The 122,683-nt window shown below is 42.0% G+C and overlaps 1 protein-coding gene across 5 annotated transcripts; it reads left to right on the top strand.

The window, feature by feature from the left end:
• The first annotated feature begins 65,139 nt into the window (after positions 1-65,139).
• SNRK (SNF related kinase) lies at positions 65,140-120,841 on the top strand. Of its 5 annotated transcripts, none has more exons than XM_047771296.1 (9): positions 65,140-65,271; positions 68,318-68,367; positions 78,843-78,904; positions 81,797-81,916; positions 82,012-82,485; positions 105,793-105,934; positions 109,950-110,162; positions 112,840-112,974; positions 116,980-120,841. In XM_047771296.1, exons 1-9 carry the CDS (start codon positions 65,182-65,184, stop codon positions 118,202-118,204), a joined length of 2,511 nt encoding a protein of 836 aa, XP_047627252.1. In that variant the 5' UTR covers positions 65,140-65,181; the 3' UTR covers positions 118,205-120,841. The 5 variants fall into 5 exon arrangements, with proteins under 5 accessions (XP_047627252.1, XP_047627280.1, XP_047627260.1 ...); XM_047771335.1 differs by lacking the exon at positions 65,140-65,271 and adding an exon at positions 65,383-65,401; XM_047771324.1 differs by lacking the exon at positions 68,318-68,367 and having other exon boundaries at positions 65,148-65,271.
• The last annotated feature ends 1,842 nt before the right edge of the window (positions 120,842-122,683 follow it).

Below are 122,683 nucleotides of genomic sequence, written 5' to 3' on the forward strand. Positions count from 1 at the left end.
TCTGTCAAATTAGCAATGCTTTATCTTAAAGAAAATACTTCGTGTTAGTGAGGAGGCTGTGAGATGGGCAGTAACAACACTATCATTGGCAGTAGCAGTAGGACAGCCTTTCTGGGAAGCAGTTTGACAATATGTATCAAAAACTATTCAAATGTTAAAATTTGGAGTTCCCTTTGGGGCTCAGTGGCTTAAGGACCAGACGTTGTCTCTGAGGATGTGGGTTCCATCCCTGGCCTCGCTCAGTGGGTTAAGGATCTGGCGTTGCCGTGAGCTGTGTAGGTTGCAGACGTGGCTCAGATCTGGTGTTGCTGTGGCTGTGCTGTAGGGCAGCAGCTATAGCTCTGATTCAACTCTTGGCCTGGAAACTTCCACATGCTGCAGGTGCGGCTGTAAAAAAATAAAAATAAAAAACCAAACAACCCCTCCCCCCAAAAAAACTGTCATTAACCCAGAAGTTCATCTGGAAGTTGATTCTCAGAAATTATTAGGGATTTAGACAAAGATTTATACTAGCTATCATTCATTAAGTGCATACCATGTGCCACGCACTAAACGCATAAATTATCTCCTGTACCCACAAAGAGTTCACCAAGATATTGTTTTGAATGGCAAAAAAATTAGAAATAGGCTACTCTTAGAATAAGAGAATGTTTCAAAAAATTAGAATAAGTCATAGAACTAACACTATGCATTAAAAACTACTCTGTTAAAGAATTTTCAATGCCATGGGAAATGTTCTTATTTATACAGTATACTTGTAACCTAAAAATACGTCATAAGTATACATGCATTCAAAATAATAGTGAGATAAGTCAAAATACCACTAGGTAGAATGGATTTTTTTTTTAATGCTTTCTGCATTTTCCTGTTTCTCCACAGTTGGCGTGTATCCCCTTAATGGTGAAAAGGTTACAAAAAGGTGCAGGTGTGTGCACGCCCGTGCCTTCCCCCTGGGTGGGAGGAGCTCCTTATGTCACTCTTCCTTCAGACAGCCTGCCTTCTGGTCCAGTTCCGGTGAGTCACCCAACGCGTCTTGTGTTCTTAATTTTCTCTTTGCAAAATGAATGTGATCATCCTGGCCTCTCCACCTCATAAGATGGTTGTATGCTGCAGCTAACTCCTGCCTGTAAAACCCCAGGTGAATGCTAATTACTGTCATTGCGAGCACACCAGGGCTTTCTGGGAGAGGTGAGTCACCGTGGCTGTGACATCACCAGCAAGACTCATGTAAGAAAGGAATGGCCTCCTGGGACAAGATTTCATATGAAGGCTTCTCTTCCCAAGAACCTTCCTCCTGCACAGTTTCCAGGAGTGTCGGAGGGTGGAATCGTGTATCCTTCTGCTGTTGTTGGTAGCCAGTGACTTGGTAATGTACCATAGGGGCATTTGTTTCTCACACATACATTTCAGCTGGGGTTTGGCTGATCTTGGCTGGGATCAGCTGGGTTGGGTTCCAGGCCTCTGTCTGGGGCCGGGTCTCTTTCATGTGCCTCTCATCCTTCCGGGACCGGCAAGCTCGCTGGGGCATGTTCTCCCGGTGCTGGGAGAGGCCTTAAGGGGACACACCCAGTCGCACACGCACATTTTAAACCACTGTCTGCGTCACATCTGCTCATATCCTCCAGCTGAGCCCCAAATCATGGGGCAGGGGAGTGTTTCCCTCCCCAGATTGTGGGAGGATCTGCAAAGGTACCAGCAAAAGGTGTGGATGCCACAGAAGGTGAGCAGGATCGAGGCTAATAATTCAGCCTGGCATGAGGAGGGTGGGGAAGCTGTTAGCGCTCTGACTGTCCAGACTAAAGGCGGGGAGGGAAGAGGTTGGAAGCCCGGGCTCTGACCTTTTGGAGGCCGCTGGGAAACGCCTACCCTGGGTCCCTTCATTCACACAGCCAGCATTTATTGGGGGCTGGCTTTGGAACTTGGTGAGGCTCTGAACTGGGACACAGTGAGAATGAAGGCAGGACTCTATTCCCTCTGGTTGTTTTCCTAATACATTTTCTTTCCAAACCTGCAGCCTGTTGCCACATTTTAAATGCACTCTCACTTGCTGTGTTGCTGCCTCTTGTGTTGCCATGGTTTTAAAAGGTTGCGTGTATTTTTATCATCTCATGACCATATCTCAAGCACATCCCTCATGTAAATATCTCTATGATCAGAGTCCTCCCTGGGAGGATCAAGTGGATGTGTCCCCAGCCTGGACTGTCAGGGTCCGTCTGATGGTGTGGTCTGTTGCCGAGGAAGGAGGGGCCATCTGCCAGGACAGCACCTGAGGGGCGTGGGGAGTGGGGGGGCTTTTTCATCTGTGCAGGGCTCGATGAGGAGATGCCTCCTCAGAGATGGCGGGTTTGGAGAGCTGCAGAGACCGAGCCAAGGCTTGGCAGCTGGGAGGCAGTTGGCCACGCATGGGGCATGAGCTGTGGCTCTGGGGTGAGCGAGGAGTGACAAGGCATGAGGAAGTGCTGGCTGACAGGAAGCAAGTGGAACAGGAAGCGATCCCCCCAGGACCAAGCCCCTGACCGACCAACTGTCCCTTGACATTCTCTATGCCACAGTCTAAGTCTTAACAGGGATGGACAGGCCCTGGCTGGAGGGCTGAAGAGACTGAGCGCGCCCTGCAACCCTGGATGATGGGAACTAGTGTAGACCGAAAGCTTTACCCCAGCAAGAGAGTCTGGGGTCTGAAGACTCTTCTTACTTGGAATCAGATGATGTGGCACAGCTACAAAACAGGAGTCTGCTTTTCCTTCTGAAGAGAAACAAATATGTACGAAAAAAACAAGGAAAGAGAAAACCTGGTGTGGCATTCTGCCAAATCATGGCAGATGTCCCTGTCAGGTTGGCATCTGCCTTGCAAGAGCTTACTATAACCATCAAAAGTCAAGGCTAATTATTCAAAAATCATCAGACACTTTCCCAAACACCTGACCAGCACTGCTCCAAACCATCAAGGTCATCAAACACCAAGTCAGAGAAACTGACTGCCATCGCCAAGAGGAGCCTGGGGAGACAAAAGGATGGGATCCTGGAAGAGAAGAAGACATTGAGTATAAATGAAGGAAATCCACATAAACTGAGGGACTTAGGTTCATAATCGTGATTGATCCTAGTTCATTAATTGGAACAAATATCCCATCTTAATGGAAGATGTTTATTACAGGGGAAATGGGTTGTGGGATGCATTGGAACCCTCTGTGCTATCTTTTAAATTTTTCTGTAAACCTAAAACTGTTCTAAAAAAATAAAGGCTATTAAAAAAATCAATTCAAGGGTTGAAAGCACGGATTTGGAAGCCGGCCCACCTGGAGTCCAGTCCCAGGTGCCTCTTCGCCTGGGGCAGATCACTCACCCCTTTCTGTCGTGCCTCAGTTTCCTTGCTCTGGAAAATGGGAGTAATTATACTACCTCTGATTGTCCTGGGGACTAAATGAATTAAAATTTGTCATACTCTGGAAGAGTGCCTGGCCATGGACAAGGGCTCCAATTGCTTATTTAGCCCAAAAATAAAAGTAAAGATAAGGGTTCACTCACACGTTCTTTAAAACATGAGGATACATACATTAGCTGAGTTTTAATTTGTCTAAAAAAAAAGAAAGAGAGAGAGCATGTTCAGGGCTTAGTTACTGTCCCAGAAATCCCGAGATACTGCCCACTCCTGCCAGCTTGGCCTGAATGTGGTTCTTCCTCTTCTTTCTCCCAATGGTTTCCCATTCTTTGCCAGGTTCTGGAGGGATGACTCAGCCTGGAAAGCTCCCGTCAGAAGTCACATCAGCACAGGCAGATACACCATCCCCTTGCCTGCCCTACCTTCCCTTCCTCCCCAGGGTAGGTTCCAGCAATACTCTGAGACACCTGCAACCCCGCCTCCCTCACCCAGACACGTGGCCCCGACACCTCCAGCTGTCTCTCCTGCCTGCACTGATGTGTGTCCAGCTCAGAGAGCCTTGATGAAGAGGGGACAGCACCGCCCAACAGGAAGCTTGGGAAATGCGTGTGTTCCTCATCGCTCAGGAAGAACAATCCTGAACTTTGTCCAAACGGTTGAAAGCTTGATGCGAGTCATCTTCCTGTGAGCATCTGGAAAAAAGCCTGTGTCCAAGCAGACCTGGAAGCACACATCTGCTGTTTCCTTCAGTCAAGACCTTGAATTCCTGGAGCTGTTTCCTGCTCCTGCCCCCCACGGCCCCGACTCATGGCCATGCTCCCTCGCTGGGGCTGCCAGGTAAAACAGAAGCCAAGCACTGCAGTGTGGCAGCGATAGAAGATCTAAAGCTACAGGATGAAGCCGAATCTCCCCAAGCTCTTCCCCAGTGGGTTCCTTCACTTTTTTCTTTTTCTTTTTTTTTTTTTTTGGTCTTTTTGCCTTTTCTAGGGCCACACCCACGGCATATGGAGGTTCCCAGACCAGGGGTCTAATTGGAGCTGTAGCCATCGGCCTACGCCAGAGCCACAGCAACGCAGGATCCAAGCCAAGTCTGCGACCTACACCACAGCTCACGGCAACGCCGGATCCTTAACCCACTGAGCAAGGCCAGGGATCGAACCTGCAACCTCATGGTTCCTAGTTGGATTCGTTAACCACTGAGCTATGACGGGAACTCCTCCACTTTTTTCTAAAGAGACCTATTTCTTGTCCAAAATCCTGAGACATTGGTAAAGGGGGTCCTTAATACGACCCTCGTTTTACAGGTGAGGAAACCAAGTCCTTCTGGAGACAAAGAAGATTATAGGCATGTTTCCTATTTGGAAAAGGGTTGCAATTTTTCTTCCATGTTCTGGCTGGGGTTAGCTCATTTTCTTTGCTTTTCTTTGCCAGTGCTTGGCAATGACCTACATAGACCACATGCCTAATAATAACTTAAGCTTTATTTTCACCCAACATTCAAGGGCCTCAGGGGATTTGGCAAAAAGCAGTATTTACTAAATCATCTGCTTGTTGCAAACAAGCCTTACACCTCTGGGCCAGCCTTTGAAGAGATGAGGCTGACGGCTGGGAGTATCTGGCACAGCTGTAGCTTGTCTGACTTTTTTCTTCTTCATTTTTTTAATGTGGAAATCTCTTAAGACCGTGGCTCACTTGCAAAGGGTTGATGTTTGAGGTATGTAACAACTAATGTGGCACAGGTATTGACCAGTCATAACAGATGGTGATCAGGGAACCCAACCAGGGCCCACCCCCATTCCCATCCCTGGTTGGCCAGGCATTGCCCTGAAGCTGCAGGTTTAGGGGAAGATCCAGGGAGATCCAGAGAAGGGGCCTAGATGGTCAGGGTAGTGGGACAATGGCAGTACCAAGTGATAGGGAAATAGTTTAATATTTAACCAGCTGACAATGAGGTCCCACTGTATAGCATAGGGAACATGTCTTGGGATGGACCATGATGGAAGATAATACAAGAAAAAGAATGTGTGTATATATATGTATGACTGGGTCACTTTGCTGTATACCTAAAATTGACACAACATTGTAAATCAACTATACTTTAAAAAATAAATTTAACCAGCTATCAACCATAAATGCGTATACATTTCAATTCCTGAGAAGTTCATATCCCTACAATTTGCCTTAACATAGACTTGTATACATGATGGTTAACCATGGTGGGCCAAGGATCAGTGATGTTTGGATTCAAGACCGTCAAGGATTTCTTTTTACTGCATCCTACATCCCCTTTGGTCCGCTGGAGCTGGAAGATGAGCCAGGTGCATGGTTACCTGAAATCAGGTGTAAGAAGAACAAGACAGTGGGTGCAAGTCATAAATTGATAGTATGAGATGATCACAGCTAGGAAAGCCCAAAAGGGCCGTAAGTCCAAATGACTGTGTAGAGATGGAACAAAACAGGGCGAATGTTGGAAAGATCCTAGGACAAGGGGGTCTAAAACCATTGCCTTGAAAGCTCCATCACTCGTTGCCAGGGGAAGCTTAGCTGTGGTTAAAAAGGTGGGGAAGGGTGGGGCTACTCAATACTCAATAGCTCTTAGAAACTGACTTGTGAAAAGATTTCCCCAAGTGTTTGCAACTCACCCAGAAAGTTGTCCCAGGTACCAAAGCTGATAAGAAAGACCTGATATTTAAAACAAATTGTAATTGTAGTATAGTTGATTTACAATGTTGTGTTAATTTCTGCTATATAGAAACATGACTCATTATATACATATATACATGATTTTTTATATTTTATTCCATTATACTTTATTCCAAGATAGTCAATATAGTTCCCCGTGCTAAGCAGTAGGACCCTGTTGTTCATCCATTGTAAATATAATAGCTTACATCTACAAATCCCAAACTTCCCCAACCTCTCCTCCCCTCTGGCAACTGTTCTCTATGTCTGTAAGTCTGTTTCTCTTTCAGAGATAGGTTCATTTGTGCCATATTTTAGATTTCACATATAACTGATATCAAATGATTTTTGTCTTTCTCTTTCTGGCTTATTTCACTTAGTGTGAGAAGCTCTAGTTCCATCCATGTTGCTGTCAATGGCATTGTTTCATTCTTTTTGGGGGCTAAGTGGTATTCCATTGTGTGTATGTATCACATCTTCTTTATCCATTCATCTGTCACTGGATATTTCAGTTGTTTCCATGTCTTGGCTATTGTGAATAGCGTTACAGTAAACATAGGGGTGCGTGTATCTTTTTGAATTGTAGTTTTGTCTAGATATATGCCCAGGAGTGGGACTGCTAGATCATATGGCAGTTCTATTTTTAGTTTTCTGAGGTACCTCCATACTGTTTTCCATAGTGGCTCAATACTCAACAATGTATATTCCCACTAACAGTGTAGGAGGGTTCCCTTTTCTCCACACTCTCTCCAGCATTGGCTATTTGCATTTTTTTGTTTTGTTTTGTTTGTTTGTTTGTTTTTACTTTTTAGGGCCGCACCTGCAGCATGTGGAAGTTAGGTTAGGGATCGAATCGGAGCTACAGCCGCTGGCCTGTACCACAGCCATAGCAACGTAGGATCCAAGACATGTCTGAGACCTACAACAAAGATCATGGCAATGCTGGATCCTTAACACACTGAGCAAGGCCAGGGACCAGACTTGAATCCTCATGGATCTTTGTTAACTGCTGAGTCGTGAAGGGAACACCTATTTGTGGATTTTTAAATGATGGTTGTTCTAACTGTCTGAGGTGGTGCCTTGCCGTAGTTTCAATTTGCCTCCTGGCCATCTGAATGTCTTCTTTGGAGAAATGTCTATTTATGCCTTCTGCCCATTTTTTGATTGGGTTGTGGTTTTTTTGTTGTTGTTGAAATGCACAAGTTGTTTGTATATTTTGGAAATTAAGCCCTGTCGGTCACATCATTTGCAAATGTTTTCTCCCATTCTGTTGGTTGTCTTTTTGTTTATTTACTTTTTAATGGCTTCCTTTGCTGTGCAAAAGCTTGGAAGTTTAATTAGGTCCCATTTGTTTATTCTTGTTTTTATTTCTATTACCTTAGGAGACTGACTTAAGAAGATAGTGGTACAATTTATGTCAGAGAATGTTTTGACTACACATCTCTTCTAGGAGTTTTATGGAGTCTTATTTTTAAGAAGAAAGACCTTATCTTCTAAAGGGCTGCTTCCCCCTGGAAGAAGCATGATTTGCATGGGAGGTCTTTTCTTTGGGGGTGGGGGGGGGTGCCCTACTGCTGGCATATGGCGTTCCTGGGCCAGGGGTGGGATCTGAGCCACAACCACAGACTAAGCAACAGCTGTGGCAATGCCAGATCCTTAACCCACTGTGCCCAGCTGGGGGTCAAACCCTAGTCCCAGTGCTCTCAAGACTCTACCAATCCTGTTGCACCACAGTGGAAACTCCTGGGTGGGATATCTTGCCCATCACAGCCAAATTCTCTAGGACTTTGGCCATCTCAGAGCAGGGGAGCTTATAAATTTTTACCGATGTAGTAATTCTAACACAGCCATTTTCAAAGTGGGCTTGAAAGGCACAGGAGATACAAGAATTCTCCTGATGGCTTTCCAAACAGGAGTCCTTTCTTCTCTTCTGAGTGAAAGCCACATGCTCCTCCAGCTGTCATTTAAGGAGAACGAATCACTTTTTACTAGTAACTTATTAAGTGAATCATTAAGGATGACTGAATTTCGAACTTGTGAACCAAAATTAGCATGTGGCCAGAATATTTTTATTCAGTGTTTTACCCCAAATTTTGTCATCCATGCAACATGTGGCAAATTGCAAAGCTCCCGCTGTGCATACAAAACTTTTGGTTGTGGATAACCAAATGCGCACACTTAGGAGGAAGCGAGCTTTGTTACCTCTTTTATCAGTTGCTGTTACTGTGATATCCATGTGGTTGGTTTTAGATTATCTGATCTTCTCTATGATGGTTAGGGTTCTATATTTACCACATCATTATTTGGATCCTGTAATTTTCTAGTAGCTAGATTGGAAGATTCATTGTGGTTCAAATGGGAAGTATTGATACCCCAGCTGTAAAAGCAAATATTTCCTTAATGCTACCCTGCCCCACCCCTGAAAAGCAAGCTGCTTGTGCACTGACACTATGTTATTAGAAACAATTTACAAATCATATTTTCCATCAGAAACTGTAAAAGGATAGACTAGGTGGCCAGTGAGGACTTTTGCCCCATCTAAGTGAGTTGAAGTTAAAAAAAAAAAGGGGGTTATTGCTCTTCACAGGGAAGGTTTTTCAAATGTAATTTTATTTTTTAAGTGTATTATAAAATCCCTATGATTCAGAAGTCAAAATAATATCATAAAGTATAATTGAGACGTTTCACTCTCTCTGCTACCCAGACTATTTGTATCCTACATCACTAATGCACAAATCTCCCCTTGCCCCACATTAGGAGGTAATGTTAAATATAGCAGATAAATTCAGAGGTGAACCCAGAGGACTGAAATTGCATCTGAAGTCTATCTTCGTAGGACTGTCAGCAGCACTGGCTGTATATATATATATATACATAATATATATATATACCTGGCTCTTGGGAAAATGATAGAATAGAGTTTCCTCCTTACTCCGTGGCTCTGCTTTCATACTCTGCCACCCCCATGTCAACAACCCCACAAAAGTCTCTGGCAGAGGACCACTTTTTGTTCTATTCCCCACCCCCACCTCCCCACAAACATACCCGTTGAGGGTCCCATCACCTCAGCGCCTATGAGGATGGCTTCTAAGGTATACAGTACATAAGGAAGAAATGGCTGGTTCCTTCAGGTCAAGGTTTCTTCCAACTGGATACAGTCCTTCAAAATGAGTCTAATGGGAAAACTTGATACTGAGGAACATCTCAGATATGCAACATTCAACTCATTTATGGAGTGTCTACTATGTGGCAGGTGTTAAGGCAGGTGCCCGGTAGAAGCGTGAGCAGGACACTGCCCTCATGGGCCTCGTGAGGAGAGTTACAAGGGCTTGTAGTAGGAGCCCTGCAGGTGGAGAGCTCAGGGAAGTCTCTGTGGGGAGGTCCCATAAAAGCTGAGATAAGAGGGACCGGTAGACTCAGCCAGGCAGGGAGTGGGGGTCCGAGATAGTGTTACCAGCGAAGGCCTTGGGGCAAACAAACCACACTCATTCCTCTTCTCCTACAACTTCCTTTCCAAGTGGGACCTTGTGGAGATAATTCTAGTGATGAAAGGAGTGGCTTTAACAGAGGGGGAGGGGCCGTAGTCATTGCAGGTGCTTAGGAGTGGGTGGTGATGTGGAATCATGCATATCATGACCCACTATCGTGGGCCTGGTGGGGCTCTGTGCAGGGTCAGGTGGGGGGTGGTACCCGGAAAGAGTCAGGAAATTAAAAGCCTTCTTTCCCCACGTCTCCCAGGCTTATTCCAAGCTCTATTTTGTGTATTGCTTGGGAAACCTCAGAAAATATATGGCCATGGGAGCTTCAAGGGAAAGGTCTTGAAATACCAATGAGTTAGAAGGTACATCATTCCGGTTCCCAACAGAAAATAAATGGCACATGCAAAACAGGATAACCTGGAGAGGGATTATTTACAAAGGTGTGGGCAGGAGTTCCCGTTGTGGCACATCAGAAATGAATCCAACTAGGAACCATGAGGTTTCGAGTTCGATCCCTGGCCTTGCTCAGTGGGCTAAGGATCCGGCATTGCTGTGAGCTGTGGTGTAGGTCACAGACATGGCTTGGATCTGGCGTTGCTGTGGCTCTGGCATAGGCTGGTGGCTACAGCTCCGATTAGACCCCTAGCCTGGGAACCTCCATATGCCTCGGGTGCGGCCCTGAGAAGGAGAAAAAAGACAAAACAAAACAAAACAAAAAACAAAGGTGTGGGCAGATGAGGACACAACCAGCAGTGCGGTAGCTGGGGCCTTGCTACCCTGGGCCCAAAGGAAGGAGATTAGAGATAGTTATCAGAGCCTGGAGGGAGAGAGTGTCTTCTTAGGTTCCTGGGTCTTGAAAGAGGCTGGGACCTTCAGCAGAGGTGATCTTGCAGGGAGGGAACTAGGGGAATAAGTTCCCCAAACACACTGTCTTTCCTTCTGCCAGGCCTCCCACATAGCTGAACGCTGCCCTATGAGAGGTCTCGGAGCTTGTTGATGAAGCTCCAGGGACAGAGGTGTGGGGAGGACGCCCTGAGGGGGGCACACAGGAGGCACAAAGGAACCCCACCAAGCCCTCACTTTGGTTTGAGGTGGCAGGAGACCGGACGAGATTTCTTTTCTTTATGCTTTTTTCCATTTCACTAATAGTCTCAAAAGGCACACATATGACTCCTGATTGGAGAAAATATGCTCTTTAATTTAAAAAGGCAAAAACCACAAACCACATCAACAGCAATAACAACAAGGAATGTGTATCCAGGAGACCCCGCCGGGGCAGTACCAGTGCTTTCATAAGAATAGGAAAAGGGGGTCTCCCCTCAAATTCTGTCTCACCCTGAACAGCCCACTGACCCTTTCCTACAGGAGGCTGACCACAAGCAGAGCAACAGGGACTGACTGGCACTCTCAGCCCAGTTCTTGGAAAGATGAGTCACTGGATTGTGAAGAAAGTGACACCCAAGCCCTTGTTGTTTGTCTGAAGCAAAGCTTGTGTGTGTGTGTGTGTGTGTGTGTGTGGTTGGGGGCGGAGGGAGAGTCATGGGGAAGATGCTCAGCTTTCCAGGGACATGGGTTCAAGTCCTGGCCCAGCCACTGGGTCATGGGGGATCCTCGAGTCATTTACAGGCTCTGAGTCTTCTATCCAAGGGACCGTGAATGTGATGGTGATCCTTTCCCCTTAGACTCATGGTGAGGGGTCATGGTCTTTTAAACTCTTAGACTCTCTACAAATATTCCTTGTAAGTAAAGGAGAGAAGAGAGTTCCATTGTGGCTCAGCAGTAATGAACCCAGCTAGTATCCAGGAAGATGTGTGTTTGATCCCTGGCCTCACTCAGTGGGTTAAGGATCCTGCATTGCCTTGAGCTGTGGTGTAAGTCACAGACATGGCTCGGATTCCTTGTGGCTGTGGTGTCAGCCAGCAGCTGCAGCTCCGCTTGGACCCCTAGCCTGGGGACTTCATATGCCATGAGTGTGGACCTAAAAATCAAAAAAAAAAAAAAAGGAGGAGTCTGCCCAGGGTAATGACACCCACAAAAGATGAGACTACATCCACAGCCTCTAAGAGGTCTTCAGCATGGCTTGTGTTTGGACAGAAAGGACACGACCTCGGCAAATTGAGAAGCACACACAGCGCTAAAGCCAGCTGGGAGGGATTTCTCTATGTCCCATCAGATGGCCTCTCTCTCCCTCTAGTCTTCTCCTGTTTCTCTGCCTCCTCCACCCCTCCCTCCCTGGGGTCTCTGTGCCCAGCACCTGGCTGAGAGACTCTGGTGGGGGTTCTCTCCCAGCTTACAAGGGGGAGGTAGACCAGCTAGCTGACCCTTTCCAGTGACCCTTTCAGGCCACTCCCACCCACCATGAGAAGCCCAGGTTTAGGACTTTCAGGGACTTCAGAGGACAGCACCCAGGATGCCCTCTCTCTCTTGCCCCTTGACTGCCTTCAGGGGTGTAATTTCAGTGTGTGATTGTTCTAAAAGGCCCCTGGCCCTGTGAGGGAGGTACAAGATCCATGAAGCCCGTGGAAATCCCATCTCACCATGGGAGAAAAATGATGGCAGAAGGGAGCATGAAAAGAAGGCAAAATAAGGAAGTGAGAAATTCATGATAAGGACTGAAAATGGGATCATACTCTTTCATTGTCATTTTCAATCCTTTTAACATTTGGTACCATGGAATTTACAATGGCACTAGAAGCCAGAGCTTGAAGGTTTTAGGGCTAGAGAGCAATGCAGTGGCCAAGCAAAACTCTTGTCAGATGCCATCCTCTCTCCATCCCCTCCCCACCACTTACACCTCTGACCAAGACCCAGAGGACAGAAGAAGCAAGTGAGTCATGCTTGGACCTCCTGGTGCCCGAAAGCACTGAGCTGATCTTACTCCCCATTTTTTTTTTTTTTTTTTGCTTTTTAGGACTGCACTCCCATGGCACATGGAGGTTCCCAGACTAGGGGTCGAAAAGGGGCTGTAGCCACTGGCCTACACCAGAGCCACAGCAACACAGGATCCGAGCTGCATCTGTGACCTACACCACAGCTCATGGTAACGCCAGATCCTTAACCCACTGAGTGAGGCCAGGGATTGAACCCGAAACCTCATGATTCTTAGTCAGATTCGTTTCCGCTGCACCACAATGGGAACTCCTCTTCCTCCCCAATTTTAACTACAGGATCTGACCTACCACTAGTGGTGCTTGTCCTCCGTGCTGGGGAAGGATGAATGGTGTGTAAGGGAGTCCAGAAACAGAGAAAAAGATATGAGCATGGTGCACTTGTTTTTCCTGCAGGATTGGGGAATGGCTAAAAGTACAGATTCTGGAATAAGACAGAGAAGTTGCAAATCCCATCTCCTCTGCCTCTCGTCATGGTGACCCCCTCACTTAGCCATCTGAGCCCTCTGATCTATCAGTATAAGTGGGAGGACCAAACAGATGTGCCTCCTAGGGGGATGCAATGTAAAATACACAGCATCAGCTCAGACACATTCTTGCCTTTAAAAAATTTGATCCTGAAATTCGTCAAGGCCAGTTTACAGGGAATACAGGAGACAGAAGAACAAATTAAGCAGCAGCACAAAGATGCAAGCAGCCCCATCCAGAACGTGGGACCTTCTACAAGGTAAATAATCTGGTGTCGTCTCCAACAAACTAACAGCATGGAAATGAGTTTGAAAAATAATGGGGACTGTAACAGAAGGGACCATCAAAAGACAGAGGTGAGCCTTGTTTGGATCCTGATTTGGAAAAAAAAAAAAAAAAAAGCCCTAAAGAGACATCTTGCAGAGAACTAAGCTGATATTAAAAAAAAATAACTGTTAATTTTGTTAGAGTGAATAATAGCATTGTGGTTATATTTCTAAAAATCCTCAGCAGGGCGTTCCCATCATGGCTCAGTAGTAACGAACCCAACTAGGATCAATGAGGACGAAGGTTTGATCCTAGGCCTCACTCAGTGGGTTAAGGATCTGGCAATGCCGTGAGCTGTGGTATAGGTCGCAGACTTGGCTTGGATCCCACATTGCTGTGGCTGTGGCTTCGGCCAGCAGCTGCAGCTCCGATTCGACCCCTAGCCTGGGAACTTCCGTATGCCATGGGTGTGGCCCTAAAAAGCAAAGATAAATTAAACAAATAAAAAAATGAAAATAAAAATCCTCAGCAACTACAGATGCACCCTGAAGTATTTGTGGGTGAAATGACAGGACATCTGGGATTCACAGGGTTGGGGATAGTAGGGGTGGGGTTAAAATTGTTGGAGCTGAGTGATGAGTGCCTGGGTTTTCCTTTTACCCTCCTGTCTATATTGTGTATTTTTGAAAGTTTTCATAACAGGGTATTTTAATATAAGCACAGGTACATGACTACACAGGTGTCAGGTTGGACTGGATCTTTGGTGTGACCTCAGCATCCAGCAGGCTTACCCATGTTTGCATGCACGGCTGGGGTGAGCAGTTCTGTCCAGCTCTGACTTGCTTCACTTCTGAAGTGAGCCGTGTGTCTCTCTGACCCAGGGCAGGGGGTGCCAGCTAAAGCCTGCTCAGGCCACTTGCATCCACCATGAGAAGCCCACAAGCGCAGGGGAGTCAGTGCCCCTGTGGGCAATAAGGCCAAGTGCCTTGTTTTAAAGGTGCATGACCTGTGAAAATTGAAGGGACCCCTTCATGACAGCCGGTCAGGGACAGAGCTAAAGGAGAGATTTTGTCTCAAGGCTTTCCCAGCACCCTGTGGAGGGCTCTGCCCACAGGAGGCTCTCCATAATGGTGATTAAATAAATGCCTGTGTCAGAAGAATGGAGGCTGTAACAACGTGGCACGACAGACAATAGAAGTCCTAAAAATAGGTCTATTTTGCTTTGTATGATAAATTTTCATCTTTTTAAATTGAAGTATAATTGATTTGCAATAGTGTATTTGTTTCAAGGGTACAGCAAAGTGATTCAGTTTTATATAAATATTCAGATTCTTTTCCATTAAAGGTTATTACAAGTCAGTATAATTCCCTGGGCTATAGAGTAGGTCCTTGTTGTTTATCTGTTTTATCTGTAGTAATTTCACCTATTTATCTACAGTAGTGTTATAATTCCATACTCCTAATTTAACCCTCCCTTTCTTTCCCCTTTGGTAACCATAAGTTTGTTTTCTCTGTATGACTGATTTTATTTTATTTTATTTTATTTTTTGTCTTTTATCTTTTTAGGGCCGCACCTGCAGCATATGGAGATTCCCAGGCTAGGGGTCAAATCGGAGCTGTAGCCCCTGGCCTACACCACAGCCACAGCAACCTGGGATCCGAGCCTCATCTGTGACCTACACCACAGCTCACGGCAACGCCAGATCCTTAACCCACTGAGCAAGGCCAAGGATTGAACCTGCGTCCTCTTGGTTGCTAGTCAGATTCATTTCCACTGCACCATGACAGGAACTCCAGTATTGACTGATTTTAAAATCCCAAAATATCATTTGAGAAAATGAGTAACTATAAAGGAAGACAGTCCATCCCACAGCAATATACTTCCCCAGAGGTGGCAAAACATCCAGCTTACTATCCCTTAGCTCTGCCTTCAACACAACAAACCCAAGCGTCCACGCACATAGATGAACATGGGAACAGGTGTGTGTTCCTCATTGCAGATAAAAATAGTTCATGAGCTTGGGAGAACAATCTGCTTCTTGGAATTTGAAAAAAACACTTGTAGCCAAGAATAGTTTTGAAGATAATTGGCATTTCCCCCCCCCAACTACAAATATTTTAGGTCTTAACATAAGTGAGATAACATTCAGAGACAACGCCTCAGGCCCCAGTCGTATGACCATGGGAATCCAGTCTTTCTCCCCTTCTCTGCTTTTTCACTGTCTCCTGGGACTTCCAGGGAGCTGATTGAATCTGTAGAGTTGCCAAGTTCTAAAAAATAAGCTACTTGGCCATTAGGTTAAATATGCAAAAGATACCCTTTATCATCTTCTGTGTGTGTGTGTGTGTTTAAAGAGCTAGGTAGGAAATGTGTGTGTGTTTAATATGTATAGTTATATATTTAAAAAATATATAGCTATATATATTTAAAAATCCTGGCAAGAAAAAAGCTAGTTGAGTGAGGAAGGATCCAACTGCGTGGGTAACCTGTTTAGCCAGGACCAGATGGTCGGGAGGGCGGGTAATGAGATCCAGAGTCTTCTCTATCTAGGTCAGCACTGAATCCAGCCTAGGTCACAAATAACAGAGAGTTGTTTGGCCAGATGTGTGTTCAGAGGCTGATGGAGAGGAAAGGTTCTTCTGAGACACAGATATATCTGAGTTGGGCTCCTTTGGGGGCAGCCTTTATTCCCTAGTTCTCAGATGGAGCTATTGTGGAAGGAAAGCTTTTGAGTATTGGGTGGGTCTGCAACTGTGTTTCTTTCCTAAAAGATTACCCAGTGTCATTGACTTTCCAGTACTTGAAAGAAAATCATAGTGTCTAGGATAAACCAGAGCATAAGGAATCCTCTCTTGCATAGGAGAGGAGTATAACATATTACAACTTTTCTACAGATAAATTTGACTATATATATCCAAACAAACCTAACCTAACAGTTTGCAAAGCATTTTCCCAGCATTTCACCTCTAGTTTTTAAAAAATTTTTATTGGGGTACAGTTGATTTCCAATGTCGTATTAGCTTCAGGTTTACAGCAAAGTGAATCAGTTATACATATACATATATCCATTCTTTTTTCCCCTATAGGTTGAGTATACTTCCCTGTGCTACACAGCAGGTCCTTGTTAGTTATCTATTTTGTATACAGTAGTACGTATGTGTTAATCCCTTCCTCCCAATTTATCCCTCCCCTGCCGTGGGTTCCCCTTTGGTAACCTGAAGGATGATTTTGAAATCTGTGTTTGTTTCTGTTCTATGAAGAAATTCTTTTGTATCATTTTTATTAGATTCCATATATAAGTGATATCATATGATATTTGTCTTTCTTTGTGGAAAAAAAAAAAAAAAAAGGTCTGCCAAGGAAACAGGGTCTGTAGACTGTCCTCTTCACGGGAGACGTGCTAGGGAATTCAGCCCCAAACTCGCGTGGAATGACTGTGCACGGAGTTAAGAGAACTCTGTGGTCCTCACACAGCAATGCAGGAACACCTATGCTCTTTACACCTGTCAGGCTGTACACACCTGCCAGAGGATGGAGCAGGCATTTCCTCAGGAGGAACAAAACCCAGACCACCGATTTCATGTCTTTTCTTTTCTTTTGGTCTTTTTAGGGCCCCACTCATAGCATATGGAGGTTCCCAGGCTAGAGGTCAAATTGGAGCTACGGCCGGCAGCCTACACCACAGCCACAGCAACATGGGATCTGAGCCACATCTACGACCTACACCACAGCTCCAAGCAATGCCAGATCCCCGACCCACTGAATGAGGCCAGGGATGGAGCCCGCATCCTCATGGATACTAGTTGGATTTGTTTCCTCTGAGCCACAGTGGGAATGCCCCGATCTCTTTCTTAAAAGTTACTCTTCTTGGCTTATTTCTCATCCTCAGTGATGTAACCATTAAATTTCCTAATCCTTTAAGAGAGTTCTTTGAAAATAGGAAAAGAACCCATAGAATAAGAGAGCACAGAGCCAGCCAAAGGCAGTTTCTTTTTGTTTTCAGGTGTTCCTTCCTAACAACCGATGTCTCGGCGCTGGGGGGCCCAGCTCTGGGTTGATGCTCCTTTTCCTCTCTGGCCCTCTGAGGTCTGCAATAAGTGCCTTCCACCATTTTAGCAGCACATGCATGTCCTCAACAAAAGTGGGTACAGAGTGCAACCAGGGTTGAGTAAGTCTGCCCCCAATGCCAACATCAGCTCAGAAAAACAAGCAAGCCAGCAGCCGTCCCGGGGTTAGGGCAGGGCTGGGGTGATGAGCACAGTTTGCCATGTGATGGGCTCCTGGAATGCTGCATGGCAGGGGTCAGAATTAGGAAGACATAGATGTTTAGAGGTGACCGTGCCTAGAGCTGAGAGACCCCAAGAGACCAAAAAAAAAGCCATCCCCAGGCCCATCCACCTCCTATTCTTGTTGCTGCAGACAAAGGGGCTTTGCAACCACACAGGGCTGATTCAGATGAATTTGGAAGCCAACAGCATAGTTTATGGAGCTGCTTTGTGTAAGTGACACAAACTGTTGGGATCCTTCTACTTTGGTTTATAAAGTAGAAATAACACAAAACCAGGGAAGTTGTATTGATTAAGAGAGATGATTGGATGGGGGCTGAAAAAAGTCTCATATAGAAGGATTTGTGGTACTTGTGCTAACAAAACAAAAACCAAAAACCTCCCCAAGTCCTACCTTCTGAGATAACTTCCCCATGGCAGTGATTGCTAATCATTGACCTGCATATCCGCCCTCCCTTTCCTCGCTGTGCAACAGCTTCGAGCAATAAGTATCCCATTTTCCAGCCTCTCTCGTAGCAAGGTGTGGTCACGAGAACGTGTTCTGACCGGTGGGACATGCATAGGAGGGTCACAAGCAACTTAGGTTTATTAGAAGGAAGGCTCTCTTCACCACTTCCTCCATCTCCTGGGCAAGAATCTAGACTTGATTAAGGCTGAAACTTACTCAAATAAGCACAATGGGCTGTGAGCTGAGGATGGCAGTGATAAGACAGAAGGTGCCTGGGTACCTGCCAACTGCGCCGAGCCATCATTCCTGGCCCCAGACTCCCTCCCTCTCGATGCTTTTAGGAGGGAAAGAAACTTCGCCACTATTTAAGCCACTGTTGTTTTGGATTTTCACTCGTATGCAGACAGGTCGAATCCTAAACATCACTCATGCTTGCATTTGAAGTAGGTGGTTTTTTTGGTTTTTTTGGTTTTGTTTTGTTTTTTGGTCTCACTTGTGAAAACACTGATGAGCAGCTTCCCACCCAGATAGTAGAACCATTCACATTTGTGAGGTTTCCTAGTGGATGCTTCCTCCCACTCACAACATCTTCTGTCCCATGGTCTCCCACCACCTGGCTCCCTTTTGTCTATGGCAAGTCACCACCCACCCTGAAGGGTTTCCCAGCTTCTGTGAAGAACAGGGCTCTTCTGTGAGCGCCCACCCCAAGGAGACCCCAGAGTCACTAAGTCTATTTGAACATCAAAGAAAGATTATGTTTATAAGAGAGGGAGGGGAATTCCCATCATGGTGCAGCAGAAACAAATCTGACTAGGAACCATGAGGTTGCAGGTTCGATCCCTGGCCTTGCTCAGTGGATTAAGGATCCCATGCTGCTGTGAGCTATGGTGTAGGTCACAGACACGCCTCAGATCTGAATCTGGCGTTGCTGTGGCTGTGGTGTAGGCCAATGGCTGCAGCTCTGATTGGACCCCTAGCCTAGGAACCTCCACGTGCTGCAGGTGCGGCCCTAGAAAGACAAAAGACAAAAAAAAAAAAAAAAAAAACAGAGAGGAAGGAAATGCATATCCAGGGAGTGGGGGAGAAGGCTATCATATTCGAAGAGCTTTAAACAGCAATGTTTCAGAGACATTTGTAGAGATCCAAGAGAGACCTGCTTGTAAACTTTTAGAAATGATTTTTTTTTCTTGAAATGGAAGATTCATTTTAATCTCCCATTTCCTGTTTCTCCCTCTTTGTTTATTTTATGATAAAGGACACTGATATGATGAAAGAAGTTTGTTCTGAAATAATTTTCTGAGATTTTTGCCTCTGACAGTGTTGGGTACCAAAAAAAAAAAAAAAAAAGGTTTTTTGGCCATGACTTCTTCAAGGTGATGAGGTGGTTTATTTCCTTGTTAGAAAGAATTTCGGAGTTCCCATTGTGGCGAATCCGACTGGGAACCATGAGGTTGCAGGTTCGATCCCTGCCCTTGCTCAGTGGGTTAAGGATTCGGCGTTGCCATGAGCTGTGGTGTAGGTTGCAGATGCGGCTCGGATCCCGAGTTGCTGTGGCTCTGGCATGGGCTAGCCAGTTACAGCTCCGATTAGACCCCTAGCCTGGAGCCTGGGAAACTCCATATGCTGAGGGAGCGGCCCAAGAAATGGCAAAAAGACAAAAAAAAAAAAAAGAAGAAGAAAAAAGAAAGAATTTCAGAGGTTTTTAATTTTTTTTTTTTGGTTATTGATAGTTCATTGGGGTTTTGTGTGAGGTGAAATATACATAAGATTTACCATTTTAAGAATTCTCCCCGACATAGTGGGTTAAGGATCTGGCGCTGTCACTGCAGTGGCCTGGATCCCTGCTGTGGCACAGGTTTGATCCCTGATCTGGAAACTTCCACATGCCTGGGTCAGGCCAAAAAATTTTTTACCATTTTAACCATTTTTTTTGGATAAGTTTATTTTATTTTTTTAGTTACTCTATGAATTTTATAACATTTATAGTTGTACAACGATCATCACAACAAAATTTTATAGCATTTCCATCCCAAACCCCCAGCACATCCCCCCACCCCCAACCTGTCTCATTTGTAAACCATAAGTTTTTCAAAGTCTGTGAGTCAGTATCTGTTCCACAAAGGAGTTCATTGTATCCTTTTTTTTCAGATTCCACATGTAAGTGATAGCTTATGATGTTGGTGTCTTGCTGTCTGACTGACTTCACTTAGCATGATTATTTCTAGGTCCATCCATGTTGCTGCAAATGCCATTATTTCTTTCCTTTTAATGGATGAGTAATATTCCATTGTGCATATGTACCACATCTTCTTTATCCACTCCTCTGTAGATGGACATTTAGGTTGTTTCCATGTCTTGGCTATTGTATATAGTGCTGCAGTGAACCTTGGAGTACATGTATATTTTTGAGTCATGGTTTTCTGTGGATAGATGCCCAGGAGATTTTTTTTGTGTGTGTCTTTTTAGGAGGCATATGAGGGTTCCCAGGCCAGGGGTCTAATTGGAGCTGCAGTTGCCGCCACAGCAGTGTGGGATCTGAGCCGTGTCTGTGACCGACACCACAGCTCACCGCAACGCTGGATCCTTAACCCACAGAGTGAGGCCAGGGATTGAACCTGCATCCTCATAGATCTTAGTCGGATTGGTTTCCGCTGAGCCACGATAAGAACGCCCCCATTTTAACCATTTTTAAGTGTATAGTTTATTGGCCTTAACTATATTCACAGTGTTGTGCAAAAATCCGCACTATCCATCTTTAGAATTTTTTTTTTCCAAAACTGAAACTCTGTACCCATTAAATAACAGTTTCCCACTCCTCCTTCCCCTCAGCCTCTGGCAACTTCTGTTCGACTTTCTATCTCTGCAAATTTGACTATCTAGGAATCTCATATAAGTGGAATCATACACTATTTGTCCTTTTGTGTCTGGCTTATTTCACTTAGCATAATGTCTTCAAGATTTATCCATGATGCAGCAGGTGTCAGAATATCATTCCTTTTTAAGGTCGAATACTACTTACTTGATGTGTACACCACTTACTGTTTATCCACTGGGGATGACCCCTTTGGGGGTTGCTTCCATCTTTTGGCTGCTGTATATAGTGCTACTATGAACATGAGTGTACAGCTATCTGGTTGAGACAATGTTTTCAGTTCTTTTGGTTCTATATCCAGGAGTGGAATTGCTGGATCTTATGGTAATTCTGTGTTTATATTTTGAGGAACTATCCTTCCATTAGGTATTGCTTCAGAGTTGGAGCAGGATGGTGTAGGTTTTTTTCAGTAGTCAGTAAAGCAATGGTTCCAAAACTGGACTGTGCATGAAAATTACATGGGAACTCTTAAATACAAATTCCTGAGTGCCCTACTCTCCAAAACTCTGAAAGAGATTATCCAGGGGAGGAGGCTAGGCCTCCTGAGGAAAGGAACCAACATAATAGCTCTCATTGCTTAGGATACCTAGCTACTTAATGGCCTGGGTTGTCCTTGATAATGTCTCAGGAGGTCAGAGGAGCTCCCTTGGAGAGTATTTTTCATGCACATTTCCTGAGATGGGATTTGACCAGCTCTGTTTTTCACTATCCGGTGTCAAAGTGCACTATTTGACGGTGCCTGGAGTCAAGGCTCCTCATAGGTGGTTGGGCTTCCTTCCACCCAGCCTATCAGAGCCTTTAATAGGGATTCTGGTTCAATGAGTTGTGGTCAGAGTGGCAGGATCACTTGGCACAAAGCCTGGCAATTCTACCCGGGAAGGAACTTCTGTTTGGCCTTTCTTCCAACAGTGTGAGCTTATAGGAATGCTCAGAAAGATCTGTGGATCCTCTAGGACACACGTCAGATTTTTTTTTTTTTAATTAGGATATTTTAAAAAATTTTGTAGTTTGGTATAAAGTCATTCATATTGAGCTTAAAAAGTCTGGAAACTATAGGAGAATGGAAGGACCGAAGGGAAAAAAAAAATCACTTCCCAGAGTACCATTTTTAGTGAATTTCCTTCTTGACTTTTTTTCTTTGCAGAGCTTATTTTTGCTCACTCATCATTATATCTTGTATTTCCCCATGTTATTATAAATATTATAAACTCAAACATATTTTAGTGGATGCATGGATCTACTGTGGTTTACTTAATTTCTTCCTTTCTGTTTAATGTTTTCTGTTTGCTGTTTTTTTCTGTTGAAAGTAGTACTACCACAAACATCTTTAGACAGAAAGCTTCTTGCATATTGTTTCCTTAGGGAGAGTCCAAGAAATGGGATTATTAAGTTAAAATCATGAATGTATTAAGGCCTTTGATATGTATCTGTGAAGATGTATTTGATATGTATTTATGAATGACTCATGCAAATTGCACAATCATTAGCAAAGTACAAAAATGGGCACCATTAGCTAGATTCTATCCCAGTGGCTCAGAGCTGTGGATAATTTGGAACCCAGGGGATATTGTCAATGTCTGGAGGTATTTTCAGTTTTCACAATGGGAGGATACCCCTGGCCTCTATTGAGTAGAGTCTAGGGGTGCTGCTAAGCATCCTGTGATGCATTACAACTGTGTACAATAAGAATCATCTCGCTCACAATGCCAAGGGGACCAAGGTTGAGAAACTCTACTCTACTGTAACCATCACTTGGATCACAGCCCTCTTCTGAGAGGGAAAAAAAAAAAAAAAAACCATCTTATCAGTCCAATTTCAGAGCCCAGTTGCTTCTGTAAGTGCCATGTGATGTTGACCTTGAAAACTGGTCTAACACCAGCTCAACATGTCCTTGTTCAGGACTAGCAATGTGCTCCAGAATCAGATTTCCCCTTGACCAAGCCAGGTACCATTCCAAGCATCCTTTCCCCTGGGGCCCTGAGAGTTCTTACCAGTTTCCTGCCAGTGGTTCAGACCAGACAGCTGCCACCTATCAGAAGTGTTCTAATACAATTACACTTCTAAAGGGGGTCGATATATATTCCGATTTTGAGAAGTATTCTGGGATCCTATGCAAATTTACCCACATACCACCCCATTCCAAACCCACAATATCTGCTGTGCAATACACCAAAACCCTAGGACTTTGAGGACACAATTTCACCAGTCTACTCTGTGGTAGAGACATCAAGCTCTTCTCAATATCTGTTCTTCCTTTCCTCCATTGGTAATAGAATCCCCAGCTTTTAGTTGGTCAACGGCTTCCCAGAATAAACACCTCATTTATTAAACTCTCTTGCAGCTCTCCAATGGCTTACAAGTAGAAATGCTGAGTGTGACTTCTGGTGATCCCACCTTACAGAAGCAGTATGCTCTTTTTCACTGACAGCAGCAATGTGGATGTGTAGATTTGATATAAAGCAGCCATCCTAGGCCAGGAGGTGAAAGTCAGCTTTGGAGGATGGCAGAGCAATGAGATAGAGGGAGGCTAGGTCCTAGATGATCGTGGCATTCCTGTTCTAGCCCTGTACCCTTACCACACTAGGAGAGATTAGTCCCATGTTTAATTTAAGCCATCATTAGCATGGTCTCTGTTCAAGCTAAGCCCAACCCTAGTTGACACATAATCTAACCTTCTCATTTGAAAGATACAAATGGAGGCCTGAATGGATTATATATATCAGGCTCAGTTCATGGTGACTTTTCTGTCAGCTGTCTGAGAGTTCACTGAATATGATCTTTTAAATGTGTGAGTTGGACTTCCCCAGTTGCCTAGTGGTTAAGGACTTGGCATTGTCACTGCTGTGGCTTGGGTTATTGCTGTGGTTCGGGTTCAGTCCCTGGTCCAGGAACCTCCACAAGCTGTGGGGGCAGCCCAAAAAAGTGTGAACCATTTCAAGGAATTGGTATGTTTGGGGATACTTTATGAGGTTGATAACACAAAAGAGGACAAAAGCCTTGAATTTGGAGGAAAGCAAATATTTCAGAATATATGAGTTGAGAAGTCAGAGCACAGTCAGGAAAGGGAAACTAAAACATCAGCCCTTGTTTTTCAGGGTTAGATCTTCTGAATCTGGGAGTAGCTAAAACTCTAAACGACACCCTTGGTGATGTAATGGTCCAGTTTTAGCAATTGGCATGTATGAATGCAGAGACTGTTTATAGAGCAGTGTAATTAGTAGATACTTCATGGAAGTGATTGTGGCTGGTTCAATTATTCTTTAATAGATTGGATTGATCGAGGGACTGCTCTGGAAGGAGAATCAACCTCTCTTTTCACCCCGTCAGGGAAAACGAGCATGCATAATTTATTACCCTTCACCCCTTGGTTTCATTTCACTCACGAAAGGAAATATATGCCCCTTTTTAAAATACACAGATTTATTTCCCCTAGGGTCTAGCAGGTAGAGAAAAAAATAATCAGCATCCCATTGAGTTAGAAGAAAGCTGTGTCTGCACATTTCCTAAGCAACCAGTTATTCTGGACAAAACTCCCGTTGATTCTGTGAAAAATCCATCAGCCTGGATATGCGACATCCCACAGCCTTCTGTTTGCCCTTCTTGGGTTGAGTAACTGACTTTCTCATTTTCCACTGTCTGTATTGGCTTTCTAAAGACCCTGCTGCAGGTAGAGCTTTGATTGCATAGAGGAAGTCCTCTATCTTTAAACTCCTGTCTTTAAAAGTCACTGGGACTTTGCTCAGGATTATCGGAAAATACTCTGTAGAAGGGAAGTTCAACTGCCCAGTGGAGCTTGGAGGGTTAGATGACATCCAGTCTCTTGAACAAGCATAAACACTTTGAAAGATGATCATTAATGGGCATTGTCCATTTTCTTCTTCCCTGCACCCAGAAGATGTTTTTTCTTGGCTTTGGGACTAAATGGAATGAACACCTGGTCCAGATCTGCTTGGGTCTTTCTTCTCTAAGCAACTAATTCCTGATGGAAAATATGTTGGCACCATGTAGGCTCATGCCAACGTGAAAGGAAAGCTTCCATTTATTCTGTCTCTTTGATTTTATTTCTGCCTCCTGAAGGTGAAGCCAGCCCAGGCAAGCCTCACCCAGGGCTTCATAGAAAACAGGTAGGCCTGGCTGACGGCATGATTATCAGAGTGCAACACAACCTTGGCAGCAGCCTTTTAAGCAGGCTGCTGTGTTTCTGAAGACTTTGTGTTGCCAAAGAGAACTCAGAGCTATGCCAAGATTCAACCTACAAATCATGTGGGTAACCGGCCCCGTGTACACCCACTTTTCTATGCCAAGGTACCCTTCTCATCGGCAACTGGCCTACTTTCATTTTGCCTCCTGTCTCATATCCCATAGTCTAGCCCCTTCCAACTTTGCATGAGCTACCACACCCTGATTCTACCTGTTGTTTCCATCCCTTGCTTCAGCCAGTAGAGTGCTGGAGTCTTACTGGCTCAAGAAAGCGACTGTGCATAGCTCTTGCCAGTGTCATGTACAATAATATGACACTGGTAGCTTGAAATCATGCACAGAAAGGGTAATTAAATCACAGAAATCAGCAAATCCTTCAAACAGGGCTTCCCTCCACCCCCATAGACACAGGTGTTAAACATTTACTACCCTACAACTGCATTTACCCCTTTTCAAAAGTTAAACAAGGATCAATTTTATTTTGATAAATGTTTAGTTCTATCTTCAGCCCTAGAATAACAAAAAAAAGAATATCAATCCTGGACAAAATGGTGATATGTCCCCTATGTACCCCTGCATGGTTCTCCTCAGAATAGCATCCTCCAAATTGGTCCCCCCACCCTCCTTCATGACCCTGGTCTAACTCCAAGCCAGCCTCAGCAAGGCGACCACCTGGAAGTCCTGACCCTTCTCTGCTATCAAAACTTACCTGACCAATATTCCATTTACCTAGGCTAATTTATAAACACATTCTAACTGGATATTGTTTCATATTTTATTTTTCTAAGATGAATATATTTTAAACACGGGGATTCCAATGTTTTATCTCCAAGAATTTAGGGGATTTCCACCATGTGGGCAAGGCTAGCAAATATTAAGAGAGTGGTGAAACCAATCATGCTCCTAAATAGACCTCACACACATATGTCAATAAAGAATTACAAAATGATACGGTCAGTTTAGAAAATAATTTGGCATTTCAAATGTCAAACATAAGACCTATGACTGAGAAGGTATTCTACTCCCAGGTATATAGCTAAGAAAATTGAAAACATACGTCTCTTTCAAAATTTGCGTATGAATATTCAAAAATACTAAACAGTGGAAATAATCCAAATGTCCATCATCTAATCAATGGATAGGAGTTCCCATCATGGCTCAGCAGTAATGAACCTGACTAGTATCTGTGAGAACTCAGGTTCGATCCCTGGCCTTGCTTAGTGGGTTAAAGGATCTGGTATTGCTGTGAGCTATAGTGTAGGTCACAGACGTTGCTCGGATCCCATGTTGCTGTGGCTGTGGTGTAGGCCCACAGCTACAGCTTCAATTCAAGCCCTAGCCTGGGAACTTCCATATGCCATGGGTGCAGCCCTAAGGAAAAAAAGTCAAAAGACCTAATCAATGGACAAACAAAATATGGTTTACCATACAATGGAATATCATTCAGTTATGGAAAGGAATGAAGTATTGATACAAGCTACCACATAGATGAACCTTGAAAACACGCAAAGTGAAAGAAACTAGGCACAAAATGCCACACAGTGTAAGATCTCACTTATATGAGATGTTTAGAGTAGGCAAATCTATAAAGACAGAAAGTAGGTTAGTGGTTGCCAGTGGCTAGGGTGGAGAGAAAAGGGGGTGTGACTGCTACTAAACCCTAGGTATAGGGTTTCTTTCTGGGGTGATGGAAATGTTCTTATATTAGCAGTAGTGGTTGCACAATTCTGTGAATATAGTAAAAACAGTCCAGGGTGGTTAAGGTGGGGGAAGGGGCATTACAATGAGACATGGCCAGAGGCTTTTGGGTTTAATCTCCTTGAAGGGGACTTGAAGTCTATAACAGTCTTTTCAACAAGTGGTGCTGGAACAACTAGACATCCACATGCGAAAAATAAATCTAGACATAGATCTTACATTCTTTACAAAAAATCAACTCAAAATGGCTCATGGCCCCAAATGTAAAAGGCAAAACTACAAAAATTCCTAGAAGATAATTTAGGAGAAAATCTAAATGACCATGGGTATGGCAATGACTTTTTAGATTCAACACTAAAGCTAAGATCAATGAAATAAATAATTGATAAGCTAGATTTCATTAAACTCAAAAAATTCTGCTCTGCCAAAGATACTGCCAGGAGAATAAGAACAAATCACAGGCTGGGAGAAAATATTTGCAAAAGACATATCTGACTAAGAACTGCTATCCAAAATAAAGACTTCTGGGAGTTCCTGTTGTGGCTCAGTGGTTAACGAACCCAAGTAGTATCCATGAGGATGCGGGTTCCATCCCTCGCCTCGCTCAGTCAGTTAAAGATCCTGCGTGGCTGGGAGCTGTGGTGTAGGTTGCAGACATGGCTCAGATCCCATGTTGCTGTGGCTGTGCTGTAGGCAGGCAGCTGTAGCTCTAATTTGACCCCTAGCCAGGGAACCTCCATATGCTGTGGGTGTGGCTATAAAAAGACATACGCACACAAAAAAAGACAGAGCGAAATAAAGAATTCTGAAACAAGAAATTCTCAACAATAAGAAAATAAACATTTTATAAATGATTTTTAAAACGAGCAAATAACCTGAATGGACACGTCACCAAACAAGATTTACATATGGCAAACGAGCATATGAAAAGATGCTCAATAGCATTTTTCATTAGATCATCATAAATTAAAACAAAAATGAGGTACCACTACACACTGTTAGAATGGCCAGAACCCAAAATGCTGACAATGCCAAAAGTTTATCAAGGATGTGGAGCAACAGAAACTCTTATTTATTGTTGGTGGGGATACAAAATGTTACAACCACCTTGGACAATAATTCAGCAATTTCTTCCAAAACTAAACGTATTCTTACCATTACAACTAAACACATTCTTATCATACAATCCAACTGTCATGCTCAGCAGTCACTTACTCAAGTCAGATGAAAACTTATGTCCACACTGAAACCTGCACGTGGATGTTTATAGTAGCTCTATTCATAATTGCCTAGATTTGGAAGCAAGCAAGAGGTTTTTTTTTCGGTAGGTGATTGGATAAATAAACCTGTGGTACCTATAGACAATGGAATATTATGAGCTATCAAGTCATGAAAAGACATAAAGGAAGCTTAAATGCGTATCACCAAGTGAAAGAAGTTCATCTAAAAAGTTGTGTACCATATGATTGCAACTATATGCCGTTCTAGAAAAGGCAAAACTATGGAGACAATAAAAAGATCCATGGCTGCCAAGAGTCAGAGGGTTAGATAAATAGGTGGAGAACAGATTTTCAGGACAGTGAAACTATTCTGCATGATATTATGATGATGGTTATATGTTATAATGCATTTGTCAAGACGCATAGAATGTGTAACACCAAGAGGAAAGTCTAACATGAACTATGGACTTTAGAGATGTGTCAGTGTAGGTCCATCATCTGTAACAAGTGTACCATCCTCGTGCAGATGTTGATAATGGGATTACCCATGCGAGGGGGTAGGTGGTGGATGGGAAGTCTCCATATTTTCCACTCAATTTTGCTGTGCATCAAAAACTGCTCTACATCATAAAGCCTATTTTTTTAAAAATGGGGTTATGGTTACATAGGAAATTATTTCTCCGCTTTGAAGACGTATGTAGGGATTAAATGCCATAATGTCTATAATTTCCTTTAAAAATACTTCTGAAGAAAAATGAAGCAAATGTGGGAAAACGTTAACTGTTAAATCTGAAGGATGGATATGTGGACATTCATGTTATTATTCTCTCTGTTCCTCTCTATATATTTGAAATTTTTCATAATAATAATTTTAAAAGGACTTCCAGCCCTGGGAGCTATATTTTTGGTCAATCTCAAGTCCCCTAAAATTTGGGTCTGTATTATTTTAAAAGTTGTCCACCTCCTGGGTTGTTAGGACCACAGTAACAGCCTGAGATGGCACACAGTCCATACGGCAGGCAGTTGGCCATGGGTTCTCACAGGGCTCAGCTAAGGCACTTGTGTCTGCAGCAGGCAGGGCGAGCAAGTGACCGACCAGCCGGTGTTCGGGCCTTTCCCGCTTCAGCTGGAGGCAGCTGAGTGCAGCATACATTTCATTATCTTACTTTTGTGCTTTTTGTAAACATACAGATGGACTGAAAACTGTTTTTCACCAATCCTCATGAGAATGACCTCCTCATTCTGTTCAATTAAATGTTTTAGGTTAACAATAAGGTCCTCTTGTATAGCAGAGGGAACTATATACAAATCTCCTGGGATATACCATGATGGAAAATAATATTTTTAAAAAGGATGTATATACATGTATGATGGAGTCACTTTGCTGTACAGCAGAAATTGGCATGACATTGTAAATCAACATTGTAAATAAAAGAATTATACAAAAATGTCTTAGGTTCCACTAACTGCATTGGGTGTGGTTTTACTATTCTCTGAGCAGCAAGTCCCATGTAATTGAAATAATATTTTAAAGTATACTAATATATATTTTCTTGAGGTGATGTCTCCCCCTTTTTCTTCAAGGGGAATCCTATTGCTTTGACAAGTTTGAGGGATCTTCTAAATGCGAAGAAAGGGAAAGAGGTAACATTGAGCATCTAGCATTCAAGCTTAGATTTTGAAGCAGTGGTCCCAGAATCCAAGCTCTGTCTTGAAGGAAAGGGTTGTGTAAGTCCCTCTGTCACCACCCTTCAGGAAGAAGGGCAGCCCCGGGGGGACCTGAGGATGACCCCAGCCTTTGAGGTCACAGAGTCCCATTCAGTCTGGATGGGGAAGGAGAAGCTGGCTGTTGGGCTTGTGTTTGACCTCTGGCTTGGGGCTAAGGTGGTTTGTCCGGTGAATGGAGAGGGACTTGCCACAGCAATTCTGCCCAAGTCTGTGGATCCTCGGAAAGAGGCTGCCCTGTAAGCTTCTCCTGCAGACTTCTGTGTGCCACCACATCAGAGAAAACTCAGGTGCAAAGCATGCATGATCCAGCGGAGGGAGTTTGGTTTCCATGTGATGTGAAAGGCCCCCCACAGTCCCCATGTACCCTCTCAGGGGACAACCAAGCTGAATGGAGAGGCACCAGGCTTGTCAGGGGTCCCAGGAGAGATGAGGTGGCCCCTGAGCAGGGGAGAAGCGGGACAGAAACTCAGAAGGGTCTGCGGTGCCAGCAGAAGCAATGGTGGGCCAAGTCAGACCAGGCTGTAAGTTACAGCAGTGGCAGGGGACAGCAGACACCAGGAGGACACCCAACCCAAGGGTCGCCATCCATGCAGCAATCTCAGCTCAACCGCAGAGACTGTCAAGGAACCAATGAACCTCACCTCTATCCAGGCGCCTCACTCTCCCTCTGATATCACAGGGTCATGAAAAATGTAGCCCTCTCCCCTAGGCTTGGGTATCACCTTGGAGGAGCAGAAGTGGGAGTAGAGCACTTTCTCCAGAACACCTAGAAAACTGTTAAAATGACTGCATTTAACCAAGTGCATTAGACCCAAGTAAATACAGTTGCTCCTGCCCTTGATCCAACAGGGTAGGGTTCCCATGAGGAAGATCAGACCAGTTTCAGAAAAGTGAAAGAACTACATCTTTGCTCATCTTGATACAATAGGAGAAGATCCTAATCATGCTACAGCCCATGTTTGTTCTATAGTACACCCTGCTCCCAAGAGTTCCATGGCCAGACCTGGGGGTCCCTGTTCCCTGAATGTCCCTTCTGGAACTGCACAGGGCATCCTGGCTGATTTAGGTTATGAATGGTCTGCAGTGAAAACCTATTGAATCATTGTTCATCTCACGCTATGTCTGGCCGCCAAGCCTTTCTCTAGATGAATTACTGTCCCAAAGTGCTCATGTTCTCATGAACTTCTTGGGCCTGGTTCAGCAGAAAAAAGGGATTGCTGGGCTCACCTATGGAAGCTGCATCTCGGCTCCAGTAGGTAAAGGAGGCTACTTCTGCTTACCTCCTTGCAAAAGAGGTGAAGCATCGCCCAAGCAGATGTTCTCAGCTTCTAGGTGTCTCAGGCACACAATGCAACTCTTTCCATCAATTTTGGCCCCTTGTTCACAGGTACATTTGTGTGATTTGGATCAGGTACACCCTGCACACAGGACTTGACTCTAATACATGGTTTTCATCTTGCTGCCAGAATAAGTGGTTAAAATGCACACAGAGTTCCTATTGTGGCTCAGTGGGTTAGGAACCTGACACAGTGTCCATGAGGATGTGGGTTAAATACCTGGCCTTGCTCAGTGAGTTAAGGATCTGGTTTTGCTGCAAGCTGTGGCATAGGTCACAGATGTGGCTCAGATCTGGCATAGGCATAGGCTGGCAGCTGCAGCTCCAAATTGACCCCTAGTCTGAGAACCTCCAAATGCTGTGGGTGTGGCTGTAAAAGGAAAGAAAAAAAATGCACACACTGAATTGGAAAGATCACTGGATTAAGGAATCTAGAAACAGCTGGGTTAGAAGCTTTCCCCATCCACCAGTGGACTACCAGCCCCAGTTCAAGGGTCAACAACATCATCAAAGACAAATGGAATCAGAGCCTTGGTCCCTTCACCTCCAGCAACAGGATGTGGGCTTCTCACATTCCCCAGGAATCCTGGCAGTTCACACCCATGGCCTCCTTGCTGTCTCGGCCCTCCCTGCCCAACCTTGTCTTGTACTTGCTCTTCAGAACATAAGACCCCAACAGCCTTGAACTGCACTACAGCCATTGGTGTGGGACCTCATAGGAGCCCAAGTTTCAGCCCCCATCCTCTTCCCCTTGGCCAGTATTGAGTCAGAACTTCTTCCTTCTCTCCTGCTATGCCCTGATGACTTGAGGAGAACCACGAAGCTGAGACAGGACAGTCTGTGGTCTTGAACACCCCTGGAACCTCGGTTTCATTTCATAAGGAGATTAATCAAAGCTACCTTTTATCTGCCTGGTAGGGATGTCATGAGGATCAAAGGAAGGAAAATCTACCCAAGTTGGAGTTTTGCTATAAAGCCTAATACAAATGTTCCTTGTTATTATCTATTTTTATATAATTTAATTTTTAATGTAACAAAGTCTCTTTAGTGACTCTCCAAATAGCCAATGTTATTTGTTTTCTCATCTGGGAAAAAAACAGTTTAGTGCAATATTTCCTATCCAGAAATACTTTTAGTAAGAAAGGAGGGGGTGGGGGTCTGTATCCTCAGAGACGTCCATGGGATGCTCCTGTAAAAGGGATGCTCCTGTAAAAGGGATGCTCCTATAAAGAGGGTGCTTGGGCCTACCTGGGTATGTGCCTCCCAGAGCACGTTCCTGTTAGTTATGGATCCAGTTCCCGTTCATTTGGGAACTGCTGACATTGAACTTTCACTGGCTTTGATTTTCTTTTGCCCTTGATTTCTTCCTTCCTTCCTCCCTCCCTGGCTTCCCAAGCTTTTGTGATGTTCAAACCTTTGGCACAAAGGGCTGCTGACATACCTTTTGTACAGCAAGCTGTTGTGTTCTTTTAGAAGTAAACACATCCAGTGTTATTTTTAAAAGCTTCTAGAAACCTCTCGGGAACAGATTCTGTCCAGTTCTGTCCTGATTTTGAACAGAAATGCTCCAGCTCTTCCTACTTCTTCAACTATTAGTGGAATATTTGTTTCAGGTTTGAGTGTCCACTAAACTATCAAAGACAAATGGAAGGCAAGCCTTGGATCCTTCACCACTTTTTTCAGATATCCTGAACCCCTCACATTTCTGGCAACATCATCAAAACTCTTAACCTAAAATCATCTTGGGAGAGCTGAAATAAAGAAAAACCCTGGAGAACTACTATTAAGCACAGAAGGTCAAGGGGATACATTTCAGTACCCCCAGCATATCTTCCCCTGAACCAGGTGACTCAGCTGTATTGAATTTCCAGCAGGATGGGTTTCCCCATGTGAGCATTGCTGTCCTCTGAGATATCCACCAACAGGAACTACTCCAGGAACGAGAGCCAAGGTAGCTCTTGATCCTTTTGGCAAGTGAGGAGCTCCTCAAGGTAAGAGCAGAGCCTGAACTAGATCTGGAAAAATCTGTAGTCCCTAATATTTGATCATCTTCTTGTCCCTGACATAAGATTAGCTTCGATTTGGCAAAGTCTGTCATTCAGTCTACCTTGGGATTTCCATTTGTAAAACATTGGCCATCACCAAGCTTCGACTCCCTTCTGAATGGTGAGATTTTGAAATCTTTGTTAACTCTTATGTGCGGTAAGTGCTCAGGTATAACATTTTCTATGTTGACATCCATCCTCTCATAAAACCTCGTTCTACTCCCCGATGAGCCAAGTATTACCAGTCCCACTTCAGGGTTGAACAAACTGATGTCTAGAGAGTTTGAAGAGGTTCACCCAAGGCCCTACAGTTGGTAAATGACCCAACTACATCTCAGCCCACATGTGTCCAAGTCTGATGTGCTTTATGTTCAGTCAGCAGCAGCTTTTATTTTATTTAAGGGCTGCACCCACGGCATATGGAGGTTCCTAGGCCAGGGGTGGAGTCAGAGCTGCAGCTGCCGTCCTACGCTGCAGCCACAGCAATGCCAGATCTGAGCCACATCTGCAACCTACACCCCAGCTCACAGCAGCACAGGATCCTTAACCTGCTAAGCAAGGCCAACGATTGAAACCATGTCTTCATGAATACTAGTCAGGTTAATTACCATTGAGCCATGATAGGAACACTGTAGCAACTTCTTAACCTAATGTCTTTTGTCTAGCTCCAGGAGATTGCCTATAAAAATGTATATATATCTGAGGGTCCATAGCTGCCATGGGATTTTCAACATGATGCAAGACTCAAACCTTAAGAACATGTTGCCTGTTTTATCTGGCATAGAGCAGGTGTTTATCATTTGCGTATTGAGTTGAACTGAGAATAAATGGGGGTGGGGAGGTAGGTCTCAGAGGGATGACACTGTTTATCTAGAAAAGCATCCTGAAGGGAATGACCTCTATGCTGCAACAGTTGAGGTCCTGGCCATGGTGACTCAGAGAACTCACGCAGAGGTTGGGGAGTGGGCCAGGAGAAGTTCATGATGGGTAGATAGCCTGGAACCCAGGATCAACCCAGCTCACCTAGAGAAGACAGATCTCTGAAGAAGTCTATGGAGAGAAAACCATCCAAAGAGAGAGAAATGTCTTTCCCCTCTCCTGAACTTGGATGCTCCTTGGTCTTCTCTGGATGAATGGACCTGCCAGGACTTTCCTAGAAGTGGAGAAATGAAACCTTCTTGAGGAGATTTATCGGCTGGCCCAATTCTCACTACAGAGTGAGATAAAGGGGAGGGTTGAGCTTCCCAACCTTATGGAGGAAGACAAATGAACAGGAGACTTTGGCAAAGGAACAGAAGCAAATGTGGAGACCAAAGAGCATCACTGTCAAGCTGATTGTCATCTTGGCAACTGGACCAGGTTTCCAGGCACTCATTTGGGCATCTTAAAGAACTAGGTATGCATCAGGGGTTGGCATCCATTCAGAGGCATGAAGCAAAATCAGGACATTTTTCTCCTAACAATATCATAGCCCCTCTTGGCTAACAGGTCACATGCTGTTAGAATGTGTGAAATCTAATTCACTTGGGCAGTAAGAAACAAGCATAACACTCTCCAAGTCAGGCCTCCAGTTTGGTCTTTGTGTTTCACAGGATGTGTTTAGAGGAGAGATTTCCGTGGCCACTGAAACACAGAGAAACTTGGTGCCCAAAAAAAGAATGAGGGGAAATAAGGGCCTGCGTGTGTGTCCCCTGGTAAACAATGAGGCCGGAAGCATCCATCTGGAAGGCAGACAAGAAACACAACTGCCTGCTGACATGCTGGAGCACTGACACTCAGGAAATGGAGCAATGCCTGAGCAAAACTTTGCTGTATAACAGTATAAAAGAATGGGGGTGTGGGAATGAGTTGAATGGGGAAAAGTTGGGAACAAGAATCCTTGCAGCCAAAGAGTGTGTTTTTGCATCAAACAGAGACAGAGAGGGGAGAGAAGAGAGGCCCAGATTCTGTTGTTGGAAATGCTCTAAGTTTAAAATTCCACCCACAACCCAAGTCAGTCCCTTTTAGTGGAGTCCTGGCACTAGACTTGGGTTGTGACAGTTCCTTGAGGGACCCTGAGTATAATAGCATGGGAAGAAATATATGATGTATTTCAAGATCCTTGAAGGCTTCTTAATCAAGTTACAGTGAGGAGGAGAGAGTCAAGCAGCAAGCTGGCATTATTTTAATACACCTAGTGGAAAATTATTGATGCATATTTCATGTAATTAGGGTCAAGAATGGATTTGGCATCATTTAAGGCAAATGCCCCAAACACAAAGCCGATTCAGTTGGCATGATTTCTAGTCTTGAGAACAGCAAGTCTGGCAATGATTAACCAGGCAAGAGGAAACAGTAGAGAGACCACTGTTTGGCCACTCTCTGCTTAAACCAGGGCAAGGAAATGTGGGACGCCAGCAATTAGCAGTATGAGGGGCCCACTGGAACACAGCAAACTCTTGTGGATAATGACCTGTGGCTGGAAATCTCAGGAAGTTTTATGAATGTTAATTTAACTGTGCAATAGGCCAGGAAAGTAAGAAGGTCCTGTTCTGTAAACACTAGCCATGCTGGAAGCTGGGCCTCCTTGAGGCTCACCCAGCGTCCTGGGGTGAGTTGAATCTAGTTCACGATGCTGTGAGATTAAAAAAGAGAGAAAAAAAGAAAAGAATGATTGTCAACAAGTTGATGTGCAGAAACTAGACTTGGAACAGAACTACCATGCTTAGCACAGATGCTTCCATTCAGCACCAAAAAAAAAAAAAAAAAAAAGTTCTGAGCCTTGATGCTGCTGAGCTATGGCAAGAAAGAGGGGCCATGAAAGCCTCATGCCCCAAACCTCATGGCGTTCTTAGACCATAAGCCTCCAGTGAGCCTGGCTCCCAGTGAGTGGAAGTCTGAGATACAAATGTGGTAACATCTTGGCTTGCTGGTGGATGCTCCGAAGCCAGAGCCAAAAGTACATATGGCATTCTTTGCTTCCCCCTTCACCTACTCCTAGTAGATACCTTGGGGTTAAGATCAGCAGGCTTGTCTCCAGGGGAGTATTGGGAGGCAAAGTACCAAATTCTATTGCAGACAGCAGAACACATAGCGGATGAATGGAAAAGAGAAGCCTTATAGACAGAAGTGACATAATGTAGGAGAGACTCAAATAACAGTGGCTTAACAACCTGGACATAAGCTGTTAGGGTCAGTATGATGGTTTATGATTGAGGAACCCAGTCTCTTTCATTCTCATTCTCTACTATCCCTAGTGTGTTGCCCTCATCTAAATGGTCCAAGATAACTCATCACCACCATCTGCACATTCCAGCAGCAAAGGAAGAGAGGAGGGCATTCCTTTACCCAATGAATGAGCAGTCTGGATGCTCCACATATCCCTTCCACTCACATCCCATTGGTCAGGAGCTAGTCGTGTGACCACATCTAACTGCAAGGGAGATTGGGAAATTTTTTTTCTTCCCTGGGTAGTCATGCAGCCATCTAAGAATTGTATTTCTAGGGAAGCAGGAGAGAGACAGTCTGAAGGAGTTGGGCGTGACGGCTGCCAAGTCTTTGGCTCCCTCTTAGAAGTCCCATCCCACACACCTTCATCCATCGCTCTCCTCATCCTCTCTCTCTCACCCCCACATTTCCTCTCCTGTGCCCCACACGGCACTTCCAGACTTTGTCAGTCTTTTCACCAGATTCCACAGCCTTGTTCAAAACTCTTCTTGTTCTCCTCTTTTCATGTTCTCTTCTTCCCTCAAATTGAGAAAGTTAACATAAGAAAAATTTCATCTTGCCTGAACATCTGGCAAGCAGTTTTTTCCTGGATGTAACTCCTTGTTTTATGTTAACCACTTTCCACCATTACCTCCCTTCATACAGTGGGGGCCTCCCGTAAATAGGAAGTGGCTATAACATGTTTGGTGCTATTGGTGCTCAAAAACATGAAATATATCATCTCAAACACGCAAATCAAGAGTCACTTTGTTCTGGAGGCTGGTGGCATGGATATGTACACATATGAGAGACTAAATAAATATGCAAAAGGACAATGGCCAGACTGTATATGACAAAAGGACTCTGACTCACTTAAGGAACCCTGGGAGCCAAAATGCAACCTCCACAGCAAGTGGCCCAGAAGAGTCAGGATTTGGTCAACATCTACCAGCTTCCCTGGTTTTGCCACTCGCCCCTCCCACTGCCCCCACACTGCTTCCAATTCAGTACTTTGCTTTCTGAGCAAAGAAAACCAAATATCAAATATGCTCCCCTAACCAACCACATAGGATGATCCATGTCTAGTTAATGCCTCCAGCTCCCCCTGTGCCAATAATCTCCATTCAGGGTAACCCCTAAGCCTTCCATTTTTCCACTATAAAGTTTTCCCACTCCTCTGCCTGCCTTTGAGTCTCTGCCAAAGGCAAGCGATGGTGCCAACTCTCTTCCTATAGCAAGCTCTGAATAAATAGCCTTTGCTCCTCTCATTTGGACAGCCTTTGTTTATTTTCACACTTGCAAAAACTCACTGAGCTGGATATTTAAGATCAATGCTCTTTCCACTGTTTACTGTATCTTACTCATCAAAAAATTTAAAACTTAAAAAAAATGTTATTGGAGTATAGTTGACTTAACAACGCTGTGTTAGTTTCAGGTATGCAGCAAAATGAATCATACACATATATCCATTCTTTTTTCCTACATAGGTTTTTGCAAACTATTGAATAGATTTACCGGTGCTGTACAGTTGGTTCTTGTTAATTATCTATTTTATACTGTAATGTGCATATGTTATTCCCTCCGTCTTAATTCATCCCCCACCACCATGGTTTTCTCTACGGTAGCCATAAGTTTGGTTTTGATGTCTGTGAGTTTATTTCTGTTTTATAAATAAGTTCTTTTGTATCTTTAATTTTTTCTATTATAGTTGATTTACAATGTTCTGTCAATTTCTACTATACAACAAAGTGACCCAGTTTTATACACACACACACACACACATACAAACACACACATTCTTTTTCTCACATTATCCTCCATCATGTTCCATCACAAGTGATTAGATATAGTTCCCAGTGCTACACAGCAGGATCTCATTGCTAATCCATTCCAAAGACAATAGTTTGTACCTGTTAACCCCAAGCTCCACAACCACCCCACTCCCTCCCCCTCCCCCTTGACAACCACAAGTCTGTTCTCCAAGTCCATGACTTTGTTTCTTTTCTGTAGATAGGTTCATTTGTGCTGTATATCAGATTCCAGATGTGTGATTTCAGATGGTATTTGTCTTTCTCTTTCTGACTTACCTCACTTAGTATGAGAGTTTCTAGTTTCATCCATGTTGCTACAAATGACGTTATTTTGTTCCTTTTGTGGCTGAGTAGTATTCCACTGTGTACATACCACACACAGCTTCTGAATCAATTCATCTGTTGATGGATATTTAGATTGTTTCCATGTCTTGGCTATTGTGAATAGTGCTGCAGTGAACATATGGGTGCATGTATCTTTTTCAGTGAAAGTTTTTTCTGGATAAGTTCCCAGGAGTGTAATTGCTGGGTCATATGGTAGTTCTATGTTTAGTTTTCTGAGGTTCCTCCATACTGTTTTCCATTGTAATTATACAAATTTACATTCTCACCAAAAGTGAAGGAGGGTACCTTTTTGTCCACACCCTCTCCAGCATTTGTTATTTGTTAACTTGTTAATGGTGTCCATTCTGACCAGTGTGAGATGGTTTGGGTATATTTTTTATTAGATTCCACATGTAAGTGATATCATATGATATTTGTCTTTCTCTCTTTGACTTACTTCACTTGGTATGATAATCTCTAGGTCCATCCATGATGCTACAAATGGCATTATTTTATTCTTTTTATGGCTGAGTAGTATTCCATTATGTGTATATGTACCACATCTCTTTATTCATTCTTCTGTTGATGGACATTTAGGTTGTTTCCAGTTTTGGCGGGAAATGAATGCAATGAACATTGAGATGCATGTACCTTTTCTTATTAGAGTTTTCATCTTTTCCAGATATATGCCCAAAGTGGGATTGCTGGATCATATAGTAATTCTATATTCATTTTTTTATGGCTGCACCCAAGGCATATGAAAGTTCCCAGGCCAGGGATCAAACCCACGCCTCTGCAGCTACCAGAGATGCTGCAGTCTGATTCTTAACCCACTGCCCCACAGCAGGCATGCCTATATTCAGTTTCTTAAGGAACCTCTATACTATCTTCCATAGCGGTTGCACCAATTTATATTTCCACCAACAAAAATATTTAAAACTTTTACTTCTTTCAACCTTGTGAATAAAGAAAAAATGAATACTATTAGGACAGGTGAAGGAAAAGCAAAGAACATGGTAAAATAAACTAAGTACTACTTTTAATGGTGTACATCTGGAGCTTCTGGGACCCTGTCCCATTTCCTAGCATCTGCGTGGGGGCTGGGGAAACAGACCAAGGCACTACTGACCCTAAGTATTAAAACTTTACTAAAAAATCCATAACATGCCACATTTTTTTCCCTTCATGCTTCTACCCTAGTGACACATCCCTAGGATCTAAGTGATCCTTTTCGTCTTAATACACACCTGCTCTGGCCTCCCTGAGACCCACTGACAGTGGTAGAATCATCTTTATCCTGGTCCCCAGGAGCTCTCAGAAGAGCCCAAGGAGTATCCTTCAGTTGTCTCTTAAGGGGCACAAATTAAACCCAGACCATTGGAAAATAAAGAATTCCGCCACCAATAAACTGATTATGGGGGGAAGAATTTTATTCAGTGTAGTTCCATTTTGTAGTAGAACATCCCCCCCAGTGTTTTGGCTGAGTTCTTGACAAAAGTTTTAAGATATTAAATATTCAAAGACATCAAAGGCAGAAAGTTACAGTGAGCTTTATACTTAGGATCAGGGTCAAGGGGTCACTCGAAGCTGCAGAATCCACAATGCTGTTTGTGACACACAGGGCTGTTCTTCCTGATTCCAAAGTTGAATTGCAAATGCAGAGGCTAAGCTATTCAGTTTATACACCAGTGAGAGTGACGTCTGGCAGAATAAAACCCATATCAATGACTTGATACTGAGCTCCCTGGGACTCCAAGCACCTAAACTTGGCCATAAAGAGATGATGGATGAAGGGAAAGATAACCACTACAGACGGTGAGTATGAGAATCAACGCGGCAATGTTACATCAATTGCAAAGTAGAAGACAGGACATTAAATATGAATGCCAGGGGATGAACTAATTATATACAAGTTCTGTGTGCAGGAAGGGCTTCTCACCTTCCAGACAGAACATTACCTGCTAGGTGTCACCAAGCCCTTCCATGCTTCCTTAATTAATCCCTGGCAGCTCTGGTTAAGGAGTTCTGATACTTCCGCTATTTAAAACTGTCTGCAGATGGCTTTACCCTGGCATCAAATGTCACCCAACCACCACCACTTGACCGACAATATCTTGGCTGGCTCCTCCACCACCCCTGCCCATGATGCTCTTAGATTCTCATCATGGAGGCCCTTACCCCTTCATCTCCATCAGCCACAAATGCCACTCACATCTCTCCCTTTCTTTCCCATTTCCCTTGCTTTGCATGGTTCAGCTGGTCTCTGGCCCTGGCCCCTCTGTGCCCCAGCCTCTCTCCTCTCCCCTTGACAAGTGCTCCCCACCACCTTCCAAACTCAACCACATCCTCCTGCCTGGCATCGCAAAACCCTCTTCCTTCCAGCCCAGCCCCCCATCTGGCTGCCTTGACAATCCTGCAGGCACTCCTTTGTCCAGCCTTACACTTTCTGGCCAGTACTACTTTTTTTCCAAACTATTTTCTATTATGAGATAGAACATAAAAATCCCACTTGGGATGTGGAAAGCAACAAGAATGCCCTCCTACCCTAGCAATATGAAAAGAGATAATCTACAAAATCATACTTTTTCTGGAGCCCATCAGAGAACTATGGTCCCAAGGAGACCAGGCAAACCAAATCCCAGTGCTGGCAAATCCCTTCAAGGAGGAGAATACATGAACCGTTTTACTTTTGGCAGAGTGTGGACAGAAGAGGTTTCTCTGGGGCTCTATGAAATGTAGCAGTGGAGTTCTAGCTGTGGCTCAGTGGGTTAAGAACCTGACTCGTATCCATGAGGATGAGGGTTCGATCCCTGGCCTCGATCAAGGGTTAAGGATCTGGCATTGCCGCAAGCTGGGGCATAGGTCATAGATGTGGCTTGGATCTGTCATGGTTGTAGCTGTGGCATAGGCTGGAAGCTACGGCTCTGATTCAACTGCTGTTCTGGGAACCTCCATATGCCACAGGTACGGCCCTAAAAAAGAAATATAGCACAAAACCGTAACGTGCATGGAACAGACCTGTAGAGCTTAATGAATTATTGGAGAATCAACACCTGTATAACCACCAACTAGTTCAACTGACAGATCACAATGCTCCCTCCCCTCCTAAGAAGAAAAACTATTGGTCTTTGCAGTAAAATCTCCCTTGCTTTCCTTTATCCTTTTAACACTAAATGTGAGTCGCTCATCACCATGGTTCAGTTTGCCTTTTTAAAAACTTTATCAAATGAAATCCTACAGTAGATTGTCTTCAGCAGCCAACTTTCCTTACTCATCTTTGTATGTGTGAGATTCTACCATGTTGCCTGTTGCCGCAATTTAAGCCTATAAGTTTTCTTAATTTTTAAGTTATTTAATCAACCAATTATAACATAGGGACTTTTTTCTTTTATTTAAATTACAGTTGATTTACAATGTTGTGCCTATTTCTGCTGTCAAGCAGAATGACCCCAGTAATACATGTATATACATTCTTTTTCTTATATCATCTTCCATCATGGTCTATCCCATGATACTGGATATAGTTCCCTGTGCTGTACAATAGGACCCTATTGCTTATCCATTCTAAATGTAATAGTTTGCATCTACTAACCCCCAACTCTCAGTCCATCCCACTCCTTCCCCCCTCCTCCTTGGCAACCACAAGTCTGTTCTCTATATCTGTGAGTCTATTTCTGTTCTGTAGATAGGTTCATTTGTGCCATATTTTAGATTCCACATATAAGTTATATCATATGCTCTTTCTCTTTCTAACTTACTTCACTTAGTATGAGAATCTCTAGTTGTATCCATGTTGCTGCAAATGTAAGCCAACTTTGCCCACCTAGAATATCCATCCCCCACTATCCCACTCAGTCCCCACAAGCACCTTCCAAATTATCACCCATCCTTAGAATTCAATACAAATGCCCCTTCCTCCTCCAAGAAGCGCCCCCGCATAACCCCATAAGGAAGCTTTCCACCTGCACGTAACCTCTCCACCCAGTCTGTGACCTTCTCTTCTAGCCCTTCCACTTACATTGCCCTGCACCCTGATTATTTGAGCTGCATTTTCAACATGCTGGAGTGTGTCCCCCAAACCAAACAGCTGGACCATTTTACTTATACGGGATCCTGAAGAGTGCTTAGTACTCAGTCAGAGACATGGTAGATGTCCAGCGAGTTAAATAACTGGGTAGATCTACTAACCAAACACTGCCTGCATAAAGCAGAAGTGGACTTATTGGGCCAGAGCTGGGCAGTGACTAGCAGCTGTTCTTATTGTGTGACTGTCTCCCAGTGTCCTGTGGATAAACGAGGTTCAGGAACGAGATGCGAGACTGCAGTTTGTTCTGGGAGTTGCTTTGGGGACTAACCCCCCCTCCCCTTCAAACTGTTTCCATTGTATCTGTCTCTAGGGAAGTGATGTAAGAACATCATCTGGCTCTTTGAGCTTCCTTGTTATTTGGATTCAGAGTAAACAGCAGTTTCCTTTCTGGCTCTCCAAGATTAAACACGGTATATTATTTCAGTTTGAAGGAAAACAGAGCATCTCTGACACGGCATTTTTGAGAACTGGAAACAGGGGAGACAATCTTGGTGCATCTTTTGATGACCCATGAGGGAAAGAAGTGGGTAGGAAGCTTTAGAGAACTTGCCTTTTTGCTCTGAACATGGATGTGAAGTGGGGTGGGGATGGGGGTGGGGGATGTGAGAAGCTTAGTAGCTGAACAGGAGCCCAAACCCCTGCCTGGACCCATGACAATGGCCATGAGGATCGGGTCTCTCTCCTGAGGCTGGAGCAGAGTCCTCCAGGGGCCCCGTTGCCTAGTAGGTATGCTCTGCTTGGGACCTGCGTCCTCTATCTCTGTTATTATTTGCACTCTATGGAGTCTGGAAGCTGAAAAAACACCTATATGCTAGGAGGAGGAGGAGGAGGAACAACTTATCTCCTTCAAAGAGCCGAGCAAAACAAAAGAACAGTTATTACAACTGAATTAATAATGGTTATCGGTGGCAAATGGGCTTATGGTGGGGAATGGAAATGGGTGACATTATGTATTGCATCTTTCTGAATCGCTTGAATGTTTTTATAGCAATGAAAATATTTGATAAAGGAAACCCAGGCGCAATGCACAGGTATAATATTGGTTTCTCAGTGAGCTTGAAGAATCTCTAGACTCTCCCTGACCCTCCTTTTTAATCTTATTATTTTTTAAAATTAAGGTATAGTTGATCTAGAGTGTGCCAATTTCTGTTGTACAGTGCAGTGACCCAGTCATACATACATATATATACATTCCCTTTAAGATTTTTTTCTCTTTTTTTGGCTGCCCCACAGCATATAGAGTTGGAATAGATCCAAGCCATAGTTATTCCTGCTGACACCAGAGACAGCCCAATCCCATTGCACCACAGCAGGAACTCCACCGCCACCCTCTTGTCATGTATTCATCATCGCCAAGTGCCTGATGCCTTCATCTCACCAGCAGCTTCCCCCCTTTGCTGCCTGTTCCCCATTCCCCTCCCTTCTCTGCAATCCTCTGCAAGAAACTCTTGGCTTGCCAGGCCTGAGAAACAGCTTTCTTATCCTCCCCAAACTCACAGTATTCCACTCCATCAGCTGAGTGGCCTGGCTGACAGTCACATTTGATAGATGACTTCACTAGAAAGTAGTAATGCCTAGACTAATATCCACTTTTCCTGAACCGTGAAACAGGTTTTAAGAGTTATATGCCTGTTCCACCATTTCTTCTAGTGGGCCCACTTCTTGGAATATATTTCAAAGAGGTCACTCAGAGGATGGAGTGGATACAGCTGAATCCCCACCCTGACTCCTCCACAATGTCTGAGCCTTTTTCCTACCCCTGTCAGCAGTTTCTGACAGCTGACCCCTTCCCCAGAGCCAACTTGCTGGGGAGGTTATGCATCCAAACCCCTGCAGCCTGCAGCCCATGAATGATTGGAGTTCCTTTGTGTGAATGGGACATCAACTCTGCAATGTAGTCCATGCTCTAGAGCTCCCTGTAGGATCAGGTGCAAGCCAATTCCAGCATGTGTTCCAGAAGAAAGCATGGCAGTGGCCAAGCACTGGCCACACATCTGTTCCCAGCTATGTGGAGGTGATCACAGGAGGGATCAACCTCTCCCATCTGTGGGAGGCAGGGCTCCACTGGAGTTACTGTTCTAACAAGACCACATACTAGGGTGGATTCCCCACGAGGAGACTGAGATGCTCCTAAGAGGGGGAGGTGAGATTTAAGCTGGAACATGAAGAATCAGTCTGGTTGGCCCAGCCCAAGGGAGGAAAATGAGGGTAGTGAATGCATAGGCAAGAAAGGCTTTGCCATAAAATAAAAGGGGTCCCCAAGTACAGTCTCTGCCCACATACAATATGGCAAGGTCTTTGGGTCTCCTGGTGACATTTTGGCCACAGTTGAGACACCCAGGGTTGGTGAGGTCCTTTGTATGGGGTGGATTTTAAAGATGGAAGGGTTTAGGATGATGGGTTAAAACCTGCCACCCTGCTGCTTTCTTGCTATGTGGCCCCATAGACCTCACTTCACTGCTCCAGCTCTCATTGTGGACAATTTCTTCATCTTCCTGTGGGGGATATCTGTGGTTTGATTACTCAGAATCTGTTCCTTTTATCTAGTAAGACCTCTGATTTTTGTTTGAAGATTTGTCCTGTCTTCATTCTCCAGGTGAAGAGCTCTTCCATACCCGCCACCAGACAACAATGATTTGTTCAAGGATAGGCGCACACCTTACGTCATTCCAATCAGAGTGAGTCTTAGAAATTTTTGTGGAAACTGCTGGAAGAGTAACTTGTTCCCACTGAGTAAAACTCTGAAGTTAGTCATTCTGCAGCCATCTAGCCTTCAATATGGAGAAAGCCACAAAACAGAGCTCAAGAATGGAGTCCACAGGTAGATGGCAGAGCTGAGAGACCAAGAGAAAACAAATCCTAATGACACTCAGCCCCTGGGTCAAGCTTGACCTGAAGCTAGAGATACTCCTGAAATTTTTATTACATGTAAATTTCTGTTTCTTGCTGGTTTCACCCAACAGGAAAACCGAAACAGATAAGATCTGCAGATGCTAAGCTCTCAAATCACTATCTAGACCTGAGGGCTATAGTTTGGTTGGTGATGTCTTTCAGATGGACTTGGTCCTCTGCAGCAATTGCCCCCTGAGTGTGTTCAGTAATCAAAGCCATTTTCAGACACACTCATGCCAGCCCACCTGGCTGGAGGTGAAGAACTAGGGGCAGGTCTAGCTGGTGTGCCTGCAGGTGTGCATTCCCATCTCTGTGCCAGCATGCCTGGCACTACAACTGCTTCTCAAAAAGATATTTCTCCATAGGATGTGCTGTGGAGGCTTGTGATGCTGCCTGGAAGGAAATAGGAGGCACCAGGATCAGTGTCTCATTGTGTTGGCATCCAGGTAGGGGCATAGCAAGACCTCCTTGTTTGGGGTAGTACTAAGGGATGTGATCTTGGAGTGGGCTTGGGGGTGCTTGTGTCATCCCCTCTGCAAAGGAGCTCATGCCCACCCTCCATCACCATCATCATGGCAATCGTAGCCCTAACAACAAGTACCTGGCACTCAGCTGGCAGGGCTTTGGTCCATATTCTTCACGTGCATCTATGTAGTCCCCAAGAGGCCACCCGGAAGGCTCCATGAAATGTGAGGGTGTTATTTGCTTGCTTAAAATCCTCCTGTGATTCCCGTAGCCTAGAGCAGCACTGCTCACTAGAATTTTCTGATCTGAGGAAGAAGTTTTATATCTACTCTGTCCAGTAGTAACCCCTGACCACATGCAGCTGTTGACCACTTGCAATGTGGGGAGTGTGCCTGAAGAACTGAATTTTTAATTGTATTTTATTTCAACTAGTTGAAGCTGAAATTGCCATGTATGGCTAGGGACTACCTGTTAGTTAGGACAGCATGGATCTAGAGAATGAAATCCAAAGTCTCAGGCATGTTCTAGCCTATCTGAGCAACCATCATTTTTTTTTGCCAGAATTCATTCAAACAGGGAATTCCAGCTGTAACAAATGACTTACAATTCCCTAAACCTTGTGCCCACTTCACACCTCCATGCATTGGCATCTGCTATTCTCCCTGACTGGTACATTCTCATCTCCTGCCCAAACATGTTTTCAAGCTGCCTGCTTGCCAAACAACCCTCCTTCAAGACACAGCTCCTGTGTTACCTCTACTATCAGGCTTTATCAACCACCACGCTGCCCTCCTCTCCCCACACAGAACTAACCACCCTGTCCTTCATGCATCCAGCGAAGACAAGATCTGAGGCCCTTCCAGGGCTGATGTATTTCCCATCTGCCAGCAAAGGCAGCCTCCAGGAGAGAAGGTTCTGTGTGGTATTCATCCCTGGGCCTCCAATGCCTAGCACAATATTTATTTGGCTCATATCAAGTGGTCATTAGATGGAGGCTGAAGAAATAAACTGGTTGTAGTAGACAAAGGTCATGGTTCAGGCTGTCTTGCATCCAACTTCCTGTCCTGCTTTTCCCTAGTCTCGTTCTGGGACTTCTCTTTGTGTGTGGCCTTGGGAGTTTGAGGAACGTCAAAGAGGAAGATTTTTAAAATGAAGTGTAGTTGATTTACAGTATTGTGTTGGTATTATCACAACATTGTATATCAGCTATACTTCAATAAACTTAAAAAGGTGTATTGCAAAGTGATTTAGTTGTATATGCATACATATATACACACACACATATATTTATATCAGATTATTTTCCATCAGAGGTTATTATAAAATACTGAATATTTTTCCTTGTGTTTTACAGTAAATTCTTGTTGCTTATCTATTTTAAATATATTAGTGTATATCTGCTAATCTCATACTCCTAATTTACCCTTCCCCACCCCCTTTCCCTTTTGGTAACTCTAAGTTTGTTTTCTATGTCTGTTTCTGTTTTGTAAATAAATTCATTTGTAGTATATCAAATGATATTCATATTATATTTGTCTCAGTATGAATTCACTTAGTGTGATCATCTCTATGTCCATCCATGTTGTTGCAGATGGCATTATTTCATTCTTTTTTATGGCTCAGTAATATTCCATTTGTGTGTGTGTGTATGTGTGTGTGTTACATATATATACACCACATCTTCTCTATCTATTCCTCTGCCTATGGACATTTAGGTTGCTTTCATGTCTTGGCTATTGTAAAAAGTGGTGCTATGAATGTTGGGGTGCATGTATCTTTTCCTTGTAGAGTTTTTGTCTTTTCCAGATGTATGCCCAGGAGTAGGATTGCTAGATCATATGAACTCTATGTTCAGTTTTTTTTTTAAAGGAACTTCCCTACTGTTTTCCACTGTGGCTGAACCAACTTATGTTTCAAGCGGAAAGACCTTTTTGCCAGGCCATTCATTCTAGAAACTAATGAGACCATGAGGGGTGCAGTGAGGTGGGCGGACAGAGGTCATACTCATCACAGCAGCAGCACCCAGGCCATACAATTTCTGTTGTCCAGCCCACCAGAGCTCCAAGATTGGTTCTTCAGCCTCCTGCCAAACACATGAGTTCTTGATGACCTTCCAGAAATTTGCTGGGAGAGTTGTCTGGCTTGGTAGTTGGTCACCAAGTGCTCCTTAGCAGCAGTCACACAGATAAGCCTCTGGGTCTACAGAGCTCTGTAGGAGGAGAGGGTGTGTCCTTCTGTGATGAGGCTTTATGAGTGACAGGGCTGAGCTGTCACAATGCACAAAGCTGAGGTTGAAGCCAGAGTAGAAGACTCCCAGCCTCAGGCAACTGAAGAGGATCTCCCTGGCATTGGAGAGAGGTATAATGGAGAGCAGAGCACCATCCACTGCAACCAGAGTGACTGGAATGTCTGCATGACTACAAGTGGGGCCACCCCATGGTCTAAGGGAAAGGAGATTCCAAGGGATGCTAAAGGGTTGTTTTGATAGCATTTGGGGGTCCAAGGTGGGTCTTTGGGGGTGTTATTAGCAGGTGTTACTGGCTAGATTTCTATTCTCTTAAATCATTATCCTTCCAAATACACTGTGAACTGAGAACTTCATCTGTTCAACTCAGTTTATGAAGGGCCTCTTCCTCTGCACAGGGGACCATGCTAGCTCTCTTTCCCACCTCAGGGCCTTTGCCCATGCCGTGTCTCCAGCCTGAATTTCTCTTTGTCTTATCTAAACTGCTCCTATCCATCATTCACACTTAGTTTAAATGTCACTTCCCTATGGAGACCTTCTCTGACACTCAGATTATGTCTCTTGGGCCCTGGAACCTCAGCTTACAGCATTTATGAGAGCTCTCATTGTGCAGATATTGGTGGGGCCATTTGAAGACAGATTCTCTTCTTGCTAAGTGGCAGGCTCCATAAGAGCAGGGACAGTGTCCTGTTCACAGATGCATCCTCGGCATTGCACAGTGTCTGACACTCAAGGAATATTTCTTGAATGAACAAGCAAAGGAGGAAGGATGAAGAGGGAGGAAGGGAGGAGGGGCAGAAGGAAAGGAAGGAAGGCAAGGTTGCAGTATTCCCCTTGGGTCTCTGTGTGCCCTCAGTATGATATATGTCCCCAGTTATGCTCTTCGCCCTTAAAGTAGTTTCTTCAGGCCATGCACTTGGGGCTAAGCAGAATGAAGACTGTCCTCTGTAACCTTTCACCTGATCCTGTACGGAGTGAACTTCCTAGGTTTCTGGACAAACATAACTCAAACTCCCTGCTGCTATGTCTAAATGTTTACATTCGCTCAATATTCATGTGTTGAACTCCTAATGCCTGATGTGATGGTATTAGTAGGTGGAACTTTGTAAGGTGATTAGGTCATGAGGGTGGAGTCCTCATGAGTGGGATTCATGCCACTCCCTAGCCCTTCCTCCATGTGATGATACAAGGATTGTTCTGTGACCCAGAAGAGGACCCTCATCTGACCATGCTGGCACCCTGATCTTGGTTATGGAGAGATGAGCATTTTAAATGTTAACAGCTACTGCCAAAATAGCTGCAGCCCTGTGATTCATTGCACCATCAAGTTTAATCTCTTTATGTTGGGGTTGATTTCACATGAAGTCTGGAACTGAACACTTTATTTTGGCATCAGAACTGATGCTCCAAAGGTGTTAGAACTCACTTCCTAGTGCAAGTATGGCTGACATTGGCTGTACCTTCTAAGCATTCTTCATAAATTCACTCATTTAATTCTCACATCAACCACACTTTGAAGCAAGTATTATTCCAGAATAGTGATGCCAGCCCGAGGCCTTGACCGTGTTTGCACAGCAACAAAGTAGCCCACCCAAGATTCAAAGCCGGTATATGCCGTTGCCCTTGTTTGGTGTTCAGAGTTCTGAGTGAGCAAGGGACTGACAGGATGAAAGTCACATACTCAGACTGATGCTTCTTTAAAGGCTTCTTCAATCCCACACATTCATAATTGACTTATCCTAAGGATTCATCAGGAAATTACCCACATAGAAAAGCCTATGGGACATGTAATGCAGGTGATCATACACTATGGCAAAAATACAGATCAGGGAGTTCCCGTCGTGGCTCAGTGGTTGACGAACCCGACTAATATCCACAAGAATGCAGGTTCAATCCCTGGCCTCACTCAGTGGATTAAGGATCCAGTGTTACAGTGAACTGTGATGTAGGTCGCAGACATGGCATGGATCTGGCATTGCTGTGGCTGTGGTGTAAGCTGGCTTCGATACGACCCCTAGCCTGGGAACCTCCATATTCCATGGGTGAGGCCTTAAAAAGACACACACGCACACACACAAACAGAACAAAACAAAACAAACCCAAAAAAACAGATCAGGAGCTTCACCTAGAGGCTTGTCAAAGGCTTAAAAAGTGTTGCTGCTGCAGAGGCAATAACCGGAGCAGACAGTGGAGGGAGGTGCAGGGAAGTCATCATCATAAGTATTATTAAAAACAGAAATGAGTTTGGGATTTATAGATACTGCTGTATATGAAATAGATTAATGGAGTTCCTATCATGGCTCAGTGGAAACGAATCTGACTAGCATCCGTGAGGACGCAGGTTCGATCCCCGGCCTCGCTCAGTAGGTTAAGATCCAGCGTTGCTATGAGCTTGGTGTAGGTCACAGACGTGGCAGATGTGGCTAGAATCTGACATTGCTGTGGCTGTGGCATAGGCACAGCTCCCATACTACCCCTAGCCTGGGAACCTCCACAAGCCAAGGGTGTGGCCCTAAAAAAAAAATAGATTAACAATAAAGACCTACTGTATAGCATAGGAAACTATGTTCAATACTATATTACATAACCTATAATGGAAAGGAATCTGAAGAAGAAAAAAATATATATATGTATATGTATACATATAGATCACTTTGCTCTACACCTGAAGCTACTACAACATTGTAAATTAACTATTTTTTTAATTTTATTTTTTTTATTACTCAAATGAATTTATCACATCTGTAGTTGTATAATGCAAATTAACTATTTTTGTTTAAAAAAAGGAAAACAAAGAATCATGGACAAACCTTTTTTTTTTTTTTTTGGTTTTGGTTTTGTCTCGTGGCTGAGAATGTACCCCGGCCTCAGCATTTCAAGTGCAGTCTGTGAAATCTCCCTGAAATGGAACAAAAAGACATTGACCTCACATATCTTCTCTGAGTGGAGCTTTTCCATGGTTCTCTAGGGTTATCACAATATATACTGACTTTAAAAACAGTCCCAGTTTTCAGCCCATTAGGAGAGAAACTGCAGCCTTTTTTTCCCCCCCTTTTACACTTTTTACAGAGAGAAAATGTGTGACTTTTCTTGATGAGCAAACAGCCAAAGGTGTTTAGGAAAGGTCTATCATTTTTGTTTTTTTTCTAGTGGCAAGACACCCTAAACTAAATTCATTAGCAACTCTTCTGTTTGGGATTTTAAAATATTCTCTGACCCATATAAATACCTTGTTTTGTCCTCTACTAATATAAGAAAATTAACTGATGTACGTAAGCTATGGCTTTCAGAGCAAAAAAGCAGCAAAGTATAACAAAAAGGGGCTTGGAGACTGTCATTTCACTGTTGAAGACATCAAAACTCAAGCTCTACCCATGCTTCTACTCCTCCTAAGAAAGTTTCATGTCTATAATTTTGTGAATAGTAGATGCTGCTTTTTGATTTTTATTTTTTATTGTTGATTTACAAGGTGGTGCCAATCTCTGCTGGACAGCAGTCACCCAGTCATACATGTATGTGTGTGTGTGTGTGTGTGTGTGTGTATACATTCGATGCTGTTTTTCAGACGTGAGTCAGGTTTTTAGTTCTACATGTATATGTCACTTAATTGTCTCTATGTTTTCCAACCTTCTAGAAAATATGAGAGGAACATCCGGATAGGAGTTTGGCCATGTCTTATGAGCAAGTAACTGTTATAGGTCATATGAGCAAATGCTGAGCTGGTGACAACCAGCTCAAGAAAATCAGTTCACTTCTCTGTTTCTCAGTTTTCTTTCCCCAAATACACATGATGCAGGATACCCGTTGGCTCATTCACTGGGCCGGTGTTTATTGAGCTCTTACTCTGTGCTGTATGCCAATAGCAAGATGGCAGAGCTATAGTGTTGAACAAAATGCATGAGGCTCTCGCCTTCATGGAATTGAAATACTGGGGGATATGAAAGGATTGCAGAGGCAAAAACTCTGTATCAGTCAAAAGCTATATATATATCTGCTTATGGAGACCTTCTTTTTTTCCTCCGTCTCTAAAAGCAGTGCTCTTGTGGACTATACTGTGTTTTTTCATTTACTGTATGACACTTTGGCAGCAAAAGAACAATAACCTCCTTGAGGTCAGGATGTGGTTTAAAGTTTTCATGTCTGCAATTCTTAGGACGATGGGGTAGCTGGCTCTGAGTCCCGAACATGGTCTTAGACCCCAGAGTCCTTAGCTTTTCTCTTTTTCTAAATGGCCTTTCAGCTGGGGCAGGTTGTTGTGGGTGTTGAATATTGGGTGACAGTGATAATGAAACTGATTTTTTTTCTATCAGAACTGACAGTGAGTGAATCTGTTGAAAGAGTCTTTTTTAAATATAAATTATTTGAACTATTCAGTCCTGAGCTTATAGACATTTGGGGACAGTATATGCCATGTTCATTGAACCTCAATTGGTTTAGTCTCAGGAATTTTTTCTATACAGTTTCTGTCCATGATTGGCTCCTGAAACATGAATTGGGCCCTTTTGGTTGATTTCATATAAAGTTAGATATACCTTACGGATGGTAAGAGAAACAATGCTGTTTTCACTTTTGGTTTGAATTTGGGTACTCTGGCCCTTCTCTCAGCTGAGTTCACATAAATAATTCTTTACCTTCAATAACTGAGCATTTACTATTTAGGATGAATGGAGCGTGTCCTGAATAACCCACACTCATCTCCTCATTGCAGACTGAGATCTCATAATTAACCAGGTCCAGGCACAGGGTCTCTGCTGGGAGGTGTCCTGAGGACTGACTGGGGCCCAGAGTTTAGTCATCTTCCAGGTGAGTCAATTCACTGTATAGAGTAACGAGTGTGTAAGTGTCAAAAGTAGGGGCTCAGCTCTTGCCAGCTGTCCTGTCCCTTTCAACACTATCCACATCCAAAGTTTTCTCTATTCAAAGGGGCAGAACAAAGGACTAGGAGAGGAAGCCAAGTAAAGCTGCAGCTGGTCATGCCAGAGGTGGTGGCTCGAGGGAAGGAGAGAGGAGAAAAAGGGAGGGAGGCGTGGTGGGTGCCTGTATAATGCATCTCATTTCTTCTATCCAATCCTTCAGTCACTTTCTGAAGACCAGGTGGTTTCTCCCTTTTCAGCAGTATTCTTTTAAGTTAAATCTTGAGGGTAAAGGTATTTCTTGAATGCCTTCAAAGTAAGATGGTTCAGAGTCTCAGTTATTGGATGTTTGAATTTTTTGTTTGTTTGTTTTAGCACTGCCCCCGATGCATATGGAAGATCCTAGGCTAGAGGTTGAATTGGAGCTGCAGCTGCTGGCCTATACACAGCCATAGCAATGTGGGATCTGAGCGATGTCTGTGACCTACACCACAGCTCATGGCAACATTGGATCCTTAACCCACTGAGCGAGGCCAGGGATCCAATCCACCTTCTCATGGATACTAGTCAGGTTTGTTACTGGCTGGGCCATAACAGGAACTCCTGGATGTTTGAATCTTGAAAGCAATTCATTTGATTACTTTTATATTCATGGAGCAGTTATTTATGGAGTAGTTACCATGCTCAAGTGCTGGGCATACAACCGTGCAAGACTCAGTCCCTGACTTGGAGGGGCTTCTTAGCTACCGTGAAGGTAAGAGACAACTGTAAGAGTGGATTGGGGAGTTCCCATTGTGGCGCAGTGGTTAACGAATCCGACTAGGAACCATGAGATTGCGGGTTTGATCCCTCCTTTGCTCAGTGGGTTAACAATCCGGCATTGCCGTGAGCTGTGGTGCAGGTTGCAGACTCGGCTTGGATCCCGCGTTGCTGTGGCTCTAGCGTAGGCTGGCAGCTACAGCTCCGATTCAACCCCTAGCCTGGGAACCTCCATATGCCACAGGAGTGGACCAAGAAATGGCAAAAATAAATAAATTAAAAAAAAAAGAGTGGATTGGAAGAACCATGTCAGATGACCTTGACTTGTCATGGGAACACAAAGCAGGCCACCCAACCCAGTATGAGGGGGAGCATCAGAGGTTGGGACATTAAAGCTAAGACCTGAGCGACACTGATGTTATTAATGAGGCTGGAAATGAACATCTGTGTGGCTTTCCATCACTGTGGTTTGTAACTCTGAGGAGTGTCAGAAAAAAGAAAGGTCTTTCCTGAAGGTGGGCTGGGTGGACTAACTGAGCATCAACCTCTGGCCAAAGGCTGGCTCAGAGTGGTCAGTAAGTCTCAGAGAAAACCAAAGTCATTTTTAGTTAGGAGTGGATTGCCAGGGATGCCACAGTGAATGCCCAAGACTTTAGAGCCCAGACTCAAGAAACACTGAGATACTTCCTGGTTTCCCATCCTTGATTCAGCAAGATTAAAAGCTGGAAGAGAAATAAAGGAAGACAATAGTTCTGAACACATGAATGCTAAGGAGTTCATGTACTGTTGCTGTTATTGTTATTAGAAACAATGGCTTGTTATCTGTGTTAAATAATTACTTATAAGCTCTCCTGGGCAATGTCCTCTGGAAAGATACAACAGTGTTATGGCATAGAACATTGGATTTATGGTGAAACCTGGGGTTGGGGGAGCATGTGAAGTGGCACATTTGACAGTGTTAGAGGAAGGATCCTCCTATATAGAGGAGGACTTCTGGAATCAGAAGTAGCACTGGATTAGGAACCAGATGCTATAAATCCTCATGAATAGTTCTGATTCTGAAAAATTGTAGTCCTAGCCAAGAAACTTCAACCTTTGGGATGTCATACTCCACAGGTGTAAAACATAGATTGGTTTCTGTTCATATATTCCCCCAATATTAACTGAGTACCTATTGTGTGTTACTACTAGCCTATTACAGAGAGAATAATAGGCATTGATTCTTGGTCCTTGACTGAGAGTGTTAGGGCAGGAGGACAGCTCAGAGTCTGGTGGAAAAGAATGGACAAGGTATTAGAAGTCAGTGACAAAACAAAATGCTGTGGGAACATGCAAGAACAGAAGGGAGCCGTTCTGGGGAGGCCTTCAGGTAGATAAGAACATGGAAGGTGAGCTGGGCAGGTCTAGGATCTCTAAAGTACCCGTGAAACACTATGCTTTAAAAGTACAGATCAATGACATTGCTTTGTATTCTAGTTTTGTGACTGTAGCCTCTGTTGTAGCTTTTATGACAATAACACCATGAAGGAAGGAAACAAAATTCAGGGACTTTGACAGGATTTTCTTTTTTAAAATGTCTCATTTTTGTTGCTATCGGCATCTAGAATGTGGGAAAATTCAGTTAAAGTAATAATTTAAGAAATATATTAGGAGTTCCTGTCGTGGTGCAGTGGTTAACGAATCTGACTAGGAACCATGAGGTTGCAGGTTCAATCCCTGGCCTTGCTCAGTGCGTTAAGGATCCAGAGTTGCCATGAGCTGTGGTGTAGGTTGCAGACGTGGCTCAGATCCCGCGTTGCTGTGGCTCTGGTGTAGGCCGGTGACTACAGCTCTGATTCGATCCCTAGCCTGGGAACCTCTGTATGCTGCGGGAGGGGCCCTAGAAAAGGCAAAAAGACAAAAAGAAAAAAAAAAGAAAAAAAGAAAAGAAATATGTTAACCTACTGTCTAGCATAGGGAACTATACTCAGTATTTTACAATAACCTATAAAGGAAGAGAATCAAAAAAATGTATAACTGAATCACTGCTATACACCTGAAACTAACACAATATTGTAAATCAACTATATGTCAATAAATAATTTAAAGATTTTTTAAAAATTTAGGATTTCCCACCGTGGATCAATAGAAACAAATCTGACTAGTATCCATGCAGACGCAGGTTGGATCCCTGGCCTCGCTCAGTGGGTTAAGGATCCAGTGTTGCCAGAAACTGTGGTGTAGGTCACAGATGCAGATCAGATCTGGCATTGCTGAGGCATAGGCTGGCAGCTGTAGCTCTGATTTGACCCTAGCCTGGGAACCTCCATATGCTGCAGGTGCAGCCCTAAAAAGACCAAAAAAAAAAAAAAATTTATACAAAATGACCAACCATAGATACAAAATGGAGGAAAATATAAAGTGAACCCCTTTGTGGACCACCTGATTCTGCTTCCTCTATACCATCTTCCACATCTATCACGTACAGTATTCGTTTGGCTTTTGCTGGAATATTTTAAAGCAAACTCTAGGCTTCATTTCATTTCATCCATAAATATTTCAGTAGGTATTCTATGAGGGAAGAACTTTTTTCAAAAAGCATAACACAATGCCACTAGCATGTGATGTAATACCCAGAACATGCCATATTTTCATTAATTAACTCAACATTTTTACAGTTGTTTCATTCAAATCAAGATCCAAACAAAAACTACACACAATTTTTGACTGAAAGGACTCTTAAGTATCTTTTATTCTGTAATAGTTTCCCCCTTCCCCATTTTTTAAAAATGCCCTTCCCTTGAGGAGGGGGAGAAAAGAATCATGTATCCAGTAGAGTACCCTAAAATCCATTTGGTTGGTGGTTTCCTCCTGGTGTCATTTAACTTGTTCTTCTGTTTCCTGTAAACTAGATTCTTGTTAAATCTTTTCCTTTTTTTCCTACCTTCTTTTCCTTCCTTAGGTTCCTTCCTTCCTTCCTAGCTTCTTCCCTCCCTCCCTCTCCCCTTCTTCCTTCCTTTCTTTTCTTTTCTCTTTCTTTCTTCCTTCCTCCCTCCCTTTCTTTCTGCCAGAATACATCATAGGAGATGCTGTGTACTTTCTGATGCTTTATAGCATGAGACACACCAGGTCTGATTGTTGCATTTTTAGAGATGTAAAAATCGATCAACGTAAGTTCAGGTGTCATCAGCATGGTCCAGAGTTCCCTGTCTTTTACCTAATAGTTATTGATGATTGTTGCCTAGAATCCTTATTTCATCAAGTGCTCCAAAGTAGTGATTTTCTGTCACTCTTTCAGTCTTTATTAGCCAGACTTCTTCTATTAAGAACTTGTCATCTGATTACTCTGAAATACAGTTCAAACAAGGCAAGCAGGATAAATGCTTAGTTATTTGCCTTTATTTATTTTAAACTCATTTTAATCCATTGTGGTCATTATTTTTTGACTCGCATTGTCCCTTCCTTGGCCAGTGAAAGTCCCTTCAGGATGGCCTCTGTGTTTTGACCTGACCCTAGTGGATTTGATAGCTCCTTGCTTTTGATAACGTGTCCACAGCTAATTTTTGATGTAGTGATTAAGCTTCAGAAATCCTTACCAGCCCTCTGGGTTTTTGTTTGTTTGTTTGTTTGTTTTTTGGCCTATCCATGACAAGTGATGGTTTATACTAGTTGTATCAGTTAGGAATGCTTTCTGCTATAAGTAAGCATAAAGAACAGAGTTTCAATTTTTTCAGAGAACAAAAAGTCTGGAGCAGACAGCTGTGAGCATTTGTTCAGCAGCTCATGAGGTCCAGAGCCAGCATCACTGTGATTCTCTTGGCCTCTCCTTCATGGTTGCAAGATGGCAGTTTCTGTTCTAGGCATCATGCCCACGTCAGGGCAGGAAGAAAGGGGAAGGCTGGAGCCAGCTGCAGCTGTCCCTTTGTACCAGAAAAGCAAAAGCTTTCCCCAAACTACCCTCACCCCCAGCTGAATTCCACCCAGATCCTACTGGCCAGACTGGATCATATGGCCATCCCTACTTGAGAGGGAGGCTGGGAAGTGAGCAATTAATTTTGGTGGTCTCTGTGGTCAAGGTGGGCAAGGGAGTGGGGGTTGGAAATTAATCTAGGGCTACTATTTCTGGGAGAGTGGCCTTAAGTCCTGAACCAACTTTCCCTATTCTGCTTTTATTTTTATTTTTTATTTTCATTTGAAATCTAACACTCCTTGACTTGGAAGCAGGGTGGGACAGCTTAAAAGAACTGTGAGCTGGAAATGAGGAGGGCTTTATTTGCAAGACTGCCCTGAGGAAATAAGCGTCAGCGGTTTTGACATCCATGATGATTCAGCTTAGCTCCGTTCAGTTATCAGATGCCACTTCCAGGGCCAGGTTCTGCCCTGCCAAGTGTCCTGTCTCCTCCTGTGTGTAAGAGGACACACCAGTCTGTCTGTCTCCATGAAAAGAGATAATGTGTTTGAGCTGCAGTGATTTCCCTATGATGCCAGAATACCTTGTAGCCAGTTTCACCAGAGGCCACCCAACCTTAACACTGTTTTAGCAACAAGCAGTGCTAACCTGGACTTCCCTGGTGGCACGGGGGTTAAGGATCTGGTGTTGTCACTGCTGTGGCTTGGGCTGCAGCACTTCCACATGCCATGGGAATGGCCAAGAAAAGGAAAAAAAAAAAGCAGGGCCAACCTTCAGCTGCTATTCTGTGTTGATGTTAAAACAGTGAGCTTTGGGAGTTCCTGCTGTGGCTCAGCAAGTTATGAACCCAACTAGTATTCATGAGGATGTGGGTTTGATCCCTGGCCTTGATTGGTGGGTTGAGGATCTAGCATTGCCATTAGCTGTGGTGTAGATCACAGATGTGGCTTCGATCTGGCATTGCTGTGGCTGTGGCTGGCAGCTGTAACTTCAACTCAACTCCTAGCCTGGGAACTTTTGTATGCCACATGTGTGGCCCTAAAAAGAAAAACAAACAAACAAACAAAATGGTGAGCTTATTCTGCACTTACTTGATACATAGCGAGCTGCTACCTGGAGCCTCAGAGTCCAGCTGCATTAGTCATCCTGGTTCCTCTCCCAGGAACTCACTTGCTCCTGCCCAAGACCTCCTTGTATTCCAGCAACTGAGGCTAAGGTCTGGCTGAATGAGGCCAATACTAAGGCCATCCGTTCTGTGTCCAAATACTTAGTCGTCACATGGCTCTGACTTTTAAATATTTTGAGTTTCTCTCATGGGAAAGAACACTTGTTATTCCCACTGGTCATTTCTCCTGACCATCCATGGTTGAAGGGCAAATGGGTAGTTAATGATAACCAACTCAAGGAAGAAGTGGATAATCCCATCATTGATAGTCTTGGTTTCCTCAAGGCTAAATAATAAGTCACTTGTTAGAAAATTTGAGCTACTCTGATACTGGTGTTTTAAAATACTCATCCTGCAGGAGTTCCCGTTGTGGCACAGTGGTTAACGAATCCGACTAGGAACCATGAGGTTGCAGGTTCGGTCCCTGCCCTTGCTCAGTGGGTTAACGATCCGGCGTTGCCGTGAGCTGTGGTGTAGGTTGCAGACGCGGCTCGGATCCCGCGTTGCTGTGGCCCTGGCTTAGGCCGGTGGCTGCAGCTCCGATTCAACCCCTAGCCTGGGAACCTCCATATGCCGCGGGAGTGGCCCAAGAAATAGCAAATAAATAAATAAATAAATAAAAAATAAAATAAAATAAAATACTCATCCTGCAAGGGAAAGAAGCCAGACACAAAAGACCATGCATTGTATGACTCCATTTAATTGACCTTCTAGAAAAGTCAAATCTGTAAAGATGGAAAACAAATCATTGGTTGCCAAGAGATGGAAATTGGAGTGTGATTGACTACACATGCACAGGAGAAAACTTTTTGGGAGTGATGGAAATATTGGGGTGGATCTGGGTGATGGCTACATAGCTTTTTAAGAGAATTTTTTTTATTATATTTGATTTACAATGTGATGTCAATTGCTGCTGTACAGCAAAGTGCATAGCTTTATAAATTCACTAAAAATTATTGGGAGTTCCTGTTGTGGCTCAGGGGTAACCCAACTAGGATCCATGAGGATGCAGGTTTAATCCCTGGACCCGCTCATTAGGTTAAGGATCCAGCATTGCCATGAATTACGTTGTAGGTCATGGATGTGCCTCAGATCTGGCTGTAGCATAGGCTGGCAGTTGCAACTCGATTCGACTCCTAGCCTGGGGGCTTCCATATACTGTGGGTGTGGCCCTAAAAAGCTATTTTGCTTAAATACATAAATAAATAAAAAATTTAAAAAAGAAAATAAAAATCATTGAATCACCATGTATTAGCAGTGAACTTTATGGTAGGCAAATCATACCTCAATACAACTTTTAAATAAAACAATTAACTCTTCCAGTTTGAAAATATTTTCAACTAATTCGACTTCTTTTTTTTTTTTTTTGTCTTTTTGCTATTTCTTTGGGCCGCTCCCGAGGCATATGGAGGTTCCCAGGCTAGGGGTTGAATCGGAGCTGTAGCCACCGGCCTACGCCAGGGCCACAGCAACGCGGGATCCGAGCCGCGTCTGCAACCTACACCACAGCTCATGGCAACACCAGATCGTTAACCCACTGAGCAAGGGCAGGGACCGAACCTGCAACCTCATGGTTCCTAGTCGGATTCGTTAACCACTGCGCCACGACGGGAACTCCCTAATTCGAATTCTTAAAGGACTGATGTGGAAAAAAATACTCCAAGTTTGTGGCTCAAGCCCTTAGGCTGCCTACTTGCATCCTCAATGCTAAACTGTGTGAACATAAATGTAAATAAAATAAAATCCTTGTCCTCTAGGAGTTAAAGATCCAAAGGGAGAAAATGGAACAGTAGAGAGTTATAAGACCCTATGATAAACAGTCTAACTGGGATGTGCAGGGAGGTATGGATATAGAGAACACCAGGTTCTGATTGGGCAGGGGTAGGGGCACCGCAAACGAGGTTGGACACTCAACTTAGGTTTCAAAGGGTAAGTAGGGGGAGTTGCTGTCGTGGCTCAGCAGTTAGCGAACCCGAATAGCATCCATGAGGACACAGGTTTGATCCCTTGCCTCGCTCAGTGGATCAAGGATCCCGTGTTGCCGTGAGCTGTGGTGTAGGTCACAGATGCGGCTCGGATCCCGAGTTGCTGTGGCTGCGGTGTAGGCCCACGGCTACAGCTCCGATTTGACCCCTAGCCTGGGAACCTCCATATGCCACAGGTGGGGCCATAAAAGACAAAAAGACCAAAACAAACAAACAAAAAAACAAAAAAAACCCAAAAACAGAAAACAAAACTAAACAAAAAACCAACAAAACAAAAATAAAGAGTAAGTAGGAATTCAGGAGATTACAAGTGTAGGAAGTGGAGAAAAGGGGTGGGTGATATTTCCAAGCAGAGGAAACAGAATTGGCAAAGACTTGAAGGTATGAAAAAGCAATTCCCTTTCTAAGACCTTCGAAGGTGGGAGACGTGGTGCACATGGAGATAAAGAGCAGGAAAGGAAGGCAGGGGCCAGATCACAAAGGGCTTCGAAGGCAGTGTGGAAGTCTTTGGACAAAGGATCAAGCAGGATTTGTTAGAGGAACACAGGCATCCTCCTTTTGGCCGGAATTAAACTTTGTATATCTTGGCAACATCATATTGCACCCATTTAAAATGTTTTCATTAATATACTGCTTGTCATATGCTAGGCACTGTTTTAATAATGTGATAATCCTATCAAAAGTGGTTCTCAAATTTGAATCTGCATCAGATTCACCTGGAAGTCTTCTTAAAACAGAGAAACCACTGAGTTTCTAATATAGTAGGTCTGGAGTGGAGCCTGAGAATTTGCATTTCAGTCCAGTTCTCAGGATAAGCTGCTGCTACTGGTCTGGGGTGCTCATTCTGAGAACAATGGCTTTATACCCACCTTATAGGAACAGTATCATTATCATCACCATCATTCCCATTTTACAGAGGAAGAAAGAGAAGGTTAAGCTATCTGCCTCCAAGGCCTTATAACTCTTAGTGATGGGCCTAGCCTTCAATGCCAGAAAATGTCTGCCACGTCTACCAGTTCACAAGTTGCAAACAGGCAGAGTTAAGGGCTGGCATTTTTTTATTTTATTTTATTTTATTTTATTATTATTTTTATTACTCAAATGAATTTATCACATCTGTAGTTGTATAATGATCATAACAGGGCTGGCATTTTCAATCCTTGCTTGCAACTATCAAAAATATACTGGAGTTCCCGTTGTGGTTCAGTGGTTAACAAACCTGACTAGGAACCATGAGGTCGCGGGTTTGATCCCTGGCCTTCCTCAGTGGGTTGAGGATCTGGCATTGCCGTGAGCTGTGGTGTAGGTCGCAGACACGGCTTGGATCCCGAGATGCTGTGGCTCTGGTGTAGGCCGGCGGCTACAGCTCCGATTGGACCCCTAGCCTGGGAACCTCCATTTGCCGAGGGTGTGGCCCTAGAAAAGACCAAAAAAAAAAAAAAATACACACACACACACATAAATATATTACACACACACACACACACACACACACAGGTCTTAACTGACATCTGAGATAAAAGAATTAGAGATGCTAACTGATGCCAAGGGGGTAGTATGGGAAAGTCTTTGGGGAACTCTTTAGGCCAAGTATTATTTTGGTTTTACTCAGATGAAGCCAGGATTCAAATATGCACAAGTATCAATGTACAAAAGGACTAATTAAATACATAAAAGATATCATTATATTAAATGTCACAACTCAAAACTGAACTATATGAGTTCTCAATCTGTTGTTTTCAATATATATATTCAAAATTTTTATTTATTTATTTATTTATTTAGTCCTTTTGTCTTTTCTAGGGCTGCACCCATGCCATATGGAGGTTCCCAGGCTAGGGGTAGAATCAGAGCTGCAGCCGCCAGCCTACACCACAATCACAGCAACGCGGGATCCGAGCCTCATCTGTGACCTACACCACAGCTCACGGCAATGCCAGATCCTCAACCCACTGAGCAAGACCAGGGATCAAACCCGCGACCTCATGGTTCCTAGTCGGATTCATTAACCACTGAGCCACGACGGGAACTCCTAAAATTTTTTAAATAAATTATGAAAGTTAACAGTATCTAGAGAAGGTAACCTTGTTATACACACTACTTTGGGGGTAGTCCCAAGATGAAAAATGGCAATTTCTTCCATGAATTGGATTGCTTTTCACATCTTGATCTAATTTTTATCATCTCCCTGGTTGCTTCTTTCTTTCTTTCTTTTTAGGGTCGCACTTGAAACACATGGAAGTTCCCAGGCTACGCCATAGCCACAGCAATGCCAATCCGAGAAACATCTGTGATCTACACCACAACAATGCCAGATCCTTAACTCACTGAGTGAGGCCAGGGATCGAACCCGAGTCCTCATGGATGCTAGTCAGATTTGTTTCTGCTGAACCACAATGGGAACTCCCCTGGTTGCTTTCCAATAAACAACTTCTTCCTTAAATCAGTGGCATTATGTTATTTCTGAGATCTGACTCACAGAGACTGTAATCCAAGCATGCATGCTCCATCTTGTCGTTTTTTGTAGAATGCTGTATATCTAATTAAAGCTTCTTACAGGTCCATAAAAAGACCTAACATTAAAATATCAGCCTGGGTTGGAGAAAGCCCCAGGGTGGACTGAAGAAGGGGGTTCTTCATTAACAATAAAGGCATTTTGCTTAAATTCAAAGTTAAGTGATCATATATTAATTTGTACTTGAATATTTAAAAATATTGCCTAAGCATAATCAGATCATGTTACCACATTGATAGTGTGGAACTGAAAATGGGTCATGTTCTTGCCAGCAGCACTTCAGCTTCCCAAGAAACACTGGGGATGCATAAATGATTTACCACGTGGCTGGTACGGCATCCCTCTCTGTGGAAGAGAATTTGAGCAGACTTTATTTAAACCAACGTATTATTCTGTTTCTTTCATTTATTTTGCTATTCTTATGCTCTGTTTTCCTTATAGAATTTATTCAAAACCTGAGTGACCCAGCAGCAACATTAATACTTTCTTTTCCTAGGGCTTATCTACTGAAGCCATTGTTCTGTAGTTGCTGTTCTATCTCAGGGGCTAGAGACCTAGCGATAGAGGCCTTTTAACCACTGAAAATCCTCTGGGAGACCATTAGAGTGGTAATTTCGCCCCTTTACTTGGTGACAGGGTTCCCTGAGTAGTGATATCTCCCTAAGGAGAAAAGTGCAAGGCCTTCTCATTTTCCAGCAACAAAGGAAGGAATTCCATAAACCAAGTTAGAAGCTGTGAGTTATTCTTTCTAAGCCAGTGTTATCCCAGAGTTGGAGCCTTGACTCAGCCCTGAGGGTCAGAGACCCCCTTTAATAGAAAACCTTACTTACTACCCTGAGGGTTTGCACCTCCCAACAATCCACTCCTGCTTCCCAGTCATCTTCAGACACCTGGGAGAGAGTCTGAAAGAAGAGCCTTCTGACATTTGCAGGTCCAAAGAGACTTTTGCTAAAGCTATCTAAATTTCTCTTCTCATCCAGACGATTTAATCAAACTTGGAGCACCTAAGCAGTAGTTTTTGTATGTTTTACCCCTGCTTGTGTCTTTCACTGCGAGGGTTCCTTTCTTCCGGGAGGGGTGGAGATCAAGGGAGAATCAGGGAAAAGTAGGTTGGAGAAATCTGGCATCTGGCTTGTCACTCCCTTCCAGGAACCCTGGAGAGCCTAACTCCATTGCGCGCCAAGCTTCCAAGAGTGGGAGACGGGAGCCCTTGCCCCTCTTTGCCACTCTCCCAAACCCAACCTCTGGCCTGCGCTAAGCTCCCTGCGGGAGCCACCCGGCTGGTGACCATGCTGCGGAACCATCTAGTGTACGGTTAATGCCCGGCGTGTTCTGAATCCCTGACTTCATGTTTTAATACTTCCCACGACTTTCCACCTTTCCACGCTTTTCCTGAGGAGGCCGCCTGGCTAGGCAAATGCCTCCCGGTGACCTTTAAAGCCAGCGCTGCATTCAAATGCTGGGTTTTTCTCCTTTTGTTTAAATAGCAACAAAATCAACAAAATTCCTTCAAATTGGATTCCCAGAGAGAAGAAACTGTAGAGAGAGGAAAAAAAAATATATATACGAATACATATTGAACACTTTCCCTATTCTTGCTTAAACTTGTGTCGGGAGATGGGGTGAGCCTTTAAAAGGGTACAATGCCCTCACCCCCGGGGCCCAGGACGCAGAGTCCTGTGAGGATGCGGTCCCTTCTCTCCGATTTCCCCCACTTTTCTGGGGGGAATTGTCCTTTGTCTCTACTGCTTACTCCTTCATCATCCTCTCTCCTGCTTCGGCGCCTCGCCCGCTTCCTACCGCCAGCCGCAGCGCAAACACTGGGGTCGAGAAGCTGCCAGGATGCCCTCCAGCACCACGCTCGCGGGAGCCCGCAGGTGCTCCCCGCCCCGCCCTCCCCGAGGCCCGGCCCCGGCGCACGCGTCATAGTGACGTATGTCTCGCGCAGGCGCATATCGGCCCTCAGCCCCACCCCCCTCCCGCGGCCCGCCGCCCGCTTGGTATTATGATTAGCGCTGGGTGCGGGGATTCGGCGGCCGGGAGGGAGTCTTTGGCGCCGCGGCCGCTGTGGACTGACGCCCGCCTGCCAGCTGAGGTAGGAGCGAGCGCAGAGCTCGGTCAGGCGCCGCGGCCGTGGGCGGGGGTGGGGCCGGCCTCCGCCGCCTAGTCGCCTCGGCGGTTGCCGGGCTGGGCTCTCGGGCCGGGGCGCCCGCCGCAGGCGGAAAGTAAGTTGCGCGCTCCGCGCTCCCCGCGCCGGCCGCGTCTCGGGCCCGGACTGCGGCGGCCCAGACTCGGCACGGCGGCGGCGGCGGCGGCGGCGGGGCCTGGCGGCCTGGCGGCGGGCGGCGGCGGCGGCGGGGCCCGGACGGGAGCGGGCACTGCGGCGGCCGGCCGCGGGCGCACCGAGGCCCTGCCCTTGGGGCCGCAGCGGGATTGCGGCACCTCGGGAGGCGCCCGCATCCCCACGCCCCGCCCCGGAGCGGGCCGAGTGCGGCGTGTATTTTTCACCAAATGTGTTTTCCTTTCTCAAAAGATCTAGCAATCTGGCGCAGCAAGGGAATTCCTTGCTAAAACTGCAGCCGTACAATAGAATGGGGATATTGTTGTCTGTAGAGAAAGGGCATCGGGGTAAGGAAGGAGGAGCATTCCCAAGGGACAGCTAGAATTTTTCAGATTGGAAAACCTCCTTTCTTTTCCATAGTCATCGCCTGTTGATTTCTTTCTGGACCGTTTTACAAAAGCCTTCCTGACTTTAACTTGGACTTGGGATCTAGGAAAGTGACAGCCTTTTATCCTGGGCCGGGAGGGGTGGTCCTGGAGCTGTGCTGTTCCTAACAGTTGGATCAGATAAAATCCAGTGGCTTTATAGGGAGTTCGGTTCAAGTCCAGTATTGGAGAGGTGGGGTTTAGCAGTAGTCAACCGACAGACGTCTGAGGATATAGAATTTTTCAAACTGTCAAGTTACTTTTTCCTCCTTTCCATTTAATTGAGTACATTTTCACAGTCTTAGGAGCAGCTGGTAAAGCTGACTTAATGCGTTTCACGTTTTATGGTGAAAGGTGAAACATGGTGAGCAGGTGATGAACTGCAAGTGTTTGGCAGCCTGTTTAATTTCCACCGGATTCCTATCAAGCATCAGCTGCTTCAGTTTAGGTTCCTTGTATGGGGTTGGGGAACTAGCCCCAAATCAGTCTAATTTATCGGGATGTGTCTCAGTGTACTTTAAAGCCTAGCGTTGTCAAGGTTTATGTAATCAATTTGTTAATTTATGATCTTGCTACATTGCTCTCCAGATTTATAAAATCATTCCCTTGAGGAAATCTGTCTTCAACGTCTGCTTAAATATTTCTGTTGGAATTGGATTCCTGAAGAGGAATGTACTGTACAAGTGGTGATTAAAGTGTTCTAATTAGACAAGTTTCTTTAAAAAAAAAAATCATGTTGATTCTTCTGTTTGACTATCTAATTGTTCCTCTTAGGAAAACAGACGACATTCCCATTTTACAGAACTAGAAATGAAAGAAATTAAATGACATTCCCAAGGTCACATATTGAAGCAGTGTAGTAATTGAAACTGCACTGTGCTAACTTTTCTTAATATTCCATCTTTAAGGCTTTCCAGACAGGGAACTTAGAGTGCTACCTTTCTATTTTTTAAATTTGCAAAATCGACTTTTATTGTTTTCTTTTGTGCAGAAAAGTTACTCTCACCGTATTAATTTTCTACTATTCTAAGTTTTTCTGTATTACTGCAGTAGGATCGATTTGTTTGAAACATACAAGAACCCAGATGTTATGTAATTTTTATTTTTCTAGAACATAAATAAAGATTGGGCCTTTATGGTTCAAATGTAATCTCAAAATCCTAAAATGAAGACTTTCAAATGCCCTTATTAAAATCAAAGGGCTTTCAGATATTTTTACTAGTCTCAAGAAATGCTTTTTGTCTAAACTTTCCTATAGGTGTTTCATACAGAAAGTGAAACTAAATTTAAAAAAAAAGAAACCACCCTATTTTTCGAGATACTGAACAGCCATAGGTCTAAGTATTGACATAAACAAGGCTTGATTTCTTTCCTGAAGCAGCTTGTCCGAGCCTAAGAACACATTATACTGCCCATGAAGAAAAGGGTACAAGTACACTTTCCACATGGTCAGAATTAAAGGATTTAAAAATGTAGACGAGGACCCCTAAAGACTTGGTTTTACTGCATGTAAGCTGTTTGCTTAACAACCAAAAGTTAAGAGTTTTTAGCCAAGATGCTTTGATAAGAAAACTGATACTCAGAATATAGGTACTTCCCAGTGTGCATGCATGTGCAGGTACATTCTTAGAGCAATTTAGGTGGAAAAGCTGAGTGGTTTGTGGCAGTTTTGAAGGTAAACCTAACCTCTGATCTTTTATTCATGGAGCCTTTGGCTATTCTGGGGGCCCCGGGTTGGAGGGTAGCAATAGAAAAGTGAATAAAAACTAGTTCCTCCCTTTATGCTATTGTAAATTTTATTTACACTGAGGTAAACAATGACAGGATCAAGTGCTGTGGTGAGGCATAGGCAAAACTCCTGGGCAAGGAATGATCTGACTTGGGACTGCTTCATCTAGGAGGTGGTGGTGAACCCGTCTTGAAGGACAGGTAGAGGGCCCAGGCAGAGAAGAGGGGAAAGGGCTCCAAGGGTTGAGGGAGGGTGACAAGACAAGGTCAGGTGGTGGAAGAAGAGCTTAGATCCAAGTGGGTAAAAGGGGGTTGAGGAAGTAGAGACAGTGCAGCTATTTTTGTTTTTGTGTTTGTTTTTTTAAGAATCTGGAAAGGAAGGGGGAGGAGTGGGGCAGTAGCTCTGGGGATGGAAGGGGACATATTTGGTATTCTTTTTTAGTTTGGGAGCAGCTAGTGTAAAAACCTCTTGAACCTAGGGGCTCAGGAGTGAACACTGGAAATGTGTTGTCTGTTCTGGATGATCTGGAGCTGCATTATTCACGCTGTGGATCATTTCTCATCTTGTTTTTCTGTATATCTGCTTTGGGTTGAAGCCTTACATCCCATGGGAGAGCCTTTGCTGCTGGTGGTAGGGGAGGAACCTGACTAAAGAGGATTCTTGCTTTGCATTCCCTGAACATTTATTTCTCTCCTGTCACTTGCAGAGCCTCCTGAGATTCTGCTTTGGCACCTCCAGAGTTTGGCCTCTGCTCAGGTAGGCTCTTTCATGACAAAGCAGGCCTCTCTTCCCTCTCCTTACTTGTTATGTTGTATTCCCCAGACTGCTTCATGCGACTACTCAGCAGTTCCTTCAGAGTCGGAAGGCCTTGTCTGCCCTTGCACCATGATGTGTCTCAAAGCAAGATTGGGGAGAGGGGTGTCTGTCTGTCTGTCTCTTTAAACACAGACCCCACCTCAGTTATATGTTGGCCTCAAATGTAATGTGGGTTATGAAATCAGTGCTCCAGCAATGTAGGTTACAGGACTTGTAACTGGTCACATCAAAGCCTCACTGGGCCTCACTTTCTCAGTTGTTTACATGCAGTTATCTTTCTCAAACCCCAAAGACTGTCAGCTCCTCGAAGGCAGAAACCTCTTCTTTGATTTCTGTATCTCCAGGCTAGTGTAATACTTCATGCATAGTCAGTGTACCCAAGAAATGTCATGATGAAGAAACTTAAAAAATCTAAACTTTAATTTGTTGCCCATTAATGGAAACCATAACCCATTTTAATCTGTTTTAATTCAGATGGGTTGGATTGAAATTGTTTTTCAATTAGAATTCCAGAGCTAGCAGCGAATCTTCCACTCTGTACTAACATGCAGTAGATGCCCAGGAAATGTTTGCTCGTGTCCTGTATTCCTGGTCTGAGTGAATGGTCCCAACTGCTGCCACTCTCTACTGGAGTCATTATAGATGTCCCTCTTGCTTTGTGACAACCCCGCCACCCTGCCCTGCATTTTGAGTTCCTGGATTCTGCTTCCTAAACCTGTCTCTTCCATTACATCCTCATCATCACCTCCCAGATACAGGCTGCCCTCATTTTTAAGTCTTTCATCATTTGTCTGGAGACATTTTCAGTAGTCTCCTTACCTGTGTCCAAGCTCTAGTCTTACCCTTCCAATCTGATCTTCCCTTTGCTGCCAGAGTGGTTTAACTGTCATCTCTGATTGCTGTATCCCTGCTCAGGATTCTTCCTTGGCTACTTAATGCCAGCTTTCATTTGTTCATGTAATACAGTGTATGTATATATTTTGGGCAGATGCTTTATTTGCTGGGCCCTGGGATGCAGAGCTGAATAAAATGACATGGGCATTATGTCGGCTGAATTTTTCATGTAGTCTAGTCGGGGGCACATCATTAATCACGTAATCACACAAATAATTACATAACCACAGTTGTGATAAGGGCTGTAATGGAAAAGGACATGATGCTGTGAGAGGACACACGGAGCTGGTGTGCAGGAGTGTGGGAGGGGAAGGCAAGGTGATAGTCAGGAAGGTGACCTTTAAGCTGGGCCCTAAAACATGGTAAGGGCGAGCCATATGTGAGGAATATCCAGCTGATGTGCATGGGATACAAGGACGTTTGGCTATCTGGCCCTTACCTACCTCTCTGACCTTGTCTCATGCTCCGCATGTATTGCTGTCCCAGTCACACTAAGGCTTCTTGCCCACCACTGCCAGCTTCTTCCCAAGGCAGATTTAGGGGAAAGAACACCTCTTGTGGCATCCTTGTTCCAGTCAGAGATGTAAACAGTGTAGGGCAGCGGCCTTCCTGTTATATCCGGTACAGGCATTTAGGGGCAGTTTCATGGGCTAGTTAGAGGTGAGGGGATATTGATACCAAAATGAGATGGGGAACTTAAATACACAGCCCCTCTCAAATATCAGACTCTCCTGGGAGGAAGCCAGTTGTGAAAAGCTGAGGAAAAGACTCCTTGGGTGATTTTGATCCTACTCACACCTTGCTAATGTGTACCATCCCATTTAGCTTTCATAATAACTGTCCAAGGTGGTGATTATCTTTGTTTTATAGATAAAGAACATGCCTGTTGGCAGAAGTTGAGTAACTCCTCGGGCTCCAGATTCTGTGGTACTCTGTTGTGCTATGATGCTGCTCCTCATATTTGCTGAATAAATTTGATCATTTTAAAATCATTTTTAATGAATTTTGGTCATTTTTGTCTTTTTATTTATTTATTTTTAGGGCCACACCCACAGCATGTGGAGGTTCCCAGGCTAGGGGTTGAATCGGAGCTGTAGCTGCTAGCCTACACCGCAGCCAGAGCAATGCCAAGTCTGAGCCCTGTCTGGGACCTACACCACAGCTCAAGGCAATGCTGGATCCTTAACCCACTGAGTGAGACCAGGAAACGAACCTGTGTCCTCATAGATGCTAGTCAGATTCGTTTCCACTGAGCCATGACGGGAACTCCCTAATTTTGGTCATTTTTAAAGTGCATCTCAGAAATTCCCATGTGGCGCAATGGGTTAAGGATTCCATTGCAGCAGCTGTGGCACAGGTCTCAACTGTAGTGCCAGTTCCAGGGAACTGCCACATGCTTCAGGTGTGGCAAACAAACAAACAAACCATAAAGTGCATCTCTATGGTGAAGATAATAAGAAAAGTTGACTCTCTGGTACTTTGAAATGTGACTCTTAGCTGCTGTCCCAGCTTTTCTCTGATGGTCCCTCCCCTTCTATGTACAGACATGCGTCTTAGGTCATTATATTGTCTTCACATTGAGTAGCTAGGGGAAAACGAATAATGTATCTAACTGGGTTTAATATTCAGCCACATTGCTTCTTCTCTATTAAAGAAATTATATTTTAGGTAATGTAAGATTCACTATTACAGTATAACTTATCTAGGTACAGTTCATTTTAGATTTAGGACACTATACTAACGAATACTTGTTGGGCAGATTATGGAGCTAAAGTGTCCTATATTCATGGATCTCTTTAAAGTAGCCCAAATATTATTGAAAAGTCGACTATAATTTTGTTATAAGACTCATTTCTGTATAAACCTATTTAGATTAGTAGATTTGTAGGAAAGTAGTATGGGTAATAATGAGAAAGATATAAATCAAAACAAAAATTGATGTTTTATGGGACTTTGAACAGTGAACTGTGTAAATTGGTTTACATTTTCTAAGGACCTTTTTTTTTCCCCCAGCATTGGACAAAAGTAGAGCGGTTGAACTTTAAAGTTTAGTTTTCTGTTTTACCTCATTTTCTACAGGTTAAACAGTTCTCCTTTTTTTGGCATAAAGCATCATGAGTACTAGAGAAGAAATTTGGGATGAGAATATTCAGTGTATAGTTTCAAGGCTTGATTTTTATCTTTTGTTCTTCTATTTTATGAGTACTTGCTGATCCTTTTGTGAAGGGAAATGCTTTTTCAGAAACAAATGAAGAGAATGTAATTTGCAGAGTATATTAAAATTGCAGGTAGGGTAAGGATAAATTTTTTAGAGCAGAAAATAGAACCTTCCTAAACTGTACTGAAATTACTTGCTTGGCGTTGGCTCTTCTGTGCCACTGGGGAAGAATCTTGCCATCACAAAATTGTATGCAAACTCTTAAAGGTGAAGTTATATATTCAAGGTGCTGTTCAATTTTAGATGACCAGTACTTATTTCACTGTTTTTTTGAATGGTTATTTGTCTGTAATTTCCTTTCTCAACTTAAAAAGCAGTTTCTGAGCATTTCAGAAAGTTTTTGCTGGAATTATTTGTTCATAATATTTATTAGGTGGATCTTTGATGGCACTAGGAAAGTTCCTCTGTTTTAATTTTTTTTTTTTTTTTTGCTTTTTAGGGCCACACCCGAGGCATATGGAAGTTCCCAGACTAGGGATCGAATCAGAACTATAGCTACTGGCCTATGCCACAGCAACTGGAAGTTCCTCTTTTTAATTGATTGCTGGGTCAGGTAAATTGTGTGGCATGTTAGAATTGGCGGAACAACAGAAATGTCAAATTGGATTCATTTTAGTGCTGTTGTTTCCATAGGAATTAGAAAGGCTTAGGTCAAAGGGAGGCATTGCATTATTGCAGGAAAAAATGCAGGCCCCAGGAGTCAACTTAAGCATCTCTTACCTGGGCGTAGAACTGGTGCATAGAAACTCCTTAGCCTGTTTGACCCTGCTTTCTTATCTGTAAAACGTAATACTTCCATTATATTCCTGGTTGTGAGGAATAACTTATATTACACATGCAAAGAGTCCAGTGCATACATAGATTCACAGTAGTTGAATTGTTTACTTTTTTTGAAACCCGAATTAAAACTAGAATTCTAAAATGGTCATTTGTGGCAGTAAAAGACATTTTTAAAATTTGAAATGAGACAATGAAAGAAAAGTTGACTGTAGTTTTGTTATAAGACTCATTTCTATAGAAACCTATTTAGTAGATTTGTAGGAAAGTGGTATGGGTAATAATGAGAAAGATACAATAAGTCAAAACAAAAATTGCTGTTTTATGGGACTTTAAAGTGAACAGTGAACTTTGTAAATTGGTTTACATTTTCTAAGGACCTTATTCTTAGGTTGCTTTCATGTTAATACCTAGAGTTTTCTTCCTCTGTTGAGGCCTCATATCAGCTCTGTGATGTGAAGCTGCTTCTGTGCATTTTAAACTCTTTAATGACGCTTTAATTAACCTTAAGTATAAGTCAGAAATATGTGGTGAGAAGTTCCTGTTGTGGCTCAGCAGAAACGAACCCAACTAGTATGCATGAGGATGCAGGTTCAATCCCTGGCCTCACTCAGTGGGTTAAGGATCTGGTGTTGCTGTGAGCTGTGGTGTAGGTCGTAGATGCGGCTTGCATCTTGCATTGCTGTGGCCATGGACAGCTGTAGCTCCGATTCGACTCCTGTAGCTAGCAACTTCCGTATGCCACAGGTGGGGCCCTAAAGAGAAAAAAAACAGGGGTATGTAGTGCATTATTTAATCTGGCAAGTTTTCCATTGGTCTTGAGAAGGTAAGAGTTCCTCACAGTGCCCTAAAAAGGGAGCCACTAGGTAGTTTTCAGGATCATCACTCTTAACCCCTTTAAACTTATCTCTTCACCCATGCTGGCCTTCTCCTTTCTGAAGCCACCCAGCTGTATGCACTCACTCTCTGCTGCCTGTTGCCCTGCTTTCAGGAATGATGTGGGCTGCCCTGTCCTTTGGGATCCTGCCTTTAGTATCCTCTGCTCTTGCTTTGACAGAACTTGCCTAAGTTAACCTGTGTAATTATATGTAGATAACTTATTTATAAGATTCTAAAGGAACAACGACTCTGTTATGTTCTACACAATTAGGGCTCAAATATTTGCTAATAAAAATCGACTCTGTTCCTGTTCCTTCCTCAGCCTGAAGGAATTGCCTACCTTGTTCCACAGGGGGGGTATAATATTTCATTCAGTATGTCTTATTTATTCAGATTACATAAATAGGCTTTAAAGACTATATTTTCAGGAAAATTGATTTATACATCTCCATGGAAAAATAAATTGGATGAATAATTATGTATAGAAATTCAAAATTTTATTAACCTCTGCTTTTCCTAGATTATGAAGGCACATTTACTGCTTAAGATTTGAAAATACCAGGAAAGCATAAAGAGAAAAAAATTTATAATCTTACCAATTTAACATTTGGTATTATTAATATATATGCAGACAAATTATATACTTTAAAAAAATTGGGGTCACATGCAATGAAATTTGGTATGTGAATTTATTAACATTTTATTGTGACAATTTCCCATGAGATTAAATAGCTTCAAAATAATAGCTGTGTAGTGTTAATGTTAGGTATACCATTTCCTTATTGTAGACCTTTTGGTTGTTTTTTTTTTTAATATATAAATATCACTGAACATTGTTAAATATAAATGTCCTTGTCTTTAAGACTTAAATAAATCTAGTAGTAGGAGTATTAAATCAAGGGTATTAATTATTTTAAGGGTCTTGATACAGGTATTGCCAAATTGCTTTTCAGAAAGATAATTTGCAGTCCCAACAGTGTGAGAGAATCCCCAAGTGATTCTGCCTTTTAAGTCAAAGTCAATGAAATGTTAGGTGCCAGTATTTTTGTCCATGGATTAGTTCCCCCCCCCCCAGCATTCTTTTTTTCGACCACTATTTCATGACCATCCTCGTCATAATATCATCAGGGGGTTAAAAAGATGATAGGGAGTTAAAATGAATTTTGACAGTATTAATGAAAGCTTTGGAAGAGAGATTTAGATATGTTTTAAAATTCTCCATAATTCCAACTTGTGTTGCATTTTCCTGGCAAAGGAGTAATTGTGGGTTGGCTTTATTTATTTTGGAGTAATTTCTACACACCAGCTTGTGCTTAAGTCATTTATTATGTGGGCAGTTTATGCCAGGGCTGTCACTGTACTAATTTTTTAAGTCAGAGTTATCCTCAGGTAGAAATGGTGACATGCTTAGCATTTTTCATCACTTGATAATAAGAGACAACTCTCTTTAGAAATTTGAACTTACTGTCTGTGCTGCTAGTCCAGGTTTTGTGGCTTGGATGTTAACCCCTTTTGCTCTTTAAATGATAAGTACTACCCTCCATTAGTTAATAGATTGCCTGACTCCTGAATACATTCAAATTCCTTGGTATGTCCTGGAATGTAGCTTATTTTACTTACAGGAAATAAAGGTTACTTAAACCAGCACTTTAGGGATTGATCTGCACTGATTGGCAACCCAGTCACTGCCTGGAGAGACTGGAGTTGGCTTTTCAGCCTAACATTCCTGGTCACCTCAATGGCCCCAAGTCCATAAAATTGACTGCCTGGAAGAAATTTTACAGAACACACTTTAGTAGGCAGTTAACTCCCCTTGGAAAACACTTTATTAGACATTTGGAGGTACAGTTTTGCCTGTTATGACATTTCTTATAATAAACGATTGGCTGCAGTCTTCTAATTTGTGGTTTCCATCTTGACTCCGTCCAGTGGCTACAATCTGATACCACCTGATAGCTAACGTGGTAATGTTCAACCCATCAGCACAGAATTCTGGATTCTTCCATAGTGGGGGATCTGTTGACTGGTTTGTGGTTTTTTCATCTTAGATTTATAGCTTATACTGATAACACCCAGGAGGAGTAGAATATTGTTTAGATGAAAAGAACAGCAGTGGCAACTGCCTGGCAGGGTTGTGTTTATTTTGCTTGTCCTGGAGGTTATTGATATTTCTGGAGGATTGAGTCTACTGTCTCCTTGTCAACCTGTACCATTTTTGTGATAGGTATTTTTGAAGTTTTAGCAGCAAGATCAGTATGGTAGTTTTCATGGAGAGAGTGTTAAGTTCCTCCACTTAAGTGGCTTTGCTCTAAACATGTAGTTGAGTCTGATATTTCACATGAGTAAGAGTTACGGTTTTCTTTCTTTTCTTTTCTTTTTTTTTTTTTTTGGTGTTTGTAAAAGATACCAGGTGATTTCCATGGTATCACCTGGAATACAGTTTAAATACAGTTTTATTTAAATACAGTTTTATTTAAATACAGTTTTATTTAAAACTTTAAATACAGTTTTATTGTGGCTTTACCAATACTCATCTTATAGCTGTCTGTATTGGAGGGAGGATTTTGGAACAGATTTTTTTTTTAAGCGTGTGACTTGTTTGGGAGGGTTTTGTGTGTTTGAATATTGGTCATCTGGTTTAGGAGGGAAATTTAAAATATCCCAAGCAGAGTGTAGGGATGCTATAGAAGTAGCGTAATTTTTGTACATGGCCCTTTCTGTGTGATCTGCTTTCTCATTCCTTGGATTGGTTCATAATGATTACCCATGCAGAGCCACCTTTGTTCATTGTGCTCTTCCCCACCTCTCCTGGGGAGAGGTGTGAGTAGGACACCTTTGTTTGAAACACAGACCACACTGCAGAGGTGATGATGTCAGTGAAAAGCTATAAGTGAATTTTGACAAGAATAACAGGGTGAATTCCAAATTAACAGTAGGTTTAACAGAGGCTGGTTCTACAACTGTTTTCAGCAGCTTACAAAATGTGTGTAGGGCCACCCACACTTCCTTCCTCTTCTCCAGCCACACCCGCACACTTCGGTTGCTTCTCTCTTTAGTAAACGGGGAGACTATCAGTGTATTCTTGCAACACATGCTAGTACTTGTTTCTCAAACGTGAATTTTTTGACTGGATGGCCTATTTCATTTAGGTCCAGCCTAGTTATAAGCATGTGTGAGCACATGCGAAATGAGAAGACAACTTTAGAATGGCCTAACTTGCTTTGCACTTTTAAAAGATGCCATTTTAGCTATGTTGTTGCTTAAAATAGTGATTTAGAAGAGTTTAGTGCTTAGAAAAATGTTCTTCAGGTAACAGAGGAAAAAGTAGTCATAAGACTTCATATGCAATATCTTAGCTTTGTAAAGAAGCATAGATGTGTAGAATATATACTCAAACTTTAAGAGAGGTCATCCTAGATGAGATTATAGGTGTTTTTTGTTTTGTCTTTAATCTATGGTGCTTTTCTGCAATTTCCAAATTTTCTAAGGTAAACTTTGTATTGTTTTGTGGAGAGAAATACTTAGAAAATTGTTACAGCCCTCCCCCCATGTGTATATGTGTGTGTTATTTTCTAAAAATAATTGTGTCCAACATAAATTATACATAGAAAAGAATTTGGAGGGCTGTGTAACAAAATGTTAACAGCATTAACACATTATCACAGGGTAGAATAATGGATGATTTTTTAAAAACTTCCTTCTTTTCCGATTGTCCTTTTTTCCTATACTGCACAGATATTTCTTTCATAATTGAAACAAAAACACTAAAAGGAAAGTAATAGGTCTGCTTTTGGGTCTCTGCCTTTGCCTTTAAGTCCAGATGTGACTTTTTTGCCCTCAAGGTTGCTAATTAAATAATACAATTGAAAAGAAAAAAAAAAAAAAGGAAGTTCCTTGTGGTGCAGTGGGTTAAGGATTTGGCATTGCTACAGCTGTGGCTTGGGTTTGATCTCTGGCCTGGGAACTTGCCCATGCTGCGGGCTTGGCCAAAAAGAAAAAAGTTGCTTTGTTAGGAAAGATATAAAGGATTATTTAGTCCTTTTTTGCAAGGATAGAGTTGATAGAATGTCATCTTAGTATCATTTTAAAAGCAAATACTTAGCTTTTGTGGGATACTTTAGAGAAAAATCATCAGACTTTGATACCCAACTAGAGATTAATTTCTGTATCAATCTCTATCACCCATTTCCAGTTAGGTACATTTAAGGAAACTAAGCAGTAGAATTTTTCTGAAAACAGAAGCAGGATGATAGGTCAGTAAATTCAGTCTCTTGAAGTAGAAGACTAAAAGAATTTCTGCTTGGGTGGGGAGGTCATCATCAGTGTAACAATGAGATGGTGGTGGTAGGTAGTATTTATTGAATGTTTTCTCTGTGCTAGGCTTTATTTTAAACAGTGCCTTTATGAATTTATTTAATCCTCACCACAATCTGTGAGGTGCTTTTACTACTAACGTTTTCTAATATGGAAATGGACCATAGAGAGAGATGAGGTTTTGCTCAGGTTCAGTGGATAGTGAGCTGGGATTCAGAGCCAGTCGTCAGCCACACTGGATTACTGCACTGCCTTGCCAGAGACTATGGATAAAACAGGCTGTTGGAGAGAGAGAAGCAGGCACGAGTAATGGGAAGAGCTACTATATTTCACTTGGAGCTGAAGGAACAGGTAGGCGTTCCAGGGTTTACCTGTTGCTAGACGTGGGCCTGTGCCCATGACTTTGCTGGCTGTATCTGTGTTGTAGCTCTCTTTCATCTCTTCATCCCCTCATTCCTCGAAATAAACTTGTTTTCACATCCACCTTTCCTTCTCTCTCCTTTCACCTTTCCTGCTTCTCCCCAAGTTTCCCTGGGTGAACTCACCTATAGTATTGTGTAAGTGCCTTGGCCTAGTTTGAATGTTTAGGACTTTTAGTTATTTGTGTGGTATTTTAGTGTTATGCAAAGGCCTTCAAGGCCATGTCAGTCATTTTTCCCTCACTGTGCCACAAATTGAGATATCAGTGATCCTCTTACATTCTCTCTGTTCATAGTTTCATTTTTACTGTCAGATGGAAAATCTCTAATGCAAAGGTGTTTTGTGTTCCCTGATGCTGGCATTGATTTCTGCTGACCTGGCATTGAGGCCATTGTGTTGCAAAGGTTGTCCTCCTTGGCTATTGGACTGAGTGTTTCATGAACCCAGAGGGGACTTCTGCAGGCAAGTTGGGCTTCGAAGCCAGGCTGAGCAGGATTGGAACTGCAGACTGCTACTTATTGGGCAGGTTGAGCCTCCTTGTACTTATCGCGCAGGCTCCTAGTGAGACTTCAGTGCAATGTGAATTTGTGCTTGTTACCCAGGAGGCATTTGGAAAATGGTGACTTTATTGTTGCTTATTGTTATTCTTTCCTCCTCCTTCCAGTGGAATAATTTTTTTTATTTGTCTACCTTGACCAGCATCTATGTATCTGTTCACTGTGAAATATCTGTTGACTTAAGAATCCATGAATGGGTTGTAATTCATAGAGAGGAGAAAGATAATGGGAGGGTCACTGAAGACACATTTTCCATTTTTACATGTTTGGATCCAGCCTTAAAGTTTATATTCTAACTTTAAACACAATTAAAGTAAACTTTTAAACTAAAAAAATTTTTTTGTGTTTTCTTTTAGGGGAAAGAAGCAACCAACAAAATACAGTAATAACAAGGATTATTCACGGTGGAGTTTGGAGGGTATGTCTTGGAGCTGGAAGAGTCACCTTTATATAAGCCACATCTGAACAATTGGCATTGGTGTTCAGAATGATTTTCAGGCATTGCAATATCCTCAAAGATCAAAAATGATTTCATTATTTCCTATGCTACTTGAAATACACTTCATAGTGGGATTAAACAGTTAGTACTTAAAAAGATGTTCAATAACAAGGATCTTTTTCCTACCAACTTTGAGTTACTCGTAACTTCCTGTTTTTAGATATACAGTTGGAGTTTCATAGGCAGTGAAAAAGGTTATGTATACCCAAAAAAGTACCAGAAAATTAAATTCTTCCATATGTTGTGGGTGAGGCCTGAAAAAGAAAAAGGAAAAGAAATGTGATTTTGTTTCTGAAGTTAATTTGCAGAAACAGTGTAGCATAAGTGGTTAAAGCACCGATTTTGATGTCAGGGTAGCCCTGAGTTCAAATCCCAGCTCTTTTACACACTGGCCTGTAGCCTAGGCCAAGTTACTAGGCCTCAAAATGATACTAATAATTCCTATCTCCAAGGGCAGTTGTAAGCTTTAAATGAGGGTGATGTAAAGCATTTGGTAGGTGACTAGCATATTGTACTCATTCAGTGAATGCTAGTTGGTATTTGTCATTATATTAATTACTGAAATATAAGAAACATTAATAAACATATTAACATTGGCTTTTTAAGCATATATACGTATATGTGTGTCTGTATATGCACATATGTGATTTTTGTGTGTGTGTCTTTTTAGGGCTATCCTACGGCATATGGAGTTTCCAAGGCTAGGGGTTGAGACAAAGCTGTAGCCACTGGTTTGCGCCACAGCCACAGCAATGCCAGATCGGAGCTGTGTCTGTAACTTACACCGCAGCTTACGGCAACGCCAGATCCTTAACCCACTGAGCAAGGCCAGAGATCAAACCTGCGTCTTCACAGATGCTAGTGAGATACTAGTCATGTTGATTTCTGCTGAGCCACGACGGGAACTCCTTATATATGTATTTCTTGAAGTGACCCCAAATACATGATTATTTCAGTTTGCATGGGAAAATGACTGTGCCTCTTTCATGGTATTTTAATTCTTAGATATTGTTATCCTAAATTTAATAACCTTTAGAGTGGCTGAATGTTTGTAAGAGGTGTATGCTTTATAATAAGAATTCAGTTTGAATCTTAGCTGCAGCACTTACTTGGAACACAGTGATTTCTTGGCTGTAAAATGGGAATAACACTGACCTCTTTGGATTATTACGATCCAGTGACACAATCCAATTTGATACATTTTGACCAAATACATATAGTAGGTTTTCAAGAAATGTTAGCTTTTCTTTTGTTCTTTTAAGCAAAAATGAGATGTAAAGGTTTTTTAATGTTAGTACCTTTTATAAACTACTTTGTTTTGTGTACAATTTAGTTTTTTGGGATGTTTTCATCTAAATGGAATAAGTAAGTACTGTTCTTAACAAAAAAAAAAAAAGAAAAAATGTGAAACTATATACTGGGAGCATCAGAAAAGACTTCCCTGAAGGGATGAATATACACAAGTAGGAAAGAACATCTTTGGAGATTGTTCTCTTTTTCATTAGATTTTGTTATTTAATTATTTTAAATTTTGTTCGGAAAAAAATGATAGTGGGAGTTCAGTCTCTGAGATTCAAAGTGATGTCTTAATTTGTGTAATTATATACATTAAAAAATTTTTTTGAGTCATCATTTGTGAGAATCTAGTTTTGTATTTTAAGGTTTACACTATAAAGGTTGAGAATTTTAAATTCGCTATGAAATGATGTCTTTAAAGACAAATGTTTTTTAAGACATAAATGATTTAAGAATACATGCTTGTCTGTTCTTGACATATCAGCACATCATGGTAGGTTTTGTTTGAGAGTTGAAAACTGTAATAAGGAAAAGCATAATTGCTAAGAACAGTGATTACCAGTCAGCAAATATTTATTAAGCACCTACTGCATTCTAGGCACTAGTGTATAAGAGCAAACAATTGCTTTGTAAACATTTTGAAAAAAAAAGTAGCAATTTAAAATTCAACAAAATTTTAATTACCTGTGATATGTAAAACACTGTTCTAGGCATTAGGGGAGGGTAGAAGGAAAAGAAATAGAACTGTAGAGTCCTTAAGAACCTTGTGGTCTCAAGATAAAGATAATGTATACAAAAACCTATTGGATAAGACCACCTGGGATGGATGTGTCCGTGGTGTTTTGGAGATACAGAGAAGGGAAGGTGATCTCAGCTGGGAGAGTTAGCGAAGACTTCACTGAAGGGATTATATAGGAAACAGTGCTAGTTTTGGAAGAATGAAAAAATTGTTGGTTTCTGTCCAGATGTCTATCCTGTGTGTTTTCCTTTTCTTGTCAATCCCTGACTTGTTATTAAAGATGCCAATGGAAATTACTTTTGTAAAATTTTCTTTTAAAACATAGTTTATCAGAGTTCCTTGGTGGGTCAGTGGGTAAAATCTGTCATTGTCCTTGCTGTGGCTCTGGTCATTGCTGTGGCGTGGCTTCGATCCCTGGCCCGGGGACTTCTACATGCTGCGGGTGTGACCAGTATAAGTGAATAGTATCCATTCCAAAGCTTAAAAAAAAAAAAAAGACACATAGCTCATCAAACTTGCCAGCTTTATTTCTGCCATCACCAAAAAATCGTTTCAACAAACTAATTTTTTATCAGCTCATAAAATTAAAATGGTGTTTAAATTCTCAACCTTTATAATGTAAACCCTAAATATGTAAATAGGTTATTATAAATGCCCCTGACTCATTTTATGTCTCAAATTTACTTCAAGCTTCTCTGAAAATAAAACTTAAAAACAGAATGAAGCTCTAAGAGGAAAAGTCACAGAAACTTAATTTCGTCTCTCTTATTTTGTAGATGTCCATGGCAACATTGAAAATGAATTCCTTATTTTCACCAGATTTATGAGAAGATTCATTTTAAACAGTCTAAATACTTTTTCTTCTGTTGGAACAGCATGGCAGGATTCAAGCGAGGGTATGATGGGAAGATTGCTGGATTATATGATCTGGATAAAACCTTGGGTCGAGGTCATTTTGCGGTGGTTAAACTTGCCAGGCATGTCTTTACAGGTGAAAAAGTGGCAGTAAAAGTTATTGACAAGACAAAATTGGACACTCTAGCCACTGGTCATCTTTTCCAAGAAGTGAGATGCATGAAACTAGTGCAGCATCCTAACATCGTACGCCTTTACGAAGTTATCGACACCCAGACCAAACTGTATCTTATTCTAGAGCTTGGGGATGGAGGAGACATGTTTGATTACATAATGAAACACGAGGAGGGACTTAATGAAGACTTGGCCAAGAAGTACTTTGCTCAGATAGTTCATGCCATATCTTATTGCCATAAGCTCCATGTGGTTCATAGAGACTTAAAACCCGAAAATGTGGTCTTCTTTGAAAAACAAGGTCTTGTAAAGTTGACAGACTTTGGTTTCAGCAACAAATTTCAACCAGGGAAGAAGCTCACCACAAGCTGTGGATCTCTTGCATATTCTGCACCAGAAATTCTGCTTGGTGATGAGTATGATGCCCCTGCAGTAGGTAGGTAACCTTCCAATATTTGCCCTCTTGAATTCTTCCGGCTAGCGTGTAGTTGGTTATATTGGTTATTGTTTATCTAAAAGAGAATCTCTGTTAAATGGGTTAACAGATTGGGTTTCATGAATGCCATGTTTCCCTAAAACTGGCAATTTGTTTATTTTACCCTTTAGATAGCTAATGGCCAAAGTGTATTTGTCGGCACAAAGGAAAATGAGTAAGTTACCTTTCAGGGTAACTTGTCACCTGCCCATTTTAGTTTTTTTAAGGTCTGAGTACTTTTCCTGTCTTCTTAGATTTCTTCTAGTCATCTCCTTCCTGTGAATACTTTTTAACAGTCATGAGACCCATATTAGAAAGGTGCTGTGAATATTACAGAGCAGTGTGAAGAATTGGTCATTGGAATAATTTATTGTGACCTTGAACAGTGTGCCTAACTTCTGTTTGCTTCATTTCCTCATCCATAAAATAGAATTAGATCAGATGCAGGTGTCATACATTATCTTGTTTACTTTTCACAATGACCCATGCAGTGGTTATTGTCCATCTCATTGTGCAGGATAGGAAATTGATTTACAGAGTGCTTGCTGTGTGGTAGATTCCAGAAGAGTGGTAGCACTTGGCATTTCCAACGACCCTCTGCCTTCACCCCAACATATTTTTGCAATCCCACTCACTTGTCATGAGTAATTTGTGTTTTTCTTTTTTTGCTTTTTAGGGCCACACCCCCAGCATGTGAAAGTTCTCAGGCTAGGGTTTGAATCAGAGCTATAGCTGCTGGTCTACACCACAGCCACAACAACATGGGATCCAAGCTGTGTTTGTGACCTACACCATAGCTCATTGTATCACCAGATCCTTAAACCACTGAGCTAGGCCAGGGATCATACCCACGTCTTCATGGACACTAGTTGGGTTCATTAACTGCTGAACCACAATGGGAACTCCTAGTTGTTCTTCCTTTTTTTTTTTTTTTCTTCTTTTTAAGGCCTCACCTGTGGCATATGGAGGTTCCCAGGCTAGGGGTCTAATCAGAGCTGTAGCCCCTGACCTACACCACAGTCACAGCAGTGTAGGATCTGAGCCATGTCTGTGACCTACACCACAGCTCACGGCAACACCAGATCTTTAACCCACTGAGCAAGGCCAAGAATCGAACCCACAACCTCATGGTTACTGATTGGGTTCGTTAACCACTGAACCATGACAGGAACTCCCCTAGTAGTTCTTTATTTAGTTTTTTGAGGAACCTCTATATTGTTCTCCAGAGTAGTCGAACCAATTTATATTCCCACCAGCAGTGTTGGAGGGTTCCCTTTTTTCCACACCCTCTTCAGCATTTATTGTTTGTAGACTTTTTGATGATGGTCATTCTGATGTGAGGTGACACCTCATTGTAGTTTTGATTTGCATTTCTCTAATAATTAATGATATTGAACATCTTTTCAAGTGTGTTTTAACCATCTGTATGTTTTCTTTGGAGAAACGTCTATTTGGATGACCTTTTTTTGATTGAGTTGTTTGTTTTTTTGATAAGGCTGTATAAGATGTTTGTGTGTTTTGGGGATGAATTCCTTATTGGTCACTTCATTTGCAAAGGTTTCCCTACATTCTGTGGGTTGTCTTTTCATTTTTTAAGTGATTTTCTTTGATGTGTAGAAGCTTTTAATTAGGTCCCGTTTGTTTGTTTTTGTTTTTATTTTCATTGCTTTAGGAGGTGGATCCGAAAAGATATTCCTGTGGTTTATGTCAAAGAGTATTCTGCCTGTGTTTTCCCCTAAGAGTTTTATAGTATCTGTCCTCACATTTAGGTCTTTATCCGTTTTGGGCCTTTTTTTTTTTTTTTTTTTCCCTGTGGTGTAAGATAATGTTCTAATTTCATTCTTTTATGTGTAGCTATCCAGTTTTCCCGGTATCGCTTATTGAAGCGGCTGTCTTTTCTTCGTTGTATATTCTTATCTCCTTTGTCAAAGATTGATCATAGATGCACAGGTTTATTTCTGGGCTTTCTAGCCTATTCCACTGATAATACCGTACTGTTTTGATGGCTATAGCTTTGTAGTATAGCCTGAAATTAGGGAGCCGATTTCTCCAGCTCCATTTTTCTTTTCCTTTTTTTATTGTCTATGTTAGTTGTTTTACAGTGTTCTGTCAATTTCTGCTGTACAGCAAAGTGACCCAGTCATACATATATATAGATATTCACTTTTTTCACATTATCCTCTATCATGTTGGCTCTGCTTTTCTTTCTCAACATTGCTTTGGCTTTTCATGTTTGTATACAAGTTTAATTATTTTTTTGTTCTAGTTCTGTGAAAAATACCATTAGTAGAGATAGAGATTGCACTGAATCTGTAGATTGCTTTGGGTAGTATAGTCATTTTGACAATGTTGATTCTTCCAATCCAAGTTCATGGTGTTTCTTTCCATCAGTTTGTGTCATCTTGTCTCCTTCATCAGTGTCTTAGAGTTTTCAGAATACAGTTTTTTTGCCTTTTTAGGTAGGTTTATTCCCAAGTATTTTATTATCTTTGAAGTGATGGTAAATGGGATTGTTTCCTTAATTTTTCTTTTTCATCTTTCATTGTTAGTGTATGGGAATGCAAAAGATTTCCATGTATTAACTTTGTATCTGGCAATGCAGTTTTTTTTTTTTTTTTAACTGAATTCATTGATGAACTCCAGTAATTCTCCCATTGTGTCCTTAGGGTTTTCTATGTACATATCATGTCATTTGCAAACAGTGATAGTTTTACTTCCTCTTTTTCAATTTGGATTCCTTTTATTTCTTCTTCCTCTCTGATTGTCATAGTAGAACTTGCAAAACTATGTTGAATAACAGTGATGAGAGTGGACATCCTTGTCTTGTTCCTAATCATAGTGAAAATGCTTTCAGCTTTTCACCATTGAGAATGGTGTTAGCTGTGGGTTGGTCATATGTGTTATGCCCTTTAATATGTTGAGAAAGCTTCCCTGTATGCCCATATTGGAGAGGTTTTTATCAAAAATGGGTGTTGAATCTTGTGAAAAGCTTTTTCTGCATCTCTTGAGATGATCATATGGTTTTTGTTCTTCAGTTTGTTAATGTGGTATATATCACATTGATTGTTTTGTGGTTATTGAAAAATCCTTGCATCCCTGGGATAAATCCCACTTATGGTGTATGATTTTTAAAATTTATTGTTGGATTAGGTTTGCTGATAATTTTGTAGAGGATTTTTGTGCCTATGTTCATTAATGATACTAATCTGTAATTTTCTTTTTTTGTGGTGTCATTGTCTGGTTTTGGTATTATGGTGATGTTGTCCTCATAGAATGAGCTTAGAAGTGTTCTTCCTCCGCAACTTTGGAAGACTTTCAGAAGGATAGGTGTTAACTCTTCTCTAAATGTTTGATAGAATTTGCCTGTGAGGCCATCTGGTCCCGAACTTGTGTTTTTTGGAAGTTTTTAAATCACGGTTTCGATTTCAGAACTTGTGATGGGTTTATTCATATTTTCTATTTCTTCCTTTTCAGCCTTGGACGGTTGTACTATTCTAAGAATTTGTCTATTTCTTCTAGGTTGTCAATTTTACTGGCATATAGTTGCTTATAGTATTGTCTTGTGATTGTTTGTGTCTTGTTGGTGTCAGTTGTAATTTCTCCTTTTTCATTTCCAGTTTTATTGATTGGAGCCCTCTTCCTTTTTTTTGTCTTAAGTCTGGCTAAAAGTTTATCAATTTTGTTTACCTTTTAAGAGAACTAGCTTTTAGTTTCATTGATCTTTTCTGTTGTTTTCTTCATCTCTATTTCATTTATTTCTGCTCTGATCTTCATGATTTCTTTCTACTAACTTTGGGTATTGTTTGTTTTTCTTTCTCTAGTTGCTTTAGTTGTAAGGTTAGGTTATTTGCACTTTTTCTTATTTCTCAAGGTGAGATTGTATTGCTATAAAATTCCCTCTGAGAATTGCTTTTGCTAAATCCCATAGGTTTTGGACCAGTGTATCTTCATTGTCATTTGTCTCTAGGCCTTTTTTTTTTTGATTTCCTCTTTGATTTCTTCAAAGATCCATTGGTTGTTGAGAAGCACATTGTTTAGCCTCCATGTATTTCTGGGGTTTTTTTTTTTTTGCATTGTTTTTCTTGTGGTTGATTTCTAGTCTCATAACATTATGGTTGGAAAAAATGCTTGATATGATTTTATGATTTCAGTTTTCTTAATTTTTTTCTTCTTCTTTTTAGGGCCGCACCTGTGGCATATGGAAGTTCCTTGGCTAGGCATCAAATTGGAGCTGGAGCTGCAGCTGTCAGCCCATGCCACAGCCATAGAAATGCCAGATCTCAGCCAGATCTGCAACCTGCACCACAGCTCATGGCAATGCCTGATCCCTAACCCTAACCTGAGCTGGGCCAGGGATCAAACCCACATGCTCATGGATACTAGTCAGGATCATTACTGCTGTGCCACAATGGGAACTCCTAGTTTTCTTAAATTTACTGAGGCTTGATTTGTGGCCCAAGATGTGATCTGTACTGGAGAATGTTCTATGTGCACTAGATTGAGAAGAAAGTGTATTCTGCTGCTTTCGGATGAAATGTCCTATAAATATCAATTAAGCCTGTCTGGTCTAGTGTGTCCTTTAAGGCCTGTGTTTATTGATTTTCTGTCTAGATGATCTGTCCATTGCTGAAAGTGGGGTGTTACAATCCCCCATTATTATTGTGTTATTCTCATTTTGTTCTTTTATGTCTGTTAGCAGTTGGCTTATATATCGAGGTGTTCCTGTTTTTGGTCCATATATATTTATAATTATTATATCTTCTGGGATTGATCCCTTGTTGTTTGTAATTCTTTAGAGAAGATTTGTGAAAAATTCCCCAAGTCTTTGTCTGAAAAATGTTATCATAGTTGAATGATGATTTGGCTGGGTATAGAAGTACATATTCAGAATCATTTTCTTCTCAACTTTGGAGATATTTTGCTGTCATCTTTTATTTCTGAAATTGTTGGGACAAAGTGATGTGAGATTAATTTTCTTTTCATTGTTGGTCTATACATTTCATTTATTCTGTAAAGCATAGTTTAACACTTCTGGTAATGCTCCATTAAGTGGTTTTTCTTGGGTATTAGTTTTTCTTTTTGATATACTTGATTCCTCTCTGATGCTAGTCATTTTTCCTATGTGTTCAGGGATTATTAGTTGTGTGTTTATCTCTTTTTTGAGCTTCCCTAATAGTCTGTATGAATACAATGCCTGTGTAACCTCAAGTGGCTGTGGGAGAGAAGCAGAGTATAGCTTGGTATCTGGCATTACTGTTTGATAGACTGTTGGTACGTCTCTGCCACTGGTGCCCACGGTTACTCTTCCCACCTGGAACAAATACCTGCTTGTTCGTGCTTGGTGTGTTACAAGGTGGGAGGGATTTACTCATCCCTCTAATGGTTGTCTTGGTGCAATTCCTTCCTGATTCCAGTCTGTATCTTCTAGAAAGGAGCACCACAGAAGTTCCTACCAGCTGGTTTCCTTTCAGTCTGATCCCGTGGGCCATCCGCCTTTGCTGTTACACCTAGGAATTTGGGGAGAAGGAGAGCTAGCTCTTGCTCAGTGAGCTATTGGTTCAGTCACCTTTGTTGGCTTTCAAGAATGTGTATTAAATTGACTTCAGTGAGTTAGAAAGGAAAGGGAATAAATGATATGTGTGAAAAATCCTGAAATCTCTCATTGCAATCTTAGGAATTCCTGTGGTAGAGATTGCGGTGTAGCAGTGTATGTGGTAGAAAACTCATTGCTGGTAGTTTTATCACTTTAGGTGATGGAAAGTCAGGCAGCAGATGAACCTGTGTGTGCTGGAGTGGAGCACATCCATGACTTGGCTCTGCTGGAACTGCTGGCCTTGTGGGGTGGCTCATCTAGTGAGGCTCCAAGTGAACTTTTGAGTACCTGAAGTTTTCTTTTACAAAGCAGCATTGGAAAAGACCTTCCTCTGCTTTAAAAAAAAAAAAAAACTAAAATATGCTTTAAGGATTTCTTCTTTATAGGAATTCTAAGGTGGGAAAACTGTTTCTTAGATCATGGACAGAACTTTTCAGTTGTTATAAAACCCTGACATTGTTTATGACTTCTTTTCTACTTCACTAAATTTTTAAAGATTATCTTCCAAGTTAAAATGAATTAAATTTGTTATCAGAAACTTTGTTATGTCACTTGAGATTCAGAGGCTTCCCCGGATGTTATAGCTCTGCAACTGAAAAACCCCTATATTAGATTCTTTCTAGTTTATAGACAAACCATTTCAAACATAAACTCTTCAGTCTCTGCATTAGTTTACTGTTTGCTGAATTAATATCAGGAGATATCATTGAAAGCTAAATTACTTAAAACATGGCTCCATATTAATACATCTCCAAGGCTTGGATTTAGAGACAGTGTGTAAGCTTTTGGGGATAGAAACAGAAAATCTGTATACACTCTGCGATTTGTAGTCCAGCATTTAATGAAGATTATTCATTTATGGACTTATGAGGAGTGTCCTCATGCAAATGGATATGCCAAAAAAGAGTTCTTTCCATAAATCTGTATTTTTCCCTACATTAAAATATAACTCTTTGTTGGTTCTTAGTAAACTGCGAATAGAGGGCAACATCCTCAGCTGCATAAAGAGCATCTACAAAAACCTATAGGTGGCATCATACTTAACGATGAAAGACTGAATGCTTTCCCCGTAAGTTCAGAAACTAGACAAGGATGTGCAATGCCTAGCAATCTTATTTAGCATAGTGCTCAAAAGGCATACAGATTGGAAAGGAAGAAATCAAACTATCTCAGTCTGTAGCTGACATGATTGCCTACGTTGAAAACCTCAAAGTATATAGCTACAGGAAAATTCTTGGGACCAATAAATGATTCGGCAAAATAATAGGATACAAGATCAACACATTAAAAATTAATTGCATTTCTATATACTAACAAACGTGGAGACTGAAATTAAAAACCCAGTAGTATTTACCTTCATGCCCCCCAAAATGTATACATCTAACAAAACACATAACAAACTAATTTATGCTAAAAATTGCAAAATGCTAATGAAAGGAATTCGAAGAAGACTTAAATGAATGGAGAGGCAAATCATATTCATAAATTGGAAGACAGTATAGCACAGATGTCAGTTCTTGCCCAGTTGATTTAATGCATTTCCTTTCAAAAGCCCTATAGAGTTTGAAGACATAGACAGTATTCCAAAATTTGTATGGGAAGGCCAAGGACCTAGAATAGCTAAAACAATTATGCAAAAGAATAATGACACTGTTTTCCCAGTTGCTCTTGAGCTCCAACCACACTGTCTGTTGTCACCTTTAGCTCCAGTTCTGCCTCAGGGCCCTTATGTTTCCCAGCCCGTGGCCCAAGCCTCACCTTCTCCTCACCCCTGTGCATTCTCTCTCTGCAGTGGGGGTGGTAATAGTTCCTGCCTTTAGTACTGTCATAGGGATTAGGTGAATGAATACCTGCGAAGTACTGAGCATAATGCCCGTCACAGTTGACCTTCAGCAGTGGCTGTAACTGTCTCAGCATCCTCCTTTGAGGAGAAATGTCTAGTGTTTCTGTGGGGCAGCAGCGCTGCCAGCCCAGAGAATTTTCAGCTTTCCTGGCCTCATTTTCCCTCCTGAGGTGTTCTCACCTCCTTTGGAAGTTTGGCCTGAGGGAATTTCTAAAATGTTGGCTCCTGGGCATGGAGGTGGTGGGGTGGGGGAGTATGAATGGGGGGAGCTGGCCCAGGACCTGTGTGCCTCTGCTTTTTCAATAGTGTTTTTAGTTGTGTTTAACTTTCAGAATGTTAGTTTGTGCTTAGGGAATAGATTGACTTCTAAAGAGGGGATTTTTCTGTGTGTGTGTGTTTGTTAGATTTAGAAACAACTAAATGAAAGTCCTGGTATTTATTTGATAACTGGTTAGTTTCTTGGAATTTTAGAAGAGTTTTTCAAACCTCCCAAAACAGTAACTATTTTAATGCAGAAATACTCTTGAAACTGAAACCACTTATATTCACTTCAGGTTGTAGCCTTGGAACCCTTTGGCGAGTTGAAAACATCATATCTGCTTGGGTGCTGTTTAAGCTTTGTATTTGTGGGAAGAAACATAAACCTGTAAGAAAAGACTAGTTTTCAAAACAAAAAAAAATCAGCGGAACAAACTTTGTAACAAATTTGGAATCCTTCTGGTCAGAATGCGCAATGGCTGGACAGACTCAGAGCTCTGATTGGTGACTGTGACTGTGGTGTGTTTTAAGAACTGCTGAAGAGTATGTGTGTCTGCTTAGGTCAGGGTGCTGGGCTTCATCACTCTGCTGTGTACTCCCTGAGGTGGGCCTTGCAGGATGGAAACTCTGCCCAACTTGTCCAGGAGTTGTTGTGACTGCCAGGATGGCTGCTTGGGGAATGCTTTCACCGTCACCTTGACACACAGTGTGGTTTACTTCCTTCAAGGGCTGTGGTGTCTGTCAGCCCTGGTGTCTCTGGTGTGTTAATGTTGACTTTGGTAGAGGAAGGTGGAGAGCAGACATGGCACAAGGCAGGGCAAGGCCAAGGTCACCCGCATAGACCACTGTAGAACCGGTGCTTGCTTATAGCTGTGATTCCTGTTCATGCCCTTCACTGTTTTTCTTTTCTTAGTCCCATCATTCTGTATAACTCATTTTCTGTATAACCTACTTTGTCTTTGGAAAACATTGATGTATCTTAGTTAATTTTTATTGACTTGTTATCCAGATGGTGATGTGTTTAAAATTATATCTAATATAGTGTAAGTGCCTAATTTAATATTTTAAAATTTTAATTCAGAATTATTTTAAACCCTGGAGCCTTTTGGGAAAAAATGGTGGGCCTTCAGCATTTGTGGCAATGTCTGGTGCATAGGAAAAATAGACTGTATGGAGTGAGACACTCCTTATAGACACACCTAAATTCTAGTGCCTGTGATGCAGCCAGGCATAGAGTAGGCACATTAGTTTGTGGATTAAAAAAAAAAAAGGCTAAAAAAAGAGGATGATAAGATGCAGGGAACACATGCCCTGATTGCCTTTTTCCTTTGGAATTGGATGAGGTGCTGCCAAGCCTAATCACTCCATGTGGCTTACTTGCTCCCCTTGCTCAATAGTGAGATCCTTGAGAGAGGGAACTGTGTGTGTGTTTGTAGTTTATCTATGTCCCATCCTCATCTCTTGGTAAACATGAAAAAATCTTAATGTTTGTTTAAATGAATAAATGTTACAGACATTAGCTAAATGAGAAAATTTACATTCTTCTAAACTTTACAAAGTTTGTGATTGCCCTCCATGGCTGTTACTGATCTCTTTGGTCACATCATAATTCCCTTTTCCTGCCTTTTATATGTATATTTAATGAGTCCTAAACACATCATGAGTCAGATGAAAGCTGTGGTTCCTCATTTGGAGTGCTGCAGAGGTACCTTTTCCAAAGTTTTGTGGACCATCATGAAGCAGCCCTTTTTTAGATCTGATCTTCCACATTTATGGGGACCCACTACTTTTTGACAGAAAAGATGAGCACAGGCACTTTTGAAATAAGCTTTTGGGGTATAAAATATAAGTGTGCAATACTGACCTCATTTTTTCTGTGTATCTAACTCATATACTGTATTTGAAATTTCCTAGCTATGACTTGGGAACATTGTAGTGGAAAATTGGAGGTAAGGTTATAGACAGGTCTGCTTCCCAAAGGAACATCATGTTATTGTGGGTACAGTGTTCTTTTTATTTTTTAAAGTCAAAATAGACTTAATTTGTCGGTATTTGATTTGTTTGATAGGATTTTTTTTCGAAACAATTTTATGTTAGTAGCAGAGTTTGTATATATTAACTTTTCACTGACATTTGTTATAGTTTAAAACAGACTTAACATGAATTGGGAACCCCAGTAGATGGCAGGGAAGCCCCCAGATGGTGTGATCTCTGTGTTCCAGGGTGCGATTCTCAGTTTTATACTCAGTAGTAATTAGTCTCTAGAGGACTGACACTGTTTTACCAAATTGTTAAGAGACTAGTGTATATGAATACAGGTTGATTGATATATGAAATATTGTCAGTTCATTATAAGCTTATATTCTTGCATCAGAGTAGCTGTATTTTCCTAACTTTGCCTTTTTTTTTTCAGATTTTTAAAAAGATGTTATACCTAAGATCTTCTGTTAGTTATAGTGTAATAGAAGTTGATTGAAATTTTTTTTTTTTTTTTTTGTCTTTTTAGGGCCGTACCCAGGGCACTTGGAGGTTCCTAGGTTCGGGGTCCAATCAGAGCTATAGCTGCAGGCCTACACCACAGCCACAGCAACGCTAGATCCGAGCCGTGTCTGTGACCTACACCACAGCTCATAGCAACCCTGGATCCTTAACCCACTGAGCAAGGGCAGGGATCCAACCTTCGTCCTCATGAATGCTAGTCAAATTCATTTCTGCTGAGCCCTGATGGGAACTCCCAAGTTGATTGGATTGGACCTTTTTCAGCAACATTTGTGATCTTTTTTTTTTTTTTTTTTTTGTCTTTTGTCTTTTTAGGGCCACACCCGTGGTATATGGAGGTTCCTGGGCTAGGGGTCAAATCGGAGCTATAGCTCCTGGCCTACACCACAGCCACAGCAATGCCACAGCCACAGCCATACTAGGTCTGAGCCATGTTTGTGACCTACACCACAGCTCAGGGCAACGCCAGATCCTTAACCCACTGAGCGAGGCCAGGGATTGAACCTGCGTTATCATGGTTCCTAGTCAGGTTCATTTCTGCTGAGCTGTGATGGGAACTCCCATTTGTGTTCTGTTGACACCCTGGAGGTCACATAATTCTTGTTTGGATTTCTGCCTCAGCTCTAGAAAGGGCTCTTTCCAGTCTGGAACTTTAGTTAATCTATTCCTGTTACTTCCAAGGCTTTAAAAACATGATTTCTGCAAATTATTTGTTTCTGCTGCAACAGGACCCTCAGTCTGCCACAACCCATTGTATTTCCCCTGGAAGCAGAAGAGTCCCCATGGTTTTAGTTTAGTCCTGATTTTTTTTTCCCATCAATCATCAGTTTGTGGGTGGGATACAGTGCTGTCTGTCCTAAGGACAGTTGTATTATCAAGTTGTCAGTAAACAGATTGATAAAAACTTCTTGGATTTACCATCTAGTGTCAGTATTAAAAGGAATTCACTGATCAGTAGAGGCAAGACTAGGTAGAGAATTTGTATTCCCTGACTTTCTAACCTTTGGCCCTTCTAGCTGCCGTCAGGGGAATAAAGGGAGCAGCTTTTCATGTGGTTAGGAGGCTTTCTGCAGTTGTTTTTGTGTTACTTTATGTAGGATAAATGAACTTCAGAATCCTTAGCTAACAGTGTCTCTTATCCGTGAGAGATCTTGCCATTGATTATTATTTTTTTTTACATTAGTTCTTGACTTGTTTCAAGCACAGTAGAGCACCAGGAAGCAAGCAAATAAAGTATCCTGGGATGCTGAAATGGACTGCCCTAAGCCCCTGTACAAAGCTCTTGTATTTTGTAGTTATCATCCAGGGTCTCACTCAGATCCTTATTTAGTTAATTTTACATAAAACTCTAGCAAGTTCAATAAATTATTTTTGTAGTCTTTAGCTGATAGGTAGGTCACACAGGGACTTCCTAGAGGCTGGCACACTGATAGCAACAAAAGAAGAGGAAGAATCATGAAGTCATAATTGAATATGATACGGCCCTTTGTTTGCTACCTGGAGTCCAGGTTTTTAGCAGGACTTATGGATACTTTTGGATAGGGTGAGATACATGCTTGCTATGGAAGCAGCTCTAAAAGGGGATCCTAGCTGGAACTATTTCTTATAAACCAGTGGTGGTTACTTTCTCTCTAAGTGAATGAACAGAGATGAACTGTGGCAAGGCCCAGGACATAAAGGGCAGGGGTGAATCTCTCCTGCAAATTCTCCCTTCATTACCAGCCTCTACGGTCTCATTTTGATTATATTTCAGCACCTGGCACAGTGCTTGGCAAAGTGGTGCTGTATACTTGTTGAATACATGTATTACTGTATGCTTTGTGGCTCTGTAGTGTATGGACTGATGCTCAAGGGCACCCAGGTATCTTAGCGTGATTTTTTTTTTTTCAAGTTTTAAAAAATATTATTAGCATGTTTTTTTTTTTTTTTTGTCTTTTTGCTATTTCTTTGGGCCGCTCCTGCGGCATATGGAGGTTCCCTGGCTAGGGGTCGAATCGGAGCCGCAGCCACTGGCCTACGCCAGAGCCACAGCAACGCGGGATCCGAGCCGCGTCTGCAACCTACACCACAGCTCACGGCAACGCCGGATCGTTAACCCACTGAGCAAGGGCAGGGACTGAACCCGCAACCCCATGGTTCCTAGTCGGATTCGTTAACCACTGTGCCATGACGGGAACTCCAGCATGGTTCTTTACCTATCAAGTGATGTAGAAAAAACAATGGGCCCTAATAATTTTAAATTCCTCCATTATCAGAAGTCATGAGAGAAAGAATTACTGAATAAATGATATTAGAATAATTAAATATTCCAGGAATAAGAAATGATAAATTCCCTACCTATGTCATATGTTATAACAAATTCCAGGTGAATTCAGTATTTGTATATGAAGAATTAAACCCCACCCCCTGAAAGTTGAATATTCATAAGATCTTGGTCTATCTATTAAACAGCAATCATAAGGAAAAGATGATAGATTTGATTTCATTTTGTGGGTATGATGCACGTATGTTAAACACAAAATTGTAATGGAAACACTGGGGAAATAATTTGATATAGATGATTACTTTTCTTATTCTAGAAAGAGCTCTTACAAATCAGTGAGAAAACTCCCCTAAAGTTGGTGAATTCTAGCGTGTGTAAATTATACCTTATGAAAATTGGGGGAAATTATCAGGGCAGTGCAAATAAAACAAATCTGTTATATCTTTACCTATCTTTTATACATTCCTCATGTATAAAATTGAGGAATTAATGCATATGTATGAGTATAGGGGGGAGCTTTCCCCAGGCTGCTAATAGAATCTTACTGTCATTACACATGTATTTCATACTCTGAAAAAGTAAATGTCAACTTTTAATAACAGGAAATGTGTGGTTATATTTGAGAGAACTTTCTAGCTAAAGTTTTAATCTGAAGGAATCTCAAAGTTGTAATCCTGTGTGGAGCCAACCAGGTTGTAGGTTTATTGTAATCCCCAGAAAGATATTAACACATTGATTTTTCTTTTAAGGTAGGAAAGTAAATTGGTGGGTTTTTTTTTTTTGTCTTTTTTAGGGCCGCACCTGCCGCATATGGAGGTTCCCAGGCTAGGGGTTGAATGGGAGCTGTAGTCGCTGGCCTGCGCCAGAGCCACAGCAATGCCAGATCTGAGCTGCATCTTCGACCTACACCACAGCTCACGGCATTGCTTAACCCACTGAGCAAGCCCAGGGACTGAACCAGCAACCCCTTGAATACTAGTCAGTTTCGTTTCTGCCAACCCATGGCAGGAACTCCCAAATATACTGTTTCAAAGTTTATTTTTCTCTGTCCTCAAATGAGAATGTTAAAAAGTCTTTTAACAAGTTCAACAATCTGGGATAATGCTGTGTCTTGTTAAAGGACACACCTTATTTTGATTTTGTAGCTCCCTGCCCAGAAAGCTGTGTTTGTTGCATTTTGAAAGAGAACCTGCAAGAGTCAGCATATGCAGGTGATTGTTATTAACTGGTATTTTAAAGGTTTATATATTTGTCTTAGGTTAGCACACCACAGTCTTATGCAAAAGACTCAGTGTTTTTAAAATCAGTTTTGAAAACATCAGAGTACACCATTAGCTATTACACTAAAGCATCAAGTTAGTGCAGACTTCACATTCATCTCTAGTCTGCATAATTGGTATTGTTTGCTTAGATAATTGAATTGGTCATTTTTATGTTTCGTACTGAATCTAAACATTGCAACTTTCTAGATCTGAGCCTAACCTGTGAAATTGCTTTATATTTTTCATAATCATGTAAAATTGCATCTTAAAGTGAAATCAAAGCCCCTGAGTGTCCATGATGAGGCAGGGCTCCAGTACACCCCCTCTTTGAAAAATATCCACATTGAAATTTATAGCAGAGGAATGTACTCTCATGCATGTTGCTGGCCAACATCCCTGATGGCCCTTGTTTCCACATTTAAAAAGTATTTCTTTTTTTTTTGTCTTTTTCTTTTTTGTTGTTGTTGTTGTTGTTGCCATTTCTTGCGCCGTTCCCACGGCATATGGAGGTTCCCAGGCCAGGGGTTGAATCGGAGCTGTAGCCACCGGCCTACGCCAGAGCCACAGCAACGCGGGATCCGAGCCGCGTCTGCAACCTACACCACAGCTCACGGCAACGCCGGATCGTTAACCCACTGAGCAAGGGCAGGGACCGAACCCGCAACCTCATGGTTCCTAGTCGGATTCGTTAACCACTGCGCTACGACGGGAACTCCTAAAAAGTATTTCTGATATATTAACATTTTAGATTTTGTAACTAACGTTGTAATAAAATTGGACAAAAATTAGAAATTTTTCCCATAAGCTTGTAAAAAAAAAGTATTTAGATTTCACAAGACACTTTTTTAAAGGATGTAATTTTGGAAAGGTATGAGTTCGTAACTGATTCTTGCTTCACCAAGACATATATTTATTTATTTATTTTGTCTTTTTAAGGCTGCACCCATGGCATATGGAGGTTCCCAGGCTAGGGGTCATATCGGGAATGTAGCTGCCGACCTACGTCACAGCCACGGCAACACCAGATCCGAGCTGCATCTGTGAACTACACTGCAACCCATGGCAATGCCTGATTTTTAACCCACTGAGCAATGCTAGGGATTGAACCTGCGTCTTCATGGCAGCTAGTCGGATTCATTTCCACTCATCCACAACAGGAACTCCCAAGTTATTTAGATATAAATACTTGGAGGGATTTTTCTGAGGGTGGAAATTCCTAGGAAGTCAGAGCATCCAGACTGACTTTGTCTGGGAAGGTACTGAGGTGGGTGATTTTGGTGGCTCTGGCTTCAGGATCACCTTTTCCTTGAGAACCCTCAGGTTTGTCTAGAAGCAAGAACATAGAACTAGAGGGTTGTGGCCAGCAGCACTATCCTGATGCCTTCCCAGGACCCCAATCCTCTCCCTAGGCACTGTAGAAATAAGATACCACCAGGAAAAAGGTCACTCAGGGAGTCTGTGGACCTATAACCCTGCCCCCCCCCTTTTTTTTTGATCACACTGTGTAATACTGTCAGGGATGCTTATAAACATCAGTGAGTTTAATATTTGAGTTTTCTTAATCCTTGAAGGAAGTTGTTTGTGCTAAAAATTAAGTATTTCCTACTATAGCTATTAATGCTAAGTAGGATGAGATTGGTCTATGCAGACATTAAGGGGATCTTGCAGAATGAAGGACCTCAGACCACAGGTTGAGAATCACTGGTCCAGTGAATACAGACCATGTCTAGACCCCCCCCCCCCCTTTAAAATTAAAGTGTAGTTGATTTACAGAATTGTGCCAATTTCTGCTGTACAGCAAAGCGACTTAGATATATACACACACATTCTTTTGTTCTTTTCCATCATGGTCTATCCCAGGAGATTGGGTATAGTTTCCTATGCTATACAGTAGGACTTTATTGCTTATCCTTTCTAAATATAATAGTTTGCATCTACTAACCCCAAACTCCCAGTCTATCCCTCTCCCTCTCCATTCCCCATGGCCGTCCTCACCAATGTCAGGTGGTACGTCATTGTGGTTTTGATTTGCAGTTAGTGATACTCAGCATTTTTTCATGTGCCCACTGGCCATCTGTACATCTTCCTTGGAGAAAAGTCAATTTAGGTCTTTTGCCCATTTTTTGATTGGGTTGGTTTTTTTGTTTTTGCTGAGTTGTATGAGTTTTTTGGTATTTTGGAGATTAAGTCCTTATTGGTTGCATCATTTGCAACTATTTTCTCCCATTCAGTAGATTGCCTTTTTTTTTTTTTTTTTAATGTTTTCCTTTGCTGTGCAAAAGCTTGTAACTTTGATTAGGTCCCATTTGTTTATTTTTGTTATTACTATTGCCTTGGGAGACTGACCTAAGAAAACATTGGTACAATTTATGTCAAAAAATGTTTTGTGTCTTCTAGTAGTTCTATGGTGTCATGTAAAGAAATGTCTTTAAGCCATGTTTAAGTTTTTTTGAGTTTATTTTTGAAACAGTTAATTTCTAATTCAAGTAATAAACGAATGTTCTTGTGAGATAATTCAAATAACGCAGAAGTATATTTGATAAAAAGCATGAAATCCCTTTTGCTTTCTCCTGCTGGTCCTACTCCTACAATCTAGAATGATACATGTAGTATTGTTTGCCCAGACACACTTTTAGAAAGAAACAGATAAGTAGTGGTGTCCACATTTTAGAGGAGAGAGAACTAAGACATGTAGAAGCCAGGTCACTTGGCCAAGAATATGTAGCTAGTTAAACGGCCCTGGTGGGGTTTGAACCTAGGTCTCTCTGATGCTTTAACCTAGGCATACTTTTTTCACTAGGCCATACTGAGAGAATTCTCACAGCTCTTAGGTTTTAGCCTGGCATCTATAAAGTTCATTTCCTAACTGGTATCAAAATGACTTAGGAAGGAATGTTGAGCTGGAAGAGAGTCTGCTGCTTGTCTGGTTTGGATGTGTGTGAACGTGTATAGTCCCACAGTGTGTGATTGATAACCTTTGGGTTCTTGAACTTTTCCCTGTTTTCTCTCCACTTGAAAAAACAAGTTTGCATAATGCCTTAAACAGCTGACACTGCAGCTTGTCCTTAATGACTCTCCCTCCCCTCACCCCACACACTCTACTCTCAGCACTTCTTAGTCCCCTTTCCCTTTCAGCTTTTTTTTTGTCTTTTGTCTTTTTTTTGTCTTTTTGTCTGTTGTTGTTGTTGTTGCTGCTATTTCTTGGGCCGCTCCCGCGGCATATGGAGATTCCCAGGCTAGGGGTTGAATCGGAGCTGTAGCCACTGGCCTACGCCAGAGCCACAGCAATGCGGGATCCGAGCGTGTCTGCAGCCTACACCACAGCTCATGGCAACGCCGGATCGTTAACCCACTGAGCAAGGGCAGGGACCGAACCCGCAACCTCATGGTTCCTAGTCAGATTCCTTAACCACTGCGCCACGACGGGAACTCCCCCCTTTCAGCTTTTTATTTGAAGTACATGAAGTACACTCACTACCCATGTACCTTAAACCTCGACTTCTGCTGCTTTCTGCGGGGCTCTACCTGAACAGTATTTGCAGAAGTACTGCTTTGTCTTTAGTTTCAGGCTCACTCCGTTCAACACACTTCTGTCGAGCAGGCATTACCTGGGTGCAGGGGACATATTCTGCACTCTGGGAGCTCTGAGCAATGGAGGAAGACAAGAGAACATCTGTAATTGCAGTGTATTATGGTGGTGCTGAAACTACCAGGTAGCCCAGGTCGCCAGGTTGGCAGGCGAGCATGGGGAGACCTCAGGGAGGGTGAAACACACGTTGGAATTGATGGGATTTCCCTGACATGGAAGTCAGAGGACCACAAAGTGTAGAGTCTGGGATAGGTGGGTGGTGGTGCCAAGTGACCAGGTTAGAACACAAATGAGGACAAATAGGTTTGGGTAAAAGATGATAAGCTTCTTTTGGGCAGCATTGATTTCTGAAGTCCCCAAGGTGTATTTAGGTGCATTCAGGTCTGGGAAAGAAGTTTTTTGAAGTAGGTGCGAGATGATGATATTCATTCTCACTCTTTTTTATAAAGAGAAGAAATGATTCCTTGTTAAATAATAAAGGTTTGCTTCTAACTGGAGTGTTGATAAACCAGGAATAATAGAGCTATTCTAAAACATGGACTTGTCCAAATTCTTTACTCCTCTTCTGCCTCACTCTTACACTGTTCAGATTACCTGACAGTTTTCTACTTTCCCTATGGTTTCTAGTTATGTCCCTTAGATCCAACTAGTTATCTTGTTCAGAGCAGAAAAGAATCTTTAGTAACCAGAGCTCTAGCTGATTTTAAACATAGGTGAGTCGTTCGTACTGTGTGGGTAGGAATTCACATCAGTAGACCATAGAGGTTAGGTTTCTGAATATCATACAAGAAGCAAAGATCCATGGAGTTCCCATTGTGGCTCAGCAGAAACTCATCTGACTAGCCTCAATGAGAACATAGGTTCGATCCCTGACCTCAATGCCTTGCTCAGTGGGTTAAGGATCCAGCATTGCCACGAACTGTGATGTAGTTTGCAGATGCGGCTCAGATCTGGCATTGCTGTGGCTGTGGCATAGGCCGGTGGCTACAGCTCAATTAGCCCTAGCCTGGGAACCTCCATGTGCCAAAAAAGAAACAAAGGTCCTAGGTTTTATTATAGACCCCCTGGAACCTGCACACTTCTACAGCAGTACTTGCTATTCTGAGAAAGCATTCCCTTTAACATTAGTATTGGGTCATATGTCAGTTGCTGTTGACCGTAGTTGGAACTGAAAAGTGATTGCATAAATTCTGCCACTTGTGAGTGGTATTGTAAAAGGTGCTGGTCCCAAATTCATGTGTAGCGGTTTTAGAACATTGTTCCTGTTGATTTCATGACTCATTGCTACACTGATAAAAGAAAGCCAGAGGGAAAAATAGAAGTTTCTACCTAAAACCTTTCTTCTGGTCTCCCTATTTTTATTACTTTCTAATCCCTCGTCATTCTTTTGCTGTCTAGATAGTTCACTTCAGAAATGATTTTTCAGAAAACCTCTCAGTAGTCGTGACATTCCCCCTCCACACCCTCTCACAGTTACTTTTCCTCAAATTAATCATTCTTTTATTCTATTTTATTTTCATTTTTTTCTTTTGTTAGCTTGCCTAAATGAACTTTGTAATATCAACTCCACTTCCAACTCTAGAAATAGCATAATTCAATTGATCATCATAATTATGATGAATTGACCTATTTAATGTCAGCAGATGAGACTTGGGCGCTCATTTTTTGAGATCTTATTTTCAGCTAGCCTGAAAGCCAGTAAGGGGATCAGTAATTCCCATCCTTTGTACTAACAGAGACTGTATTATCTTTCCACCTCACCCACAGTTCTATGAGTTGAAAGTTTTTGTTTTAATCAAAGGAACTGTATTCTATGAAGTGATATTTTCTTTTTCTATTATTAACCAAGGGTCTATAGCCAGGTCCAAAATAAAAACAAATGCTTCAGATAGTAGTATCAATATTAAGTACCATTTTTCAGATGGTTGATGTTTGTTAACCTATGGACCTTTAATATGAATAAACAATTCCACTAGTATTTTTTAAAGTGAAAATAATGTAAAGTCCCCATTCCATGCTCTTTCTCTAACTTTCCCCACCCATCTTTACCTCTCCAGTTACACACTTGGTGGATTCCCTTGTGGTCCTAGGATCTCAAGTTGAGGCTATGATCTTATACTTTGTGAGTTCGTAGTTTTAGTAGCAAGTTATTTTTTTTAACAGAAAAGATAATTTTAAATATCCACTAAATGAATTTTTATTAGGACAAGTACCACCTCCCTTCCTTTGAAGCAGTTCTTAGTCCTGTAATACCAGGTGTCTAGTCCTGGGAACCAAACCCCCGAGTTAACACCTTTTCCACTCTGAATTACTGAAAAGGCCTTCCCTATTTCTTTCCCCCCATCTCCATTAGTTTTTCTTCTTTGTGTTGGCTTTGGGCCTTCTTAAGCTTACTTGTTTCTATTACCCATTGTCTGTTTCTCAGTGAATTAGTAGCCCTGTAACAGCAAGGGGGTGTCTCATTTATTTCTGTGTTCACTGTGTCCAGAATAGAGCACAGATGAACAGGAGCAGGGCAGCAGCAAGCAGCCTCCTTGGGAGGGTTTTCTGTATGCTGGGCTCTGTCTTGTTTATATGGTTTCTAGCCCTTCTGTAATGGCCAGAACATCTTTAAGAGGAAGTACCTCACTGTTACTAATTTGATTAAAGGCACACTACTTTGTGTTCCTTTAGTGACTATTTTTATCTTTTTCCTTTGGCCCTTAGGATGAAAGGTTAATTCTTTTGGATGCGACGGTAAACGGGATTGCTTCCCTAATTTTGGGGGGTGGAGGGATGTGCCTGGGCTGTGGGATGGAAATACTGTGAAATCAGATTGTTATAATCATTATACAACTACAGATGTGATAAATTCATTTGAGTAATAAAATAAAAAGGATGAAAGGTTAATGATTCAAAGATAAGAAATAGAGTAAGAAGGAAATACAAAGTATGGACAATAAGAAGATGGAATAAACGGGCCCTTGAATAATGTTGTCTCAGTAAGAGGGTCATTCACCCTTTCCAAAACTTTACTGCCTCAGTTCTTCTCCAGTTTAAATGCTTCAATCATGTTACTTAGCTAGGTTTCTCAAAGTATAAGCATTTCCATGTTCAGAAATTATTTGAACCCTAACTGAAATAAGTGGAAGCATGTATATCTATTCCTTGTCATTTTTTTACTCTTCTAGTCATGTATCACTTCCTAACTAGCAGAGTGTGTTAGTTTGCTTGGGCAAATGATCTAACGTTTTCAAATAATGGACTTCCTTGTTGCTGTTCTTTTGGTTTTTTTTGTTTGTTTGTTCCGGGCTGCACCCACAGCATGTAGAAGTTCCTGGGCCAGGGATCGAACCTTTGCCACAGCAGCGACCTGAGCTACTGCAGTGACAGTGTGAGTACTTAATGTGCTGAGCCACACAAGAACTCCCTTTGTTGCTGTGGAGGTTAATATTTAACAGAAAAAAGAAAGTTTCTCTAACCAAATAAGAATTTGGGGTCATTATTAGTTGATATTTATATTATTTGTTATGTTTTTAGATCATCAGTTTTGTATAATTGTGCTGTCAGATATTATCTCCACTTTAGCATAGAGAAAAAATAAAAACCCAAATTAGTTTACCCACAGTTAAATTATGAGATGGTAGAAGAAATAGTGTAACCAAGCTCATTTTATAGAAATTATTGTTTTTTAGGATTTAAATGGAAAGATAGGAATATTCACATACATATGTATTAATGGTTAGAGTTGGTTATAGTAGTAGTATTGGACATTGTCAATATTTTAACAATAGGAGAAAGTTTTTATTTCAACTATCCTGATTTTTACATTTATGCATTTTTATAGTAAGACATTTACCATACCCCCTTCTTTGGAAAAGAGATAGCCAAGAATATATTATAAACAAAAACTTGAATTTCCCTGCTTGTGTAATGAACATGGGTGGGTTTACTTTACAGGTAATTTGTAGATTATGAGTATTTTGTAAAATGCAGGACACATGCATTAAAGAGAGAATAATTGTAATTGACGCTTTTTCATAGTGGTGGCCTGAGAATTGGAGCAGGTGACCAGAAATAGCAGATTCATATTGTACAAAGAGGGTTTAAGTTAAATATCAACTATATAAATTTCCTTTAAAAAGCTAATGTATATTCCTAGAATTGAGATTATAAATTATTCTCACTGAATATTTAAAAAAGCAGGTTCAATTAGTTACCATTACTCAGATTATTTGACTTTGAATGTGGATGGCCTCTGTTCCAAGATGGAGATAAAGAAGAGTGGGTCAGTGAGTGGAGGGGAGTCCTGAGCCGGTTTGCTGTAATTCATTGCTAGGGTAATTCATGCATCCAAGTAAAGCCAGGCGACCTCTTAGGGAAGCTGCAGAGTCAAGGGTTTGAACTGGGTGATTCTCAGGTCCCTTTAATTCTCATTTATGTAAATGATTTAATTTTAGCAGATATTTCCATATCCTTCACTAATTTCTATTGGAGCATCCTTAGTAAAATTTATTGTTTGTATAAAAAATATCACTGTGTATAACTTAGGGGTTTCTGCCTTTCTTGCCATCTTTGTTTACTTTGGACCACGTAAAAGATACATTATTAACAAGTTTTAGTTCTCATGAACCTATATAATTTTGGGTGTTGACCCTTAAATGAAAACAACAGTTGAGTGTTTACAGATGTAGTGACAATGGCCATGAGGCCTTGTCCCATACTCTGTTTTGCTGGTCCAGAAAGCTTTTTAAAAATAAATATATGTTATTTTATTTATTTATTTAGTATAATACGGAGTTCCTGGGCCAGGGATCAGATCCAAGCTGCAGTTGCAACCTATGCTGCAGCTGTGGCAATGCTAGATCCTTTAACCCACTGTGCTGGGCTGGGGATCAAACCTGCATCCTGGCACTGTGGTGATACCGCCAATCCCATTGTGTCACAGCAGAAACTCCTAGAAAGCTTCTTGATGTCTTGCTATATGAATGTTCATATAATCATGGCTATACTTTAATTTCTGGAAAAAGGAATTACTTGTGTTGTCCTTTCTAAATGGAGTCATCCTTTTTTTTTAAAAAAAATCTAAGAAAAGCATCATTTTTCCATCTGAGTGATGGCTTTGTTCTTTATTTAGTGGCAAGAAGTAGGGGATTATTTGTTATTACAGTATTTACCATAATGCTGGCGGTGAGAGGGTCCTTAGAAGTCAGCTAGTCCAACCTTAAAATCAGTACAGGAATGTCATATGCAGGAAATTAGGCAGGTGGTTACCCAGCCTTTGCTAGAATACCTACATCGATAGGAAACTTATTATCTTTTCCAGTGTTTTCATGGTTTTATTAAGTAGCTTATGCTGTTTTTTAAGTCCAAGTGTGCCTCCTGGTTACTTAGACCTTCAGTCCTAGTTATTTCCTCTGAAGTAACGTATAACCAGTCTTTTTCCTCATTGACATCCCAGCCCAGGAATATTGCTCTTCTCTCTGAGCTTTAATTTCTTATCTATGATGTGATCTGTTTATCTGACCAGGATTGAGGTTAAAGAACAACCTGGACAATTGTGACTTTAGGCAAAATTCTTCATATCTCAGAGTGTAAATATCATAGTTTTCTCTCTAGGATATAATGTAATGGGAAAAATAACAGTGTGTGTCTCTTGGTTTGGGAACCTTGTTGGGTACTTTCCAGTTGATGTTCTTGCCATTAACACATGAATTAATTCATTTCTTCATTGAACATTTATTGACCATTTGCTATGTGCCTGATACTTGCTTGGGTCTTAGGTGAATATAAAAACAGGGAACAAGACATATACCTTCCCTCCCTTACTGGGACTTTTCTTCCCTAGATCTTTTTACTTTCAGTTATACATTGCTTTTAACTGTTCAAAATAAAATTAGCTTGTTAGTGTACTTTTACTCCTCTTAGTGTTTTTGATTTTCTAACTAATTCAGTATTTAACAGTATGTCTTTGATTTGTAGATATATGGAGTCTGGGAGTGATCCTTTTCATGTTGGTGTGTGGGCAGCCACCCTTTCAAGAGGCCAATGACAGTGAAACATTGACAATGATCATGGATTGCAAATATACAGTACCATCCCATGTGTCTAAAGAGTGTAAAGAGTAAGTACAAAAAGATACACATGTGGGTTATTATCTTTGTTTATTTTAATTTTTGAACTTAATATTTCTGCTCTTGTTAAGTATGTTTTGGGGAGTTAACCCCAGAATATGATTTGACATTTAATATTGGTGTATAGAATGTATTAGTCTGTGTTTTAGATATGCAAGTTTTCAAGACATCCATCCATTCTATGCCTCTTACCCTCCAGGAGTGATGGTTACTTCCACTTGAAGAATTACCATAAGAACTGCTTTCCCTTTTTGCATGAGCAAAAAGCAGAACCACCTGGAATTATTTGACATTCCAGAGATGAGTTAGGGGATTTTGTTTCCTGAAATAGACCATCAACACATCATTTTAGGATTTACAGAGAGTGTCTCATAATTTTATTCATGCACTCCTCCCCCTGGTTGACTAAAGAGCTCTGTTTGGGGAAGCTCCCCTGTAGCACAGCAGGTTAAGAATCTGGTGTTGCCACCGTTGTGGTGCAGGTCACAACTGAGGTGCGGGTTTGATCCTGGCCCAGGAACTTCCATATGCTGCTGGTGCGTCAAAAAAAAACAAAAACAAAAACGAAGAGCTCTGTTTCGGTTCATGTGGCTATGGGAAGAAGTACATGCAAGTTGATTATTTGGCATTTAAAGTATTACATAGTACTGTGATATGTGTAGAGATAAATACATAATAGAATAAAAGAACTGTTTGAAGTTCAGTATTTCACTGATATTGTGGGTGATATTTTAAAATAAAGTCAGCTGAGATTATAGCTACTACTTGAAGGATTTTGCTATAGAAACAGAGTTTTTAGTTTCTCCCATTGGCTGGTAAAAAGGAAATCTGATAGCTTGAAGATGCTTAACCGTCTTTGGCCATGGTTAAGAACTTAGGTATTCAAACATTCTGGGTTCAAGTACTTGCTTTTCAGTTTATTAATGATCTTAAGAATGGTGGATACCTCACAGGGTTATTGTGAAAATTAATAAATTACTGTGCATAAAACTCATGGCTTAGTCCTTTAGCACATAAGTAGCACTCAAAGGAATATTAATGATTATCCTCATCATAATCCTTATGCCTTTACTATTATTACTCGCTACCCCAGGAAGCAATGCCACGGGTCTGTGGGTATACATTATGTTAGGTGTTTGTAATTCAAGGAGTATCTCCATAGCACCTTCTGAAAAAAACTAAAGCAGAGTAACTTAATTTTGTGTTGATATATATCATTGAGAAGAAGGGATAAAAAGTGTATGTAATAAAATGAACACCTTTGTACTCATTATCCAGCTTAAAAACAGCTCTAGGAGTTCCTGTCATGGCTCAGGGGAAACGAATCTGACTAGCATCCATGGGGACGCTGGTTTGATCTCTGGCCTCTTTCAGTAGGTTAAGGATCAGGTGTTGCTGTGAGCTGTGGTGTAGGTCGCAGACACGACGGATCTGCTGTTGCTGTGGCTGACATAGACTGGCAGCTGTAGCTCCAATTCGACTGCTAGCCTGGGAACCTTCATATGCTGTGGGTGCAACCCTAAAAAGACAAAAAAAAAAAAAATTAAAAAAGAACAGTTCTAACATCTTAGAAGCCTACTTTTGGTGTCTTCCTCCTAGAGGGATTATCTTAATAACCATAGGACCATTCAGTTTTCTCTTTTATCCTATGTAACTTTTACTAAGTTTTGTTTTTAAGGAACTTGGCCATTTTATTTAAATTTTCAAATTTATTGGCCCCATTTATTTATAACATCCTCTGAAGTCTAAAGTGGGATTGCTGCCATTTTTCATTCTGATACTGATTTTTTGCCTTCTCTATTTTGTCTTGATCAGTCTTGTCTGAGGTTTGTTAATTTTTTAATCTTTTTCAAAAACTACCTTTTGTCTTTATTAATTTACTATTTTTTGTTTTATGTTATTGATATTCTTTTGTCTGTATTATTTCCTTCTACCTACTTCATGGACCAATAATCCTTTTGTTCTTTTCCTTTTTTATGTCAGATATTCACCTCACAAATTTTCCTTTTTAACATAGTAGTTAAGGCTATGAATGCCTCCTAGTATCATTTTAGCTGCATCCCACTAATTTTGATGTATAGTCCTTTTGTTATTTTTCAGTTCTGATTATTTACCCTTTTAGAAGGTATTTAAAATTTCCAAATGTATAGAGTTTTTAGTTTTTTGTTACTCATTTCTAACTTAATTGCATTGTGATCCAAGAATATAGTCTGTATGGTACTAGTTTTTTTCAGATTGATAAGGCTTGCTTAATGGCTTAGCATGGAGTCAGCTTCTGCAAATAATCCTTTTGTTCTGAATTCAAAGAATGTTTGTTTTCTAATTGTTGGGGTCAGTTTTCTATAAATCCTTAAGATTAAGCTTGCTAATTATGTTATTCAAAATTACTTACATCCCTTCTGAGTTTTTTTGACTGCTTGACCTATCACTTACTGAGATAGTCTTCTGCTGTGTGAAAAGTATTTCATAGGCAACTAAAAAGTTATTACCCCATTAATACACCATAGTAAATTTATCTTTTTAATTCTAAAAAGTCCATCAGTTTTTGCTTTGGGTGTTTTGGGAGAATGTTGTTAGGCCCAAACAAGTTGAAAGCTGTTGTATCTTACTGGTGAATTGAAGCTTTGTATCACTATTTATCTCTAACAGTGCTTTGTGCCTTAAAGTCAGTCTGTGTTATCTAGATAAGTTTTAGCTAACCATACCAATCTTCTCTTGGTTAGCATTCATGTGCTGTATAGTTTTCCATCCTCTTACTTTAAATCTTTTGTTGTCTTGTTTGGGGGTACATATTTTTTAAAAATTGGGAGTTGGATTTTTGTTTAATCTCCTCTGACCATCTGGGCATTTTTGGCTTTTAATTGGAGAGTTTATTCCATTTATATTTATTGTGTTCACTGATAGATGTAGAGGTATTTGAAGTCTTTGCATTCTGATTTTGCCATCATATATTTTGGTTCTTGCAGTGGTACCTTGGTTCCTTTGTATTTTTTGACTGTGAGGTCAAATTTCTTGTAATATTACATAGGGAGTTTGCATTTACTTTTCTACTAGTTGCCTAGGGGTACTTCCAGCCTGAAACCTCTTAAAATTAACTTATTCAATATGTATATCACACAGATATGATATCACTAATTTGGACCACAACCTTGTATGAGGACCAGCTTGTAGTTCTTAAAAGAAATTCCCCCACTCCACCTCCATAGCCAGTTTTGAGGCAGGCAGTTTTCCTTCTTGACATCTTAGCAGTAGATTTATTTCTCATTTCTCATTCACCCTCACACTGAAGGGTGAATCAAGAACATCTATCAAGTTCTTTCCAAGAATTGCATCCCCCACCGTCAGTAGGCCTTACATGTTTTATTCTGTTTCATGCACTGAGTGTTTAAACAGAAACAAGCAGAAACAATCAGGCCAGAGGGCAGCTTTGTCCTTTGCCTTCTAAGAATCTTGCTTTTACTCTGTTTTTACATGCTGAGTAGTTCATCTGTCTGTCCTTTGGTCTGCCCTCCTTCCCTCACCTCCTCCCTCCTACTCTTCCTTCTAGCCAACACAATGCCTTTAAACAAAATATATGTCTTAAAATATATGGCATTTTGTTTGCTTTCATCAGGATGGTCATTCATTCTTCCTGAAATAGAAGTTGGCTCATGCACCCTATTCTGTATGTCATTGCTGATCACTGTATCTGATTTTGCCACGGTTGGTATCTGTTGTTTTGCCACAGTTAGTTCAAGGACAGATGTTGGTACCACGAGTTAATTCTAGATGATAGGAAACTGCATTTGTGTGTTTGGCTTATCAGCATATCTGGTGGTTGTGATTTTTTTTAAGAATTTTATGGCACTGTATTTTCTTTATTCCCATCTGCCTCACCACCTCCACTAGTGAATGTAATTAAATTGATGGTATAAGATTAGGAAACAATTTTGATAAATACAGTAACACACGGTTACTAATCCCCCACAGCTGTTTGCTTTAACATGGACTTGCTTTCCTTTCTAGCCTGATCACACGGATGCTACAGAGAGATCCCAAGAGAAGGGCCTCTTTAGAAGAGATTGAAAACCATCCTTGGCTTCTGGGAGTGGACCCTTCACCAGCCACGAAGTATAACATCCCCCTTGTGTCATATAAAAACCTCTCGGAAGAGGAGCACAACAGCATCATTCAGCGCATGGTGCTTGGGGACATAGCAGATCGGGATGCCATTGTCGAGTATGTTGGCACTCATCAGTATAGGGCCGTGGGCTTTGGGTCCTTGGAATGAGTTCTTTTAACATGTCAGGGCCCATGGACACTGTGTCATGGATAGAATTCCCACTTGGCAGGGGTTATGTCATTTATCTCTAGAGTTCCTGGCCCAGTGCCTGGCTCATAAGTTTTGTTGGTCTTTGTTTTTATTTTTGTACCAGTGAACAAGTAAACCATTGTTAGTGGTGTCACTGAGTCCCTTCCTGCAGAGGTGGATTGGAATGGACTTTTGTACCCCAGTACATGCCTTGTCCATTGCTATATCCTCTTCATTCCCTGGTCTCCCTCTGGTCCCCACAGAGAAGTAGGGACACTCAGGGCAATACCACAAGTCCTCTAAATCAGGGGTTGACCAGTCACACATTTTCATAAGTAAAGGTTTAGTGACTCACAGCCATGCCCCTTTGTTTGCATATTGTCTGTAGCAGCATTGTGCTGCAGTATCAGAGTTGTGAGAGAGACCGTATGACCTCCAAAATGCAAAATAGTTACTGTCTGGCTCTCCAGAGCCCTTGTTGCCGTAACCTGGAACCCACAAAATGCACACATTGTTAGTTGAATTCTTTAAAACCCAACCAGTTTGTAATAACCTAAGAAGTTTGGAATCAATGATTACATAAAGATGCACTTGCTTTAACAATCATTTGATTGATTTCTATTAGAGGTCCCATCTATAAAAATGTGAATCATTTCCACAAATGAAAAGTTGAAAGTTATTTAACCTGTTGGAAGAAACACTTGGGTATGATGGAAAGAGGATATACTTTAGGAGGGCAAAAAAAGTGTTCCTATCAGGAGGGGCACTCTGGCCTGGGTGATCTGACCCGGATAACTGACCTCAGGGGAGAGGAGGCTGGCTGCAGGCCGGACTGACCTCTGTAGCATGTCAGACTGTCACATGCGGCACTCAAGGATCTGGTTCCCAGGAGTTTCCATCATGGCTCAGTGGTTAATGAACCTGACTAGTACCCATGAAGACGCGGGTTCGATCCCTGGCCTTGCTCAGTGGGTTGAGGATCCAGCGTTGCCGTGAGCTGTGGGGTATGTCGCAGAAATGGCTCGGATCCCACATTGCTATGGTTGTGGTATAGGCTGGCAGCTATAGATGCGATTCATCTCCTAGCCTGGGAATCTCCATATGCTGTGGTTGCAGCCCTAAAAAGACGAAAGACAAAAAAAGAAAATAAAAAGGATCCTGGTCCCCAGGAGGGTATCCACATATAGGACATGTATCTTTAGGGTACACTGGAAAGGATTTACAAAAATAAACTCAGGTTCATGATTTTGGTTTAAGTATAGATTTCTACAGGTTTCAGAGTGTGTTATAAGCTTTCACAGATTGACCCATAGATACTGAGATGACCTAAACAGAGAAGAGTAGGACACTTGCCCTTTCTACCAAGGACAGTCACTTTACGAGTGTAGAAAATGATTATTTTTGAGTGAATGAAAGGCTCTTTGCCTCTCCCTGAAGTGGCTTAATAGTCTTGTCTTAAATACATGCATATTTGTATAGAACTATTTAACTCATGTAAATTCAATTATAAATCCAATAGAAGGGGCAGTTTGAATGCCTCAGGTGGTTCCCTGAGCCCCAGTCCTTCTAGCTGGTGTCAGGCAGTTCTTGCCTGCTACCCATGTTATGAACAGCTCCTCATTGCAGGGTGATTCCTGAGTTCAAAGGTATATTTGTTGGTTGCCTTCACACAAGCCTACAGCTTTGTCCAGTATTCGGCTGAGGAAACCACTCTGAGAAGTCCTTCTGGCCCCCAGGTTTCCCTTCGGGCTCTGCCTAGAATCTCTCACTAAGCCCCACCCGCCCTCATTAGCTGTGGCCCCACTGCACATGTTGTAAGAAGTGACCCTTGTATTGCTTCCTTTCTTAGTGTTCATTGTGTATATTCACTAGCTACAGAAGGTTCCAGAAAACCATAATTACATATTTATGGACCTTGTGGATCCTCTGTGACATTACTGCCATGTCCCATAGCAGGCCAGCTGTAGGAGAGCAGCAGAGCCATGTGCCTGATGGGCATCATGCCCTAGCACCTGCCAGCGCATTGCCAGCCAGACTGAAGTCAGAGAGCATTACTTTTGAAGTGGATGAATGAATGCATAGATTTTATTTAAAGAGGCTAATGACATGCTTTTAGTACATTAATAATTTATAAATGTCTAAAAATGCCAGTAAAGACAGAGTATAAAAATAAAGCCTTTTTCTGATTTTTTTGATTGCTACTAGTGTGTTTCAGTGCACATTCATATAACTCATTTCATAGTTCTTTTGGAAGCAAGTAAGCCAGTTTAATAAACACTGACACAGACATTAAATTTTTGGATAATGCATACATCCTTGAAAGCTTCATTATCTTATGCCTTTAGAACTGATATCCAGCTCACTTGCCATCAACATTTTGAGTTTTCCTCATTAATTGAACATTTTTATGCAGTTGTTTCTTAGAATTTTAGGAATGATCTAAATCACTACAAGGATGTTTTTTCTTATATGTGTTTTCTCCATTATTTTGAAGATTCTAGGTCATTGGATTTCATTTGCTTGTATTTTAAGGAAAATTAGTTCTGTTTGTGAAAAAACAAACCTGCTGATGTGGCTTATATTCACTCTCCCTTATTTCCTCAGAGCCCTGGAAACCAACAGGTATAACCACATCACAGCCACTTACTTCTTACTTGCTGAAAGAATCCTGAGGGAAAAGCAAGAAAAAGAAATACAGACCAGGTCTGCAAGCCCTAGCAATATCAAGGCCCAGTTTAGGTGAGAAAAAAATCTTCACTGATTTTAGTAAGTTAACATTTTGAAATAGTGAACTTTTAAAAAACTGTTTGCTAACTCTGTGGGGTGAGAGTACCAATAGTGGTGATAGGCTCAGTGGAGAGGCCATGCGTGCGCTCCCCACATGAGTGAGGAGGGTCTTAGTCACCAGGATGCCTTTCTCTTCTGGGCTCAGTGGGGAGAGGGGCTGCAGCTGCTGGTTTGGAGAAGCAGCCTCAAGCCAGAGTGTCTGTCAACTATTTCCATTAAACTCTCCCAGGTCTAACATGTATAAATGTGTTATTTTCTTTAATTTTTTCATTCCAGGAACAGGGTTCAGTATTTGAAATAATTTTAAAAAACATTCAGGACGTTTCTGTGGCGTGATGTTATCTCAGGATTTCAGGAATTTCACAGTCAGATCAGCTAGTTGATTTATTAGCTGCCTGACCCTGGGAGGTCACTTAACCTCTCTCTGACAGCTTCCTGATCTGTGAAGTGGGTGTCCTAATGCTGTTTACTCTCAGGGTTGTGGTGGGGGATAAGTGATCAGTATAGGTGGAGTGCTTTTCTCCGTGTCTGCCTTCATCACTGTGAACGATTCGCTGTCTTTGTGAGCAGCAAACTGCTCTCCTCTGTATCCCTTCCCTGCTCTTCCTGCCCTTCCTCCCACCTTCCGCTCCCTTCCCCTCTCCTCCCACTTTCCTACTCTTCTTTTTCTTCTGCTTTATTAGCTTTCCATTTAAAATCAAAGCTTGAGAAGGGTTACTTTTTTTGGTCACCATTATGAAATTTATTTAGAATTATTCTTTACTCAAATAACATAATCAATGGGATTGTACTGCTTCAAAAAGAGTAGGATGCTCCTGATTCTAAGTAATTCCCTACTAGTAATTCCAACTATATATGAACATATGTGTGTGAATATGTAACAATAATAACTTTTTAAAGGAGGATGAATATTATTGGATTTTAAATTATTTGTAGTCAGTGTGCCATGAGTAGGTTGTTGCTTAGTATGGAGCAATAGAGATAAGAAAACATTCCTTTAAGGATCTGGCGTTGCTGTGAGCTGTGATGTAGGTCACAGACACGGCTCGGATCCTGAGTTGCTGTGGCTCTGGTGTAGGCCTGTGGCTACAGCTCCAATTGGATCCCTAGCCTGGGAACCTACATATGCTGTGGGAGTGGCCCTAGAAAAGGCAAAAAAAAAAAAAAAAAAAATTCCTGGGTGATCAAAGACTATTTAGAAGTCTGTTCTAACTGGAAGATGAATTTAGTAACTTACATCCTAGAGGTATTCTTGCATTATGAAAACTAGGCACTCTGTGGTCAGTTTGGAGGAGGACTGGGCCCCAGGGGGTGGAGGGGACTCTTGCACATGGGACAAACCAGAAGAGTGACAATGAGAGGTTAGGGTCAACTTAGTCCAGACCTGAGCCCTATAGAGCAAAAGAGCAACCCCAAAGCAGAGTCACTGCCACTCAGCCTGTAGCCACCCTAGTCTTTGGGAGAAGGGAATATTTGCAGTTGAACTATTTTCCGTTCAGTGGAAAAAATGAGAACTCAATCTGAAGTTGATCAGATGTGTAAATGAGTCAAATTGGCTTTACTTTATTATAGAAATTACAAAGCTAACAGCTATAAAGAAATATCAGCACCTTCCATGCAGTTTCCTTTTACCCACCTGGGGATTATGGAATGGAGATGCTCTCAGAGCTTGTCCTCCTCCTGGGACCCAGGGCCCACTGGCAGGTGGTAGATGTCTGCTTACTCATCTTCTCTTTATTGTCGAAACCCTAGACTTAACTCGGTTCCATTGCTGGGCGTGTCTTGGGGTCAGAGTGACCTGGGATGCAGAAACCTGGACTTAGTCAGGAGACGTGTTTAATCAGCATAGTTCTGGGGCAGGGAGTAGGTAAGCCAGGGAGAGCCAGCCTCAGAGCAGATACATTCTTTGAGTCCCGCCAGTGTGGGATGGAAACGTGTGTGCTGTGCTCCATCTGTTAGAAGAACCTTGTAAAGTCCTCTGGGAGTTGACCTCCACAGGGGAGGGGCCAATGCCCTCATCCTTCCAGAGAAAAACTAGGAAGTGAGGAAAAGCACTGAGGCCTGACTGCAGAGGCCCTATCCATTCAACAGGCAGTCATTCAGAGGGCTTCCTGGGTTGAAGAGTGAAACCACTGCCCTAGGGGTTTAGTAACTACAGAACTCAGCCTAGATGTCACTGTCTTCAAGCCTGTGTGGCCTTGGGCAGGTTGCATACACTCTCTGTGTTTTGGTTTCTTTGACTCTTGAGGGACAATAGAATTTTGGTAGGATTAAATGAATTAAAGCCTGTCAGGCTTGGACCACAGAGCTGGTTCTAGTAAGCTGTCAGTCAGTGTGTACCATGCTGTCAATATGACTCATTTATAATTCTTGTTAGCAGTCTGTTATCTTTCGTTAAGATAAGTCATGATTTTCTTACAGTGATGTGGCTGTAAAGATTGCTTGTTTAGTCTAGCACAGTGTTGGGCCCAGATATATTCTCAATAAATGTGAGCTGTTTAATAATTTGATTTACTCATATAAATAAGAGCCATTGGTTCAGAAGTAGTGATTAAGTTACTGGTACAACTATAGTGATTGCCAGTTTTGTTTCTGGGGGTGGGTTCTGAGGATGGTTTAGGCTTCTGTTAGGTTGGGGGTGGGGGGAGAGAGATGCGCCTCCAACACCTTGTGCCCCACCCCTCTCAAGTGGCAGGTCAAATGGACTCTCAGCACCTGCCTCCCACCACCAGACTTCCCCAACATTGGCCAGGGTGACATTTTGAGTGACTGCTTTTTGAGGAACAGCCTGCAAGGAATGTTGTGTACCATTTCCCAGGGCCTCCAGGCTTACCCAGAATTGGCATAGTTGTATTGTGAGGACAGACGACTTGTCCAGAGACACTGCTTGACCTCAAAAACATTGAACACTCAGCTTTTATAAACTACCAAGCAAAGTCACCAGCAAACTGACTCATTCCATCCTTGAGAGAGAGGAGGAGGCTCCAAGTGGGGAAAGCTGTTGTTGTAAATTCCTACAGCTTTTTTTAAAGCAATAGATTTAATTGACAGGTTTCTAAGGTAACCTAGTTGGTGTGAAGTGGAGTTGTCAGCGTAGCAGTGGTGGTTTTCCATATCTTTGGTGTCTACTATTCCCCTAGGGAAGGGCTAGTTGAGAATTCAAGGTGTTTTTTCACAACAGGCTGGAGACTTCACTTTCAACAGTCTTTTCCTTTGGCTACCAAGCAGTGTTACTACTTAAGTGACTCCAGATTGGGGGATAAAATCAAAATTTAAATAATAATGGATTTTGCTATCTAGTACTCCTGTGTGGACATTTTAAAATATATGTATTTATATTTAGCTTAGAGGGTGCATTTTTTAATTGGTGAAGAAGAGATTTATATATGCCACTATTCACTGACTTTTCTCTCTAGTAGTCTCATATTTAAATTCATTAAACTATTTCCATTTATTTTTGTTAACACCAACTTTAATAACATCCTGTAAAATCTGGAGAACTGGAAATTTCAAGTGAATTTAGAAGCAATAATATACCTTCAGCGGTTGTGATATAAGGCTCAAAACAAAATGTTTTGGCGATAACTCCCTTGTACTTTTTAAAAAGGTTTTTCTTGTAGTATGAAACTTTATATGGAAATGATGTTTGCCCCCTTTTCTGACAGCCGCAATGAAGCTTTCATTTGGCCAACAAGCCACAAACTGAACCATGTTTCAAAACCACATTTGCCCTTCTAGAGTCCTTGTGATGTTTACAGGATGTTGAATGGGTTTGCAAGGCTGCTGTTTCTTTTTGTCTGTCTTTCTTTCTTTCTTTCCTTCTTTCTTTCTTTTCTTTTCTTTTCTTTCTTTTTAACTCTGTGGATGTTGTCCTAGTAAGTTTTATATAATGTTACTTGGGTAAAGTGTACATGTTATCACATAGCTTGCCTATTTTTTTTTCAATCTGTTACACAGGCAGTCATGGCCGACCAAAATTGATGTGCCTCAGGACCTTGAGGATGACCTCACAGCCACTCCTTTGTCCCATGCGACTGTCCCTCAGTCTCCTGCTCGGGCTGCGGACAATGTCCTCAATGGCCACAGGAGTAAAGGCCTGTGTGACTCAGCTAAGAAAGAAGACCTCCCTGAGTTGGCAGGACCGGCTCTCTCCACGGTGCCACCCACAAGCCTGAAACCCACGGCCACTGGGCGCAAGTGCCTGTTCCGAGTGGAGGAAGATGAAGAGGAAGACGAGGAGGACAGGAAACCCATGTCCCTCTCAACACAAGTGGTTCTCCGCCGGAAGCCGTCTGTGACCAACCGCCTGACGTCCAGGAAGAGCGCCCCGGTCCTCAACCAGATCTTCGAGGAGGGGGAGTCCGACGATGAGTTTGACATGGATGAGAATCTGCCTCCCAAGCTGAGCCGCCTAAAGATGAACATCGCTTCCCCAGGGACGGTTCACAAGCGCTATCACCGGCGGAAAAGTCAGGGCCGGGGCTCGAGCTGCAGCAGCTCGGAGACCAGTGACGACGACTCTGAGAGCCGCCGGCGGCTGGATAAAGATAGCGGCTTCACCTACTCCTGGCATCGCCGGGATAGCAGCGAGGGCCCCCCTGGCAGCGAAGGCGACGGCGGGGGCCAGAGCAAGCCGAGCCACGGTGGCGGAGGCGCGGACAAGGCCAGCCCCAGCGAGAACAGCACCGGAGGGGGCAGCCCCGCGGGTGGCTCGGGCGGCGCCCCTGGTGGCACATCGGGCAGCACGCGCCGCTGTGCGGGGCCCGGCACCTCCACCTCCACGCAGCTGGCGGCGCGCAGCGCCGGGGAACTGGTGGAGAGCCTGAAACTCATGGGCCTCTGCCTCGGCTCCCAACTGCACGGGAGCGCCAAGTACATTCTCGACCCGCAGAACGGCCTGTCCTTCTCCAGTGTGAAGGTCCAGGAGAAGTCCACGTGGAAGATGTGCATAAGCTCCGCTGGAAGCGCAGCGCCTGTCCCGGCCATGGGTGGCATGAAGTTCTTCTCTGACCACGTGGCGGACACCGCGGCGGATTTGGACCGGATAAAGAGCAAGAACCTGAAAAATAACGTGCTCCAGCTACCTCTATGTGAAAAGACCATCTCTGTGAACATCCAGCGCAACCCCAAGGAGGGGCTGCTGTGCGCCTCCAGCCAGGCCAGCTGCTGCCATGTCATCTGATCCCGGCTGTTGCCGCTGTGCGCTTCCTGCTCAGAGCCATGAAGACCGGCTCACTTCACTGGTCCCTTTTTGGTTTTTACTATTTTAAAGCGGACAATTATTTATTACTTTTTCATTTGTTCGCCTGACGATGTGACAATGCATGGTCTTTGTGCATGCTGCTAGACACTTCTTTTCCAGCTGAAAAGTCTCTTGTGTACTTTTTACATTTATAATTTTAATGTGGATGATCAGGATTAAATTAAATGTATATTTGGAACCTAATATAAATGGAGCACTTAGAAATTTGATGTTCTGCACTTAACCTAGAGAGAAAGAAATACTTTTGTTTCCTTGCGAAAAACCTAAATTCCTGCCCCGACCTTCTGTGATATGGATATTCAGTGTTCTGAGGCACACTCTGGTGTCTGAAACAGAACCAAAGCAATAACATTGTGATGCCGACAGGCCTGGAGCCCACGAGTGTGTGCACACGCAGTCTTTCTGAGGCCTGTGCACAGCAGAGTACAGTGAGCGTCTGCACTGACAACCTTGAAACCCTGATTTCAACATACCCACACCTGTTTGTCTTAAGCTATGGTGTGAGAGAAAAAAAAAAAAAAGTCTGGGCTCTTAAAATTTAATTGAAAAAGATTTTCTTATTTGTAATAGGTGAGATAAAGTGCTTAGATTTATAGGGCAGCTTCCCCCGTAGTGGTAAATCACAAGCAGACAATCTCATTTTGTAATGTGATGAAGTGAACTGATGATGTCTTAACTCTACTTATAGAGTGCGTGTCTGTCTAACAGAACAAAATGATGTTCCGTGTAAATTCCTTCCCAGAGGGCACACCCCAGGGTTCCTTTACAACCTTGTAGATAGAAGAAACTATCGGGCCTAACATGGAAAGCAGAGGTGCATGCAGATGTTGGCAAAGTCAAAACCCCATAAATTAAAAAAAAAAATTATTGGCATTTGATAAAAATTTGATAATTCTGTTTGATAATTAGGTTGGCTCCTTTGTCATTTCCATTCTTTTATGTCCTTTAGCTCAGTTACCTATGAAAATTGGCTGATTAAAAAATACACATAAAAGGATGAAATTCACACATAGAACAATCAAAAATGCACAGAGCCTGCTTTTTTTTTCTTTGATTTTTTTTGTTTTGTTTTGCTGAAAGTATTTTTCACTTTGCCGTCCTGCCAAAACAATAATCAAAGAACTCTTGCTTTAAACTATTCTTGTACAAAGACTACTTTTGACCAGATAATCATCCTTTGTGGCTTTTATCTTGTAGGACCCAGTATCATTTTGGAAGGGGCCAGATGCTACTTTTTCATGCCGTGCCCTTGGGGTCTTAAAAGCAATGCTTAGTGACATTGGTGATAGGATGTGGCTGGGCCCCAGGGCCTTCCCACACTCATCAGCCTCCCCTCATGTCTCTGCAGTGACAGTCGCCTGGTCCATAGAGTGGGCAGAGCACCAAAAGACAGCATTCCATTGGTCATGTTTTCTCCAAATACACACTGACTCTGCTACTTTAGAATTCATGTATTTTACTCAGAAATCTGAATTTCACAGTATACTTAACTAAGCAAAGATGATACTCAAAACACTTTACTTTCTAGACCTAGGCTAGATATGTTTTAAGCTACAGCTCTAGTTCATTGTGATATTTATAATTGAAAGCTATGAGAATAGAAGTGTGGGTGAAGCCATAGAACATGTTTGCTTGAAATTCGTGAGCAGGGAATATCTTATAAAGGGCCAGAAATAAGATGTGTGGTTCACATAGATAGTGAGCGTAACATCTGTATTAAACGTAGGAGAGAAGTTTATAAAGGGCATTGGCAATAAACTCTTTGTTGCAGCTGTTTTCCAAGTAATGTAAATACTTTTTCCTGTGATTATGTATAGCCTTGGAATGGCACCTTTTAACTAACCCGTATGTGTTTGGTTTTCAATGATTTTTTATATTCAGATGTATATATGGTGCTCACTTTTAGGATCAGCAGTGTTGACCATTTATGCTGCATAGCTGTATCATAGCCTTATTAGTTGTGTGTGGTTGGTTGACCCTCTGGGTTTACGAGATGTTAGTCTGAGTGGCGTCTTACTCATTTGTTCGTAAGTGAATGATTGTGCATGTGTCGTATGTCATAGTATGTCGTCATGTAAAAGGGAGGGAGCAAATAACCATTACATTAAGATAATATTGGACCAAACGACTTACTTGCTCTAAACAGTTTCTTGTACCCCCTTAACCTGTCCTCAGAAGTTGCATAGAGTTGCAGTAGTGTGTAAATTAAATATTGTGGAGAAACAATTAGTCTTGTATTTTTCTGTATGTGTGTATATGTATATATATATACATATATATATAAAATTATGTACTTCTGGCAATTCTGTCTGTATTTAAAATTGTGACAATCTTGACACCGATTTTAAGAATAGTCATGAGACTGAATCAAATTAGAGATATCCCTTCCAAGTAAGAATTGATGTCTGTTAAGAGGGTACAGAATTATCAGCTGATTTGGTTGGTTACTTCCACTGCTGGCTGATTTTCCTCATTGTGTAAACATTGACAGGTATGTGACAAATGGGAAAAGAAATCCGAATAATAAAGTGGCATATTGGTGTTCAGCAATATAAACTGTGTCCCATGTTCTGTTTCTTCTTGTGAATGCAGCTGGCCTAGTTAGACTGACATTCTGCATGCTGTGTGCCCCTGCACTGCCAGATGTGATGGAAAAAATGCATTGTGACTTCTCACTTTAAACTCATGATCACAAGTCTCAGGTGGGTCCCAGGACTGCCCATTAATTAAAATTTATTTCCCCAGTTCATCTGCTTTTTGCACTCAGCCGGTCCCCATGCTCCCTAATAAATAAACCAAAGCAGTTAGACCTGCCCCATGCTCACCCTTCTACCTTCCTACCTTCCTAGGTATCAGCATGCCCTGCTCTTCCTCTTGTTACTGTGGTTCAGTTCCTTCACCTGATCATTCTCTTCTGCCCCTTGCACCACCAATCTTTGCTTCTCTACTAGATCATTTCCAACAGCAAACAAAGCACGTGTGATTTTACTCCCTTCATTGTTTTTGTTGTTCTCTCTAGCTGTTGCCACATTTTCCTGTTCTTCTCTACATCCTCTGAATCCTTCCATTCAGGCTCTGCTGCTATGATTTTAACAAAACTGCTTTGCTCAAGGTCAGCAGTGATCTTCATGTGCTAAATCCAGTGGTCAGTTTTTAGAGCATTGAGGGTTAATCCACATACCACATAATTCACCGATTTAAATTGTACAATTCAATGGGTTTTGGTATATTCACAGAAGTATGCAGCCATTATCATAAACCTAAAAAGAAACCTCATACCTGTTAACACATTCTTCCTTTCCCCTCAAATCCTACCCCAGCCTCAGCTGGGCAAACACTAATCCAGTGGTCAGTTCTAGTCCCATGTTAGCATTTGATGAGTTGATTACTCACATTGTTAAGGACCCCACTTCTACCTTGCTGCTCTTCAGTCCACTAGCTCTACATTCTCATACCTGCTAGACTTGGAATAACCCATGGTTCAATTCTGGGTTCTTTATCTACATGAAATCTCTTGATAGTCCCATTCAGTCTTAACATTCATGTGCCAGTAGAAGCTCAAAATATTTTTAGCCCATGTCCCTCCCAGGAAGACCAGATTCCAACTACCTATATTTGATTTCCTTATTTGGATGTGCCTAATAAGCACCTCAATTTTTACAAGTCCCAACGTCCTGATCCCCCTCAAATCCTTGCCCTCCTAATGCTCCCTATCTCATAAACGACAACTCTAAACCTTCATGTGTTTTGCATAAGTCAAAAATCTTGGTGTCAACCTTGACTCCTAATCTCAACATCTAATCCAGCAAATCTTTTTCACCATTCAAAAACTGACACTTAACGGCCTCCACTGCTAACACTCTGGCCCATGACACCATCATCACTCATCTGGTCAACTGTAAGGCTCTTAAAGAGTTTCACCAATTTTGCCCCTGTCTCTAATCTCCTTTGAGCATTGTGAGTGACCCTGCTAAAAGCTAGATCATGTCATGTTTGGAAAGGTGTTTACTTTCCAAATATTTGAGGATTTTCTATATAAGATTCTGTTACTAATGTCTACTTTAATTTTGTTTTGTCAGAAATCATGTTTTGTGTAGTTTAAATCTTATTAAACTTATGGACATAAAATATGGCCTAGCTAATGGCCTATCTTGGGGAATGTTTCTCTGAGTGCTTGAGAAGTGCTGTTGTTGGTAAAATGTTCTGTGTGTTCTATACAACGCCATTAACTCAAGTTGGTTGATAAATATTCAAGTCATATATTCTTACTGATTTTCTGTCTCATATATACATTACTGAGGGAGTGTTGATATCCAACTGGTTGTGGATTTGCCTGTTTCTTCTTTTAGTTCTGTCACTTTCAATTTATAAAATTTGAAGCTCTGTTATCAGATTTGA

This window comes from Phacochoerus africanus, chromosome 1, assembly GCF_016906955.1.
Source record: "Phacochoerus africanus isolate WHEZ1 chromosome 1, ROS_Pafr_v1, whole genome shotgun sequence".
Classification (NCBI taxonomy): Eukaryota; Metazoa; Chordata; class Mammalia; order Artiodactyla; family Suidae; genus Phacochoerus; species Phacochoerus africanus.

Bases quoted from the DNA above. Each gene is read 5' to 3' on its own strand.
- SNRK (XM_047771296.1), top strand. From the start codon at position 65,182: ATGATTAGCGCTGGGTGCGGGGATTCGGCGGCCGGGAGGGAGTCTTTG. The intron at 78,905-81,796 runs GTATGTCTTGGA...CTTATTTTGTAG, and splicing joins TTCACGGTGGAGTTTGGAGG to ATGTCCATGGCAACATTGAA. The intron at 81,917-82,011 runs GTATGATGGGAA...ATGTCTTTACAG, and splicing joins ATGGCAGGATTCAAGCGAGG to GTGAAAAAGTGGCAGTAAAA.